The following is a 113976-nucleotide window of genomic DNA, read 5'->3' as shown; positions in this document are numbered from 1 at the left end:
ATATATATATATATATATTCTTTATCCATTCATCTGTTGATGGACATTTGGCTGCTTCCATATTTTGGCTACTGTAAACAATGCTGCAATATATCTTTCCAAATTAGTGTTTTTGTATTCTTTGGATAAATACCTAATAGTGGAATTACTGGATTATATGGTAATTCTATTTTTAATTTCTTGAGGAATCAGATTGAGGTTATAATTGTGAGGAAGAATACCACAGAGCTGATGTGCCCCTTTCTTTGCATTACTTAGGGGAAAATGATATCAATAGTATTATGTGATGTTGAACTGGTGTCTGTTAGGTTTCTCCACCATAAATTTACTATTTTTTCCCTTACTAAATATTTGGGGAGATGATTTTAGGCTATCCAAATATTCTATTTCTCCTTAAAATTTTGACCACTAATTTCAGCATTCTCTGTGGATCTTTCCTATAGCAATGATTACTGTGAGATTCTGATGGTGAATTTCTCTTTCCCTTGTATGTTCTCCATTTTTTAACTGGAATTCTTACATAAGGGAAAGTTGTCTTTTTTCTCCCCCAAATAAACTTTATTTGATTTGTCACCAAGAGCAATCATCCTTCAACTCTTCACATGGCTTATGATCCAAATGTCCTGACCACCTTACAGAGTTATCATGAGAACTGAATAAGAAGGAATATGATAAGCACTCAATGGATGGGAATTTCCTTCCTTCCACCACCCATTGTTTAATGAATGCCCAGATGACCCCAATGTCTGAATCATCCAATTAGCACTCAATCAGCTGGAATGAACAAAACTTTTTATCATTAGTTAATTTTATATACATGTAAGCAGACCAAATAGATTGTAAGGCCCAAGATGAGCAAACAGATTTCCTTATGGCCATACAGACTCATAGCACTAGTACAGTATACTATATAAAGACAACCCAAAAATGTATTAAATGAATGGATGACTGGGTACTTGATGAATGCTAAGAGGAGAGGCATAAATGCTAAGAGTCCTCAATAAGGATTAGTTTAAGTATTCTTCCCTCACTCAGAACATTCTCCCCTGTGTGTCTTTGGTGTCATTTGCTTCTAGATAGATTTAAATTTCAATGCCAATAGATCTCCACTTCATCATTCATTCATGTCTCTCATTAAGCCATCAGTTTTTTCATAAATTCAAACATCTGAGAAAACAGCCCTAATTTAAAAAGAGGCAAAAGATGAAAATGGACAATTTAAAACGATGATCTAGAAATGGACAATAAATATACGAAAAAGAAAGCTTAACCTCAAAAGTTGAACTTCTGCAGGTTCAAATAAAAACAAGCTCCTTTTTTTGCCTTATCGGATTAAGAAAATGTATTACCTCAGTGTATCTCAAACTTTAATGTGTGTTCCCATCACCAGAGGGTCTTGTTAAAATTTACATCCTGATTCACTGGGGCAAAGAAAGAGCCAGAGAGTCTGCACTTCTCATTACCTCCAAGTGATGCCAATGTTGCTGAACCTGGGGACCACACTTTGACTCTCAGGCAATCTCCAAACATAATGATGAGGATTGGTGAAAGTATCTGGTGCTCTATGTAACTGATTCTGTTGTAAATCAGTACTACCTTTTTGGAAAGTAGTTTGGCTATGTAACTTACAGCAATCTTCCCGGTTCCTAGCTGTATATTAAAATTTCCTGGCGAGGGGCGCCTGGGTGGCTCAGTTGGTTAAGCGTCTGCCTTCAGCTTGGGTCATAACCCCAGGGTCCTGGGATTAAGCCCCACATCAGGCTCCCTGCTCCACGAGGAGTCTGCTTCTCCTGTCTCTCCTCCTAGCATGTGCTCTCGCTCACTCTCTCTGTCTCTCAGATAAATAAATAAAATCTTTAAAAATAAAATAAAATAAAATAAAATAAAATAAAATAAATAATAAGTAAAACTTCCTGGTGAACTTTACAAACTATGCCCTGGTCCCATTCCAGACTAATTAAATCAAAATTTCTTTAATTGGGGTCTAGCAGTGAGTATTTTCTTTCTTTCTTTTTTTTTTCCTTAAGGTTTATTTATGTATTTGACACACAAAGAAAGAGCACGCACACTGCGTGTGAGTGGGGGGAGGGGCAGAGGGAGAGAATCTTCAGGTGGACTCCCCGCTGAGCGGGGGAGCCCAATGTGGGGCTGGATCCCACAACACTGAGATTACAACGTGAGACAAAATCAAGAGTCAGAAGCTTAACTGACTGAGCCACCCAGGTGCCTCAGTAATGAGTATTTTCAGTCAAAATATAATGAATACTTAACTGAATTGATAAAAATTGTGATTATATGGATAATTAATGAAATACATGTAAGTGATGAAAACATAATGTAGGAAATATAATATTTACACTATAATACTGAATTTTTTCATCTTTATGGAGGTGAATTAACCTATAGAATTGTAAGATATTTAAAGCACACACTGTGGTGGTTCAGTGGACATACACATTGTGAAAGAATTCTCCCAGCTAGTTAATTAACACATCCATCACATATTTATCTTTTTCTTTCTTTCTTTTTTGTTGTGAACAGTTAAGTTTTATTCTCTTAGGAAATTTCAACTATGCAATACAGTGTTATTAACTATAAATCACCATGTTTTACATTAGATCATCAGACTTTATCCATCTTATAGCTGGAAATTTGAACACTTTTACCAAGCTCTCCTATTTCCCCCTACCCCTAGCCCCTGGCAACTACTTTTCTACCCTCTATTTCCATGAGTTTGACTTTTTTTTTTTTAGACTCCACATGTAGGTGATACCATGTCTTTCTCTGTCTGGCTTATTTCACTTAGCATAATGCCCTCCAGTTCGTCCATGTTGTTGTAAATGGAAGGAAAGAAGGATTACCTTCTTTCTCATGGCTGAATAATATTCCATTGTGTGTGTGCATCTCACATCTTCTTTATTCATCCATCTATTGATGGACAATTTAATACCAACTATATTATAGTACAATTTTAATTATTGGTTAATTAATCCAACAGTTTAATCATTTAATGCCTATATGTGCCAGGTACTTGGAATAATCCAGTAAATAATACAAAAATCCCTTTCTTTAAGAAGCCTACATTCTATATAGTATGTATACAAAGATAAAAGTAGAGGCAGCTAAATGTGAGTCAAAATTAGTTGTAAGTAATCTTTATTTTTCCCCCCTTAAACTTTCTGGTAGCTTCATGTTTCAAAATCAGATAAAAATAGGTATTTTCCTCTAATATATTATCCACATGGTATCAAGACTATTTAGCACTCTAAGAAGGATATATTATTGAAAGACTTAAATTAATCCCTCTTGGCAATTTCAAACCCATGCTTCCTTTTTTTGACTGTTGTTTTTCTATGACTAGAAATGCCCTCCCTTCCCGTTTATTCTGATCCTGGCATGGATCTTGGACTCCCTCTGCTGGCCAGATGGCATCAGAGAAGACTGAGAACAAACCTGGAAAATCACAAAGCGCAGGAACCACCCCACAGCTTTTTCCTTCATTCTCTCAATCCAAAGACACTGATTGAATGCCTGCTACCTACCAGGTAGGTGCTGGGAAAATAAAAGAAATAAGTTACGATCCCTGTCCTTGAAACCCTCCTATATGGAAATTACCAATCGCAGAAGATTGCTTGTGCATAGACTCAAGAAAAAGCATCCACTCTCTGCCTAGAAAGGATAATCGGTATGTATTCATGCTGGGCTATGAAAATAACTTACATCTCTGCAAATCAGGGACACCCTTCTATAATGCCCTCTAGAAGGTACTGAAATATTGAAGCTTCGATTTCCCTAAACGATAGCAGTAAGCATGAAGTAAGAGACCCAGACAGTAAAGGAAGGGATCCCAAACCACGGAAGACTGGGGTAAAAATGTGCTCAGATACCCCAAGAAAACTGGGTATGTTCTTTTTTCCCGAACTCAGACATCAAGATTTGCATGGTTGCAAAGCTATAAAATTTCACAAATTGAAAATTCTAGCACTCTATTCTTAACCCCTTCATTACATGACTGGTAGCTATCAATTTGATGCGGTGAACAGACATGGAATTCTAGGAATGACATTCCTGAAATGAACATTCCCTGCAACTGATGTTTTAGCCACAGATGCCCATGGCACACAGCTGGGTGTTGAACTCTGCTTAAACATCGATTAGCGAGTCCATACAACTTGCAGACTCACTGTTTTTTATCCCAGGAGTTTGATCCCTTGGACCTGTGATCATATAATAATTACAAAAACATGAAAAAACACGGGTGAATGAATTTTAGACTAACTTAAGGCATTAGAACATTCCAATAACTTCTCAAGACTTATTGAATAAAATCTATACCCTTGGGTTTAAAAGTCTCTGCCAGTTGTCTCTACCCAACAGAAGGCCTTCTCGTTCTCCTTCAAACCCACCGTACCACATCAGTTTTAAGTATAACGTAACTCAGCCTAAGCCTTTTTCATTGTATAGTAACTGAATCTTATAATGGAGATGGGAAATATGGGGGTATTTTGGCAGTTTTTGCAGGCATTTCTCACTGTCACAGGATTGAGACTGCTCTTGCTGGGCAGTGTCAAGGAGCAGTCCTGCTAAACGTTCTACAGTACGTGGGGACGTGCTGAACAAGGAAGATTTCGTTCACAAGCTGCAGGACTTTCAAACCTCCCACCAGATTTTCATGGAAGTAAATAAAACAATTTGTATATCTGAGCCTAGGAGTCAACTCTTTGTGATGCATAACACAATGTAGTTTTTGCACGATGTTAACATACACAGCATATTTTAGGCCAGCACCTTCCCTGTAGGCACGAAAATAGCATACTTTGGTTTTGCTCAAATTTGTCCCAAAGTTGCTAACCACTGTGGGAAATCTTGTCCCTAAATGCAAACACCACTCATGGCATTTGAACCCATGGTCCACACTTGTACCATATGCATTTGTAGCTGGGGCTTGCAACTATTTTACAGGGAAGATTTGAGACAAGTATTAACATTAATTGAAATATGTGAAATGTAAAGATCTCGCCACATTTTATTCATAATTCTATTTCTTTAATTTTGTGACATAATGGTTTCTTGTTACATATGTTACGAAAATTGCAACTTGAAATTTCCTGAAATTGCTTGTTGTCCTTCAATCTCACTTTCTTTTCAACCTTACAGCCCCAGAGACCTGCCATAACACACCTAGATTGTCCCCTGAACTGCTATTTCTTTTTTTCATAGATCTCTAATTTCCTATTGACTATCAAAACATCTGGTCTCTGTGATCCCTTTAGATATTCAATACGGAATGAACACCTCCACATGTGGTCTCATGATAGAATTTATTTACTTCAAGATTCTGTCTCGCCTCCATCCCATGCAACACAGGGAATTATTTTGACACACACTTATAAATAAGGTCCAGCTCATTTGCACGAGTCCCATACTTCCTCATTTTCTCGCATCAACAATCTGTAATTTGTCCTGACGTGCTATCCCCGCTACAATTAAGGTTCTTCCCTCTTTCTCTTATCATATAGAGACGGGTCTAGTCTGTCATTATCTGCCCTAGAACTAGTTTTTATTCTGTGTTCACTCTGCCTCTGCTCTTTCATTTGCCTCCGCTTCTTGTTCAGCATGGCTTCTAATTTTGCTTCTTTTACCTTCTATCTTAGTCATTACAAGTGGTTACAAACCTCCGACTACTTCATTTTGGCTACTTGTGTAGTCGTGCTTAAGGATGCCAGATTGAAGTGCATACCACTTATTATAATGTTCTTTCTTCTTTAAATGACAGTAAGAACATTATATTTAATGTACTTTCATTTTTAAATTGTGTGTGCATGCAGGTTATGGAATTAATTTAATTTCAGAAAAGGGAATATTTATTATAAGAAGAGGGCTTCGGGTCTGAAGAGAACAACGTGTGTGCACTATTTGCCATCCCTGACCTTTAGACACTTATCCCTCCTCTCTGTCCTGTGGTCCCATGTGTTCTTCGGGGGATTGAAGTTAGGTTTTTGAAACTGCTCTTGCTATGAAGGCCTCTTCTCTGAAATACTATGGCCCTATTTACCATAAATAGTTAGACCCTCGTCTCACACTGCCTTGAATGCCCACTGCTGATCATTGGTGTGTGTATCTGTGTGCATTATTACCTCTCCAACTAGACTGTTAGCTTCTAGAAGGCAAAATTATTTAATTCCCTACACCCCCAAGCACTATATTTTGCACAAAGTTGGAGCTCAATAAACTCTGGTTGGGTAAATAAACCAACTTCGAAACTGTACATGGTAGCATAGCTTTTGACACATCCCTCTGCTATAACGCTTACCAGACCAAATTAGTTCTTTATGTTTGACTCTCACAAACTGTTAGCTCCTTGAGGAAAGGGGCCGTGATTCATCACCTTTGTCATCTCAGCATCAGAACACACTGACTAGTTCACAGAAATCATCCAGTGAGTGTTCGCGAATGACCAGACGGACACGTTTATTAAATCCATGAAACAGAGTCCAGCGTGACTGTAGATTGTGCGGAACAGCTGAATGGGAATGAATGCAGCGAAGGTCACTGCCACAGAGGAAACCCCAGAATGGAGTTTCCCAGAATTTTACTTCTTGATTCAGTATCATTTTGTCATGATATCATGCCTAAGTTTCAATCCTTTCCTCTGCAGAAGTGGTCTCTACAAGGGAATTCTTTGAAAGAAATCTGAAAGAAAACAGAGGTCCAAAAAAAAAATAAAAGTAAAAAAGAAAGCTTTTATCCTCATTTGAATATGAGAAGGATGTATTTTGTAAAGTTTTTGTCAAACTGAATTTTGTAGTGTTAAAAATAATCCTAAGGGTCGCTGGGTGCCTCAGTCAGTTGAGCTTCTGGCTCTTGGTTTCAGCTCAGGTCATGATCTCGGGGTCCTGGGATCAAGCCCTGCGTGGGGCTCCAAGTTCAGCGGGGACTCTGCTTGAGATTCTCTCCCTTTCCTGTTGCCCCTCCCCCTGCACTCTCTCTCTATCTCAAATAAATAAATAAATAAATGTTTTAAAATAATAATAATCCTAAATGTCTGAACAAGTTTATTCTGGCAGTCCTAACCCCTTCTGGGAGCTTCAGAACGCCTGCCAGGCCTACATCTCCTTCTAAAAGTCTCCTTAATCAGACTCTACACCTCTCACCCTGCCTCCCTGGACACCACTGATCAGACTAGGGATGGGTATTTTTTTTGGCCAGAAGTCTATGGAGGTGAACTGAGTCAAAAGTTCTGCCCAATGCAGACCTCCTATATGGAGAGATGACTAATTGAATCAGGTCCTTTCTGGAAATCTCAACTGCAGACTTCGGGAGAAGGGGTTGGTAGCAGCCAGATCATTCTGAGCAGCATGGACAATAGCTCTGTCTCCCTACATGTGACTGCCACTAGAAGAAAAAGCTAGAGTGCCCACAGTCTTGAAGCTGCCAACAGATGCCAGAGTGAGGACAGGGTATAGGATGACACCTCATCCCCGTGAACCCTGAAAATGCATCTGTTCCTATTTTGTTCTCGTTAATTGAGAAGCATATTTTGCTTTTACAGTTTATAATGGTATAAGCCACATTAAGCTCTGTGATAGAGTAGAAAGACAATTTAGCTACAGTTATCCCAGATGCTGCCACGAAAAGCTCTTAAGATTTAGAGCAGGCATCAAAAATCACGACGCCTTCTCAGGCAAGGCTGGTAACATACACGAGTGAAGCCAGTCAGGTGTAAGACAAAACAGGAGGATGCTTGCCCTGTTGCGCCCCAGCCTGGGTCACAGTTATCATCCAGAAGGAGAGACACTGTTTGCTAGAACTTCCAACAATGCATGTCCACCTAGCACATTGCAAGACCTCATTAATAGTCATTATTATTGTTTTATGTCCTTTATAATCATTACCAGATGCCACACTTCTCTGGGAATCATCTGGAGAAATGAAACTACTTGGCAAACTTACATTTTTGAATTCTTTAATGTATATTTATCTCATAAATATTTTTAGGTCATGCTCTTTGAGAAATGCTGCTCCTGTTTTAACTGGTGTCTTAACTGAATCACAAGAACCCTAAAATTTAAGGTACGCTGACTCTACTGGTTTACTCTCTGTTAATGATCATTTCTTTGGTTTTTTGGGGAAAGATGGCCTACCCATTTCTTGGTTTTTCTAGCCTATGTTTTCTCTGGGTAATTACTTCAGACATTGCCTATCAGACAGAAATGTGGATTGAGCACAATGTGATCTGCTCCAAGTTGGTCTAGGCCTTTAATCAGAAACTGCCGGTTCTGACCAGCTCTTCCAAAACAAACCGGTACGTTTTCCTGCCTCTGAAGGACTGGTACGAACGATGAAGTTTAGCTAAGAAATACGCAAGGAGACGGTACTTGTAAGAGCGGTTCGACAACACAGCGCACACGTGTGCCGACCTCTATGCCATCGCGGGCAGCTGCACTCGTTAGTGTGGCAGAAACTGCCTGCTTTTGTCTTGTTTTCTTTAAAAAAAAAAAAAAAAAAAAGGAGGAGCCCATTACCAAAATGAAAGTAATTCAGTCAAGTGCCTAAGCTTCCTCCCGTTTTAGCAACTAGTATGAATTCATACTGTGAATTAACATTATAAATTCATATACAACATATCCAAAGCACATTAAAGTCTCAACATAAATAATGCCGCATTAATATAGCCCACTGAGGTCCAGTTTCCTTGGAGCAACAGCGTGATGTAGGAGCACGGTGATAACAGCACGTATGCATTTCGGAGTCAGCCTGACCTGGATTCGAATTCTGACATGCTTAACAGACACGTATCTTTGGAAAGTGCCTTAACCTCTCAGAGCCCGTGTTATCATCTGAAAGGATGGGACAAGAAGGCTTAATGTATAAAGCCGATATGAAAATTACATGAAATAACCTAGGAAAGCACCTGTCCGCTGTCTACCATTGAGCAGACATTTGACAAATGGTACTTTTTCTCGTTTCCATCCCATCTTCCCCCAGCGCAAGGCAAGGATCAACCCGGTCGCACACAGATAGGAGAAGACATAGAAGTGACTTGAATATCCTTAGACACGATACTGAAGATGAAGGATCTTCAAATTTATGCCTTGCTGGCCCTTCATCTGAGGCAGATCTTCTGCAGTGACCAGAGTGACCAGATACTAGTTTATTTATTCGCTAAGTCACTTATTTAACAAATATCAAGCCTTATTAAGTGGGCCTACATGTCTACAGTGGGAGAGCTGTGGGCTTTGGACCCAGACTGAATTGGAAATTTGATTCTACAATTTACCTGCATGACCTTGAGCTCCTTGATGCTTCTTTCTATAGCTAAACAGGGATCATAACCCTACCTGTCTCCTGGCGTTCTCGCGAAGAACAAATATAATAATACAGGGAAAGTACGGGCATAGAGTAAAAAGTAGCATCTAATAGATAGTCTTCCCTGCCCCCCGCATTCGACGCTAGATTTCCATACGTCCTGGAAATCACAGAGCAACCAGTCAGGGATAAATACATCCTGCTGGCTTAAGAAGCAAATACATGTGATTCATCATGTGTACTTCCTCTATTATTTTTGCTTGCAGTTTTGTAGCTCTCTGCACTTCTGTGTTTCAGCCAGAAATGCTGAGACAACAGAAGGAAAGCAACAGGATCTTTGTCTTGTCTGAATACGAAATCCTGGCTGCTTTCTGGAAAAAGTCGTTCTTACGCTTGCAGGTCAATTGGTTTCGAGTCCAATATTTTTTCAATATCAACTGAACATTACCTTGCTTTATCTGAAATTCAGTAAAATCCTCCAAACTCCTCATCCCTGGGATTCCTATGGTTAAAAATTTCTAATGACGTTTAACCCGACATTTCATTCGTGCTGTGAAATACAGTGTCTCAGAGTCAGAATAAGATGTCTGAATCGCTACTGTAATCCATGTCTGTCTAGAAATAATTGAAATCACTTCTCAGAAATTTATATCTCTTTAATTTAAATTTAAATTAAATCTAAAGTAAGTAATTATGTGAAACACAAGTTCTCGTATACATCATATAATCAGTAATGCTCCATTCCTTGGGCTTATCAGAGAATGAGCTATTTCACCTGAGTGAATTTTCAAATAAATGAAGTTTACAGTGGACCCACTTCCTGCTCCACTCACGTCAACTTATTTAGAAATCAGTTCTAGAAAACAGAGAGTAAAATGGAGAAATGGGGAAGGAGGGGCAGATTTCCACATTTCGAATTCAGGGCAGTGTAGATAGGCTGCAAGTAGAGGTGTTTTGAGCTGGAAATTTTTGTGGCATTTTAGTTTATAGTTATTGACCTAAAATTGAAAGATTTTAAAGAATTTGGTCCTAGGAGCCTCTGGGGCATGTGTAGGCCTTCAGAATGTGTCAATAAGGGACTCAGAACAAAGAAAAGACGGAATTCACTGATAACACTTCCTCTAGCTTCCAATTTTAAAGGAACAGAGAGTAAAAAGAGTCTCATCACTTTCTTCTGGTTTGTGAAGTCAGCCAAGGATGGAAAAAAGATTGTAATTGGAGGCCAGAGATCTTTTTATCCACCAGAATGTTGTTCGTGGTCACCTTCAAAGTTGATAAGGATAAAGAACTCCAACACATTCCATTATTTTAGAGGCAAAACATCTATAATTCGCCTCTCTGCTTCCTAGACTAAAAGATAAAAACACCATCTAACCTAATTGTGAGGCACAGTGATCATTACAAACACATGTGCCTGTTTTATCAGGGGCTTTTCAAGCATTAAGAAGCAGTAGTTTCTGTATCAAGTGTCCCCGGGCTGTATTTTTATGTTTTTGTTTCGTTTGTTTTTTATCTTCGTTCTTGGTCTCAGCTATTATTTCTGGTCACTATAAGTGTCTGTAAAACTAGAAATATCTCTCCATCCCTCCCGATTTTCTTATGATCTGAACATGATCAAATGATGACATGTATTTGAATTGTAACTCAAATTAGGACTAAAAGGAACTAACAAAATCTCTTGTAAGTACATGGGCTTTAGCATTACGTGCTCTCTGTTGTGGTGGCTTTGAAGAAGTTTTTGGTTATTTCTGAGTTCTTGAATATGTTATAGATAGCTGCGTTTAAAGATAAGTGACACTTGAATTAGTGAGGTATGAATCCACTGGATAAATATTATGGTGCCCTTCGCTTGATTCCTTTCATTCTCTCACACCCTACATACACTCCATCAGTAAATTCTGTAAGGTTTAGCTTGAAAAATATCCAGAGGCTAGCCATGTTTCACCACTTTCACAGCTACTATTGTGACCCAAACCACGACCATCTCTTGCCTGGGTTATTGCAATCTCTCCTACCCTCTCTCTGTGCCTCCGCCTTGGCCCCTTCCATCTATTGAACCTGGCCAGAATAGTCCCATTCCCCAGGCAGGTCATGCCCTTCCTCCGCTCCAAACCTCCCGCTGGTTTCCTGCTTCACTCAGAGTAAAAGCCAAAGCCCATGACCTGTGAGATCCTACATGATTTCCTCTCTTACAACTCTTTCTCATTCAGTCCTTTCCAACCAACACTGGCCTCCGTCACCAGTCTTTAAACGCACCCGGGGCAACCACTCTGTGCGCAGGCTGTTCCTCTGCCTGGAATGACTGCTCCCTCACTTCTTTCTCAGATGGCCTCCTCACTGAGACCTTCCATGGCCACCCTACCTAAAATTTCAACACACTCCTAGCAATTCCTACGCTCCTTTCCTGCTTAATGCTTCATTCTTTCTTCTCGGCACTTACCGGATTATGTTACTGACCCCCTAGCAGGTGAGCTCCGTGAGGGGTTTTTGTTGTGATTTGGTCACTTTGTGCCTAGAACAATGCATGGTACACGTTAGATGCTCAGTCGTTGAATGTGCAAGTGAGCAATTTCAACCTCTCATATAAGTTGCAATGGAATTCAAACATCCAATGAATAATAATTCATCTTTTATATTCAGCTCCTTTACATTGAGAAATTTTAAAAGTTTTGGTGCAATTTGGCTCAGGTGTCAGACAGATTTAGATTGAATCCAAACTGCCACTTACTAGCTGTGCGATTTTGGGCAAATTACTTAATCCCACTCAACTCGGTTTCTTCATCTACAAAATGTTGACGATAATAGCACCTGTCTCATGGAGTTGTTGGAAGTACAAATGAAATAAATGTCCAGGGCCTTGAACATAGAAGACTTAATAAATATAATCTATTATTTTCATATACATTAATTTTTTCATGTGTGTATCCAAATATGGGATTTTTACTCTGCAAGAATGCTTCTATAATTAAGTCTCTCCCATTCTAATAACCTCCTTATATGACATCCCTTTAACATTTATGCTACATCAGGAATAATTTACATTAATTGCATGCTTGCAATGTACCAGACACTGTTCACTTGTTCCTGTGTCATTTCCTTTACTGCCACTCTTTTACAGATGAGGAAACTAGGGCTTAAAATGCTGAAGTAACTTGCCCAAGACACAGCTAGAGAATCATGAAGCTCCATCCCAGCCAGACCACTCCAACCCCAGAGCCCACATTCTTTGCAGTTAAGCACCTTGTAACTTATCTTCTCCTACATGATAAGACTTTTCATAATAAGGCGCACGCTAACTCATGTATTAATGTCAAGTATGGTCTCTTCAACTAGAGTATAACTATTTTTGAGGAATGGGAGATTTGGGTGTCTCTTTATTGTCATTAAATTTAATATGACAATCTGTTCATAGTGAGCCTTTAATAAATGTTCTTTAACAAACTCAGCAACTAAGTGACTGGTGCAGAGCATGTTTCCTGACTTGCTTTTCAATGATCCATACCAGAGACTTCTTCAGGCAGGGTAAAAAATTGCCATTTCTGCTGTAAAACTGACTCTGATGTCATCATGCAGGGTCAAGTTTGAAGACCTGAAGTCATTCTGTATTGGCTTGTGGTCAAGTCTCTCATTCTTCCAAAAGTCCTTCTGAAGTGGTTTTATAATGGCTGTCAACTGGCAGGTAATAATCCAGAAAAGAAACAAATGAATCCTCATTCTACCATACAAAGCAGGCAGGTGTGTTACTTGGCAAGCTGCCAAGAACTACTGCGGCTGTTACACGTATTTCTGCTTTAAACTCCCTTGTTTGCAAAGGACCAATGCCAAATTTATTCACTGTCAGAGTTCCCAGGTATGTGACTTTGGAATCCACTATGCAAAGAAGGCAAAAGGAATGGAAAATGAGCTCAACTTGACTCTAGTAAGTGTATATGAAATAAACTAGTGAGAAATTACTGTGAAATATAAAGCCTTTATATGGAAGGCATTTTAATTATGTATTTTTCAAATGTCTATCAAAAAATTTATGTCAAACATGGCAAAGGATGCCTGGGTGGCTCAGTCGGTTAAGCGTCTGCCTTCTGCCCAGGTCATGAACCTAGGGTCCTGGGATAGAGCCCCACATCAGGCTCCCTGCTCAGCGGGGACCCTGCTTCTCCCTCTCCCTCTGCCTGCTGCTCCCCCTGCTTGTGTGCTCTCTCTGTCAAATACATACATAAAATATTTTTTAATTTAAAAAAACATGGCAAGAGATTAATTTGTATGTTATATAAATTATTTTATAGTAAATGTTCAATGATATAGAGAAACACATACAAGTTAATAAGAATATGAATTTTCCTCTGGCTAATATGCAAAAACATGAACAACATGAAAAGTGGAAATATGGTAGTAAATATGTGAAGAAAATATTTAAACTTGATAGTGATCAAAGAAATATAAATTAAAACACCAAGTCATCATCACAAGAAAAAATTTTGTAACTATGGTGACAGATGCTAACTAAACTTATTGTGATCATTTGCAATGTCAAATCATTACATATTATACCTGAAACTAATACAATGTCCCATGTCAATTATACCTCAATCAACAACAACAAAAAGCGCAAGAAAAAAAAAGCAACCAAAACACTGTACTACACCTATTAAATTATGGGAAAAAAGTAATTAGATGAACAAGATCTGACAAGTGAACTGCTCTACATAAATCGTTGGTAGTATATCGACGTGGATAATTCAACAATACTTACCAAGTTTCATACAAAGATGCATGCGTTTAACAAGGAACCGTATTCATGGTAAATTATACTAAGAAATTAATTCAAAATACAGTTTTTAAAAATATCTACTAATTAAAATACTTATGGTGGAAAATTAGAAACGATCCAAGATCAAAAAACAGGAGTCATGAGCATCAGTTTGAAGAGTTACTACTCAGACAATTTAAAATATAAGATCTATCCCTGTAGCTAATTAGGCTTTACAGAGCATAAAGCCCGATATAAAACTGCACTTACACTATCATCATAACTATGCTAAATACGAGTCCAATATGTAAAACTGTGGTCAGAGAAAAAAATGAAATCAGTTGGTGAGGTAGTCAAATCCTATCTAATATGTCTTTCTTTTGTATTCATATAATTATTACCATCATCGTGTTATTTTTCTGGTTATTGTTCTTGATTATGAAATTAATAGAAGCCAATAAAAATATGAATTTCTAATATTGTCTGCAGTTTTCAAAATAACTTTGACTACAGGCAAAAATAATTCAAACGTGACTCCTATGCTATAAGACTACATGTAACAAAATATCAATAGATTTCACAAAACTGTATTATCGGGGGCACCTGGGTGGTTCACTTGATTAAGCATCTGCCTTTGGCTCCAGTCATGATCCTGAGGTCCTGGGATCAAGTCCCACATCAGGCTCCTTGCTTAGTGGGACTCTGCTTCTCCTTCTCTCTCTCTCTGTTGGATAAATAAATAAAATCTTTTTTTAAAAAGCTGTATTATCCATATTTTGTGAGACTAAAGGTCAGATATAAACATTAGCCCAAACCAACGTGATAATGGGCTCTACCAAACACTGAGGAACAACCGTCAGTGTGGTGGTCTCACGTCAGGTGAATGGTCTTTGGAGATGGACTCCCAGCTGTGCTACTAGCTCTGAAGGACATAGTACCTTTCCTAAATCCCAGTTTTCTCAGTACTTGTCGCATGAGGTGGTTCATGAAGATGAACTAAGAGAAGAAATGTAAAGCACACCATGTGGCACATGGTAAGTGGCCAATAAAATAAGCTATTAATATTATACATCGTAGGCTTTAGCATAAGATCCATGAAACCTTTACTATTCTAACATACAAAAATCATCTTTAAAAATTGGCCTTCCCTGACATGACCATACTCTCTGCCCTCGTCCCATTCCAGTAAAGCTTAATGCATGACACTCCATCAGATTCTTTTCCTGGAAAACTGAATACTTATCAATTCACTCAGTCATCAGCTATTGACTGAGCATTTTGACAAATATCCTTCCTTCAAGGCTCAGCATGAACCTATGCCCCTCATGCCTGACCCCAAAGCCCCAAAGGACTTCTCCAACCTCAAAAACTTTATAGCATTCTTTTATAGCTGAGTTTCCCAACCTCATCATTAATGTCGCTTCAGGCTGCATACTTGTTTTCGTGAGGGACTATCTTGTACATCATAGGATTTTTAGCGGCATCCCTGGTCTCTACTCACTAGATGCCAGTAGCAAATTGCTCCCCCTCTTCCCTGCCAACCAACTGGGAGAGCCGGTAATATCCTTTTATCCCACAGACATTTCTAAATGTTCCCTGTTGGGGCAAAATCATCCCTGATTTAGAATCACTGCTCTTAGCATTCTTATTTTAGCAGTTAATCCATGTAGGATTATGCTTTTTGATATTATATATGTTTTTAATTAAATTATTATTGGTTTGCCATTTTAACTATTTTTGTGTATCTCTCTTCTTTGAGTAAATAACTGATAAATTCCCTACAGAGAGGCACACTGTATTATACTTTTTGTATCTGCCAATGATTGATTGATTGGTCAATGTCATCTGCCATTGGATGACTAATTCATTTTTACATGGTACATAAGAGTGAGGTGCCGTGTCTAGATTCTGGTCCCACCACTCACCGACTGTCACTTTGGGCAAATTAGCTCGTATCTCTATAGATCAGTTTTATCATGTACAGTACCTACTTCATAAATCCATTGTGAGGATTAAATAGATTAATATATGTAAAACACTAAAGTAATGCCTTCCCACAGTAAATACTACCCAAATATTACATATTATAATGTACATATAACATCAAAGGATACCAAACGACTGACAAAATATTCAGAATCAGAGAAGGGAAAATCACAGTGGCATGGAATGGGGGGGTGGGAGTCACAAAAGAGGTAAAATTTGACTGGAACTTTGAAAAACAAGCTGTGAAGAGGTAAGAAAAGAGTTTAGAAGAGGTTCAATCAAAATCTCAAGAAGAGAAAAACCAAGGCATATTCTGGACAGAATGAGTAAACAAGTCTGGCTGGAGGAGAAGGTTGAAAACGACCATGTATTGAAAAAATGCTCCACATCACTCAGCATCAGAGAAATACAAATCAAAACCACAATGAGATACCACCTCACACCAGGCAAAAGGGCTAAAATTAACAAGTCAGGAAACAACAGGTGTTGGCGAGAATGTGGAGAAAGGGGAACTCTCTTACACTGTTGGTGAGAATGCAAACTGGTGCAGCCGCTCTGGAAAACAGTATGGCGGTTCCTCAAAAAGTTGACAATAGAGCTACCCTACCACCCAGCAATTGTACTACTGGGTATTTACCCCAAAGATACAAATGTAGTGATCCACAGGGACATCTGTACCCCAATGTTTATAGCAGCAATGTCCACAATAGCCAAACTATGGAAAGAGTGCAGATGTGCATCAATGGATGAATGGATAAAGATGTGGTATATATAAAAAATGGACTATAACACAGCCACAGAAAATGAAATCTTGCCATTTGCAATGACATGAATAGAACTAGAGGGTATTATGCTAAGCGAAATAAGTCCATCAAAGAAAGACAATTATCATATGATCTTGCTTATATGTGGAATTTAAGAAACAAAACAGATGAACATAGGGGAAGGGAGGGAAAAATAAAATAAAATGAAATCAGAGAGGGAGACAACATTAAGAGACTCTTAACTAATAAACAAACTGAGGGCTGCTGGAGTGGAGGGGGTGGGGGGATGGGGTAACTGGGTGATGGGCATAAAGGAGGGCACTTGATGTAATGAGCATTGGGAGTTATAGGCAACTGATGAATCACTGAACTCTATCTCTGAAACTAATAATACACTATATGTTAATTAATTGAACTTAGATTTTTTTAAAAAGAAAAAATAGGACCATATGTGAGAACAAAGCAAAATTCAAAGTCCATATTTTGTCCCATGCAATCAACATGCTCATTAACAATCAAAATCGTTCTTAACACATTTTATTAGTCGTTATAGTTGCCCTTGGTGGCTGAATAGTCATGGCCAAAGCCCACGGCCCGATATGAAGCAGATTTGCAGTACATGTTTCTTCATTTCAACAAGAACAATAACAACTCATGATCACTGAATATTTTCTGCATACCACATACTGTGCTGAGCACTTTAATTCATTAGTATGCTCACTTAAATAAACTAAATTAAATTAATGCCATCCTATGGTATTTCAAGATTAAATAATTACATGAAAATACTGTACTTATCATATGGTCTCACTCATTTATGGAACATAAGAAATAGCAGGAAGATCAGTAGGAGAAGGAAGGGAAGAATGAAGGGGGGGTAAATAGAAGGAGGAATGAACCATGAGAGACTATGGACTCTGGGAAACAAACTGAGGGCTTCAGAGGGGAGGAGGATGGGGGACTGGGATAGGCCGGTGAAGGGTAGTAAGGAGGGCACATATTGCATGGTGCACTGGGTGTTATATGCAAATAATGAATCATGGAACACTACATCAAAAACTAGGGATATACTGTATGGTGACTAACGTAACATAATAAAAAGTTATTATTAAAAAAAATACTGTATGTATCCAAGTTGAGTAGCTCACCCAATGTCACATGATCAATGTCACAGATATTGGTTTTAAAAGCTGTGTGGCAGCTACTGTCCCGACATTTTCCACAGAATCTTCTTTCTCTAGCTTTTGCTTTATAACTTTTTCTGTGGTACATGTATCTCAGATCTTCTGTCATTCTGAGCTTTCTTACTTTTGCTATATGCTGGACACAGCATTTTTAAAATTTTCTTTATAAAGGTATGGTCTTGATCAGCATAACATAGCTTCTGTCAGCTACAGTACTTCCTTAATGTCTAGAATACTGTCACTCACTCATATGCTGATAATAATTTCCATATTTCTTTGTAATTAAAACATTTTTCATAGGATGTATTAGGATTGTATTTTATATTTGCTAGCTTTACCAGTAACATAAATCAAAAATAAAAAACTGTTTACTAGATGTAAAATGAAACCAACTTCAACTGATTACAACAATCACGATGACTATACCAACATACAGTCTCACATAAAATGGGAGATAAGATTGGAAAAGTGAATTGAAATGTTAATTTGACTGTCTAGTTATAGAGGGCGAACTTTACATTATAGCGTTAGGGATCTTTAAAAAGTTTTTGAGTGGAACTGTGAAATGCTGAACCAAAATTTTAGGAAGATAAATTAGGTATACAGGAAATTAGAGGAGAAAGAAACTAACAGGTAAACATCTGCAAGACAATAATCCAGGACTGAGTGTGAGGTCATTTTTAAAAGGTAAAAGCAACATAATTTTTAATATATCAGATACTTGGCTTAAGAGAAAGGCAGAATATATGAATTCTACCAAAACATCATTATTAGCATGTCATGATCATGTTCATAAACTGTAAACGACACATACACACACGTCCCATTTCCCTGGTTAACCGAAAACTAGGAAACTTAATCCCAAGGATTCAGCACCAACTTCTATGCAGAGGAAATGCCTTCCATCAGGTCCCTTCTCTGCTCTCCTAGGAACTCGTAGACCTAACTGCCACTGCTCCTTCTCCTTTAACACACACACACACACACACACACACACACACACGTCTTTGTGGTCCCATGTTTCATGTAGCTTCTCCCATGCAAAGGACAATCACCCATTTCCTGAGCACCCACTGTATGGCAACAACTATATCTTTATGACATCACCAAGTCTTCAAAACAAACCTATGGTAGTAAATGATAACCCTTATATTACTGAGGAAGAAACTAAGGCTCAGAGAGATTAAAGGACTCGATTAAGCACCAGAACTGGAATAAAGAGAAATGGGGAGGGTGGGGTCAAAAATAATACTTTTTTATTTCAATAACATTTTGCTAATTACAAAACATATTCACATTCCTTATTTCTTTGCATCCTAAAAATAATTCTGTTATCAATAGGAAATGGAGTTTTTCAGGGACAATTTCTTGGATAACATTATTTGAAGATGTTAGGCCTACACTTAGGTATGAAGACATCTTTCTCCCAAAATACCAGCTTCCTCGGTGTTCCCTGTAATTGGCAACATCCCTACTTCCCTAAAGAGTATACTGACTCATCCCTTCTTAAGAAACTGAGAGACTATGGACTCTGAGAAACAAACTGAGGGCTTCGGAGGGGAGGGGGTGGGGGAAAGGGATAGGCTGGTGATGGGTAGTAAGGAGGACACGTATTGCGTGGTGCACTGGGTGTTATATGCAACTAATGAATCATCGAACTTTACATCAAAAACCAGGGATGTACTGTATGGTGACTAACATAATATAATAAAAAAAACATTAAAAAAAAAAGAAACTAATCTTAAATTCTTATCCCTACCACATCTGAAATCACAGCTTCGGAAAGATCAGGAGGGGCAGAGAAATAACAAAAGCAGTTACAGTTAATCCACATCCAAGACATTCTTATCTGCTCATGGAGAAAAACCCATCCATGTTGATGTTAGCCTTTTAAGTGACACGAATATGACTAACCTGGGTGGGTGGGTGAAAGTGGGTCTGTCTGAAGAGCGAGATGAGGCTAGTGCCCATTGACTTGATTGGTTCATGAGGACTGTTTGGAGTTATACCCCTCTCCCCGCAAAGAACATGAACCAAAGGTTTACCTGAAGTGATCCTCTCAGAGGGTCCAATGAAAATTTCTTACAAAAGCCTGGCTAACTCTATTATCTCCAGATATAAAACTATCTAGGAAAATCTGAAGAAAAAATCATAACATAATCATTATTCCTCTAGTATTTTCATTTTCTCTTTCAAGCTCAGAACGTTATTTTATGTTCCCTCTAGACTGTGTGTGTGTTAGGGTAAGGGAGGGGAGATATTTTTAAGACAACAAATATGAGGGTGAACATCTTGAAAACAGGCACTGGGTCACCAGCTTTATCTGCAGATAAAAACCTGCACAAAACAGATAATGGTTAATTTTACACCTATTTTATATATATTTCCTTCAGCTCACCAAAATGATTGTCTTCAGAACTTATGTCCATTATTCCTTCACTGTCTTCCCTGCAATTGAGTTCTCTGAATAAATACAAGGGTTGGTTTACAATTAAAAATAACGAGCCTCTGCAGGGCCAATGTCCTTGCATGCAGTAAAAGGGTGTGGGCTAATTACAGGAGCCGAGTTTGGTTTTTTCCCCGTTTTGCTTCACTTTGATTGGTGGATTGGCACTTTAAATAAAGGTTTCTGGTCTTCCCTGAATGAGAGATACAGAGCGAGTCCTAGGCACAGTCCAGAAAAAAATTTAATCTTCTTTTCTTAGAACTGTCTTGGTTGTGGCATCACCAGGCCCTGAGAACACAGTGCATGTCAGCATTGAAGGTAAAATGTGATTTTTATGATTTCCATGTGATTCCTATAAGTTCTTTTTTTCTATCTCCAGGTAGCTTTTATAAAGGGGATTTTTATTTGTCACCAGAAGCTGAATAATAGTTTATTGTAAACCATTAGCATGTTCCAGAGAAGACATGGCTAATACCCTATCAGCTAGGGAAAACAAAACTAATTTATAGACTTTTTTTTTTTTTTTTTACTATTTGTTCTTATTAGTGATGGTGCCTAATTTAGAAAGGTATTAAAAGAACGAGCAAATCTCTTGGCTATTCAGATTTCTGTTCGTGTAAGAGTAAAGAGGCTTTTCAACTTACAGAATAAACTTAAAGAGATCATTCATTTTAGAAAGAGGGAAACTCAGGGTGCCTGGGTGGCTCAGTTGGTTAAGCATCTGCCTTTGGCTCAGGTCATGATCCCAGGATCCTGAGATTGAGCCCTGCATTGGGGTCCCTGCTCAGCCAGGAGCCTGCTTCTCCCCCTGCCCCTCCCTTGCTTGTGCTTTCTCTCTTTTGCTTGCACGCGTGCTCTCTTCTCTCAAATAAGTGAAATCTTCTTAAAAATGAAAAATGAAAAGAAAGAGGAAAACTCAATTTTGAGACATATTTCCCACTAATATCAAAGGCAATTAAAATATTCAGTTCGTTCTTGTTTTTAAAAAGATAGGCTTTGGCATGGTTATCTGAAACCTAGAGTCATATGCTCTAACATACCTGCAAATAAAAGTTTGCTGTAAAATAAGTGTTGGTTGTATTATATTTCTAATGCATTTTAAAATTTACTCTGGGGAGAATGTATGTGAAAGATATTTAGTAGATCAAAATTTCACATAGTGGAAAGGGTTTTCAAATTCATATTTATTTTACGAAATAACATTTAAAGAACAGAGCACAGAAGTTGTCCTTACATGTTCATTTAGGTTGCAGCTTCATTTTTTAAAAAAAGTGCTTAGATATTTTTTTAATTGATTGTCAATTCATTCCAAAAACTAGCGAATGCAAACAAGTTGTTTAGAAACATTTAGTTGTGTTTTGTTTTTGTTTTTTGAGACTAATTGTTTTGGAAGAACAGAGATGTGGCTCATTTGAAATATTGTCTTTCAACCACTCTGAAATAAAAATTCATCTGATTTAATTCTCCAACCTAACTCTGTTTCAGATCCCACTTTCCAAAATGAAGGACCTAATACTGATCTTATGCCTCCTGGGAATGAGTTCTGCAGTGCCAGTAAGTCAGAGTTTTCTAGATTGTGCCCCCCCCTCCAGAGGGACATTGTTGGATACTGAATAGTACTGAAGGACGTGGGCTGAAGTTCATGCATGGACTCATTTGAATTAATCCAGTGGCAGACTTCTTACTGAGTCAAGGTCATAGTTGCCCAGACATTAGTCTTACCATCCAAAAGCAGTAAGTCAAATATATAATTTTTCTATTCAAAAAAATATCACAATATTCCAAAGCCAATTTTGAAGTCTTATTCCATTCATTCAAAGATAAAGGACTTACATAACCTCTGCAATGCCATGGCACAATTTTATTATCAACTACTTGCTACTTTCATGTAATTGAAATGGAGAAGAAATTTCTCCACAAAAGTGAAGTATATTTTCTTCATTTTAAAAAGAATATTAGTCAAGTTATAGTGATCACAAAACAGAGCTAGGTAGTTCCATTTGAAGCTAGTAATTAACCAACAGATTTGTCTTATAGGGGAGATATAGTGTGACTGAGAGCTTAAGTTTCTTAAATCAAAACATCCCATGGCACTGGGGCTAATTGTATGGTATAGTCCTACACCCAGTTCACTCTATCACAGATTGATCTGATCTCATATGAATACAATCCTCTAAGTACTGAACAACTCCAGCCAAAAGTATGTGTTCCTGTTTTCATGAAGACTTCATTCAGCTTCTATATGCATTTGGCAAATATTGATTGAGCACCTGCCATATACCCAGCGATGTGCTGGGCATTGGAGGCATGAAGGTAAATATGACAAGGTCTCCTGTCTTGAGGAACTCATAGTTGGACTCAAATGAACTTTAAAATATTTCAGTTCCCTGAGAAAAAAGTTTAGCTACCTGGGTTTCTTAAAGTTAAATGTTTGGGAGGAAAGGGGATAAAACTGGTTACAAGGATGAAAATCTCAATTCTACAAATAAAAAGATCTCTATTCCATTACCCAACATGAACTTTAAGTGAAAGAAAAATTGAAGTTGCCACCCTAGCTTACTTTTGTATGATAATGACATTGGGGTCAGGCTCAGTCATCCACTCTCTGTCTAATACTTTGACATTCTTGGAGCCTATGCTGGTCCACACCTGTGTCAATCAGGTTCACCCCCGTGGGACACAATTGCTAAGGATTGCCAACTGACTGCCTGTCAAATTAGATGTTCTTCTGCTTTTACTTCCTTGTTGGAAATGTATCCTCTGTCCATTTACATTCATGTAAACATTGCTTAAATCATGACTTGGAGCAAATGGGAAGCAAAGTAGGCTTTGTCCCATAGCTGGATCTGTCCAAGATACCCGATTTGTGTACTGGCCAATGGAAAGAAGGATGGTTTTACTCTCACAGTCCCCTCAAATGCTGAACAACCTGCTCACATCCCCCCCTCCACACACACACACATCACTCTTCCTGTCCACACAACTAATCTTTTCCTCTGCTTGGAGTATTTGTTACACATTTATAATTCCTTTCCCGCTATCCATTGCTAAAACTGAATTATTTGGAGAAGTTTGCACCATGATTCAGGGGCTGAGACTTTACCTGTATAAAAAAACGGAAGGTGGAGGGTAGATAACATACACAGGAAACTATCTCTGAACTTCTTACCCATAAAAAATAAATAATCCCAATATATTTAGTGGACGCTCTGTCAATATTTGTGGTATAAATGAAGGAAGGAAGGCGTTAAGAACCTGTGACTCTCAATAATAAGGATTTCCAAAGAACCAGAGACCTTCAAAATGTACTCTAATTCTTACTCTTCCATTCTCCATGTTTTTCTACTGGTATTTGTGCCTACTAATAAGGATTGCTTTAGAAAGAAAAATATCTCACACTTTAAAAAGTGTGTATGACTGTATTTTTAACAACTTTTAAATAAACACATTAAGGATAATGATAGTTGATGCTAGAATGTTTTTTTATTTTAAAAAATCATATCTTGGATATGATCCAAAAAATATAAACACAGATCAATATTTTTTTTAAGATTTTTATTTATTTATTCGACAGAGATAGAGACAGCCAGCGAGAGAGGGAACACAAGCAGGGGGAGTGGGAGAGGAAGAAGCAGGCTCATAGAGGAAGAGCCTGATGTGGGGCTCGATCCCATTACGCCGGGATCACGCCCTGAGCCGAAGGCAGACGCTTAACCGCTGTGCCACCCAGGCGCCCCAGATCAATATGTTTATACATAAAATAATCTTTCACAAAAGATGACAGAGGATTTGTTGAAGCCCCTTGAATGGGTGGCGAGTTAGGTTTTGCATTTGGTTTTGTTGAATGGCATGATCCCATGCCAATTCCATTAACCAGAAACATGTAGGTTTGCCAAAAGCACAAGAAAATTGAGCTTAAGTTTGTCCTTTTACTTTTCTATGGGACAATTTTTTAGAATACAATTTTTACTTTGTACTCTAAATACTCTTGGTATTCTATTTTGTAGCTTTATTTTACTTCTTATTTGTTTTCAATGTAACCTCCAACTAAATCAAATCTTGCTGCATTAAGATACAGACACAGGGTAGATGGTTCATGTGGAAGCGAAATTATTAAATAGGATGTGAATTCCCCAATTGATTTAAATTCTTCTTTCTTCTGCTTAAAAGCTCACGTCAAAAGCCCTCAACTGGCCTTTACGCACTGGGCTAGCTTTCTATTTCCAGTGTGCATTTAAGGAAGGTTCTCAGCAGAGATCTCAAAATTATTCTTATTTCCATCTAGGTGTTTCCTCGGCAACCTGGGACTCCGGGCATGGCTAGTTTGAGCCTGGAGGTATGTATTGTCAGAGTATTTACATATAAGCTTTACACTATATGGTCCTAGTAAGAAAGAAACACCATGGCTTGTTCTGTTTTCTTAACTGAAGCCAGATGCTGTCTAGAGAAGCTCCAGAGAAGTGTAGGACATTTATCAGGGCCTCATCTTATCATTTTACTGCAGTTTTAAACCCTCAGATATTTTAGTCTTTAGAATGTCATGTGTGTGTGAATTAGATGAATGTTAATATTTAATACCTAATATATATTATACCTATATAATATAATTACTATATTAATATAATTACTACATTAATTAAAACACGTTGTTCTGAAGCCACAAATGGTTTATATTTAATTCCATCACCTTATAGTATCTTACATGACAATGTTCCCATAAAGAAAATTTACCTTACAAAATGCAGTTGTTTATAAGCACTCCTGTAAATTACATTAATCTTGTTCTATGGTATCTGTTGCATGCACTATGTCTGCCTTCCTGCACTTCTCATAACTAATAATACGGTTTAGAAAATCTCAGCACGATAGAAATATTTGACCATATCAATAGAAAATATTGACAGTTCTGAACAGAAAAATATTTGAGATCATAAATTTTTCATAAGACCTTGCAAAGTTTCTTCTTATCATGACAATCTGGGGGAACCAATATTTAAATAGGCTAAAAGCTTATTTTGAAAGGAAGCTAATTTTATTGAGTTATTTTTTTCTCACTTTCTACCTTAAAATCAACTCAAAGCATTCTAAACCTCTTCCCATTAAATTGAAATTGACTTTTTGTTGAATTGGTAACATCTATCCAGATAGTCACCATTTTCCCAATATTTTTATATTCATTATTTTGAGGCCTTTTTTATTTGGAAAGGAGGTAGGGTTTGTTTTGTTTTGTTTTGTTTTGTCTTCTTTTGTTTTGTTTTGTTTGCCTGTTTGGGGACTGGATTTATAAAAGGCAAAGTAAATTAAGGGGGATGGAAGTCAATGAAACAATATTCTCACAATTAAATTTCTACTTCAATTGAATGAGCTATTATCCAATGTTTCAATGTGATCTCCACTTAAATGATACTTTTTCACTTATTTGATTAATGATTTAAAAAGCAAGCTCACTAATTTAATAGCAATAACAACAATGGCACAACCACATTTAACATTTCCACCTTTCAATAATGATTTGCGTCTATTTTTATTTTATTCAAACTGACCCACAACAAACTTTGTGCTAATAATACCATATGTTGAGAAAACAGTTGTATCATACAGAAAAGGAATATATGTGGCAAAAACTAACCCACTTTTTTTCTTGATAGACAATGAGACAGCTGGGAAGTTTGCAGGGATTAAACATGCTTTCTCAGGTAACCTTAGTTTCAAATATTTCTTATTACAAGATGAATGGTGGTGATGGTAGTGATATTAACAGTAATATCATAATTCATAAAATGTGTTTGTGAATAGACATTATCCTAAATATTGGAAGAAAAAATGACTAATTGAAATAACCTAAAACAAAATAGTTCCTGGGATGGGATAGTAGGTAAAACAATATTGAATTTTCTTGAGTAAGAAAAAAATCCTGTTTTATGCTATTAAGTTTATTGAATAGCCCAAAATATGAGGACTTAAAAAGCTAAATCTCAAGTAAGTTTATGGGAATGTTACAGTCTGGCTCAGAATGGAAAGTAAGTCTGTTGGAAGAAAGTATTTACCCACCCATATTAAATTTACGAATGTCACACTTACTTTTGCTATCTCTATACTTTCTATGGATTTTATAGAAAATGAAAACCAAGTTTAAGCCAATACTGAAATAAAAGCGTGCTTTTTTTTCCCCCTGCTGTCTTTAGTATTCAAGATTTGGTTTTGGAAAATCATTTAATTCTTTGTGGTTGCATGGTCTCCTCCCACCACATTCTTCTTTCCCATGGATGAGACCAAGGGAACATGAAACTCAACAGGTAGGTTAATTGTATCAATGTGTTTGAAACTTCAAGCTTAAAAATATTCCCGTTTTTCTTCTCTAAATTGTCATAAACCAGCTACAGACAGATAATACTAATGAAAAAAAATGATCCAAATATTTACCAATCAAAATTTATAATTGTTTTTAGTACTTAGGAAAATTTAAAATAAAGTGGTCCAAATTTTCAACCCGTTTATATATTTATTTCACATAGGAAGATATGACCTCCAAACTATAAGAGACATGAGAATAACAATAGATAAGCTATCTTCAAAATGGAAGCAGATGATGCCCTGGACAATTCTCATTTTAGTCAAGATTCCCAAAACAATTATTCAAAGTCTTATATTTGAAATGATGGCAAAGCCCTGGTTAAAATAAATCATGAACCCTACAGGAATCAATAAATACATCAATCAGTTTACCAGTATTTATTAGGTGTCTAAGAAATGCATAAGCCAAATTGTAGATTGGGAGTGAAAGTGAAAACATTTAAGAATGGCTCCAAGGTTCATTGTTTCACATCTGATTGGGAGATAAGACAAGACAACATATTACAAGATGCTAAACTGTGAGGTATAAATAATAAAAGCCATAGGAATTTAGAGAAGCTCAGTAGTTGAAGAGGCAAAGCAGAGCCAGATTATAGTGAGACTTCCAAGCCACTTTGAGGAGCTTGAAAATTATTTAAAAATAACAGGGAGCCCTTCACCACAGTTAATTTCAAAAAGGAGCAATTACACAGGGTTGTTTTAACAGGAACCTTTGTTTCCAGGCGGCCTTCTACGACAAGTAGCATTATTCACCAATCCGTATTTCATGGGACAACAAATTATGTTAATAGTGACTGTTTCTCCACTTGATTATTCCAAAACGGACTCCATGATGCAGGAATTTGTTATTTTATTTAATGGTCCGTTCCCCCTTCATTAACTCAAAAAAATATATATCATTTATCATGTGCCAGGCACTTGTTACAAACTATGTTAAGTCCTAGGGCTATAAAGACAGGGAAGACGGATTCTTGTCTCTCAGTGGACCGGAGGCAAAGATACCTAACAAGTCATTGTAATCCAGGGAGAAAGTGGTAAAATAGACATACCTACGGGAACTTGGAGGAGGAAATGACGATTCTACCAGGAAGTCCAATAGTTTTCCATAGTCTTGAGCACAGGTAGTCCCAAAGGAAGTAAGGGAGACACACCAGACTGGCCCAAATAACACTGACTGTACCTAAATTGGCACTTCCTCCATAAACATAGCTTCGAGACAATTCCCCTAGATTCTCTTGCAAGTAGAAAGTTTCTCAAGCCCTTTTGCTTTAGAACTTGCAGATACCAGAGCTCAGAGAGCTATCATTCCCTGACACTCCTTTCAAATTTCTCTGCAGTATGAATACTCTTTGCCTGTGCACCCCCCACCTCTCCCATCGCAGCCGTCCCTGCAGCCGCAACAGCCAGGACAGAAACCTTTCCTCCAGTCCGCTATTGTAACCGACATCCGGGACACAGCCCCGAAGGGAGGACCTCAGCGTCCAGTTTACCAGGGACAACCGCCCTTGCAGCAGAAAGAGGGGCCGATGCTTGAACAGCAAGTGGCACCATCAGATAAGCCACCAAAGGCCGAGGTAATTTCTTTCTCGGAAGCCAAATCAGGATTACCCACTAACTCAGGGAAGGAAAACGGATTTGCAGAGCACATTTAAATGATCAGAACTTTCAGGCATAATAGACGACAATACAAATATGTTTTTAAGAAGCTGACATATCTGGGAGTAGAACATAAATATCTATTCCTGTCCTTTGCCATCAGAGACAAGGCATGGATTCTAAAATCTCCCGTGCCTATAACATTTAACTCCTTAGTTGCAGAAAGAAGGAAGCTGTCAGAGGAAATAGGACAGCCCAGAGAAGCCCACGCTTCCTATCATCAGGATATTTTTCAGTGTTGGAAAGACTGAGAAGAGTGATTGGGCCCATAGCATTGCACGTAGTACTTTGGATTATCCTTTCTCTGTCTGGTAGAGAGAAGACAATCATGTAATAACATAGAGACAAGAGTGGTGGGAAGAAAGGAAGGTACCAAGCAACAAGTATGTGGCAGGCGTTTCACAGTCCCCCATATCATCCTGATGACATTCTTATAAAAATAGATTAGTATCATCCTTTTTAAAAAGAAGACAGACTGACAGGTTATCAAAATTTCCCAGTATTACCAAATAATTAAGTGGCAAAGCCAGGATTCAAACCAACCTTGGCAATCCCCAAACTCATTACTTTCTACTCTGCAAAACAAAGCAAATTCGTGGTACACATGCCCCGTCTCCCTGCCCGTACACTTGAGATGTGCCAGTAAAAGGCAGTTGTTATCTCTTGGGTGTACTGCCCAAGACTGAAGGAAAGTGAAAATAGGGAAACTCATTTTAGATTGTTTTATCATAGTCATAAGTAAGGTAAGAGTGTGTCCAGTTCTATTTTTATGGCTTAGTAATTTTCACGTTTATCTGTGATGCAGCTACCGGGAATGGATTTTGCTGATCCAGAAGGTCCATCAGTAAGTACAGATCTCAGGGAGATACTTTCTTGGGAAAAATATCTATACTTCAAGGAAGAAGAGTGAAAATTTGTCATTGCCCCATTTATCCATGAATACAAAATATAACGGTTTCCTTTGCTTTCTTAAGTATTAAATACGTATTTGTTATGCTAATCCACCTGAAAATGCTATTTCCTGTAACTCTTAGAAATGCTGTCATGGGAGGTTTGCCTAAGTTATAGCAAAAATGAATTACTGATTCTGGTTTCTACCACTTGAAGGTGTTCCAAATAGCCCGTTTGATATCTCAGGGACCAATGCCACAAAATAAACCATCACCAGTAAGTTATATAAAATATGTCTCTGCCTACATACAATTTACTTAAAATTTTATCTTGGAAAATGCATTTTATAAGGATTATTGTATTTATATTTAGCTTTATCCGGGAATATTTTACATGTCCTATGGAGCAAATCAGTTGGTAAGTCTATCCTACAAAAAGTATCATTTTAAATTAAATGTTATCTTAAGAGCTAAAATTATAAAATCTAGGCCTCACACAAAAGAGTCCATATTTTCTGAATGCCTAAGTTGGCAATAGAAATGTCAAGGAGGCACACTTTCTATTTGAGTAACCCTGGCCAGACACACACACACACACAGAGGCATTAAAGAAAAGGTACATTTTCTATCTGAATTACCCAAATTGGCTACATTTATCCAATAATGACTCATCTCTCCACTTTGCTTCTGGGCACAGCATTAATATTAAGTCTTTAGGCAAAACTAAGTAACTTTTAACTTTGTCTTGAGTAGCGAATATGATAATAGGAAATTGCTGTAATAAGATGTACTGTTTCTTTTTGAACAGAACGCTCCTGGCAGACTTGGCATCATGAGTTCGGAAGAAATGGCGGTGAGTAATGTCTTCAAACTCTTTTTAAAATAGTGGTCCAGGGAGAGCAGTCACAGATGACTTCCTGCAAGAGGCATTGGCCATGAATGTCACTGAATACACTGCACAAGACTCAGATGGTTCTACTCCAAAACCAAAACTTGATTCGTATGCAACATGCAAAGATTTCCCCATGTTTCCCATATCATCATTTCTGAATAATGACCATTCTAGAACATAGGATTTTGCCCCATTTCTTGAATATGAGCAGGGGAGAAACCTCTCTTGAAGAACCATTATCATTGAATAGCATATGCTTCAAACCAAAAAAGATACATGTGATTTGCACAGAATTCCTGCTTCTTGTTGGACTATTAACCCCTCGAAACAACAAATTCAACAGTGTTGCAAGTAATTTAGACCTCAAAATTGAGAAATCAAAAAGAAAAAGAAAATGAACGAGTCTATACATTATGTCATGTTCAACACAAGTGTAGCCACCATCTGTCACCATGCAACACTTTACAATGCTGTACACATGAAACCAATGTGACATGGGGTGTCAACTATATTCAGATTTAAAAAAAAAGAAAAGAAAACTAACCAAGTTTAAAACGTGATTAGTATAAAATTCAAAGTGCATGAATGAGTTCATTTGAGCATATTCTTTTTCTATTATCCATGCATATGACAACTTTAAAATTTGAGACCAATAGACTTGCACAATTTTATATTCTCCCTCAGCAATTTCTACCTGTTACATCTGCTACAGCACAAAACAAAACAAACACGATACTAAATTAAATCATTATCAACTACAGATCCTATCAAATTAATAAATATATATACATGCTCTCACTGATGGAAAACTCACATCCCAAAGTGCTTGAGTGCCTTCTGTGAACTAGATGCCTAGAGACACTACAGAGGCAAAATAAATTAGATAAGGTTTCTGTTTTCAAGAAGTTTACTGTCTTATCAATGGAAAAGATAGATACAAGAGCAGATAGTGTCAAAATGATGTGATAAAGGGCAACAGAGCTATGGGAAAGGGAAGGGGGAAGAGGAAGTTAGCCCAGCCTAGGGGCTCAAGTGCCCTCACTTGAAGAGATGATATGAGAAGGGGAGATTTAGAGAGTGGAGAGCCAGGGGAAGGTAAGAGAAAATGATACTGGATCCACATGCCATCAACACAACTGCCTGATAATTCAAGCAAGTGTTAATTATCATCTTACCGTTTTAATTAATTTATAGTCTGCCTCATGCTCAAAAAATTTTGCTGTAGCTTATGAAAAACCCACAGTAAATGTAACCAAAAAAATGAAGATAGAATTCAAAATGAGTTAAAATTATGAGAGATTAATTAATTAAATGAGATTACAAATATGCAAGTTACAAGACTCTGCACGATCGCTGTAAAGAATCCAAGATATTGGGCTGGGCATTTTTTTGACAGCAAAGACAGAAAAAGGAAACATGGTCAGTTCTACAATTCTAACAGTCTACAGAAAGAAAACATCTCCATTCCTCCAGAGAAATCAAGCTTCTTTTTCTTACACTTGTTCTAAAAGAGAGAGAGAGAGAGGAAGGAAGGAAGGAAGGAAGGAAGGAAGGAAGGAAGGAAGGAAGGAAGAAAGGGAGGGAGGGAGGGAGGGGGAGGAAGAAAAAGAAAATTTTATGTGGGTCTTTACTCATTTGAGAAATGATGTTGACCTAGTTCTTTAAAACACTGCTCAACAAACTCAGCAAAGTATCCGTTTTTGTTTGTTTGTTTGTTTTATGATGGTATTGCCTATTTTGGCTGTTTATTGTTTTCTTAAAATTAAATTCAAACTACCTTTTGCCTGTAGCCTTGCTTCTGCCCTGCTTCCCCACCTCTCTCATTCCCACGCTTTCATCCAGACAAGGCAAAAGGTCTGCATCTGTCTTTCACAAAAGTGAGCAACCAGAAAAGTGCAGAATCCTCTCCTATTTCAAAGCGAGTTTAGTGAGAAATGTGCTTACACAAAGCTGTCAGCCAACTCCTTGTTCCCTATCAGCTTTTTATGGTTTCTTGGTGAACCTGACCAGGTATGATTGCATGATATACTTAATAATACATGATAATGGTATCTTTTGTCAATGGTTTTTTTTTCCAGGGAGGCAGAGGAGGCCCCATGGCCTATGGAGCCATGTTCCCAGGATTTGGAGGCATGAGGCCTAACCTTGGAGGGATGCCCCACAATCCAGCCATGGGCGGGGACTTTACTCTGGAATTTGACTCCCCAGTTGCCGGAACCAAAGGCCCTGAGAAGGGAGAAGGAGGTGCACAAGGCTCCCCTATGCCCGATGGCGACCCAGCCAATCTGGAAAACCCAGATCTCCTTCCAGGGGTAGCACCTGGTGCCCTGGGAGGGCTTCTTGCTCATCCAAAGGACGATGAACCTGGCCTGGCAAGAGGCCCTGCGGGGCAGAGTGGGGGACCCCCCAGGGTCACCCCAGCAGACGCTGACCCACTGATGACCCCTGGATTAGCTGATCTTTATGAGACCTATGGTGCTGATGTGACCACACCCCTGGAAGAAACGCCCACAGATACCACAGCGGTCCCAGACACTCAGCAAACATTGATGCCAGAAAGCAAGGCTCAGCAGCCCCAGATCATGCACGATGTGTGGCATTTCCAAGAGCCCTGAGAGCCTGGAGATTATCAGCTACCCAAAGCTCCCAGCTTTGTCCCCATAGTGTATCTTTTTGCTAACACACTTACTACCCTTCTGCAGCAAAGGCATTGAAAATGCTAAGCATATATTAATAAATACAAGTGGCTAGAAATAGTGTAGGTCCCCTTCTTGTTTTCACTCTCTTATTGAAATCAAATGTGTCGACCGTCTCTGTGATTTAGAAATACTATTAATGACATCAGAGCAAATCTAAGGGTTTCTGCATTGGAAAATCACTGTTTCTCAGCTGTCTTAGGCATTATAGAATTTCTCTAACTAGCATGACACTATTATATCCAGGAAATGTGACATTGCTTTGGAAATGTTTCTCTAAGCAAAGGCACATATTCTCAGAATTATGAGATATATCATTCAAACATTATTAAACGGGGATTGGTGAGCAATCCCTGACTGGTGTTACTGGGTTTGGTATATTGGATTTAAAATTCTCATTTGTAGAGTATTTTATTTAATCTAGTAAAAACATTTAGCCTATTTTAAATAAAGAATTTTTCTCATTGAAAATATCAGTAATTATATGTTCATTATTTACGTATGTTCAAATGGTTAAGAAAGGCATACTCATTCCTTACACGGGTGCCCCCGAAGCCACAGAGAAAAGGCACCTCACCCAGCCCAAGAGGCACTGGAGGGTCTGGGAGGGATCAGAAGAGTTTTCTCAGAACTGTATTGAAAGCATATGCAAGGCCTCCAAGAGGTAGAAACCCAAGAAGAGTCATGTGGGTGCCACATGAAAATTAGCTCATTCTTGTGAACTACACTGGGTAAAAAGGGAACCAGAAAATGATTGTTACTTGTCACCAAAGCTAGGTATGTGTCAGTCAGGACTACGCACCTAAATGAAGAGGACCTGAGACAAGGTCTGGTCGCCTGTGGAAAGTAGCCTCCTGCCCCATTCTGTCCACCTCCTCCCCAGTTGCCTGGCCAGCTCTTAGACTCTATGGAACTCAGACTCCCCTCCATCCCTTATGGAGATTCTGGGGATGTGGCCCAAGAAAGGAGCTCTGACGCCTCCAGACCGTGGGTACTTCAGGAGTCTAACAGGAGCATGCAGCCACCCTCTGTTGTCTCCCTCTTTTCAGGCAGAGCTCTGATCCCCTCCACTCTGTGGCCAGAGCCAAGGAGAACCACAGGAGATTACAATTCAGTGTGTGTCCTGTAGTGGCTCTGGCAGAAGTGCGAGGGCAGGAGAATGAGCTCCACGCTGTCCAGCAGATGCCCACTGAGATGCCCCTTAGCCAGCCAGACGGTATCCTACCAAGCAGTACAGTAAAAGATGTACGGACCGATATGGGTTCAACCTTCATCCATGAGTCTTTGGAAGTGAGACTTAATCTCTCGGATCCTGTGTTTTCATTTCTATAATGGAGCTACAACACAACCCACCTCCCAAGGTTGTTGTGGGAAGAACATAAAGGTCTCAGAGAAAATCGCTGAGTCCCAGCAGTTTCCTCCTTTTCCTGCTGATCCTTTTCATAAAGAGAACCCAGAAAAACAGCAGCAATGAGAAGAGAATGCAATTGTTCCCCTTATCTGATGAATTGTGCTTTTCCATTTACACTCCACACACTGCCTTTCGGCTTCTTCTTTACAGTTGAGAGTGTGCATTTGTGAGATCACACATGCTGGTTTCCCTGGTGAATGTTGTCATAGCAAGAGCTCATAGGCCGCCTCCCTATTGGCAGGTTGGGCACTGCACAGTGTTAATAGGTAGATCAACTTTGACAAGGGGGGTACTGTGTTGTTGAGCCTTTGAATAACCTCTCTCCCTGCCACCATGTCTACCTCAGACACAGGTCCAGTGAGCAAGCACCAAGGTGGCCAGGGAAAGAGGCTAAGTGTCACCCACAGGAAGAGCCACCTTAGTTATTGACAATTCCTCCACCATGCCTCCCCTCCGTTGGCCATTTACATGAGAAACAAGTATCTTCACAGTACATCCCATCCTGGGAGGCCTATGCAGATAAGCTGCCTTCTAGACCTCCTTATTATCAATTTTGCAACTTTATTCTTTTCAATTCCCTAACCAGCTGACCAATCTGGTACTGATGCTGAGTCAGCATAAATCTGTATCTCAGGCAATCTCTCCTTCCGACCAAAATAGACAACCAGACATACCTTTCAACATCCTGCCCACTGAGCGGGATTGTGGTGTCCTGACTGTGCACTTCCCGCTGATCCCATATGGAAATCCGTGAACCAGGGACACATTCTTTCCTCTCCATTAACTGTCATCGATGGGGTGCCATGAAATTGATTCTCCAAACTGGGACGCTTTTGACAAGAAAAGTGGTGTCATGGGACACCTAGGTGGCTCAGTCAGTTGGGCATCTACCTTCGGCTTGGGTCATGATCTCAGGGTCCTGGGACTGAGTCCCACATCAGACTCCCTACTCAGCGGGGAGCCTGCTTCTCCCCTGCCTGCCACTCCCCCTGCTTGTGTGCTCACTCGCTCTGTCAAGTAAATATATAAAATCGCTAAAAAGAAAAGAAACAAAGAAAGATAGTGCTGTCATGAATGATAAATGAATGTTGACAACGGGTATTAAGCAGTATTACCTAGGGCAAAGCTGGACATCTGTTTTTCAGTTTTTGTTTTGTTTTGTTTGTTTTGTTTTTTTGGGTTTTTGTTGTTGTTGTTGTTGTTGTTGTTGTTGTTGTTTTGTCCTATGGAACTCCCCGTGAAGCTAGAGGTGTGCATTGAGGGAAAGGCATCAAAATGATAAAGAAGAAGTACATGGAAGTCTGATCCACTTGCTTGTGCAATTTGCCTGAGCCCCCCAGGCCTGCTGAAGCCTGGCGTCATCGGTATCGTCTCCACTCCCAGTGGAGTGCTGCTGCTTAGAATCAGTTTTATGGTTTCAGGGGAGCATATATCACCCAGATCAAGACAGGCAACTTAGCATAATCATTCAGTGTCCCATAATCAGGCACGCTGTCTCTATCAGCGTCCAGTAGCCAGGCAAGAACTTCCTTTCACAAAGACAACCCCAAAGTTCTGAGCTGTTATTCCCCAGCCAGGGCAGAGAATTCCCTACAGTCGCTGATAGTTCCGATCCATTTGGGTCCTGAGTCACAATGCCCTAGTGACAGGGAAGCTTATGCTACAGCATAGACCCCTATCTTGCCCTCAGTTCCACTCAAAACCAGCAGCCTGTCAAGTGATGCAGTGATATGTGTTATCTTCAAAACACAGAGAAGTCCAACAAGCACCTGCTTTTCTCTTCTTGCACGGTGGTGAAGCAGCCAGAGATCGCCTTTCACTTTAGCTCCCCTGACATGCTCCGGACTACCAGACCTCTAGAAATGTCAGCATCCCGCGAACTTGGGTCGTATTTGTCTTCCACCTTCTGGCTTGCTATTTATGCCAACCAAAACCTGATGAACTGTGCCTTCAGTATAAGGGACTGGCATGGTTCCTATGGGATGTGAAGATGATCCAGCACCCTTAGGACTGTATTATGACAGACTGTAAGAAAAGTGACACAGTCCTGAGTGAATACAGTAGAAGTTTGTATTTTCCTGCCTTGTTTTTTTTTTGCTTTGTAAATGTATAATTTTTTAAATTTAAATTCAATTGATTAACTGTAGTGTATTAATAGTTTCAGAGGTAGAGTTCAGTGATTTATCAGTCTTATGTAACACCCAGGACTCATTACATCACGTGCCCTCTTTAATGTCCATCACCTGGTTACCCCATCCCCCCACCCAACTCCCCTCCAGCAGCCTTCAGTTTGCTTCCTATGATTAAGAGTCTCTTATGGCTTGTCTCCCTCTCTAACTTTGCCTTGTTTTATTTTTCAATCCCTTCCCCCATGATCCTCTGTTTTGTCTCTTAAATTCCACATATGATGAGATCATGTGGTATTTGTCTTTCTCTAACTTATTTCACTTAGCATAATACCCTCTAGTTCCATCCACATTGTTGCAGATGGCAAGATTTCATTTTTTGATGGCTGAGTAGTATTCCACTGTATATATATACCACATTTTCTTTATCTATTCATCTGTTGATGGACATCCGGGCTCTTTCCACAGTTTGGCTATTGTGGACATTGCTGCTATAAACATTGGGGTGCAGGTGCCCCTTCCAATCACTATGTTTGTATCTTTGGGGTAAATACCCAGTAGTACAATTGCTGGGTCATAGGGTAGTTCTATTGTCAACTTTTTGAGGACACTCCATACTATTTTCCAGAGTGGCTACACCAGCTTGCATTCCCACCAACAGTGTAAGAGGTTTCCCCTTTCTCCAAATCTTCGCCAACATCTATCATTTCCTGAATTGTTAATTTTAGCCATTTTGACTGGTGTGAGGTGGTATCTCATTGTGGTTTTGATCTGTATTTCTCTGATGCCAAGTGATGTTGAGCACATTTTCACGTGTCTGTTGGCCATTTGGATGTCTTCTTTGGAGAAATGTCTGTCCATGTCTTCTGCCCATTTCTTGATTGGATTATTTGTTCTTTGGGTGTTGAGTTTGATAAGTTCTTTATAGATTTTGGATACTAGCCCTTTATCTGATGTGTCATTTGCAAATATCTGCTCCCATTCTGTTGGTTCTCTTTTGGTTTTTGTCGACTGTTTCCTTTGTTGTGCAAAAGCTTTTTATCTTGATGAAGTCCCAATAGTTCATTTTTACCTTTGCTTCCCTCACCTTTGGACACGTGCCTAACAAGAAATTGCTGCGGCTGAGGTCAAACAAGTTGCTGTTGCCTCTGTTCTCCTCTAGGATTTCGATGGAATCCTGTCTCACATTTAGGTCTTTCATCCATTTTGAGTCTATTTTTGTGTATGGTGTAAGAAAATGGTCCAATTTCATTCTTTTGCATGTAGCTGTCCAGTTTTCCCATCACCATTTGTTGAAGAGACTGCCTCTTTTCCATTGGATATTCTTTCTTGCTTTGTTGAAGATTAGTTGACCATAGAGTTGAGAGTCCATTTCTGGGTTCTCTATTCTGTTCTATTGATCGATGTGTCTGTTTTTGTGCCAGTACCATACTGTCTTGATGATTACAGCTTTGTAATAGAGTTTGAAGTCCAGAATTGTGATGCCAACAGCTTTGGTTTTCTTTTTCAACATTCCTTTGGCTATTTGGGGTCTTTTATGGTTCCAAATTTGAGGATTATTTGTTCCAGCTCTGTGAAAAAAGTTGATGGTATTTTGATAGGGATTGCACTGAATGTATAGATTGCTCTAGGTATAGGCATAGACATTTTAACAATATTTGTTCTTCCAATCCATGAGCATGGAACATTTTTCCATTTCCTTGTGTCCTCCTCAAATTCTTTCATGAGCGTTCTATAGTTTTCTGAGTACAGATCCTTTGCCTCTTGGTTAGGTTTATTCCTAGGTGTCTTATGGTTTTTGGTGCAATTGTAAATGAGTTTGACTCCTTAATTTCTCTTTCTTCTGTATCATTGTTAGTGTATAGAAATGCAACTGATTTCTGTGCATTGATTTTATATCCTGCCACTTTGCTGAATTCTATGAGTTCTAGCAATTTGGGGGTGCAGTCTTTTGGGTTTTCCACATAGAGTATCATGTCATCTGCGAAGAGTGAGAGTTTGACTTCTTCTTTGCCTATTCAGATGTCTTTTATTTCTTTTTGTTGTCTGATCACTGAGGCTAGGACTTCTAGTACTATGCTGAACAACAGTGGTGAGAGTGGACATCCCTGTTGTGTTCCTGACCTTAGTGGAAATGTTCTCAGTTTTTCCCCATTGAGAATGATATTCTCTGTTGGCTGTTTGTATACGGCTTTTATGATATTGTCCCTGCCTTTTAAAAACAAACTGCTTCTCATTTTTCTTACTGATTGGAATAGAAAGAAAGCAACTGCTGGATCAATAACTACATACTAGTGCCATGGATTATGCTGATTTGCTCCAGTGATAGTGCCATATCTACAGCCAGCTATAATTTGCATCATTACTGAGTTTACAATAATCTACCATGATTTCCCATGACCCATCTACCTTTTGCAACAGCCAAACAAGTGAGTAAAATGAGGATATGAAAAGATGCCTTCCCTGTATCCCTCAAGTCTTCAGTGGTAATACTAATCTCTGCAATTCCCCCTATAGGACTTACCATCTTGTTGAGGGCATTGCAAGAAGGGGTACAGTTCCAGGAGCTTCTTTCCTACCATTATAGATTTCATTCCATTGATGTAGGAATCTATGTAGGTTCTGCCAATTGTTACATACATCTATTCTCACTATACATTCTGGGACTGGAAAAATAATTACAAGATAGATCCATTGGATCCACTGTCAGATGGACATGAACTAAGATTCCATCTGTCATCTGACTTCTTTAAGCTTGAATTGATAAACTATGAAGGCTTTGCCGGTTCAGAACTACCATCGAATAACCTGTTGGCAGTTTGGGTATTTTCCCTTCCCCCACTCCAACCCACACACCCTAGGAAACTGCTTCAGGTTCCCCTGGAGAAAGCTTAGGGAAACTTCCATGCCATACATATGTAGTTTTTTCTCACAGGGACCTGGTATCCCCTCAACTGGGGGGGTGTAGGTCTGGAACCAGATAAGACACTGCAAATACCACTAGGTGATTTAAGTTAGGCTCAGTGAATAGAATCGTTTTGTCTTTTCATGTCAAGCAGCATTTTAACAGACTATCCATCTATTTTTATGTAGAAACCCATGATCTACTAGTCATCATTACAGATCCCTGTTGATCAAAGATCCCGGATTACCATTCCATCCCATGGCCTGTTGTGATAATCACATCCTCCTTTTCTGAGGAATAACCACCACCTGGCCTCTCCTATCACAGAATCCTATATTTCTCATTGAGACTCCAAAGCAGCATCTCCCATCATCATATCTGCCCTGCAGAGGATAAAACCACAGAGGTCTTCATTATGCCTTAGTGAAGGAAGTGTTTTCTGGGCCTTCCTGGAGAGAGAAGAGGGGAGAGCTCATCTGGAGTGGTAAACATAACGGATCCATTATGCCCATGTGTCTTACGCCTGCCAACGGCCTAAAGACAATAATTTTTATGTAATACATAAATAACTTTATCTTTACTTATATCAAGTGATGCTCATATCCCATGTACAGAGGCAAAAATGAGGTTCCTTTAAAAAAATCTTTTTCAGTGTCCAAATAAAAATATTAAGTAAATAGTACAGATTATAATAAGATAATAATCTCAGAGGCAGTACATAAATGACTAGGTACATGAATAAAGTTGGGAAAACACTGATTTAACTCAATTTTCTCATTTATGGATGAGAAGACTCAATGCCCAGAAGAGTAATGTTTTCCTTTCAATTTCTAGTTGCAGTTAGAGGCTGAAGAACCCAGGGCCTCGGGTGTCCTATTCGGTACTCTTCCACACAACCCCTCAGAGCAGTTGAGCATTCATTTGAGAATCTAACAAAAGCTATGAGTCATCTTTCCTTTAAAAAAAAAAAAGTAAATGGAGAGAATGCTTAAAATTCTGCCAAAAAATTTCGGTGATTACTCAGATGGTCTAAAGTGTAATCATTCAAATACCCACCAGTGTATGGTAGTGCAGGAGCTGAAGCAAATATTCCCACTGACCCAGACTCACAATCTGAATGTCATTAGAACTTGAATGTACTTCTCTTTAGGAAAATAAGTCTCAAACGCATAAAAGCTTTGAATCCCTAAGCATATTCCGCTTTCATCCAAAACTGCTCAGTACTAAAGTGTTAACTCGTACAGATGATGTGGGGCAACCAGCCAAATGAGGTCAACACAGACGGTGCTGCATTTGGCAAAGCAGGAGACCAAACCAGAAGTTTAGACAATTCCTTTCTTCCATAAGCATTAGAGACTGGAGAGAGACCAGAAGTACCGCTCACAACCACAGGGCACTGAAGCTAGACATTAGAAACACAATCCCCAGCGTTGAGAAATGGTCATTATGGGGCCGTTGGTCATAACACATTTGCTGATGCCTTCAGCTCTCCCCTGCACTTTCATCTTTCCCCAGGCTTCAGCAGCTTTCCACCCAGAGACCCACCTAACAACCGGCTTGATAATGACTTAAAGATTAGCTGCAGTGAGCGCAGGGAAGGAAATGACTGCGGGTTTCCCAGAGTGGATGGGGATTTACATTCTAATTTATTCACAAACTAGAAATGTGCAGGTGATATTTAAAGATGGGTTTGGAAAAACTGACATAAAAAAAGGTCAACCCTAGAGTTAAGTGTCTAGCACACGCTGAACATCATTCAACATGACTGTCTAGGACTATGCTGTCTCCATGCAGCTGGGAGGGTTGAGTACCAGAGAACCAAAGCTATGGCAGCTCTACAGGCAAGAGCCTTGGCAAAAATCGAAGGCAGAAAGAAAGAGGGAAAAAGAGAGAGAAAGAAAGAGAGAAAGAAAGAAAGAAAGAAAGAAAGAAAGAAAGAAAGAAAAAGAAAGAAGAGAGAAGGAAGGAAAAAGGGAAGGAGGAAGGAAGGAAGGGAGGGAGAGAGGGGGGAAGGAAGGAAAGAAGGGAGGAAGGATGGAAGGAGGGAAAGGAAGGAAAAAGACAGAGAGGGAGGGAGGGAGGGAGGAGGGAAGGAAGGAAGAAGGGAAGGAGGAAAGGAAGGGAGGGAGGGACGGAAGAAGAAATCCTGACTGAGATCGTCTCTCTGTCTTGGATTTCCAAGGCTTGCTTTCTTACCCCCAGTGCACAAATATGCCGAGTGAGCTACTTTCAAGCCAAGTTTATGAAATGTAATTTTCCCTTTAACAGCAGATTCTTAAGAACCCAGTATTTGTCTTTTGTTCCCACCAGTTTTAGAAACATTAGCACAAAGCATACATTTCTGTGGACAACACCACGGCGGGTCTGAGGACTATTACCTATGCCAGTCTCCTGGAAAACACGTTTGTTCAACAAAGATTCAAGTGAACACCATACGTTAAGCACTGTTCTAGGCATTAGGAAAACAGCAGTGAACTGAAGGTCAAACATGTGATACAGTGTCAAGTAATGATAAGCCCTGCAATGAACGTCAGAGCAGGGTGAGGGAAGAAAGAGGAAGAAGGGACCACAAGGCAGTCAGGGAGTGCTCCCTGAGGAGGTGACATTTGAATGCAGTGGTTTCAAAACTGAAATGTCCTTAGAGAAAAACTAGTCATATACACACTTTAAAAATTTTAAAAATAGAACATTGAATGCCAAATAAGTTGAGTAACTTACTCGAGGTGACACAGAGAAGAGCAGGGGACCCACAGCTGGAAGCCAGGCTGAAGGAGGCATTTCTAGTCTGGTGTTGTCTGCTACCTTCAACCACAGTCTGAGGCACCTTCTTAGTTTTGGTATTATACAGATGAAAGAAAACACATAACTTAACCCTACCTCCATGCCTGAGTTTCATTAGCACTTGAAAACATGATTTCTTACACAAATACTATGGTAGCTTAAATCCCAAGTCTGTCCTTCCTGGCTGTGACCCCATTACTGAACCCCTCTGTGCCACAACTTCCTTATCTGAAAACAAAATAAAACACTCAAGGTTAAAAAAGGTAAGAACTCAATAAATTAAGAACTCAATAAATACCAGGTATTGCTGTGCTTTTTAGAACTGCTGATGTTTATAGTATCATCTATCATGACTACTATAGCAATTAATTCTGTGTTTCCTCTTTGTTTAAGATCTGCCTCCCCGGCTAGCTCTCTGCCAGATGAGCTCTCTGACGGCAGGACTATATTTGTCTTGTTTCCCTCAGTGTTCCCAGACCCTAGAACAGTGCCTCGCTCAGAATGTGTTCAGTAAGCATATACTGAATAAATTAATGAGTTTAAAATGCATAATTACCATAGTCATTGGAAAGGAAGTAAAGCTGATGAGACTTTTGCCAGTAAAACTGCCAAATCCCACTCCGACTTAATGAGGCTTTAACGTAGAACTTGCTATTTGTTGTCACAAGAGAGGGCTTTAAGCAAGCGTAGCCTGGCTTTACTTTACATAAGCAGCTTCGTCTGCGTGGCCCCTACTTCGCACGCCCCATAACCACTTATCATAAGAAGCAAGCTTAGTTAAGCACCGCAATGTTCTAAATCCATTCAGCTCACAGATTTGGAGCACCTGCTAGGCGCTGGCACTGTGTCTACCCCTAGAGATACGACGGCACCAAGACGAATAGGTCATTCAGATGCTGCGGCAAATGCTCCTATCTAGACAAGGACTCAAAGGACAGAGAGCTGACTCTGCTGGGAGAGAAGAGGGAAGTTTCACAGAGGAGGGGATTTTTGAGCTGCCTTTGGAAAGATACAGTTTTCCAAGTGGAAGAAGGAAAGCGGGAGCTCTAGGTTCTGGAAACCACATGTGCAGATGGGCAAATCTGTGGAAAGATCTGGAGACTCTGTGGAGGGGAAATAGAACAATATGGTAAGAAGTGTCATGACGTCAGGAAATATTCTGCAGTGCTATGTTAGGAAAAACAGGAAAAGGCAGATGGTGACTTTCATGCCAAGCTAAGGAGTTTATATTTTGTTCTGTAGCTCCCAGAGAAGGGGGTTATATGACAGGAACAGGCTTGAGTGACATTAACCCTAACAGCAGTATGGTGGGCTGGAGGGTGTCCTTGGATGGGGCATAGTTGGAGGCATGAATCCAGTTAGGGCCGTCTCTGTCCTGAGTCTTTCTCTCTGGTCTCTCTGTCTTCCTAATGTGTGCTTGTGTACTTGTGTGCGTGTGTGTGTGTGTGTGTGTGTGTACAAACCTGGGGTGTATACCTCTCTTTGCCTCTTTCTCTCTTTGGCTCTCTGCTTTCTCTCTCTCATTCTCTCTCTCCCTCTCTAGCTCCCTCCCCATCTCTCTCTTTGTCTCTAGCACTGCCATTATTTGATGTATTGAGGCTCAAACACAGAATATAGTATCAGTTGCCAGGAATTGCTCAAAACAAAATATCATGTGGTAAAATGGGCACTAAATTGAAACTCAATGCACCCAAACACCGAGCCCAACTAGCAATGAAACCCTTGAAAAATCACCTAATCTCTCTAGGCCTTAGTTCCCTCATCTGCCCAATAAAGGGGATGAATTACTAGATTTTATTTAATTCCATGAGTATTTACTGAGTGCCTGCTATATTCTAGGTGCTAGGGATTTAGTAATGGAAAGACAGAAAAAAATCCCTGCCTTTATTGTAAAGGAAGGACAGACAACAAAATTTAAGTTAGGAAAATATGTGTGAATTGACGATAAGTGCAACAGAAAAAAATAAAGCAGAAAGGGAATTAGGGAAGATGATGGGGTGACAATTTTCATTAGGTTAAGCATCACTGAGAAGGTAACATTTGAGTGAAGCCCTAAAGGAAGCAAGACGGTGAGCCATGTCCACCCTGGGAAAAAGCATTCCAACCAAAGGGCACTGCCAGTACAAAGGTCCTGAGGCAGAAGCACACCTGGTGTCATGATAAAGTAACAAGACCAGGATGGCTGGAACAGAGGAATGATAGGAGGCTGGAAGAGATGGACATCAGGTGAGATCAGAACACATAGGCCTTGTAACCATGTAAGAACTGTCTTTAATGCAGGCCGAGATGCGGAGAGCCAAGATCTGACTTACATATGGAATGTATCACCCTGGCTGTTGATTAGAGAATAAACTGAAGAGGAGAAGAAGCAGAGCAACTGCTAAGGTGGTGAGATTGAACCACAGTGGATGCAGGCAGGGAAAAATGTCTGATTCTGGATCTCTCTTGAAGGTAGAGCTGACGGGATTTGTCCAGGAACCAGAGAAGGATCAAAGATGGCCCCAAGGTTGTAGGTCTGTGAAACGAGGAAGATGGAGACACATCCCTTCAGCTGATTCTAAAGTGCCTTCTGACTCTGAAACCCTATGATTTGAAGAAGCTTCTTCTCTTTTTTCTGTGGTGGAAACTTCCACTCAATTAGAAACTAGTTCTTAAAAAGTTGAAAATATATGATATCTCTTTTAAATCATTTTCTCTTCAGAAAGCTTTACAATAAAAAAAGTCTACGACAAAAACCTTTCTTTAAAAATAATGAAAGAAAAATGTCCATTGCTTAAAACCCCAATCTTTTCCAGTTACTTATCTTTTGAACACTACATGAGGCTGGGTCCCTACATTTCTTGTAGATAAGGCAAGTATTGAATTGCTGCTGGGCCCAGAATGATCTCATCAGCAGAGGAAAGTAAAAGAACCAAGATGGGCCTAAGGCCAGAAACAGGGGGAAATTGCCTGCAGGGGACACTTACTAACTCTGGTGGCCACCGTCAAGCGGTGCCCCTTGTGCTGCTCTTTGCCCATCTTGTGATGATGGTTTGTGGCAAATGGAAAACAGGGACAGACAGACCTCCTTGCAAACCCACGCTCTGTCTGTGGAGCCTCAGCCCATGTTTGTTACCTACTCACCCTGCGCCTCAGTCCCCACAATCGTTAAATATCTACCACTCAGAGTTTGAGCAGAAAACAATATATCTGAAGTGCATAACTTTATCCCCAAGTCACATACTAAACAAATGGGTGGCAGCCCCTTGGAATCCAAGGAGCTAATCTAACACCCTGAGGGTGGGCTTATGAGATTTCATTGGCTGTGAATACGTGGCTGAATGTGGGTGGTGATGGGTGGGAAAGGGAACCCATGCTATACAAAAGCCATAAACAGAGGGCTGCACCACGTTACACGGGCCTGTTTACGGAGAAGAGTTTGAAATGTGTGCACTGTCTCAATGTAGTTGTGTCAGTGTACATGCTGGCATTTTCTGGAAAAAGTAATTAGATGATGTCTGGTAAGAAATGATGTGATAGACTCAACAAGCTTCAACTTACTCAATTATCTAGTCTGCTCTAACTGTTCATTTAAAAGCTGATTCATCTTGCCCATTATGCACTACAGTCCCAAAACGAAGAGACAGCCTCTTGCTTTCAAGAGAAGGAAGATTTTTTTTTTTTTTACTTTCCACGCAATTGAACTTTAAAAAGCCATAATTTGTGTTGGTATTTGGAAATGAAACTTCGCAAACCCATTTCATTTAAGTTCACATCCCACTTAATTTTTGCAGACAAGTCCTTTATAAAATCTTGGTCCTAGTGTCTTGACACCACGGGTGGAAACGTGCATACTGTGTAAGTCTACACTATTTAGAGTGACAGGGCTAACCACAGGCAGACTCGGGTTCAAATCCCCATTCTAACACTTAGTCTTGGGCCCGTTATTTAATTTCATTAAGGTTTCATGTTTTCAATGGTAAACCTTTGGGGGGGGATCATAGTTGCTATCCCATAGGGTTTTTGTGAAAAGAAAAATCATCTAAAGCACTTAGCACAGTGCCCAGCACATAATATGTGAAGGTATTACTGTTATCTATATTTCAAGGTTCTATTACTATAAAGGAATGGTAACTAGGCAGGGTTTATGATCACTATTTTATTTTATTAGTTAAATTTTTATAACTATCTCTTCTCAAAAGGTACTTTAGACACAGCAAGAAATAGTAAGAAGGCTAGTAATATTAGAAGGTATAGGCACAAGAAGAAAGGGGGTACAGACAGGCTCAGTATAGGGTCGGAGGTGTATTCACCATCACATTTACGAAGCACAGGACCCTTCCACCCCTTAGAGGGGCCCATGTGTTCACATGACCATGAGTTTTTGTAAAATTTGTCCATAATTAGCTAAAACTGGTGTTTCTTTTGACTCCTATGGTCCCTCAATTATGTTTCTCCTAAATTCACATAGCATTGGAATAGCCATGGACATTTGGGGGAATTTGTGACAGGGAGATGTTTAGTTTGGGTTTATACAGCATATAGATGTGATCCACAGTCAACTCTCATTTATACTTAAAATATTGCTAGCCACCCTCACGTAGAAATGACTTCTAGAAATGTTCCTACTTCCCATGCCTCTTATGCCCACTCATTCTGCCTGTGACCCAAACATGCAGGACCAGAAATATATTGGGATAGGAATATGTCCCTGGCAGCTGACACTAGAAATATGTATGTAGAGAAGGAGAAACAGGTCTTGAAACATACAGATGCTATGACAGAGGCCAGGCAGTTAGTAAAAACGTTTTTTCCAGGTTTTGTGGTGTTTGTACTGTTTGTCACTGTTTTAAAATCTGAAATTTGTTGTAATTTCTTTTCTTATCTAAACGCATTTTTACTTTCTTACCTAAATTTTATGGGCTTTTCCCTCAAAGAAAGCGCCAAGATTATACTAGCTTAGGTCTCCTATAATTGGGATCCACCATTAACTAAACATCGAATTCAGCTCTGAGTTTCCTAGTAACCAGAATATTACATACTTACAATTATGGCAAGAGAGGAAAAAAATCACCATGATAGTTGTCAGACAAGAAATCAATGTTTGTCAAAAAAGCTATGGAATGGAAGGTCACTGGTCTGGATTCTCCCAGTAGCAATGTGACTCCAGAAAAATAATATATATATCAAGGACAGCAAGGTTTTTCATAAAATAAAATTATAGAAGAAATATTTCCTCTGTAGAGTTTTATATAATGCATATTAAGTGATGTAGTGTGGCTTTCAGCATTATCTTACGGAAAAGTCCTTCGCTAGGCTTGAGATCAGTTTGACCAGCCCCGATTACCTCCTCCAGCCTCGGCTCTCACCACTCTCAGCCCTGGAGTTCTTTTCCAGCCAGTCTAGATATTTCTAAGATGCTGAGATTCACCTCTCTTGTTCTTCCTCCAGACTTCACCAATGCTGTTCTCTGCCTTTCATCCTTTTCTATGCTCTTCTGGCTACCTTCAACTCAGAATCAGATAACAGCTTATATCTCCCTTCCTCTGGGGTGCTTTTCATAAAATCACTCCTACGTGCTCTGAACATCTCCAATTCTATTTCTCACTACACAGCATTCCACCTCATATTGCAATGTCTAGATCCACTGTTGGATAAACAGCTCTTTGAAGGCACAGATATCCATGGTGTTCACCATTCTAACACCACTCACTTGCACTGTGCCCAACATACATGGACACTTAATAAAGGTAGGTTTCCTATTTCTCTCTGTTGTTTGTGAGCTTTAGTAAGTGCAAACTTAATGAAGGTGATTTTTTAAAGAAGCTAAGCTAATCTAAAAGTATGGGCTACAAATAGTATGATTGATCCAGGGACAGATTGCGGAATTTCCAGGAGGCTTAATAGCCCTTTTTCCAAAACCACGTTCCTCAATCAGACAGTTCATCAGAACTGGACTGCAAATATTTTATGATTCTCTTAGACCCAAATTCCAGCCCACTAATATTCTACTCTACTGACAATGTCATATGCTTGGGAAAACAAATAGACAGGTTTTTGGAAAAGAAACTGAAACACTGTGAAGTCTAATGACATTCCCAAAGTCCCAGGGTTGGTGAGTCATCAATCAAGAATTAGAAGCTAGATAGTCTGACTTCCTGTGACTTTTCTCCCACTTAACATCGAGCCACCTAAATAGGGACAATGGCAACTATTGTTTTGAAAGGAAAAACTAGAAAAGCTCTATCTTCCCATTATTGCTTCAATTCAGGCCAAGGCAGCACGGAGTGGAGGACAGAACAGGGGGAGCCGGACTATGTGGCTTTAGCCATCTGCTGGCTCTGAACCATGAACAAACTATTTAATCCTTCTGCTTGTTGGTTTCCTTATAGTAAAATGTGTGTAATAATAGAAGCTATCTCATAGGGCTGTGGTGAGGAATAAATGAGTTAATCCATAAAAGGTGCTTAAAACAGCTCTCAATATACACAGCAAATGGTCAACAAAGATATTATTTCTACAACGAGATGAAATCACAACGAGCTTATATGAGGTATAAGAAGTAGAAAAACATTTAACCCATATGAAGGACTTAGCAGGAGTCAGGTGCTATTCTTAAGCACAGTGTAGACATTACTCAGTATTTTGAACCCCAAGGCCTGTGTTCTTAGCCACTGGGTTACATTTTCTTCTCTGGGTGAAGAGGGAAGATGGAGAACAAGATAGTCTTCCCTAGATTCTGCATCATTTGAAAACTGATCTTGAGTACATACAAGAGAGTTATGACTCAGAGCTCCAAGAAGTAAACACTAGCTCTGAGGGTGGTCCGAATAAATAACCACACACCAGCAGGAACTCACTGACATCACAGAATAACTTTTGTGTTTGTGGGCCAAAAGCTGGACTTTAACTGGATAAATCTGATCAACTTTATCATCCCTCTTCTTTTCTTTCTATATTCTATTTATGTACATTTGGTTGCTCTGGGGGCAGTGGGGGTGGCGGGGGGGAGGGCTATATTTGTTTCCCATTTTTGCTTTGTTTTCTTTTTTAATGAATAAGCATAATGAGGTGAAATGTTTCTCAAAAAGGCTTCAGGAAATATATCAGTGGTCAGTATTAAAGCAGTTATTAAGCAAGCTCTAATCATAATCATGGGTAATATCTATATACCCATTTACTAATAAGATTTGAGCTATATGCTATGAACTTTAAAGATTTTTTTTTTAATTTATTTGACAGAGAGACAGCGGAAGAAGGAACACAAGCAGGGGGAGTGTAAGAGGAGAAGCAGGCTTCCCTCTGAGCAGGGAGCCCAATGCGGGCTCGATCCCAGGACCCTGGGATCACGACCTGAGCCCAAGGCAGATGCTTAATGACTGAGCCAACCAGGCGCCCCTATGCTATGAACTTTAAATGAATTATCTCATTGAATTCTTAACAAATCAATGACGAAATACTATTATTATCCTCCACTTTACAAACGAAGAAACTGAGGCTTAAAAAGATTAATTCACTTGACCAAGTTTTTAAGACAAGAAAGTCATGGAAGTTAGGAGGTTTGAAACCAACGCCAAGTTCTGACTCAGAAAACTTCCTTCCTGGTATCTCGTGCAGGATGAGTGGGCACCTAAGCTGGGGCTTCACATGAAGAGGCCACTCAGGAAGTGTTTGTAGAATAAAAAACTATCAACCATTTAATCTTGGAGAGTTCAACAGCTACTTCTCTTCTCTGAAGACAGAAGAGTGTCTCGGGTTTAGAGCCTGCGGATGTGCTATATGAATGGTTCCAGAGAGAAGTCAGGGTTATGGGTACTTAGAAACGATGTGGCCACCAGTAAGGAATTCCTAAGGCACTATTCATCTCAAGTGTTTCAGTCACTAATCCTGCAGTGTGAGAGTGTTCTACTAATAGCCATCCATAGAACTTCAGCTCCACAGTCGTACTTAGAGGGGGCTCTAGGTGCTCTGAGAACTCTGACCGCCTTTATTCCCTAAGTCCTTAGTAAATCGCTACAAGGAATAATGTTAACGATAGTAGAATTAAAATAAAATTAATAAAAATAAAATAAAGCATTACAAGGTGTACTGTGGAACCATGTACTGATCAGTCACTGATCATTGCTCCATGCCTACGAGGTACTAGGCCCTTTGCATGCATTATTTAATCTACTTCTTAGAAGAAACATATTATCCCCATTTTACCAAATGGAAAAACAAACAATTGAATATTTGAGGAAGGTTGAAACTCAGGCCTACCAACTCCAAAGACTGGCCTCTTTCCACCATATCTACAGTAAGAAACCAAAAGACTTTTCTGTTCCTAATGGCTTCACATCGAGGACAATGAGAGAATCTTAATAATTGGAGGCAAAAAAAAAAAAAAATGGGGAGGCCAGAAACCATTGAAGGATATGGGCTCTCCTTCAGGGGAAAAAAAATGCATTTATACCCAAACACACAGATTCTTATATACAATTTCATACATTTACAGATCCCAGGTAAGAGGTTAAGAAGACTTGTCTTATGGACAAGAGGGGGAACGCAGGGAAAAAAGAAAGGAGAAACACTTAAATTTTTTTAAAAGCCAAATCTTTAATATGGTCACTAGTAGTAGTAATTGTTTGGAGAGAAAAAAAAAACATTTATAAAATCAGCAGAGATGACTGGAGTCAAAGGGAGGGGTCACAAAGGACTGGTCTCAAAATATTTTATCAAGTTAAGCACTTCTTCAGTGTTTTGAAAGAAAAAAAGAGACTTGATTGTTTCCTCGATCCTACTACCCACCACTACTAAGAATTTACCCATTCAGTAGCTCAGCTAGATATTTAAAACACGAGTTACCTCACGACCACTAACCAGCCTTGTGACAGAGGGAACAACGGTAAATAAAGAAAGCAGTCAAAAGTGGGGGCACCTGCCTGGTTCAATGGGGGGAGCATGTGACTCCCGATCTCGGGGTCATGAGTTCAAACATGACACTGGGCCTAGAGCTTACTTTAAGAAAAAGTGAAGTTTAGTGGCAGCTCGAAATAACCTAAATGGCTCAGGCCAACATCAAAACTCCAGTCTTTCTGTGAAGGGTCCAGGCAGAGGCCAGTGTCATCCAGCTTCACGATCCTTGTTTCACCTACATGAATACACTGTCCCTTAGGTATCCTACCACTTGCAAATTCATCTCAACGTCCACACAGTACAAAGAGCATTACAGCTGCACTCATTGCCTACAAAATCAAAGACAGACAGGCACTTGTTGCAGATAGACCTTTGTACATCTTGGAGACAGACAGATTTTAGAACTTAATTGAAAGTCAAATATTCTGGTGCAATTTTTTTTCTTTGTGGTACTAAATTCAGGGAGATGGTGGGGGGAAGGGGATGCTCAGGAATGCAGGGTTATCTGGCCCAAAAGAGGGACACGGCACCCCTGGTGCCTTGGAAGAACAGCGGCGCCCCACGGAACCACTGGATGAAATGATGTGCACAATCATAGAGAGTAGGAGCCAGTTTGGGGCATCAGACTCAAACATTCTTAATTTTTAAATGCCAACATGAACATAAGCAAAGATCACCACGACAATTTTTTTTTCTCTTGCGGAGCCATAAGAGAACAGGGGAGTCCAAGGACAGCAAAGAAAGCAAAGTTGCTCTTAGGAAGGAAAAGTAAAAAGTTCCCGTTCATTTAGAAGTGGAATCTTTATTATAAAAAGTCAGATTTCAAAAAACATCCATCATATAACCCCTTCAGTAAATTCCTCAACTCATACTTTCATGGGGTTGTATCATCCCCAATAGCTGAGAGTTCATTTATCATTTTCCCTATGTGTTCCAAATGCTGAATCCCAAGTGACTCAACTATATTTGACTTCAAAAAGAACACTGTGTCCTCATAGCCTTATGTAATACACATCAAATGAAGTCACTGAGTTGTCCATGGAGAGAACATTATAGCTCATTTTAATTGTGTATTAAATAAATATTAATTAAATGTATTAAATGATAGTATATGTTGGCCTGCATTTTGATGCTAGTCCGTGATTTATCGCGATAGGATATAGTTAATATTCACTTTTGTTCCCTAAATATCTTTGCAAAAACAAAGTTTCTATACTTGAAAAACCCCAAATTCATCAAGGAAAGCATCTTCCAAAATTTACAGCTGTAAGCTCATTTTCCTGGATTGTTATTATACATAATAAGAGACTTGATTTGACAGCTCCTATAATAACACATTATAAATTCACATTGGATGTGCTTTTTTACCTTAAACTCTTGTGATGGCAAAACCATTTTTCTCAAAGCTGATTGGTTGTGCAGGTCTACAACAGAGCTTAAATGTGATCTTGCTATCCCAAGCTTTCTTGCAGGAGGAATTTTTTTATTTTAAGTCTTTTTGTTACACAACATGACATCTTCATGAAGGATTTTGTTTTATTATTAAGAAATAAACTGTCTTGCTCCTTGAGATCTCCTTGGCTTCGGCAACTTGTAGTTATTTCCACTGTAGACCAGTAAGAATATATTTCAAAGACAGGCTAACAAAGTTCAAGTAAAAGTTATTTGTTATATATTGGAGCTACTAACTGGCATTGGGTGAGTATTAGAGATTATCAGTATGAATAATATAGTGCAAAAAATGAACTTAATTCATAGATACTGGTTGACTTCCTTATTGCATTCTTTGATGTTGGTTATATAGTCATTGTTTGCATACTGATCTTCTGATAAAACTTTAAACTAGGTTTATTTGGTGGATCGTTTTTCTTCTGACTTTTCTTCCAACCTACTTAGATCTCATTTAATACTATGCTTTGAGCAGTCCATTTTTATCAACACTGCATTAGAAATATCTCAAAATACGGTTCCTGGGTCATTTTCTCTCTGATTTAGCTTTTATCCTTCTCTTAAAGCAACAGAAGACTCGGCTTGATTTTGAAGTCCCTCTAATAAGGCTATGATTGGAGAAAATAATTAACATGACATGCGCTGCCTTAGAGCTGAAGTTTTGCTATTCATTTCATTTATTTGTTTCATTTCTAAATTTGAGTTTCTTCTCATGCCAAATCTGTATTTTTCAAAATTTTGGTGAAAAAATGTTGCTGCTTCAGTACAGGCATGGAGCCTCTCTTCCTAAGCTAGATAACTTGGTGAGTATTTTCATTCATTTTTTATAATACATACAGGTCACATATCAACTAAATATAGTCAGAAGTACACTTGAGAGGGTAAAACACTATTAAATACGTCAGAAGAAACAAAGATGGGATGAAGAAGTAAGAACTTGCATTGTCTTTGTACTCCATAGCAACTATTACGCGTGTTATTTTCAGTTAAAAAAAAAAAAAGCTGATCATAGACTTTCATCCAATCATGAACCTTTAGAAACGGAAGGAAACTATCAGTCATCCAATATAATATATTAACTTTACAAAAGAGAAAATGAGTGACATTTTGTATTGGCAAAACAAAAGGCTACATCTTCTTACTTAAGTGTGTAACATTATCAAGCATCTCAGTGACAGGTGCCACAGAGATTAAACGGATGAGTAGGTAAGAGAGACATTAAACATCCAACAGTTCCCCCAAATCTTGGGCCATAATTTTAGAAACTAGATTTAAGGGGCGCCTGGGTGGCACAGCGGTTAAGCGTCTGCCTTCAGCTCAGGGTGTGATCCCGGTGATCTGGGATCGAGCCCCACATCAGGCTCTTCCGCTATGAGCCTGCTTCTTCCTCTCCCACTCCCCCTGCTTGTGTTCCCTCTCTCGCTGGCTGTCTCTATCTCTGTCGAATAAATAAATAAAATCTTTAAAAAAAAAACTAGATTGAAAAAGGAAAACATCCACCAATTTTCTCTTTATTAGCTTCATGTGTTCTTATGAGCCTATACTAAAGACACAAGCTTCAGTTGTTATATTTAATTTTCTAAATGTCATGATTCTGAAAATCTTTAACAAGAAAGACATGTATATATTACTGCTTCCTTTGTTTAATTAAACTCTCCTGATTCCTCTGATATATAAAAGGTAATTGATTACACCTATAATTTAGGAAAATGCTGAAGTGTCCTTTAATTATATTGCTCCTATGGGAAGCAAACAAAAGGGTGGGGATTGGCTCAAAATACTTCTAGGTGCACTTCATGCCCAGAAAAAGGAAAAAGGAACAAAAAAGACTGAGCAACCACTGGTGTCTACATGCTGGTTACAAGGCTAGTAATTGTGTTTTATCTGATGTACCGTGAAAATAATTCATTCTGATTAAAACCTTCATTTTCCTGTATTGTATACACAATTTGAACAGAGTTTTCTTAAGGAATTACACAAGTAAATGTTTCAGGAAAAAAACCCTGTTCAAAGATGTAACTACAAGCCTTAATTACACAAGGCTTGCATAATCAACTAGAGCGGGATAAATGAAATCCATGAAAACATTCTCAAACTTCGCATGTAAGTCTACAGTCTTTAATCTTTTCCTCTGTATGTTTAATCAAAGTGCCTAAAAAAGAGATAAATATACCTTTGCCTACATTTTTCTATTTCTCTGACCAGCCCTTGGGCAGAGGTGATATTTTAAAGATAAAATAATAATAAAAGCAATAATAATAATAAAAGCAATAGAGGAAAGAATAGAAGGGTAGGATTATGGAATATTCTAGCTTATTTAATTAGCTTCTATATAATGGAATGTTGCCTACTGCACCTTAGAAAGTAGCTCAAAGGGCTGACTTTGGATTGCACCTTCACTGAAACTAAGATTATTCTGAATGGCGATTATAATGGGACTTTACTAGGCTGTCCTAACCAGCCTAGCAACCAGCACCTCAAAATCATCAATATTCATATTGTTCAGGTAAACTCCTAGTTTCTAATGTCATATTCCGTTGCTATACACCATCTCCCATCTTCTCAAGTATCAATCTTCTCTCTCTCTCACTTTTATCTTTCCTGTTTAATCTGACCCCTTTCACAGTTTAGAACAGTACCAGATAATAACTAGTAGTTTCTTAATGTAAAGCAAAAATGGAGGTCGAGGCCCCCATCATGGTCTATTTCTGTGCTCTCCTTGACAGACAGCTGGGCAGAGGGTAGCCAGCAGAATTATTTCATAGTCCAAAAATAAAATCCAGTTTTGTATTCCAGGTACCAAGTGGAAAAATGAAGATTCTCCTGGTCTTTCTAGGTCTGCTTGGTAATTCTGTTGCTATGCCAGTGAGTATCAAAAATTTTTTAAGACTTTTCTTTGTGTTTTATTGTTGCATAGCTTGGAGATAATTATTGGGTTTATTTCAAGTGATGTTCTGAAGTTGTCACCAATATTCTCTCACTTCCAGATGCAAATGCCCCGAATGCCTGGATTTAGCAGTAAAAGTGAGGAGGTATGTATATTAAGTCTCTGGGGAGAAGTTTTCCTAAGCCCTGTCCTGTGAGTCCATTAAAAAAAAGGAAAACTTTATGATATATAAGATTTCTTATGAAAGAGACGGAGGGAAATTTGAAAGACTTAAACTCTCAAATCAAGACAAAGTAGTAATTTCTATACCACTTACATACTTCAATATTCTTTTCCAAGGTAAATGTGAATTTGGGCTCAAATATAGTTAATGTTAGCTTCTTTGCCAAGTTTTCAAGCTAGCAAAGGTAGACATTTGTACCAAGGGTTTTTAGAAGGTAGACACGTAAGCATATAGTATCTTCTACATGACTCATGGCCAAGATCATTAGCCAAATTCAATATACATCAGAAAGGAGAATCATCTTTTCATAGAATTATCACATCCTCAAATCCCAAACTTCAAAAAAATTGAGTAGAACATTCAAAAACTTCAAAGTAGACAAGATTTTTATTTTCTGCTATCCTATACTGATTCTTCTCAAAATACAATTCTGACTTAAAAATTAAAGTGACATAAGGTTTTAATTACATACTTAATTCAAATTCATGCATAACTTGTAAAAGACATTTTGACTGTTGTATTTTAAAATCAGAAATTCAACTTATTTCTGGTGATATGTAGATTGATTAGACAAAAAGTTTTCACTTTGTATCTTTGGATTCCTTTGGTCACAGATGATGCGATATGGTCAATTCAACTTTATGAACTCCCCACATGTAAGTTCTGCTTTGTATTATTTCTGAAAACTTCTTTTTTTTTTTAAGATTTTATTTATTCATTTGACAGAGAGAGAGAGACAGCCAGTGAAAAAGGGAACACAGGCAGGGGGAGTGGGAGAGGAAGAAGCAGGCTCCCAGCGAAGGAGCCTGACGTGGGGCTCAATCCCGGAACACCAGGATCACGCCCTGAGCCAAAGGCAGACGCTTAATGACTGAGCCACCCAGGCGCCCCTGAAAATTTCTTATTTATATACAGATAATTACATTATAATGTTTGTCATAGTTATTAAAGGTACCAATAGCTATCCATGTGTTTTAATTACAATGTAATCGTTATAAGAGTTTCAAGGGGGAAAGATCATTCCACCTGTCTCCTTACCCCAAATTTCCTTGTTATTCTATACTGTTGCTCTCTTATGCAACTAAAAATAACTTAGTAATTACTAACATTCTTTATATGCAAGAGAAATTGGTTCTGGGAAAAGATCACACAACATACATTCACAAATAATGAGGACAAAAATAGCATGGTAAAGACTCCAGTTGTATGTGTGGGGGGGGAGTAAATTTTATTTGGATTATCTTGGAACATAACACTAAAATTACGAAATAAAGCTTTATCTTATTTAAATAAATTCAGGTTATGACTACCACTAGTGCCAGTTCTTAGAAGCAACTAATAATGAAATATGTGTCAGCTGGATCTTTTCGCATAATTTTTCTTTTTCTTTTTTTTTAATGTTTTTTTATTATATTATTTTAGTCACCATCCCCGGTTTCCGATGTAAAGTTCGATGATTCATTAGTTGCGTATAACACCCAGTGCACCATGCAATACCTGCCCTCCTTACTACCCATCACCGGCCTATCCCATTCCCCCACCCTCCTCCCCTCTGAGGCCCTCAGTTTGTTTCTCATAGTCCATAGTCTCTCATGCTTCATTCCCCCTTCTGATTACCCCTCTTTCTTTATCCCTTTCTTCCCCTACCGATCTTCCTAGTTCTTATGTTCCATAGATGAGAGAAATCATATGATATTTGTCTTTCTCTGCTTGACTTATTTCACTTAACATTATCTCCTCCAGTGCCGTCCATGTTGCAGCAAATGTTGAGAACTCGTTCTTTCTGATAGCTGAGTAATATTCCATTGTATATATGGACCACAGCTTCTTAATCTAGTCATCTGTTGAAGGGCATCTCGGTTCCTTCCACGATTTAGCTATTGTGGACAATGCTGCTATGAACATTGGGGTGCATGTGGCCCTTCTCTTCACTACGTCTGTATCTTTGGGGTAAATACCCAGTAGTGCAATGACTGGGTCATAGGGTAGCTCAATTTTTAACTTTTTAAGGGACCTCCACACTGTTTTCCCGAGTGGCTGTACCAACTTGCATTCCCACCTACAATGTAGGAGGGATCCCCTTTATCCAGATCCTCTCCAACAATTGTTGTTTCTTGCCTTGTCTATTTTTGCCATTCTAACTGGCGTAAGGTGGTATCTTAGTGTGGTTTTGATTTGAATTTCCCTGATGGCTAATGTTTTTTAACATTTTTTCATGTGTCTGTTAGCCATTTGTATGTCTTCATTGGAAAAGTGTCTGTTCATATCTTCTGCCCATTTTATGATTTGTTTATTTGTTTCTCGTGTATTGAGTTTGAGAAGTTCTTTGTAGATCTTGGATACCAGTCCTTTATCTGTAGTGTCATTTGCAAATATATTCTCCCATTCCGTGGGCTGCCTCTTAGTTTTTCTGACTGTTTCCTTGGCTGTGCAGAAACTTTTAATCTTGATGAAGTCCCATAAATTCATTTTATCTTTTGTTTCTCTTGCCTTTGGGATGTGTCATGAAAAAGGTTGCTTTGACCGATGTCGTAGAGGTTGCTGCCTATGTTCTCCTCTAGAATTTTGATGGATTCCTGTCTCACATCGAGGTCTTTCATCCATTTGGAGTTTATTTTTGTGTATGGTGTGAGAGAGTGGTCAAGTTTCATTCTTTTGCATGTAGCTGTCCAATTTTCCCAGCACCATTTATTGAAGAGACTGTCTTTTTTCCACGGGATGTTTTTTCCTGCTTTATCAAAGATTAGTTGCCCAAAGAGCCGAGGGTCCATTTCTGGATTCTCTATTCTGTTCCATTGGTCTATGTGTCTGTTTTTGTGCCAGTACCATGCTGTCTTTGTGATCACAGCTTTGTAGTACAGCTCGAAATCCGGCATTGTGATGCCCCCAGCTTTGTTTTTCCTTTTCAACAGTTCCTTGGCGATTCGGGGCCTTTTCTGTTTCCATACAAATTTAAGGACTATTTGTTCCAGTTCTTTGAAAAATGTCCTCGGTATTTTGATCGGGATAGCATTGAAAGTGTAGATTGCTCTGGGTAGCATGGACATTTTAACTATGTTAATTCTTCCGATCCATGAGCATGGAATATCTTTCCATCTTTTTGTGTCTTCTTCAATGTCTTTCAAGAGTGATTTATAGTTTCTAAAATATAGGTCCTTTACGTCTATGGTTAAGTTAATTCCAAGGTAACGTATGGTTTTTGGTGCTATTGTAAATGGGATGGATTCCCTAATTTCTCTTTCTTCGGTCTCATTATTCGTGTATAGAAATGCAACTGATTTCTGAGCATTGATTTTGTATCCCGCCACATTACTGAATTGCTCTATAACTTCTAATAGTTTGGGAGTGGCTTCTTTTGGGTTTTCTATATAGAGTATCATGTCATCTGCAAAGAGAGACATTTTGACTTCTTCTTTGCCAATTTGAATACCTTTGATCCCTTTTTGTCGTCTGATTGCTGTTGCAAGGACTTCTAGTACTATGTTGAATAATAGTGGCGAGAGTGGGCATCCTTGTCGAGTTCCTGATCTTAAGGGAAAGGCTTCCAGCTTTTCCCCATTGAGAATAATATTTGCAGTAGGCTTTTCATAGATGGCTTTTATGAGATTGAGAAATGTACCTTCTATTCCTACACTCTGAAGGGTTTTAATCAGGAAAGGATGCTGTATTTTGTCAAATGCTTTTTTGGCATCGATTGAGAGGATCATATGCTTCCTGAGTCTTTTCTTGTTGATATGATGTATCACGCTGATTGATTTGCGAATGTTGAACCACGCTTGCATCCCAGGTATGAATCCCACTTGATCGTGATGGATAATCCTTTTAATGTACTGTTGGATTCTATTAGCCAGGATCTTGTTGAGGATTTTGGCGTCCATATTCATTAGGGAAATCGGTCTGTAATTCTCCTTTTTGATGGGGTCTTTGCCTGGTTTGGGGATCAAGGTAATATTGGCCTCATAGAATGAGTTTGGTAGCTTTCCTTCTGTTTCTATTTTTTAAAATAGTTTTAGGAGAATAGATAGTATTTCTTATTTGAATATTTGGTAGAATTCCCCAGGAAAACCGTCCGGGCCTGGAGTTTTGTTATTTGGAAGGTTGTTTATCACTGACTCAATCTCTTCATAATTAATTGGCCTGTTTAAGGAATCAATTTCTTCCTGTTTCAGTCTTGGTAGTTTATAGGTTTCCAGGAAGGCCTCCATCTCTTCCAGATTGCTTAATTTATTGGCATATAGCTGTTGATAAAATTTCTAATAATCCTTCCAATTTCATTGGTGTTGGTTGTGACTTCTCCTTTTTCATTCATAATATTATTAATTTGGGTCCTTTCTCTTTTCTTTTGGATAAGTCTTGCCAGTGGTCTGTCAATTTTATTGATTCTCTCAAAGAACCAGCTTCTAGTCCTGTTGATCTGCTCTACTGTACTTCTGGTTTCTAATTCATTGATTTCTGCTCTAATCTTGGTCAACTGCTTCCTCGTGAGTGGATTAGGCCTGTCCCTCTGTTGCTGTTCCAGCTTCTTGAGATGAGAATATAAAACCTACATTTTAGATTTTTCTATTCTTCTGAGTGAGGCTTGGATGGCTATGTATTTCCCCCTTAGGACTGCCTTTGCAGTATCCCATAGGTTTTGGACTGTTGTGTTTTCATTCTCGTTGGTCTCCATAAATTGTTTAAATTGATTTTTGATTTCCTGGTTTATCGAGTCATTCCTGAGCAGGATGGTTCTTAGTCTCCAAGTGTTTGAGTTTCTTCCAAATTTTTCCTTGTGGTTGAGTCCCAATTTCAGAGCGTTGTGGTCTGAGAATATGCAGGGGATAATTTCAATCTTTTGGTATCGGTTGAGACCTGTTTTGTGTCCCAGAACATGGTCTATTCTTGAGAATGTTCCATGGGCATTAGAATAGAATGAGTATTCTTTGGTTCTGGGGTGTAGTGTTCTATATATATCTATGAGGTCCAACTCGTCGAGTATGGCATTCAAAGCCTTTGATTCTTTGCTTAGTTTTTGCAAGGGTGTTCTGTCTATTTCTGATAGTGGGGTATTGCGGTCCCCTACTATTAATGTATTTTTATCTATATGTCTCTTTATTGTGGTTAAGAGTTGGCTTGTGTATCTTGCTGCTCCCCTGTTGGGGGCATATATATTTATAATTGTCATATCCACTTGTTGGATACATCCTTTAAGAATAATATAGTGCCCTTCTGTGTCTCTAACTATAGTCTTTAGTTTAAAATCCAATCTATCTGATATGAGAATTGCTACCCCAGCTTTCTTTTGAGGTCCATTTGCATGAAAGATGGTACTCCATCCCTTTACTTTCAGTCTGAATGTATCTCTGGGTTCAAAATGAGTCTCTTGTAGACAGCAAATGGATGGGTTTGGCATAATTTTTCTGACAAAAATTACATGACAGTACAGCAATACTATATGTCACTTTTGACTTTTGTGATGATCGTAAGAACCACTGGGAGGAAAGATCAAGGACTTCAATTTTCTCTTAATCCTTTATTCAAGTCATTCTCTTTGAAAGCTTCTCACCTACCATCATGCTCCTTGCCAATTTTCTCTTCAACTATTGATTGGCTCAACTCTTTCAAACTCTCATTCTCGCTTTTAGTGACTTTGCCTGTGATTTGAAATTTTCACTGAGCTAATGGTCATGAAATTCTGCATCATAATGCAAGATTCACAATTTCACCTTCCATTAATCCACATGGCAATTGCTCTGTATTTGTGTGTATCACCCAAAAGACAGCGAGAGACTGATTAATGAAGACTGGCGATAGAGACTGGTGTTAAACCAGAGCAGGAATTTTTGAATGGGAACTGACATTGTAGGAGATCAATTCATAAATTAGCTTCTTCAGATTATAACTACTTTTGCTTCCCTGCCAACCTTGAAATTGTGGAGACTCTGATAATGAAGATGGAATTAATGAAAATTCACCAGCAACCAAAAACCATAGGCACCATATAAAGAAGTTCACAAAGAGGATTTTTATTCTCTACCTCTCTCTTTTATTGTTTTTTTCCCCCCGTTTGTCACTCTCACTTCCTTCATCCTTTTGTTGCTTTTTCTCCTTTTCCAGCCTGTAACAAGTCACGGGAGTTTCAAATTTGATGCCAACTCCTCTGTAACCTGACTCATACACTTCTTATGTGAGTCAGTGCTTCAGAGTTAGAAAATGATCAGCCAGATTCTTAAAATGAAATTTCTCACCTAATCCTGTCTTTTGCTTTGTTAGTTGGTTTTCTAAAAGACTGAAATTCATTTCTGTAAGACTACATTTAAAGAAATGCTAAAGATCTTGAGGTTTCCATGGTTGAGTTAAGTTTCATAGAATTTTTAAGATCCTTGGCTGAGTTTAGAGACTTACATTAGTGGATGAGGAAAACTGGAATCTTGGCCCTCCTCCTATTTGACTGTTATTTGCTACCCTTGCAGATGGCACAGCTGGGCCCCTTGTACGGGAATGGTATGCCTCCGGTCTTCCCACAGTACCAGATGCCCATGTGGCCTCAACCGCCACCCAACATGGGCCACCTACAGAAATCCTCACCTCCTTCAGCACCCAAACGCCAAAAGAGCAAGACTGATCAAATCCCAGAGACTCAGAATCCCAACGAGCCTCAGCCAAAAAAGCCACCACCAAAGCAGCCTTTAAAGCAGCCACCGCCTACCCCAGCACAGCCAGAAGAGGAAACCCAGCCACCTCAGGTGAGGCTTGCCCAGCAAGATTCCAAACCAGAGTCAATAAATGGCCTCAGAGGGATTTGGAGAGCCATACCATCCCCACATACATACTTTCTCCAATGTTTCTCAGTACAGGTACTGCTATGTATGAAACAGAATCTTCAGTTTTTACATTCTTCTCAGGTGATGCTGCAGAACCTACTGAAAATTGCCTTGCAAGTTACCTCCAGCCTTTGTGTGATTAAAAATTACCAAAACAGGGGCACCAGGCTGGCTCCGTCGGTAGAGCATGCGGCTCTTGATCTCACTGTCATGAGTTTGAGCCCCACATTCGATGTACAGATTACTTAAAAAAACTTTTTTTATTAAAAAAAAATTACCAAAATACTGTTGCCTTAGAGAGGCTCCTTCTAAAATGCTGAGACAACACGGTATTGTAACATGAGCACTAACAGAAGACTCAGGGAGCAGGGATTCAAGTTCTATCCCCAGCCCTTATTAGTTGAATGATCTTGAGCAGTAACCTTACCTTTCTGGGCTCCAGGTTCCCCATGAGTAAAGAAACAATCTCTAGGTCCCTTCCAGATCTATGCTTTGATGACCCAAAATACTTGAAAGGTAACACTGCTTCCAGTACTTCTGTGTGGCGTAAGTAGTCCTGACTTAAAGCAAGAAGATGTGCAAATGATTTCTCAAGATATTATCCAGTGCAGAGCTTCTAAAATGCTGCCTCTTCATCAGTTAACAGACACTATTTATTTATTATCAGACACCTTTACAGATGTAGAGAATACAAAATTGAAAAAAAGACACTCCTGGGTCATTTACAAGCCAAGAGATTGAGGGCAAATGACTCAACTTCTCTGAACCTCAGAATCTTCTGTGAAAAGGAAATAATGTCTTTGGCACATGTCTTCTGTGTTCAGATGAGGATTCAATCAGTTTACTACAATAAAATGCACAGCACAATACCTAGAACATAAGTGTTCAATGATACTAACACCAGTTGTTGTTGTTATTATTATTATCATCTCAGCCCTAAAAAAAGGAAATCACAGTTTAATGCAAAGGGAGATGCGGACTCCCAAGTATCAAACAGTTGTATTTAATAGGTTTGTTTTGTTTTCCATTCATCCTTCTCACTTCCGCACCACTGTGATTCTTTCTTTCTCTTTAGGCATTCCCACCATTCGGCAATGGGCTATTCCCACCATTCAGCAATGGGCTCTATCAACAGCCACCCTGGCAAGTTCCATATGTGAGTTTTTTTCTTTATACTAGAAGTGAAAAATAATATTAACACGTTATGTCTCAAACTAGTATGAGTTCATACTCTCTAAATGGAATGCCATATGCCAATCAGTGGAGAGTATGAAAAAAAATCATCATATCAGAATCATGTAGGGAAAAAATGGTTTAATGAGTTTTTTACTTGGACAAATTGGTGACATGAATGGTCCAAATCGCCAAACAACCACTAATAACTTAGTTAATGAATTGATTTTAAAGGACTGTGCTACTTTGCAACTATTCCGCACTTTCCTAAGAGATTAGAAAATACAAAGATTATCTTCATTTAATGTAATGGGGAAAATGAGACAAAACGGAGTTTGAAAATCATAAGATAAGCTATGATTAGACTAAGATCTTCCCATGACATCTCATTATTTCTAGCCACAGATGTTTCATTATAAAGAGTCTTGCAAAATAATATTTATGAGAATCCTTTAAAGTTTAAAATCATTAAAATAAAATGTACTATTGAAATTGCATCACAGGCATTAAAAACATAAATCACAAAATAAACTATATGAACTAAATAAAAGTTTAAAGGCTGATTGCTGTTAAACTAACAGAAGCAGCAAATATTTGATGACTTTTTATTCAGCTACAGCATTGGTTTTTCTTAGCTATAACTCTATAACCAAGAAGCCTTCTTATCAATAAGGAGCAATTCACTCAAGGATTAAGAGTCCCTTACTTTTTTTTTTCTTTAAAAGAGTGACTTCCTTTCACTGGCCATTCTGAACTCAGGAAACTAAGGCAGTACCAGGTGGAGATTCAAAAAGCAGATAAGCATGATTCTCATGTTCAACTATGATCTCATCCACATAGAACTTCCTGAAGGTCTGTGAGAGTTGGAGCAATTTTCTAAACTCTCCCCTGAGCAAACACTCAGCCTCCAAGTTTGGTTAGGAAAATAAACCTTGCTCGAATAAAAAAGTTATAGTAATAATCCAAGAGAAATTGTCAGTTTGTAATCCTAAATGTGACAGAGACTCTCTAAAAATAGCATCATTATTTCAACTTCATTATATTATGTTCTAATAAGGATGTTTAGATCCTAACAGCACTCAGATCTCCCTGTCTCTCTCTCTCTCTCTCTCTCTCTCTCTCTCTGTGTATGTGTGTGTGTGTGTGTGTGTGTGTGTGTGTGTGTGTGTGTGTGTTGGGGTTGTTGGGGGTGATGGGGGTGATGCTAGGAGACACAGCCATACATGGTATTCTGAGTAGGATAATCTAGAATCCAGCTGAAGCCTTTGTATTTACCAGTATTCACTGATGGATTATAACTATAATAATTATAACTAATAGATTGTGAGAGCTAATGACTCAGAAGCTAAAAACGAACAATGCTAACACCCAATCATTGACTTGAACTATTTTAAGACGCCGTGAGTTGTGCAAACAAACGGCAGCCTAGAACGTGGTTTTTCCCTTGTGTTCATTATGCTTTTCACATTTCAGAGGGTACCACCAGGTTATGGACGTCCGCCAGGCAGCAATGAAGAAGGCGGGGTGAGTACAAAGCTACATTCCCCATTAGGAATCACAATCCATTAACCTCTACTTTTTGATTCCTATTTAATAAAAAGGTTAAAATTCAACACATGAATTTGTAGCTCAAGTGCCCATTATATAAGAAAAAGAGCCAGTAACAAAAATAAATGTGATATATCATTTCTCCTCTACATTTACTGAACTTTCTCCCTCCCTCCCTCCCTCCCTCCCTCCCTCCCTCCCTCTCTCTTTCTCCCCTCCTCCCTTCTCTCCCTCCCTCTATTTCTCTTTCTTTCTCTGTCTCTCTCTAAGAAGACTAACCTAATAACATTTGCTCCAGAGTCTTTGGACTCTGGACAGTGATGGAGCAACTAAAAAGCAGAGAAGGAAGGAAATGCATCCTAGAAAGTTATCCCCAGAGCAGAATTAAGTAATCATCTAACTCCTTCATTGTACAAATAAATTGAAGCCCAAAGACACATTACTATTCAATTTCAACCACTGAGTTAGTGGATAAACTGGACCTAGAGCCCTTCTGACACCCTGTCCAATGGCTTCTTTACCACACCACACTAGAAGAGCCAAATGCGTGTCGCAGAGTGATACACTGTGAAAATATTCTAGCCCCCTGTGTCATCAAAAAGTCATTACAGTGATTCTGGTATGGAACTCCACCCCAGGAGCTTACTTCCTTTTTTCCTCTAAATATATATGTCCTCAGTGAAACGGCTCAGGGGGATAAGAGGATGGGAAAGGGAGCAAGGAGGGAGTAAAAATAATGACATTGGAAATTACTATCAGTAATGGCATAAGGTGCTTTTAAAAAGATGTGCCTGGCTGGCTCAGTCAAAAGAGCATGCAACTCTTGATCTCAAGGTCATGAGTCTGAGCCCCACGCTGGATGTAGAGATTACTTACATAAAATGCTTTAAAAATGTAAAAAGTTTTAAAAATTAAATAAAAATATGCATTTGAGATTGAAATTACCAGATAAAAATGATTCAGATAATTGTATGCAACCGAAAAACAGGCACTTTGAATTTTCAAAACAATAGTATGAGAAAATAAAGCAGAATGGGCCAGTTAGCATGGGATGAAAAAGTCTGTTTTCCTCCTCCTGGGATGTCACTTAGCAGAATGTCCTCAAGGTTCATCTATCCTGTTACATATTGAAGTTTCCTTCTTTCTTAAGGCTTAATAATATTCCATGGTATGTCTTTACCACATCTGCCTTTTCCATTCATCTGTTGATAGACATTTAGGTTCTATTGTGAACAGTGCTGCAAGTAGTAGTTTTGGTTTGCAACTGCATTAAGTACAAGGGGGAGGAAATGAGGCTGGATGGAATAGTTATGGGCCAGATGATTATAAAAAAATTATTAGTGGTGGTGGTGGTGGTGGTGGTGTTATATAATGTACAACATTTGTTAGGTACTTACTAAGTACTGGGCACTGAGCTTCACAGATGTTCTCTCTTTTGACCCTCATGACAACCTATGAGGTAGGTATTATTTTATTATCTTGAGTTTACAAATAACTGAGGTTATCATAAATTGAGGTTAGCCCAGAGTTACACGATTAGTACTGATGAAACAGGGATTTTAACCCATATCTGTGTAGAGCTCCACTCTTTAGCCCTGCTTTTTATGTTATGCTACGGGGTTTAGAGTTTTATCCTGTAAGGGAGGAGAACTTTAAATAATATTTAAAGAGGAAAGTGACAGAAATTCTACCAACCCCCACTCTTAACCTCTACTGTTCTGAAGAGTGGAGAGACAAGATTAGAGGAAAGTTAAATTACAAGCAGAGTAACCAGTAAGAAAACTATTGCAATAGTTCAAGGGTACTGGGGACAGAGGAGGAGGGACAGGATGGAAGTTTAGGTTTTATAGGACTTGGCTATTGATTGTCCAGGGAAATAGAGGAGAGTAGAAACCTGGAAAACTGGGTAGATAGCGGTGAATGTTATTTAGATATAGAATATTGGAGAAGGAAGTTTTGGGGGTGATAGGTCCAATTTACATGCAGTTGGAGGCACCCATGAGATCTTTAGTGACGAAGTCTTGCTGCCTCAGCCTCAGGAGAGAGTGTCACGGGCCAGACTTTTGGCTTTGGGAGTCACTGGTATATGTCTGTATTGAAAAAATTGGCCTGCAATAGATTGCTCAAGGTAGGTGTGTGAAATGAGAACAGAAGAATGAGAAGGACAGAAAATGGAATCCTTTAAAAACAAAAAAAACAAAAAACCCCTCAGATTTAGGATCCAGGTCTAGGAAGAGAAAACTGAGAAGTAACAGTCAGAAAGAATACCCGAAGAGAGAACCAGAAGGGAGTAGGGTCAAGGAAACCAAGGCAGAATTAACTTTCAAGAAAGAAAGCATAGCTACTGGTTTTGAAAGAAGCATGTGGCTAATTTCCCTATTACATTAGAAGATTCCGAGCAACGGCGTGGTGGAAAACAAAGAGTAATTACTGATTTCCATCTTCTTCCCTACAGAATCCTTACTTTGGATATTTTGGATATCAGGGATTTGGGGGTCGTCCTCCTTATTATTCAGAAGAGATGTTTGAACAAGATTTTGAAAAGCCCAAAGAAGAAGATCCTCCTAAAAAAGAGAGTCCAGCTGCTGAGCCCTCGGGTAATTCTACAGGTCCTGAGACTAATTCTACTCAGTCAAATGCACCCATCCCTGGAGGAAGTCAGGGTGGAAATGACACCAGCCCAACAGGCCCAAACATGGCTCAAAACGGGGTTAACTCATCCCCTACCGTTAATGTTTCAGGTCAGGCAGTACCAAGAACTCAAATCATGTGGGGACCAAGTCAGCCAAATATTCATGAAAATTATCCAAATCCTAACAACCGAAATTTTCCTGTAGGGAGGCAATGGCGTCCCACTGGTACTATCATGGGGCACAGACAGAATGGGCCTTTTTACCGAAATCAACAGTTTCAACGGGGTCCTCGGTGGAACTCCTTTGCTTTGGAACGCAAACAAGCAGTTCGTCCAGGAAATCCAATTTATCGCAAGGCTTATGCTTCTACTGCAAGAGGGAATTCTCCCAATCATGCAGGAAATCTGGGCAATTTCAGAAGAAAGCCTCAGGGACCAAATAAACACCCTGTGGGAACCAATGTTGCTCCTCTGAGTCCCAAACAGGGTACGGTTGTCCACAATGAAAAAATCCAAAATCCAGGAGAGAAACCAGTAGGTCCAAAAGAAAGAATAGTCATTCCTACAAGGGATCCATCTGGCCCCTGGAAAAACTCTCAAGATTATGGAGTTAATAAATCAAACTATAAACTGCCTCACCCTGAGAGTAACATGCTAGTCCCAAGTTTTAATTCTATTGATCAACATGAAAACTCTTATTACCCAAGAGGAGATTCCAGAAGAGCCCCAAATTCTGATGGACAAACCCAAACCCAGAATTTGCCCAAAGGGATTATTTTGGAGCCAAGAAGAAACCCATATGAATCAGAAACTAATCAGCCGGAATTAAAGCACAGTACATATCAACCTGTATACCAAGAGGAAATTCCTTCCCCTGCAAGAGAACATTTTCCTGCTGGAAGAAATACTTGGAATCACCAAGAAATCTCTCCATCTTTTAAGGAAGATCCTGGGAGGCAGGAGGAACACTTACCTCATCCTTCTCATGGCTCTAGGGGAGGTGTTTACTATCCCGACTCTTACTACCCTAACTCTTATGATCCCAGGGAAAACTCACCGTACCCTAGAAGCAATACGTGGGATGAAAGAGATGATTCTCCCAATAATATAGGGCAACCCAAAAATTCGCTGTACCCTATAAATACTCCAGAGCTGAAAGAAACAGTGCCTTATAATGAAGAGGACCCACTTGATCCAACTGGAGATGAATCTTTCCCAGGACAAAGTAGATGGGGTATGGAGGAGACAAGCTTTAAAGAAGGTCCAACAGTTAGGCACTATGAAGGGGAGCAATATACCTCAAATCAACCAAAGGAATACCTTCCCTATTCCTTAGATAATCCATCAAAACCCAGGGAAGATTTCCCTTATGGTGAATTTTACCCCTGGAACCCAGATGAAAATTTTCCATCATATAATACAGCTCCCACTGTACCACCACCTGTGGAGAGCAGGGGCTATTATGCTAATAATGCTGTTGGACAAGAAGAAAGCACTCTGTTTCCTTCTTGGAACTCCTGGGACCACAGGATTCAAACCCAAGGGCAGAAAGAAAGGCGGCCATATTTTAACAGAAATTTCTGGGATCAGCCTACAACTTTACACAAAGCACCCCCTAGTCCACCACACCAGAAAGAGAACCAGCCCTATCCTAGCAATTCCCCAGCTGGACTTCAGAAAATTCCAACATGGCGTGAAGGTGAGAATTTGAATTATGGCATGCAAATTACCAGATTAAATTCACCAGACGGAGAACATTTGGCTTTCCCGGACTTAATTCCTCCAAGTTACCCAGCAGGTCAAAAAGAAGCACATGTATTTCACCTTAGCCAGAGAGGCCCTTGCTGTGCTGGTGGCTCCACAGGACACAAGGACAATGCACTTGCTCTCCAGGACTATACTCCATCCTTTGGTCCTGTACCAGGAGAGACTCAAGACACCAGCCCTCTGTACACAGAAGATAGTCATACTAAACATGCAAGACATACCATCTCTCCTACAAGCAACCTGCCTGACCAAAGAAACAGCTCAGAGAAAAGACTGCCTGGGGAAAGTCAAAACCCAAGTCCTTTTAGAGATGACGTGTCCACTCTGAGAAGGAACACACCATGTTCTATGAAGAATCAACTGAGCCAGAGGGGAATTATGCCCTTTCCTGAAGCCACTTCCCTTCAATCAAAGAATATGCCTTGTCTCACAAGTGATCTTGGAGGAGATGGGAACAATGTTTTAGAACAAATATTTGAAGACAACCAGTTCGATGAAAGAACTGCTGACCTTACTCCCGAACAGCTTGTTATCGGTTCACCTGATGAAGGCCCACAGCCAGAAGGAATCCAAAGTGAAGTGCAAGGAAATGAGGATGAAGGGCAGCAACAACGACCATCCAGCATCCTACAGTTACCATGCTTTGGCTCCGAAATAGCGAAGTACCACTCCTCCAGCACAGGAACTCCATCTAGCATTGGAAGGCAAGGCCCATTTGATGAAGATCCAATTATGCCTACTGAAAGTCCAAACTCATTGTCTAGATTAGCTACTGGGGCAGAGTTTCAGAGTATAAATGTAGATCCACTTAATGCAGATGAACACACTCCATTTGATTCTCTTCAATTAGGGACCAACCCACAGGACCATGTGCAAGACTGCTTACTACTTCAGGCCTAGGGATTATTGCAACCAAATATTCTTTGGGGAAGGAAAATACCTGATATCCCACAGTGGTTCCCCAACATTCCACCCCCCAAACTCAATTAAGTATCTGATCCTCTTGGTGATCCCTAAGTTTTCCCCATTCCAGCAATAGGAGTAGTGGCCCAGGTGATGCTGTTGAGGTTGGGGTTCTGGGGGTTGCTAGATTCAGTACTGTAACTAATTAACACAGACCTAAAAAGGAGAAAGGCTATGACCTCCATCACCTTTAGACTTGCAAGCCACTTGTCTGGGTTAGTTTCCCTTTATTTGCTAATTCTTCCTTTGCTTTCGAAGTTCCATATTTGCAAAATTCTCTAGTTTTGCAAGACAGAAAGGCAGATGAACTTTCCATTCTATGCATGGAGATCTATACATCAGTACAATCCAGATGATTGTACAGTTTTTTCTTGTGTTGGTCCTTGTCAGTTTTTTTCTTTCCTACCCAACATTCTTTTGACATCTTTTATCTTCCACTACTTCTCTCTTTACTCGATCATTTCCTTGCTTCCTTCTATGTTTTCTTTCTGTCAGCTCTTCTGTATTTAGCTTCCTATTTTTTCTTCCCCATCTTTCCCACTTTCTGTCACTTTTTACATCCTAAGCTATCTTCAACCATTGCTTGTTTTTACCTCAACCTTCTTCATTATGTCTCCCGCTCTTCCCACCTTTCCGTTCTCTCTCTTAATGGATCACTTATCAATCAATCCTTTTCTTCTCTGACTTTCTTCCCTTCAACTTTTCTTTTTCCCTGCTACACCAGTTTCATACCTTAAGACCACCTATCTCTCTTCCTTTTTGTATCTATTCTCCAAATCCTATGCTGGTTTTTTTGACCTGATCTGACCATCACTGTAGAATATATTTCAGAAATAGTAGACAACTGGTATCTACTTTTGTTTTTTGTTTTTCTTATGGCCTTTACCAGGTAGATACAGCTTAGCCAGAGGAACACATTAAGAAGTGTGGGGGAAGATAGGCTAGTTACCTAGAACTAGCAGCCTGGTGACAAGGCTTAGGAATGTGGGAAGGGAAACAATGCCAGGCTGGAACTGAGCATCCAGGAAAAACATGTGGGACTTGCCACACCCCATCTCCAATTCATAGTCTGCAGGATCTGAAGAGCACATTTTAGGAATCACTATCCTAATCAAATAAGAGAAACACTTAATGGTCAGTTTTCCTTAACAGTATAATATAAGTGATTCTACCAGCGTATGCTACTACCAACATAAAGTCTTATTTTTCACGTCCTGGTAGAATTACTTGCAGACATACTTTCTTTGTATCCTGATTAAATAATGTAAATTATTTTGTAAAGTCGGTATTTCTGTATTGCCTTGCTAGAATACATTCAGGGGTTTTGTTTTGTTTTTTTAATAATGGTATGTTGGCCTACTATCTGTATATTCATTCCTAGAGTGGAAGAATACTTGGAATTATCTAGAAAGTTACTTCTAACTCTAGGGAGTTTCTTAGGAGAAAGTTTCCTGGGATAGATTTCATAAGAAGAGCTCAGAAATTTGAGAATATACAATGTTGAAAACTTCAAGAGGAAAGGAATCTTGTCCTTTGAGTCTTCTGATGTTCTTGGCACAGTGTCTTGCACATAGTAGATACCCAATAAATATTTATTGGTTGACCAATTTTAAAATGGCTTTCAAAGCTCCAATGAAAATCCTGTGGTGTGCTTTTCCTGTGGGTAGACCATATGGGATACTGAATTAGCTGGGTCGTACTCTGAAGCTTTAGATACTCAGCGACATTTGCAGATCATAGAATCTCAGGGTAAGAAGGGATCTTAGAGGTAGATTATTTAGGCCATTCTCTAGTTGCTAAAATCCCCCACCCACACTTTTATATTTTAATCACACATTAAAAAGTCATTAACTTTTTCTATACAAAACTGTCTCTTAAGAATTATCCTCATCAAAATAAAACTACATTTTTGTTTCACTTTCTTTCCAAATGATTTTTGATCTAGTTATGAATACTTTCATTGTAAAATGTGCATTCACTTCAATATTTCATAAAATATGTGAATCTTATACTTGTTTTGGCAGATATATTGTCACGTCTTCATCTATGTGGTACCATAGTATAAATTATCAACTAAGACCTTCATAATGTAAAATGTAAAAGCAGAGTGAGACAAAAAATATCTATTGAATTTGAGATATAGAGTGAGAAAACAAGGAGGGGGGATGTTCTTATAGAAAATCCCTCTGTCTCTTCAGCTTGGGTATCCTTGTACAATCCTGGACACCAGGCCTGAGGGTCCTACAGGAAAGTGATTATTCTGTGAGCCGTTGGTAAGTTATTAATAAGCTCTAAGGTCAAGGTGCACACGTGAAGATGCAAGGCTCTGAGTGTGATCCCCTTCTCAGCACCCACACCCCACAACCACAGCCCCACCGCTATGGCGAGTTCCTATGTCTAGAGGCCATCACCTGCTGGTTCTAAAATGACTGGATATAGCCTGGTGGTGTCTTTAGTCAATAAGTAAATAGAGAATGAGAAAATAATACTTGAGTATAGTGAACAGGGAAGATAATCCAGCAAAACTCACACACACCTGTTTTATAAGCTTTATGTCTCAGCCTACAGTAGATTTCTCTAGAAGATATTGGCCATAGATCCAGTTGGCTAGGGGAGATCTTACACTTGTTCACGTTAAGTAGGAAGCAAAGTAAGATGATGAAATGTGGGAACAGCTACCTCTGAAAACTTGGCCTAGTAGCCACCGTCATGGAGGTTCTTCCTCTGGTTTTCAGATCCCCTGAACATGTTTTACTTTTGACTCTTATCAGAGTCTCAACTTTATACATTTTTAAAGAAAATTCATAAGATCTGACATTTGAGTTACTTCTATTGCTGGGTTTGGCACATTTCTGCCTTTGCTTAGCCCCCTCTCTTTCAGTCATGACCCTAAAGACCCTAAAGGAGGTCCATCTTTCCCTCAGGAAACCAAACTTCATTTCTAAAAACCAAAAGGGGAACTAGAAATGTTGGACTTAAAATCAACAGCTCTGTCCCTCCTTCACAAAACCTCAAGGATTTCATTGTGACTCAGGCCAACTTCCCAATGAAAACTCAGAAGAAAACAACACTTGATGGAAAGCAGGTCATCACCACTTCACAGCAGAATATAGCTTTTGGTTTTGGCCACCTGTTCCTCCTTGCCTCTGCACCTCACCCCTAACCCAATAATAACAGCCACTGAACATTTCCTCTCACTTTAAATTCATAGCAAATGACATTTAGAAACAAGATTCAGCTGGTAACAAACAAAATTCCATGCTGGCAGAGGAAAACACCTCAGATAGAGAGGGACGCAATCGAGACAAAATTGTGAAATTGATGAAGCGGGCCTCAGTGCCCCGTCACCTGCTGGGACAAGGTCCTCTGCCCGAAGACCCAGCACCCTCCATGTCTGTGCTTCCTCAGAACTTGGACAGTAATTTCCTCTGAGCTTTTCCAAAAAAAACGTGCCTCATTCCTTTCTGCACTGCACAAAGCAGGTGTTGGCTGTGGCTAACTTGGCAAAAAGATTCCTTCCCAAATGTTGCTAATATGCAGTCCTCCCAAATCAATCAGCACACCCTCGAAGAGTGAAGCTAATCATGTCATATTTACAGAAGGATAACAGGGTAATGGTAGGAAATTTTATTTGGGTAGCACCTTGTCAGTCCCTTAGCTATAAAACCACACTGGCGGCTGTCTCTCCAACAGAGAACTCGGGCTCTTTCTGACAGTGTCACATGCTGTACCAGCATTATGCAAGCTTTAATGTGCACCTGAATCTTGTTAAAATGCAGATTTTGATTTTGTTTTCTGCAGTGAGACCTTTGATTCTGTATTATGAACGTGCCCCCCGGTCATGATGAATTAGCCAATTGGCAGACCAAAGTTGGAGTGGCGAAGTGCTAAGCTATTTCCTATAAGTAAGGGACGACTGCACACTCACCAGGGTAGGAACAGAAAGGTCTTGACCACTGAAAAAACTGACATTACCAACTTGAAAGGATTTGCATAAATGAAGCATGTAATTGAAATAGAGAACACAAAGAAAAAGAGGAGCAGGCCAAGCCTACATTCATGTTATACTTCATCCTGTTTCTGCATGACTCCTGTATTTCTAGAAAGTTCTACTTCCATTCTATTTCATTAATATTCCTCCAAGACTACCCCAGCCCCAACATCCCCAGCTTCCCTGAGGGCTCACAGCACATCATCTTTTATATTTAATATTGCTTTTTTCCTTTGTTAGTTCTGCCTATAGAAAGGGAAAGAAAACTCCTAAAAAGTGTGGCCCAGTTCTCAACCTTCTTGCATATGTTTCAGAACACCTGGCACTGTGTTGAGCACAGAATGGAGGCTAAATAAACATCGCTTATTCTTTAAATACATTTTATAAATGAATAGGAATTCAGAATTTCCCAAATTTTAATGTAATTGATATAAAATAAAAATTAATAATGATTAATATTTTTCTAATTACAAAATACACACTCACTGTTGAATATTTGGCAACTAATGAAAAGTAAAAAGAAACAAAAATAACACATAGTCCTCCCATCTAATGTTAATATTTTGTCATATTTTCTTTCATATGTGTGTATAGGGGACAGGGATCTTAAAGTAATTCTTTTACGAAATAGCTTACATTTCCCACTTCACATTATATAAGCAATTTCCATACAATTAAAAATATTTTACACTTCATTTTCATTGTGAAATATTCAGAAATATACCTATACTATCATTCCCTTTGATGCTAGATGTAAAGTTTCTTTAAAATTTTCATTATCATAAATAACGTTGTGATAAATATCTTTATGCCTCTTTGTTCATATTTTTTATTATTTCCTCAGAAGTGGAATTACTGAGGGAAATGGTCTGAAAATGTATTTTAGACAGGATAACATACTGAATGAGAGCATTGGCTTTGGAGTCTGAGAGTCCTGGATCCAATTATAATTTCTCCATATACTATATGAAAATCTTAAGAAGATTATTTCATCTCTTCGTATCTCAGTTTTGTCATTTGTAAAATGAAGGCAGTCCTTATTTCATAGGGCAGTTTCGAGCACTAAACGAAAGATGTATTAAAACGTATATGCGTTGTATTTCATAAATCAACCACCAGGGGGCAATGGAGATTCTGAATGTTCACGCTGTGGTTCCTACGCGATTCCCAAACAGCAGCTGCACCTGGGAATTTTTTTTGAGACATGCTATTTCTCCTGATGCATCCCAGAACTGCTTAATTAGAATCTCTTGGGGTGGGGTCCCGCAATCTGTTACAATGAGTCCTCCAGGTGAGTCTCATGCATTCTAAAGTTTGAGACTCACTGATCTAATACATGTTTACATATTTCCCTGATTTGTTGCCTGGGCAGAAAGAAGAGCCAAAAAACAATTAACACACAAAAACCACTGCAGTTTACAGGTTAGTGAATGCTACCCCAGCTGACCTAAGTGATATACATACATTATGTATATTGGGGTTTCGTATTAAAAAAGCTGTAAGATGGATATTTTTACTCCCATTTTTCAACCTTAGCTTCAACAAACTTGCCATTAGTGACCTGTCATTCAGTCACTAAGTATAGCCTGCATTTCAACCCGGGCCATGGATTTACCTACTATACTACACTGCCACCCCAAAGCCAAGACCTGGGAAATATATCAAAGGTTAATTCTCCTATCCCACTGCTTCTAGGTTAGGGAGTCCATGCACGTCTGACTATGAATGTGTATACATTGGTGTATGTATGATGCAGTACTGTAATTATGATTCATTTTGAATATCAAGTTATATAAAACAATTAGAAATGACAATAGCCTTAAAGTGAAAACTGAACACTTGGCTTGGGTCTACTGGTTTCTAAGGGCTTGGTACAAAAAGGCATTACTCTCACTGTTAATTAACATAATTTTTCTCTACTGGTGCTGAGTGTGCTCACTTAGGTAAATGGCCAACTTGTCAAGAACTCTACAGAAAGAAAACATTCTCACCAACAATACCCACTTATGCCTGTCTTGTAAAAATATCCATTTAATTCAAACTAAAAAGAAAGGACAAAAAGTACAAACATAATTGACTTTTTTGACAGGTCGACGAATTGGTCACATTAACCTCAAAATGCTTCATGAGTTGTGAGAAATGTTATAGAAGGAATAAATGATCACCAAAGAGCTTCTATTAATATTTGTTAGGACTATAGCAGTGATTCAGTTTTCATTGCCATTTACTAGACTAATGAACTGATCAAATTGTTAATTACCCACGGCGTTGGTTTTCTCATTTACAATATAAAAGTAACACCCACAGTGTTATTGTGAGGATTAAATGAGATGGCATAAATGAACTGCCTGGCGTGTGAAGAATGCTCAATATCACCATCGTTAAATCAGATACCTCATAATTGGCTTTATTAATTTAATTTAGGCCCTGCAGAAGCAGAATCCAAGAAGAGATTAAAGGTGCAAGAGATTTATTAGGGAAAACACCTGTAAGAGGATATGGGTGGGAGCCCAAGTAGACTGGGAGAACTATCAGACCCTGATGCAGGCGTGACCTATGTGGTGGAAAGAGGACAGGAAGGAAGGTTGGGTAGGTAATGGCTAATGGTGGTGCAGTACCAAGAAATCTTTAGTGAAGCTGACTGGGGAGCCAAGTCAGTCACCCAACAGGGGAGTCCTGTGTCTCCCAGAAATGAGCCTGTCTTGGTATTCTTGCCACACTCGATCACTATTGGCTGGGAGCAGGAGCTCCTGGACCTCTCACACAAACACAGCGATTCATACTAGGGCCATCAGTCAAATGAGCTTCCCGCAAAGAGCCAAGAGTCTTCTTTTCCGAGCGGCCTCTCCTACGCCGATTCCTTAGTGTTCCCCTGCTAAATTGTCCACTGATACAAGCAAACGTATGAAAGGATTTCAATCTTTCTTCAACAACTCTCATTTAAGAGCCAGCAGCTGCTCTGGATTTATATTGAATGAGTTAATGCTCAATAAAGCAATTAGATTGGTGTCTTAGCACATGGTAAGTGGCCAAAATGTTATTAATACGCTGGGTCTTACAGCTACATACAAAAGAATGAAACTTCACCACTCTCTCACACCATACACAAAGATAAACTCCAAATGGATGAAAGACCTCGATGTGAGACAGGAATCCATCAAAATCCTAGAGGAGAACATAGGCAGCAACCCCTACGACATTGGCCAAAGCAACATTTTTCATGACACATCTCCAAAGGCAAGAGAAGCAAAAGATAAAATGAACTTCTGGGACTTCATCAAGATTAAAAGCTTCTGTACAACCAAGAAAACAGTCAAAAAAACTAAGTGGCAGCCCACGGAATGGGAGAATATATTTGCAAATGATACTACAGATAAAAGACTGGTATCCAAGATCTACAAAGAACTTCTCAAACTCAATACATGAGAAACAAATAAACAAATCATAAAATGGGCAGAAGATATGAACAGACACTTTTCCAATGATGACATACAAATGGCTAACAGACACATGAAAAAATGTTCAAAATCATTAGCCATCAAGGAAATTCAAATCAAAACCACACTAAGATACCACCTTACGCCAGTTAGAATGGCAAAAATTGACAAGGCAAGAAACAACAATTGCTGGAGAGGATGTGGAGAAAGGGGATCCCTCCTACATTGTTGGTGGGAATGCAAGTTGGTACAGCCACTCTGGAAAACAGTGTGGAGGTCCCTTAAAAAGTTAAAAATTGAGCTACCCTATGATCCAGCCATTGCACTACTGGGTATTTACCCCAAAGATACAGATGTAGTGAAGAGAAGGGCCATATACACCCCAATGTTCATAGCAGCATTGTCCACAATAGCTAAATCGTGGAAGGAGCCGAGATGCCCTTCAACAGATGACTGGATTAAGAAGTTGTGGTCCATATATACAATGGAATATTACTCAGCTATCAGAAAGAACGAGTTCTCGACATTTGCTGCAACATGGACAGCGCTGGAGGAGATAATGCTAAGTGAAATAAGTCAAGCAGAGAAAGACAACTATCATATGATTTCTCTCATCTATGGAACATAAGAACTAGGAAGATCGGTAGGGGAAGAAAGGAATAAAGAAAGGGGGGTAATCAGAAGGGGGAATGAAGCATGAGAGACTATGGACTCTGAGAAACAACTGAGGGCTTCAGAGGGGAGGAGGGTGAGGGAATGGGATAGACTGGTGATGGGTAGTAAGGAGGGCACGTATTACATGGTGCACTGGGTGTTATATGCAACTAATGAATCATCGAACTACATCAAAAACCAGGGATGTACTGTATGGTGACTAACATAGTATAATAAAAAAACATTTAAAAAAATATGCTGGGTCTTAGAGTTTAACTGAACTGCTGAAAGAATGAAAACCTACAGAACTGTAAGTTTGCAGTTCTCTTTCAGCTGTCATTTAATGAGGCTAACACTGGAATAAGGGTCTTAAAAGAATCTGCAACATAACAAAAATGTTTTCTTTTTACTTAAATTCAATTAATTAACATATAGACATATAGTCTATCATTAGTTTCAGAGGTAGAGTTCAGCCATTCATCAGTCTTACATAACACCCAGTACTTATTACATCATGTGCCCTTCTTAACACCCATCACCCAGTTTCCCCATCCCCCACCTCCCCTCCCCTCCAGCAACCCTCAGTTTGTTTCCTTTGGTTAAGAGTCTCTTATGGCAGCAATGTCCACAATAGCCAAAAATGCTTGCTTTTTTTTTTTAAGATTGTATATGTTTATTTGTCAGAAAGAAAGAGAGAGAGCACAAGCAGGGGGAGCGGCAGGCAGAGGGAGAAGCAGGCTCCCCGCTGAGGAAGGAGCCCATTGCAGGACTCGATCCCCAGACCCTGGGATCATGACCTGAGCATAAGACAGACGCTTAACTGACTGAGCCACCCCGGTGTCCCCCAAAAATGTTCTCTATTGAGTATGCAGAAAAACTAAAGCAAGGATGCGGAAAGAGCAGAGGACCCTCTACAGAGTCTTCCCTAAAAATCCTCATCACAGAGGAAAAAAAATTTCTGTGACTGCATGAGGTGACGGATGTTAACTAAACTTATCGTAGTAATCTTTTCACAATAGATACGTATACAAGTCATTACGCTGTACCTCTTAACTTATACAGTGTTATATGTCAATTATATCTCGATAGAACTGGGGGCGGGGGAGGGCAGAAATGTAGTTTCACAGGCCTCTTAGGAACTTCCCTGGTATAATCTGAAACTAGCCCCTTGACACAGAGGTCAGGGAGAGACCAAAAAAGCAGGCCACTCCATGGTGGTAGGTGGCAATTTTTATAATAACGAAGGGAACTTACATACGAGGCTTGTCTTGGGCGGCAACAGGATGAATGGATCCCCACACCTGCCTACCAAATCTTAAAATCTTATAAAGAGGCCTTAACTGGGCTCAGGCATGTATACCATGCAGGTGTTTTCAACACCACATCACTATCTCAAGGAGATGTCCTTACAGCAGCCTCCAGGAGCGAGAAAGGCTAGCAGAACCCACATTCCAAAGACAGGGGAGGGGGAGAGAAACCTCTAAGTGCCTGAGTCCAGCTCATGGGTCAATCAGTGGTCACATCTTTTTTGATCACGTTCCCCAACAGGAAGTCCCCCATAAATTCTCGTAACACTTTGGACCCTATTTGTTTGCTTTTATGAGATTCTGTCAAATGATTGTCATTATTTATGCATATGTCTTGTCTCCTCAAGTAAGCTGGATTCATGTTCATGCATTCAACAAATATGTATTGAGCACCTCAATGTGCCAGGGACTGTTCTGGGTGCTGGGGATACATCACTGGGCAAAATAAAAATGCCTGCCCTTGTAGACTTTATACTCTAGTGGGGGAGAGAAACCATAGAATGATAAATAAGTAAATTATATAGTCCGCTAGAGGGTGATAAGTACACGGGGAGAAATGAACCAGGATAAGGAAATACAGTTTGCAGGGTTTTTTTTAATTTTAATTTATTTATTTGCAAAGAGAGAGAGCACAAGCAGGAGGAGTGACAGAGGCAGAGGGAGAAGAAGGCTCCCCACTGAGCAAGGAGCCTGACATGGGGCTTGATCCAGCATGACCTGAGCCAAAGGCAGACACTTAACCAACTGAGCCACCCAGGCGTCCCTAGAGTTTGCAATTTTTAAAAACAGGGTGAGCTTCATGAGAAGATGACAACTGACCAGATGTCTAGGGAGTGAGTGGTGTTGACTGTTTTGAGGGCACTTATCACAGCTGAATCACCAACAATTGTAGCACAGTTCCTCGCATGTGATAAATATTTAATAAATGTTTACTGATTAGATAAAATTCAAAAACTTGGCTAAAACCACGCACTAGATTAGTCAAGAATAATGTGTCTTTAGTGCATCAAAATTCTTACTGAAGCATGAGCATGTCCCAGCTTTATCCCCCTGCCAAAAAACAACAACAAACCAACACTGAATAATCAGTTATATGGAAGTTATGAAAAATTACTGTTACCATTAAAAAAAACAACAACAACAGAAAAATGCCTCTTCAGGAAACTGACTTTTACTAATCAGCCTCCCGTTGTTTTAAATCCAGAGTCAGCATGTACTTTCCACAGAACCCTTGGATATGTATGTCAGTTGGCCTTGGCTTTCCGCCATAAGAAGTTTTATGCGCCATGATAAACATTATGTTTGTCAAGAGGGACCTTGCCTCTTAATTTAATTTTAGCTTTAAATGACAAAGCTACTTCAAATATGTACATGTATGAATTCAGCGATTAATGCATAATTATACCATACTTATAAACTACTCATCAGTAATAAATTATATTTTACCTTACATGCAGCAAAGTTAACACGGGTAAACTTTTCAATAAATTATCTCACACGGGTATATGCTTATGAATCTATTTAATTGTACAAGCTGTGCTAGAGAATACATATTTTGGATACATATTTCATTAGATTCAGTTACAACACAGATGATTTCCAATGGGAATTTCTTACACTATCTTGATTATCAAAAAAAAAGTCTGTATCATCTGCCACCAAATCTGTACTATGTCAAAATATATTTTTCAATTATGCATTTAATTATGTCACTTTCGGCTCATTGGTCTCATAAATGGAGGTCCCATTTTAAATTATTTTTGCAAATATTTCCAAAACATGTTTTCCAATTTTCTAGTGAAGACATGTAACTGACCTATGTTTACATATAAATTTTCTCTGCACAGTAATACTTTTTAAAAAGGGAATAGTGCAGAAGGTGCAAAAGCTCTGGCTCTCCAAGGCAAGACCAAAAAAAAAAAAAAAAAGTGAAATTTTCTCCTCTTGTCTATTTTTAAATGCTAGGAATTGTATTCTTAAGGTAGTATACCCCTTCGGGCAAGGATTAGGAGAGATTTCAATACTTTGAGAACATAGAGTTGAAAAATAATTTCAATAAAAATAATGTTACTATTTCTATTTGTGGGTAGTTTTATATTAACAAAAAAAATCACTATTTCAAATTCATTGGTAGTAAATATATTAACTTTCTGGATCAAAATGAAGAGCCTTTCAAGAAAAGGAGCTGTGCAGTCAGCAATGACTTAACTAGTCAGGGTAGCAGGAATCCGGGGTCAAGGCTGTTTCCACCATTCTGGTCTGACCGCCATATGTAAATGGCACCTGATTTGTATAGCACTTGTTTCTGTCGTAAGTGTAGCAGGTCTCACTGTCTTCATCACAGAGATTGCTCTGGGAGGCAATAACTATTTGATTACCCAGCTCCACTTCTACAGGATCACATTTTTTACAGCTGAAAAATAAAAATATTCATTAGACAATCCCCATCAAATGTTGTCTCAGAATCTGAGTAACTATTAGTTTCTGTCCAAAATTAGCTAGCTCTTGCTTGTAACTCCTTTCAGACCTCAGCTACTCTACAATACGGAATAGTTAATGGGATTTTTCAACCTTTAATATATAAAAATTAGTTGAAAGTGAACAATACAATTAACGATATGATAATATGATTGTTTCGTCTATACCATACAGCAACTTCTACTCTCTTAGGTTTGTTCCCACCTCTATACTGGGATTAAACAAGTTCTTTATAGTGACAAGGAAGGCAGAATATTTTTAAGAAAAAGAAATTGTTTGATGTTGGATTCCATAGCTTCCAAAGAAACACCTCCATGTTAGTATGTCTGAAATCCAATTATTTAACCATTAAGACAAATTGGCCCTTCTGTACTAATGGCAGTAATTTCTTATTTAAAATGAATTCATAGCTAACTTTTACCTGTGATAAAGTTTTATAAATTTATGATATCCAATAACTAACATAGAAATTAATGTATTCAAAAGCTCAAATTATATTGGTAAATGTTTATACCCCATATTTTCAGAAACATTTATACCCCATATTTTCAGAAACTAACAAGTTTAAAGTTATTAACTTCCATATCTATATTAGCATGAAAGAAAATCTCTTACAGGTCAGACAAATGGTACACAAATTTGGTTCTCACTGGTGAGGTGGGATCAGAGATATTCTCCCGGTTGTTCAGAGGAACACTAAAAAAAAAAAAAGAAAATAAATCAAAATAATGACACTAGCAGATATTGCTATTTTTGGTAATAGGTATATTGCTGGGATGGTACTTACTATTTCATCAGGAATTTAGTACATTTAGCACTCTATAACACTCTAAAATCACTCTACAGTAACACTCTTTACTCAGATTTCACAGTAATTTGCTATATTTTAAACATTTCCCATCTTGGGGTGCCTGGGTGGCTCAGTCGTTAAGCGTCTGCCTTCGGAAGCTCAGGGCATGATCCCAGGGTTCTGGGATCGAGCCCCACATCAGGCTCCTCCGCTGGGAGCCTGCTTCTTCCTCTCCCACTCCCCCTGCTTGTGTTCCCTCTCTCGCTGGCTGTCTCTCTCTGTCAAATAAATAAATAAAAATTGTAAAAAAAAAAAAAAAAAAACCATTTCCCATCTTGTGCTTATTCCTGTCATAGCATTTACAATACTGTATTGTAATTGCTTTTTAAACAGTTTAAAGTTCCCTACTAGACTGTAAATTATTTGACAGCATGGACTGTGTTTTATATAAATTGTTGTATCACCAGCTCCAATCCTCAATGGCATTCAGTAGCCCTCAATAAATGTTTGCCAAATGAATGAATCTATTCTTTATTAGATTGTGAAGGCTCTAGTAATATCAGAAAAAGCTTTAAATAATGAGAAAGATAAGATAATAAACATGTATGAGTATCTACTGTGGGTTTTCAAACACTATCTTAGATGCTTTTGTCCATTAGCATACTTAATTTTGTCCACTTAGCATATTTAATCCTCACATAAAGTCTATGTGTATATATACATACATACATACATAATTATCTATGGAAACAGATTCATGTAAGTGCTACACATCGAAAAGAGGGGTGGGGGGGCGCCTGTGTGGCTCCATTGGTTAAGTGACCAACTCTTGATTTCCGCTCAGGTCATGATTTTAGGTTTGTGAGATAGAACCCTGCATCAGGCTCCATGCCCAGCATGGAGATTCTCTCTCTCCCTCTCCCTCTGCCCTTCTCTGCGCCCTGCTCTCTCTCTCTCTTAAAAAAAAAAAAAAAAGGGAGTAGAGACATAGGTACTACAGTCAATACATTCAAACAATGGCTAATATCAGAAAGTATCTTTGCTTACAACACAAAAAAAAAAAAAGAAATTGAAAGTGCCACATACATAATTCTGATGTTTCTCTCCACAATGTCTTCATTAGGATCTTCGGGAGAAGGGATGATCCTGGAAGTAATCCGGGCACACTGACATTTGTTGTCAACAAGAACAGTCCTTCCATCTTCATCTTGGGCTTGAAAGATAAAACATATTAAGAAGAAAAAGGGGAAAGTTCTGTTTCTATACTTTTATGGAGTTAATTTATCTTTTCTCCAGTAGAAAAACTAAGTTTTACGGTTGATCAGTTTCAGCTTTCTCCATTTTTGTCCTCTTTCCTAGTCTAAAATGCTAAGCGGAATCTCACAGCATTGTGAAGGAAATCCAAAATCCAAATGCACTCCAAACAAACTGTTTTCTTTTCCCTTTGGCCCAGTCTGTGGGAGCCTGGGCTAAAGAATTCTAGTTTTCATTGAAAACGAATAGAGGCACAGCTCTCTGAATAATGTAGCCTCGTAAAAATCAGTGCCAAATGACTACATGATACAGAAATCAAAAATCTAGACTAGATTTCTCTCAGACCAAAGTAATTATTCAAAAGTGAACAAAAAATAACATTGGCCTTTATAAGTCCTGGTTTGAAGTGTCACATCCTTCCTGAACACCTATTTATATATATATATTTTTTCTCCTTTAGATTGGATTAGAGTTAACAACAGGCACATTTTCCCCAAGATAACTCTACTTTGTGAGACTTTTGAATATTCTCTACTATAATTTTCAAAAACTTAATTATATTCTTCTTTTTATAGCAATCAGGTTATCATGGCATATGATTCAATCAAATAAAATGTTATATTTATTAAAATTTCTTATAAGAATTATTTTAAAAGATATGGCATATATAGATGTAAAGTGCTATGAATTTGCAAAAACAATTTAGAAAATATTGTGAGATGTAAGTTGTATTTAATATAATATGCCGTTTATAGAAAAAATAGTAAGTGAATGGATACACAGATGACCATTAAAGCCTTAACTCTGAGTATCAACATTTATTGTCTAATCTGAATATTGGACAAAGAGGTCTGGTAAGTGTTGCAAGAAATAAACAAAGAAAATTGCTTATTATCTGGACTTAGATCAGTTAACAGGCATTTGAAGAATCAATAACAACTTAATTTAATAGTGCTAATTAAATAATAATGATGTTTGATATGTTTTTGTTTTGTCTTGTTTTTAAATTAAATATTTTTAGATCATTATAAATTCACATACAGTCATAATAAATACTAGAGATAGAATCCATGTACATTTTACCCAGTTTGTCCCAGTGGTAACATCCTGCAAAACTATAGTACAATTTCCCAACCAGAACACCGAATTTGATAGAATTTACCGGTGTTAGCTTTTACTCAATGTAGGGTACTTAAAACAAACAAACTTATAACCCACTACCATAAAATTAACCCATTAAATATGGTTTTTATTTCTATAATTTTAACTAAATGACCTTTAAAATTTCCTCCCAGCAAGCCTCAACTTGAAAAAAATATTTAGCACATTAATTCAAGTTACAAAGGTTAAATGATTAGGATAGATATAATTGTAACTGGAAGCCTAATTATTTCAGAGGTGTCCCAAAGCACAGAGGACATAATTGTATTTTAGTCTTGATGATAACAGTCATTACAAAAACATTTAAGACCATTGTTTTGTACTTCTAATTGTTAGAAGTACTTTACAATGCATTATTATGGCATTACTCATAACTTCTTAATACATCTTCTGATAAAAGTCTGTAGAGCATTGGAGAAGAAACATTATGAATTCAAGATAATAACTCTTTTTAACATTTTGAAAAGAATAAGATGACTTAAATGTGTCCTCTCCCCTGCTCCTATATTCATGACTTTTAAATCTTTCTTTTTTCTTTTTTAATTTAAATTCGATTAATTAACATATAGTGAATTATTAGTTTCAGAGATAGAATTTAGTGATTCATCAGTTGCGTATAACACCCAGCGTTCATTACTTCAAGTGCCCTCCTTAATGCCCATCACTCAGTTACCCCATCCTCCTACCCACCACCCCTTCAGCAACCTTCAGTTTGTTTCCTATAGTAAGAGTCTCTTATGGTTTGTTTCCCTCTCTGATTTTGTCTTATTTTATTAAATGTTTTTCTCAATAAAATGCAAATGAATGTGTAATGCATGATCAAAAATACAGATTGAGTTGAGTGATTTGACTATTAAAGTCTTAAATAGAAAATTTCTATATTTTATTTATAGTATATAATTTATTTTCTTACCAGAAACCTAGGAAAAAACTATTAATTTTTATTACCCTTTACTGTTATTATATAAAAATATTAGGCAGTCTAATATATCTACCAGGAAATATACAAACACAGGCAATTCACCAAGACTTAAAAGCTTCTAACATTCTCACTTACAGGTAATATTTTTCCAAATAAACCTGTGTTATAGATTGTGCCTTGCTTTATTCCAAGAATACCTGAGACATAGCAGGTGCTTAATAAATATTTGTTAAATTTAATTCAGTTCAAACAAATAAGAAAATATACTTAACAACACATACAAGATATGAACATAGTGAGTATACTAAAAGGTGATTCTCTAATACTGGCAGAATACGAGAGAAGTGAGGAGTGTGGGCTATAGGGTCAGATGGCCTGGGTTCTACAGGTTTGCTGTGTGACTGTAGGTAAGTTATTTCGCCTCTCTAAATCTCAGTGGACTCAACTATATGTTAGAAGTATTAATAGTATCTATCCTCAAGTGGTTACTGTGAGAATTAAATGGAATAGTATGTGTAAAGCAGTCAGCATAATGCCTGGAAAATAGTATGTACTCAGTGATAGATCTTTTATATATGTTTTCATATATGTTTACAGGTATACAAACATGTTCATAAATATCTATTTATATATAGAGAGATACATAAACTGTACATGTTTTAATACTACTATCTTTGTGTTTAAATATTATTAGAAATGCATTATTTCTAATGCTAAATTAGTATAAAAGTATATGTAAAATGACTACTCTTAATTACAACATACCCTGTTCTGAAATAAGAAGCTCAGTAAGTGTTAGAAACAATCAGGCCAAATTCTATCACTTCTAACTCATTACCCTTCTAGATGAAAATTATTACATCTATATTCAGAGCGTATTCCATTTTCTACAGTAGTTTGAAAGGTTAGTAAACAAAATAACCAAAGTTACGCCATCAAGTCATAGGCAACCTGTATAACATCAAACATTGTTAAAGTGTCATACTAAATCTGTAGGCTCAGATCCAGGAACGTTGTTAGAACTAACATCAGTCTCTCTGGGGAAGTAAAATCCCAATGCATCCCATATTGTAGTTATAGTAATTATTACTTCATTTCTCCAGATTATTCATTTAAGATACTCAAGGAGAGGATTACTGATTTTCAAGATTCAAAATGAGTGTTTATATAAGTATAGCTATCAATACTTTCCAGAAATTATATTTTCTTATTCTCTAAGTTATAGAATGCAAACAACTGAGAGGAAAAAAAAGAATAAAAAGAATTACAATGAGTTTTCTCTGCATAAAGATCACTGCCCATATAAAGACTAAGGCATGTTAGAAAATGTGGCCAGCTAGCTAGCTAACCAAAGCATAAACATAAACGTTTACATCTGAAGAGCAGATCTGTATTACATTTTTCCTTCTACGTGGGTTAATTTTCAGAATACCACATACCTGTCACAAGAACAGCTTTAACAAAAATGGCTAGGACTCCCCAGAAAAGCAAATGGTTCTTCATCTTGACTTCACGTCTTTTGAGAAACTGAAGCTAAAAAGTCAGGGTTAAGGTGTGTGATCTGTAAGGAGTGTGCAAATGATGGTGCTTCTGCTTTCTTAAAATAACACTCCAGGCAGCTAACAAACTAAAAACAATCACAACTGCGGTTGGAGTCAGAAATTTAAATGCTGCACTGGACAGAGATGTATGTCTCCGATTTCTGTATTTTCCTCCAAAGTATCCCCCCAAAAGCCATGCTTTGATGCAGTAACTCTTTATTTTACATTTACTCTATAAAATTAAACATGAAGATTAATAATAACTTCAAGTCAGGGGTACGTTAAGAATGTTTAAATAGGGGTTCTCAACTTCATTTCCTAGATAATAAAGTTTTCAAATCAAATACGTGACATTTGTTGTACCTAGAACAGTAAATGAAGGGAAGAGAAGGAAGAGAAATTAATTAAAGCCTTTTAAGGTCCCAACTGTACCTTAAGTCAACTTTTTCTCCTAGTCCTTAATTAACCAAGTTACCAGATTTAAATATACATATTATACATGACATACATAAAATATACATAATCCAATTGCTTTCAGTTATTTTATAAACTCAAACATAAAATTGGAATTTGAAACAGAGACTAGATGTATAAGTTACCATGGTTTAATTTGATAGCATTAAGGCAGACCTTGTGTTTGATAATCTAGTAACAGCTTTCGGAATTATAAACCCATGAAATGATTTTCATTTGAGATGCCTCAACAGAAAACTGGATCACTGCAGTATTTCTGTAAGTTTTTGTCATTAATTAGTGTCAAAAAGCAAGCAAGCAAACAAACAAACAAGTAAACAAAGCCCTGAGCTTTTGGACAGGGCATCCCCCTACCCTCTGCCACAACATGTTAGAATTTCCTGTCTCTTAGGCAGGGTTGGTTCCAAGAACATATATATATATATATATACATACATATATATATGTATGTATATATATATATATATATATATAACATCAAATATGTTACTTTTGGTTCTCAGTTCTCTAATTTTTTAAGGGTCTCCTAGAATTTTGAGAGGCACTAAAGAAATGCTTCAGGATCATAAGTAGGCAAGCAGATTTCATAGCTAACAGCAAAAGGGGGCAGAATGAAAACTAATTATTAAAGGCTGGCACATAACTGAATGTCTAACATGAACAAAGTGCCAGACACTAGAACATATAATATTACTGTACTATCAAATTTTACTCTCATTTTAATTTCTACTATCATAGGACTTAGAAACTACTTGGGGTTAAGAAAAACATTCTAGATGGGGTGACTGGGTGGCTCAGTCGTTAAGCGTCTGCCTTGGGCTCAGGGCGTGATCCCGGGGTCCTGGGATAGAGCCTGGCATCGGGCTCCATGCTCCGCTGGGAGCCTGCTTCTTCCTCTCCCACTCCCCCTGCTGTGTTCCCTCTCTCACTGTCTGTCTCTCTCTCTGTGTCAAATAAATAAATAAAATCTAAAAAAAAGAAAAAGAAAAACATACTAGATTCACATGAACAATTGTATCTATTGGGGGAAAGAAAACAAATCTGAAAACACATTATTTTAGTGTATGGGCAGGATGTCAAAACAAGTATCAACACTTAAGAGCTCCTCACCTCTAACTGTAGTTTCTAAATAACTGATTTATTCATTCACTCCAAAACAGTAATTAGAAGTTAGCTGGATACTTTTTTTTTTTTAAGATTTTATTTATTTATTTGACAGACAGAAAGACAGCCAGCGAGGAGGGAACACAGCAGGGGGAGTGGGAGAGGAAGAAGCAGGCTCCCAGCGAAGGAGCCCCATGTGGGGCTCAATCCCAGGACTGGGGGATCACGCCCTGAGCCCCAGGCGGACGCTTAACAACTGAGCCACCCAGGCACCTCTGGATACTTTTTTTAAAAGTCATTATTTCCTTGAAAATAAACTCAAGTCTAGATTTCCTCCCCAAAGCAAGTTGGATAAATCCTTGGGGACAAGAAGTTTCCCCCAAAGCTTAATTTTTATAAAAGCAAATATTAAGTTGATTCGTAATTACTAAGCTAAAGAAAATCTCTATATTTGATGTTTCTATCCTTTCAATCTTACAGTTTTGTATTTCTATGATGTAAACTATGCATCTAAAAGAGAAAAAAATAAATAAAATAAAATAGATTACTCAATAAAAATAAGGGGTAGAGACCCAAGTGGCACATTTGCCACCAGAAGAGAGTTACCTATACCTGCAATATAGGATCAGGACCAGTGTATTGCCCAGTGTGGTCCAGGGATTATTTTCCCTAGAACCATCTGGAGTACTACTCAAAATATGGATTTCCTGGCTACACCCAATCAGAATTTCTGCAGATGTGACCTTGGAACGTGTATTTATAGAAAGCCTTCCAGTTGAGTCTAATGTACAGTAAAGTTCGAAAATTCATAGACTAGAAGCATGGCGGGGGGAGGGTGATAACTAGCAGTGTTATCTATTTACAGAAGAGCAAGAGGTTAATAAAGGTAATTTTTAAAAAATAAATAGGCTTACATTGAAAACAACTTAGCTGAAGCTTCTATTTTTATAATTCTGTGCTATAGGTGAATTGTTTCATTATCTTTTTAGCACTAATCAATTATATATAAATAACAGGTCCTGGTTTAACCTTTAAACCCATTTCATCTCGAGTTTTAGTTATGTTCTTCCCACCAAAAAATGTAAAATGTGAATAGTAGAACACTTTCTACTATGTAAGTTAAGTTACTGGGAGCTTAGCCACATTGTTCTAAATTCTTCCCCAAAATGGTTTATTTTTCTACATTTATATATAATAAGATTCTTACAGTAAAAGTTTCAGTGATAGACTCATCCGGATGAAAGAGATCCTAAGGTAATTTAGTCTCACCTTCTTTACTCCCACTCAAGTTTTGTTTCAATTTCCTATACAGCAGACAGTCTGAGTTCAGTATTTGCTTAAAAACCAACAGGTCGATGCTTCACTTCCTCTGGACACAGCTTATTATATACTTGGGATATTCAAATAATGACAAAGACTTTATTCTCTTGGGACACAAAAGATGCTCTCCTTGTTTTGCTCCTACCTCATTGGTGACTCCTTCTCAGTCTCTTGCTGAATTTTCCCGTGAATATTGAGGTTTGATCCTCAGCCTTCTCTTTTCTCTCGTCCTCACCTTAATTAACTTTATCTGATCCCATGGCTTTGACTACAGGACATGCTGTAACTTTCAAGTGCGTAATTCTAGACTTTACCTTGACTGGTGAGCTCCAAACTCCTACATCCAACTTTCTATTTCATATCTCCACTTGTCTGTTTAACAGGTTTCCAAAACTTAACCAGGCAAAACAGTACTCTTGACAATCAAGCCACCCTCACACTTCCAATCTGATCTTTTCCTATTTCTAGTCTTCCTTATCTCAGTATATCCACTTAGTTGTTCAAACCAAATCCTCTTCTTTGATTCCTTTGTTTTCTTCTCCCCCATATTCAGTTTACCACCATATCCTGTTGGTTTTATTTCAAGAATATATCCCAAATTTATCTGATTTTCTCCATTTTCACTGCCACCTGGTCCAAGTCTCTATCCTCTAGCCTAGGTTACTACAATAGCCTCAGTCATAAAGTTATTTTTCTTTTGCCCCAGAACTGGCTAGTAGGGCTCACAACTAACAAACAAGAATGGCTAAGTACCCCAAATTCTAAAGAGAGTCAGACATTTCCTCCAAGGCTTATCAGGAGGAAGAACAGAACTCAACTTATGGCCATCAACCACTCCCTGCCCCCATTCCTGAGCTTTCTCCTCTAGTCTTTAGAGAACTTTGGAGGGAAAGGGGAAATGACATCCCTGGAGCTCTTGGCTTTGTGGAAATAGTAGTGTTTATGGCAAGAGACTTTCCCCCTTTACTCTTGGGGAGGGAAGGACAGGTTGCTTTTTTCTCTACAAATTCAAGTGAGGGAGAGATTCAAGAAAATAATTCGAAGAAATCAGGGACCCTGAAAAAAAGGGAAATTGAGAAGCAATAGAGCGTAATAGTTAAGAGAAAGGATTCTGAGTCTGACTGCTTGAGCTTATTTTCCAATTCATCATTTACTAGCTCTGTGAAATGGGCAAACCTTGAACACTCATTTAACCTCTGTCTGTAAAATGGGGACAATAACAATACATATTTCTTAGGATTGTTGTGGAGCTTCACATGTATTATGACATATAAAGAAGTTAGAAAAGATCTTGGCATATGGTAAGCACTCCATTAGTAGTGGTTATTATCATCAGAACCATCATCATTATGTTGGTCACTCCCTGTTGAGTTGCAGAAAAGGCAACCCAACCTGGAGCTGTCTACTTTGAGGAAAGCATTCATGGGAGAACTGGACGTTTCTCCTTGGGTTTTGGGCATGTAGGAACATAGCAACTGATATGTGTTCATGCTATATGACCCTTATAGGTATGAATGAAAACGTCTAAAAAAAAGCTATAATAACCAAAACAGTATGGTACTGGCATAAAAACAGACACATATAAAATAAAAAACAAATAAACAAACAAAAATACACAGACCAATGGAACAGAATCTAGAGCTGAGAAATAAATTCGCACACACAGGGTTAATTATTATTTGACAAGGGAGACGAGAATATTCAATGGCAAAAGGAGAGTCTTTTCAATAAATGGCTTTGAAAAAACTGAATATTCACATGCAAAAGAATGAAACTGGACCCCTATCTTCCACCATTCACAAAAATTAAACTGAAATAGATTAAGGACATAAACATAAGACCGGAAACCATAAAACTCCTAGACAAAAGCATAGTGGAAAAAGCTCCTTGACATTAGCCTTGGCAATGAGTTTTTGGATATGACGCCAAAAGCATAAACAACAAAAGCAAAAATCAACAACTAGAACTACATCAAGCTAAAATCTTCTGCACAGCAAAAGGAATAATGAACAAAATTAAAATGCAATTTACAGAATGGGAGAAAATATTTGCAAACCGTATATCTGATAAGAAATTAACATTATAGAAGATACAAGGAATTCATACAACCACATAGCAAAAAACCCGAACAATCCAATTTAAAAATAGGCAGAGGACTTGAACAGACATTTCTCCAAAGAAGACATTCAAATGGTTAACATGTACATGAAAGGTGCTCAACATCACTAATCATCAGGGAAATGCAAATCAAAACCACAATAAGATATTACCTCACACCTGTTGGAATAGCTATTACCAAAAAGACAAGAGATAACAAAAGTTGGTGAGGATGTGGAGTAAAGGGAGCCCTTGTGCACTGCCGGCAGGAATGTTAATTGGTATAGCCACTATGGAAAACAGTATGAATGTTCTTCAAAAAGTTTAAAATATAACTACAATATGATCCAGCAACCCCACTTCTGGGTAATATCCAAAAGAATACCAAAGGAAATTAAACCACTATCTCAAAAAGATATCTGCACACCAAGTTCATTGCAGCATTATTCATGATAGCCAAGACAAGAAAATAACCCAAGTGCCCATAAACACAGGAATGAACAAAGAAAATGTGATATATATGATGGAATATTTTTCAGCTATAAAAAAAGAGGGAAATCCTGCCATTTATGACAACACAGATGGACCTTAAGGGCATTGTGCTAAGTGAAATAAGTTAGACAGACAAAAACATTTACTGATTTCACTTATATGTGGAATTTAAAAACATTGATCTCATAGAAACAGAGAGTAGAATTACTGGTTTCCAGGGGCTGCGGGGTGGAAAAAATGGGAAGATATTGGGCAAAGTGTACAAACTTCCAGTTATTTATAGATCTTGGATACTAGCCCTTTATCTGATATGTCATTTGCAAATTTCTTCTCCCATTCCATAGGTTGCCTTTTAGTTTTGTTGACTGTTTCTTTTGTTGTACAAAAGTTTTTTATTGTGATGAAGTCCCACAGAGCTACCCCTTGCACTACTCGGTATTTACCGCAAAGAAATAAATGTAGTGATCCAAAGGGGCACCTGCTCCCCAATGTTTATAGCAGCAATGTCCACAATAGTCAAACTATGGAAACAGCCCAGATGTCCATCAGTGGAAGAATGGATAAAGAAGCTATGGTATACACACACACACACACACACACACACAATGGAATATTACTCAGCCATCAGAAAGGATGAAATCTTACCATTTATAAATTGAACTGGATGGAACTGGAGGGTATTATGCTGATCGAAATAAGTCAATCAGAGAAAGACAATTATCATATAGTTTCACTCATGTGAGGAATATAAGAAACAGCCCGGAGGATCATGGGGAAGGGAGGGAAAAATGGAATGGGAAGAAATCAGAGGGAGACAAACCATGAGAGACTATGGGAAAGAAACTGAGGGTTGCTGGAGGGGAGATAGGTGGGGGGATGGGGTAACTGGATGATGGGCATTAAGGAGGGGACACGATGTGATGAGCACTGGGTGTTATATGCAGCTGATGAATTACTGAACTCTACATCTGAAACTAATAATGTTCTATATGTTGGCTAGTTGAATTTAAATTAAAAACAAAAACAAACTTCCAGTTATAAGATGAATAAGCTCTGGAGCTGTAAGGTATAGCATGGTGACCATAGTTAATAATACGGTATTATATAATTAAAAGCAGCTATTAGAGAACTTTAATGTTCTTACCATAACAACAACAACAACAATGATAATTATGTGAGGTGAAGGATATGTTAACTAACCTTCCTGTGGTAACCATTTCACAATATATTTGTATCAAATTATCACATTTTACACCTTAAACAGTTACATGCCAATTATTTCTTAATAAAGCTGGAAAAGAAAAATACAACCAGAGTTTTACTAACTTAGGGAAGGAAGACTAAACTTGGAAGAACTGTTAGCTTTATTTGTAATAGCCTAAAACTGGAAGCAACCTAAATATCCATACTGCATGATTCTATATATTATATATATGTATATATAGAGAGAGAGAAAGAGAGAGAGGGAGAGAGAGAGTTTGAATATAGGGACTTCATCAAGATAAAAAGCTTCTGCACAGCAAAGGAAACAATCAGCAAAACTAAAAGCCAGCCAGGGCACCTGGGTGACTCGGTTGGGCATCTGACTCTTGGTTTCCGCTCGGGTCCTGATCTCAGGGTTGTGGAATCTGTGCTCCTGCCTGAGCACAGAGCCTGCTTGTCCCTCTCCCTCTGCTCCTCCCTCTGCTCACGAGGCTCTCTAAATTAATTAATTAATTAAGTCTTTTTAAAAAATCCTAAAAAGCAGCCTACAGAATGGGAGAAGATATTTGCAAATGACATATTGGATAAAGAGTTAGTACCCAAAATCTATAAAGAACTTAGCAAACTCAACACCCAAAAAATAAAAAATCCAGTTAAGAAATGGGCAGAAAAGCATGAATAAACATTTCTCCAAAGAAGACATACAAATGGCTAACTGACACATGAAAAAATGTGCAACATCACTCGGCATCAGGGAAATACAAATCAAAACCACAATGAGATACCACCTCACACCAGTCAGAATGGCTTCAATTAACAACTCAGGAAACAATAGATGTTGGTGAGGATGCAGAGAAAGGGGAACCCTCTTAAACTGTTGGTGGGAATGCAAGCTGGTGCAGCCACTCTGGAAAACAGTACGGAGGTTCCTCAAAATTTAAAAATAGAACTACCCTATGACCCAGCAATTGCACTACTAGTTATTTATCCAAAAGATACAAAAATAGTGATTTGAGGGGGGACATGCACCCCAACGTTTATAGCAGCACTATCCACAGTAGCCAAATTATGGAAAGAGCCCAAATGTCCATTGACAGATGAATGGATAAAGAAGATGTATATACACAATAGAATATTACTCGGCCATCAAAAAGTATGAAATCTTGCCATTTGCAATGACGTGGATGGAGCGAGAGAGTATTATGACAAGCAAAATAAGTCAGTCAGAGAAAGACAAATACCATATGATTTCACTCATATGTGATATTTAAGAAGCAAAACAGATGAACATAGGGGAAGGGAAGGAAAAATAAAATAAGACAAAAAACAGAGAAGGAGGCAAACCATAAGAGACTCTTAATTATAGGGAAAAATCTGAGGATTGCTGGAGGAGAGATGGGGGAGTATGGAGTAAATAGGTGATGGGGATTAAGGAGAGCACTTGTAATAAGCAGTGGGTGTTATATGCATGTAGAGAATCACAAAATTCTACCCCTGAAACAAATACTGCACTATGTTAACTAAGCTGAACTTAAATAAAATCTTGAAAGAAAAAAAACTTGAATATATATTATAAAAATATATAGTAGCACATTTTAAATATTATTTTAAATTATATCTTAATATATTTATATTAAATTTTGTGTTATATTAAATAATATATTACATCATTTAATTTAAATAATTATAATAAAATTATAATTTAATAAAAATGATTGTTTTAATACAAATAATTCTAGAAAATGAAAACAAACCTACAGTGACAGAAAGCAGATCAGTGATTGCCTGGGAAAGTAGGGACAGGGAGAGAGGAGAGGAAAAGAAGGATTACAAGGGTGCCTAAGGAAACTTTTGGGGAGGATATATATGTTCATTATCTTGATGGTGGTTACAAATTTCTGACTGTACATACATGTCAAAATTTATCGTACAGTTTAAATGTGTGCATTTCATTGTGTATCTATTACATCTCAATAAAGCTATTAAAAGTTCACATCTTCAGGATTCAGTTTTTAAGTATGATGTTAGGTTTTCTTTGAATGTTCTTTATCAAGTTCAGGAAGTTCCCTCCTATTCCTAGTTTGCTGAGTTTTTTTTTTCCGGAAATGGATAATGAACTTTTTAAAATGGCTTTTCTCTGATTATTGAAATGACCACATGATTTTCATTTTGTAGTTTGTTAATACAGTGAATTATAATGATTTTAAATGTTAAATTTACCTGGCCTTTCTGGGGTAACCCCACTTACTCATGATATAATATTCTTCTTATAAATTGATGGATTCAATTTGTTAAAATTTTGCTTTGAATTTCTGCGTTTATGCTCATAAAGGATATTGGTCTGAAATTGTTCTTATAATGTCTTTGCCTGGTTTTGTTATCAGGATAATCCTGACTCAATAGAGTAAGTTTAGCAGTATCTTTTCCTCTCCAGTTTGCTGGAGGAGTTTGTGTAGATTAGTATTATTTTTTTCTTTAAATGTGTGGCAGATTTCAGCAGTGAAGCCAGGGCCTGGAAACTCTCTCAAGGCAAGAACCTGGGGAAATTGCAGAGATCTTCACATTTGTTTTCTGTTTCTCAGAGATTACACCCTTTGTTACACCTAATGTCCAATCTCTTAAAAATCATTGTTTCATAAGATTGTCAGGTTCTTTTAGTTGTTTCTGGTGGGAGGGTAAATCTGGTCTCTATTACTCCATCTTGTTTCAAATTGAATATTGGAGATTTGAAATTAAAAGTGAATTTGGGATATAAGGTTTTACACTGAACTAGACTTTTTTTTAATAGATTACTCTTTAGACCTGTTTTAGGTTCAAAAAATAAATTAGACATTTAATGATAGAAAATTTCAAAAATTATTGAATCCTCTTCAGACATTGTCAAGGAAAGGCAAAGACAAATTTAATCATGGTAATTTAGAAGCAATAATTTGGAGAAAAAATGATTTCATGTTTATAACTCATTAAACTATTCACTGCTTCAAACTCTTCTCTACATCCAGTCTTACGCCCAGTATTCATCGTCTACCCAGCAGATGGTGATCTTTTCAAAATATAAATTAGATTATATCTGATTCAAAACCTCTACTGGTTTCTCATTACACTTAGAATAAATTCAAACTCATTATCTTGCCTGATTTCCCATAACTCTCTTCCTCACTTACCACTCTCCAGCTACTTACTTAGGGCCTTTGGACTTTTTGGTCCCTCTGAATGAAACACTTTTCATATCTTTGCATGGCTGGTCCCTCATAATCATTCAAGTCTCAAGTTAAGGGTCATTGCCTCAGAGAGAATTTCCCTGGTTGCAAATCATCCTAACCAATCACCAGTCACTGTCATATTACCCTATTTTATTTTCTTCATACTATTTATCATAGTTTGAATTTCTTATTTAGTTTTAGTATCTTTGTCCTCATTAGAATAAAAGCTCCTTGAGAACGGCATTGTCTTGTTGCTCACTTCTGTTTTCCAAGATCAAAGCACAAGAATACCTAACATATATTGATTGAATAAAGGATGAATGGAGAACATTTTCATAAGGAGTTGAAAACTGTCTCTAATTTTAACTGTCCCTAGCAATGTTAGTCTCTTTTCTGAACAGGCTTTATATTGCTTTTTTAAGTGTTGTTTCCAGATAGGCATACCGTAGTCCAAGTGTTATCTGACCAGGTATAAAACAGCAGAACAGTAATATTTTTCAATAAATGCCACTTAAGATAACAGTATCTCACTTTTGGCAGCTATGTTACAGTATTGGCTTCTAACAACTTTATAGTCAACTAAATTCCCCTTTTAAAAAATAAGCGCTTCTATAAAGTAATAACTTCCCCAAATTTAATACTTAAACAGTTGGGATTTGGGTATGAGATTTAGCATTGGTCCTTAAGTTTTATCTTACTAATCTCAGACCAACATTACAACTTATTAGATTATTTTTAAGTCCAGATTCTGAAACCTAGCACATTAGTTAATTCTCTCAGCTTCACAGCATCTACAAACTTGATACACATGCCATCACAATCCTTATTTAAGTTGTTCAGAAAAACTTTAAATGGGCTAGTGCTGAAGACAGACTTCTTTTTTTTTAATAATTTTTATTTTGTTATATTAGTCACCATACAGTATATCCCCAGTTTTTGATGCAATGTTCCATGATTCATTATTTGCGTATAACTCCCAGTGCACCATGCAATATGTGCCCTCCTTAATACCCATCACCGGCCTATCCCAATCCCCCCCACCCTCTAAACAGAAGGGGGAATGAACCATGAGAGACTGTGGACTCTGGGAAACAAACTGAGGGCTTCTGAAGACAGACTTCTTTGGCATACATCAGAAGTCTCACCTCTAAGCTAACACCAGTCCATTAATAAGCACATTTTGGGTATAGCACTTCATTTCAAGCTAATTCATATAATACTATACTATCACACAGACTATAATTCTCCATGTCATCCATAAGGATAGTAAGAATACTTATCTTAAGTAATCAATCTCTCCTTAGCCTCTATCGTTAATATCATGTGATTTCTCCCCTTGAAAGTTTTTCATAATATAAAAAGATCCTTGATATCCTGGCATCTTGCCATTTAAACACTTAAAAGGGATGATGATATTTTTTAATAGCCTTCTTGGTTTTAAATCCAAGATGTAGCTGGACTCTCTTTATTTTCCTTTTAATGGATTAAATTCTGCATTCAGTGTAACAAATCATTGTTCCCATTTGTCCTTGAACTTTATATATGAAAAACAAGTTTTGGTAATGAATAGTATTGTCCAAATCAGCTCCAAAAACACAGCATTTCAAGCACATCACAGGGTCATCAGGAACACAGCCTTCATACCTTATCTATATGTACCGTATCTCTACTTTCTAGACCTTTGGCACACTAGACAATACAAAAGTAACTTTTGAATCACCCAGAAACATAAAGAAGATCATATTAGCACCAGAGGAAGGGCCTTCAGCCAAGACAAGCTGACAAAAAATGATCTTCAAGAGAAGTGAAGCATGATTAAGCATTCAAAAGTAGAAAACTCTTTATGTGTATATATACACAATGTAATGAACATATAATTGCAACCAGTCTAGTTTTAAACATCCTGAAAGTCCCAAAATATCCTATATTCACTCAGAGTTCCACAAATCTGTTGTACATAAAGTTATTCACAAAGATTAAAGAGGGAGTTTTCTAAAGTGAGCTAAATAAAGCCTTTTATCTGACTAGCAATCTATTCTTGCCTACAAGATGGTCCTGGCTGGATTGCTCCTGTGGAGCACACTCTTCCCAATTCCACAAGAACAGACTGACTTATCAGGAACCATTATCAGCTCTTTTTCATGGTGCGCTGGAAGTGGTAGGCGACTTTAGGTTGAAGCTGAACATCTCTTTCCCAGCCACTGGCTGTCAGAAACTCATTGAAGTGGACAGTGAACGCAAACTTTGTACCCACTATGAGGTGATATGGCCACAGAAGTTGCTGCTAACACTCTGGATGAAGAATGGAAGGATTACATGGTCTGAGTGGGTGGTGGTAATGACAAACAAGGCTTCCCCATGAAGCAGGGTGTCCTGACCCATGGCTGTGTCCACCTGCAGCTGAGTTAGGGGAATTCCTGCTACAAACCAAGAAGGACTAGAGAAAGAAAGGGCAAATCTGTTTGGGGTTGCATTGTGGATGCCAGTCTCAGTGCTCTCAACTTCATCATTGTAAAAAAGGGGGAGAAGGGTATTTCTAGACTCACTGATATGACTGTGCCTCATTGCCTGGAGCCCGAAATAGCTAGAAGAACCCACAAACTTTTCAATCTCTTAAAAAGATGATGTCCGCCAGTAGGTTGTGATAAAGCCCCTAAACAAAGAAGATGAGAAACCTAGAATTAAAGTGCCCAAAATTCAGGGTCTTGTTACTACACGTGCCCTCCAACACAAACATCGGCATATTGCTCTGAAGAAACAGCGTACTAAGAAAAGTAAGGACGGGCCTGCAGAATATGCTAAACTTTTGGCCAAGACAATGAAGGAGACCAAAGAAAAACGCTAGGAACAGATTGCCAAGAGAGAGAGCCTGACTCTTATCTTGAGGTTCTGGCAGAGAATCTACTTCTAAGCTCATTCAGGTTTTTGGCAGAAATTCAGTCCCTTAAGCTTTAGAGGTGATGTCCCCATTCCCATTCCCTGGCTAGTGGCCTCCTTGATCTTTAAAGGTAGCAATAGTGGGTCAAGTCCTGCTTTGATCTCTGCTTTTACCTCATCTCTCCTGCTTCCAGCTAGGGAAAGTTCTCTGCTTTTAGGATCTCATGTGATTACATTGGGCCCATTCAGATAATTGAGGATAAACTCCCCCACTTTAAGGCCCACACCCTTAGCCACAACTGCAAAATCTCTTTTGCTATGTAACAGTTAACATATTCACAGGTTCTAGGGATTAGGGCACGCACTTGCAGGGGTGTTTGCAGGGGACATTATTCTGCCTACCACAGAAGCAGACAAACACTGCTCCAAAAAGAAAGGAAACAGCAAGTAAAAGGCCCAAGAAGGGAAAGAGCTTGGACAGGTTAAGTAGCAGGGAGGAAATACCTAGAACTGTAGCAGAGTGAAGGGGAGAACTACAGTAGATGATACCATGCACTTCTTTATAGGAGTAACATATTTTCCCATTGAATTGTATAAATTTAGACTCTATTTTGAATCTTAGAATTAAGTCATCCTAAAGCTAAAGGTGGATTGTAGGCCTCCTAACTTCCAGTCCAACTCACCTTCCACAAAACTACAAGTCATTGATATTTTTTTCATATCTATATGGAGAAATTTCTTCTAATTGACATTTTTTAATCCTAAACATTTTTGCTTCCTGCATACAGAATTTCTTAATATTGACCTATATCTAATCACGTATATGTAAAATTTATATTTAGATATCAGGAGGCAAAAACTAAGTTTAAAAAGAACACAAAATATGAGGAAGAAACTTCATCCCAAATTCTTTTTAAAAATAAAAATTAAGACAAAAAACTGAACTGTCTTTTTTCCAACGGCTTTCCACAGAGACTTTAGGGTAATCTTTGTGGTTAAATGTTTATAAGGAGAATTGCACCTGTGTTGTGGTCTGTTTTTAAATAAACTTGCACCTGCAGTGGCTTTTCATAGAACTGCTATTTGGGATATTACATGTCAGTCGTTTGACTATTATGCAGAGCTCTTTCATCTTACCACACTACTTTCTGGCAGGTCCTAGTTTATAAACAGCCTATTTCCAAAAATCCATTTAAAAAAAAGCCAACAGTTTAGATTTCATGGTAATTTCCAGGAAACTCCTCAAACAATAATATGCTCCTTTCAATTCATGAGTTCCAGTGGTCTGGTCCCTTGCTGCTTTTAGGAAATTCTAATCTATTTTCAGAGGAGGCCTCTGCTCTATTCAAATATGTCTGCTTTCCTTTTCCTATATATGATTTGCTAATTCCTGTTTCAGAATCTTTTTTACTCTGTCATTTTCCTCACCATAAATTTCTTCTTCCTTTCTGCCGGTTCTTTTCAAAAATCCTAAAATCTTCAAAATTAATTCTCATAAGTCTTCCCCCATAATGTCATCCCATTCTGTTCACTCCACTACTCGCCGTACTTCATTGCTCATCTTAAATCTCTTTATATCATTTTACATGAGTTAGTATATTACTTTACATTTTTATCACTTCATTTGTGTATAATTTACCTCTTATACTAAATTAATGCTTTCTAGATGCAGGGGGGTTCATAAAGAACAGTAGCAATTGGCACCAAAGAACAGGATATGAGGAAACACCAAAAAAGAATTATAAAGAATCAGTTAGAAAAATGGATGAGAAAATAAGTTTTTACATCATATATAAGTTCCACACTACTTCTGTTTTCCTTAATAATAAGAAAGCATAAATTCATGATGGAGAATATTAAGTCAACTATTTTTAAAATACCTAATGCATTCTTTCAAGACAATCATAGTAATATTTTGTATCTCTCAGAGTTTCAAATAAGCTGCTTTGGCCCAAAAGGTATGCAATAACTGATTATTTCCCAACCAATTTTGCAATATTATAAATGTTTCAATTTTAATGATTTATATAATACCTAAAACAACATAATATTTTACACTGTAAACATATGTTTTAAGAGACACACTACTCTATCTACCGTCTTCCTACTGAACAAAGCAAAGGCTCTGGAGTCAGACTGCCTGGGTTCAAATGGGACTTCAGTAAGTTATTTAACCTCGATTTTCCTCCACTTAATCTAAAAAATGAGCATAGCTGTAGTACATACTTCATGGGATTGACAGAATCAACGGTTGTAAAACACCTAGAACATGCCTGCAACATATAAACACTCAATTATTTTAGCAACTGTTTTTATTATTCTTTTATATTGAGAAAAGACAGCATCTTCTTTCAGAATTACATAAATACTAAGGTATAATGGTTGGCAGAATAGTGGCCCATCCAAGATATGTCCATGTCTTAATTCTCAGAACCTATGAATATGTTACATTACATGGCAAGGAGGAATATAAGTTGCAGGTGGAATTTTGGCTGCTAATCAGCTAACCTTCAGATGAGGAGACTAGCCTAGATTATCCAGGTGGGTCCAATGTAATCACATGGGTCCTTATAAGGGAAAGAGGAAGGTAGGACAGTCAGAGAAAGAGTGAAAAAGTGGCTTGAAGATTCTGCACTGCTGGCTTTGAAGTTAAAGGAAAAAGCCATGTGCCAGGGAATGCAGGTAGCATCTAGAAGCTGGAAAAGGCAAGGAAAGTTTCTCCCCAGAGCCTCCAGAAGGAACACAGCCCTGCTGACACCTTGATTTTGGCCCAAGGAAACCATGTCAGAATTCTAACCTACAGAACCATAAGGATAATAAATGTGTATTGTTACAAGCCACTAAGTTTGTGGTAATTTACTATAGCACCAACCAGAAATTAATATAGGTATCACTTTGGCTCATAATATCCTAGTATAATTGAGGCAACCATGTATTTTTATTTTCAAAAAAACTTCTCTTTAGGGGCACCTGGCTGGCTCCATCAATGGAGCATGTGACTTTTGATCTTGGGGTTGTGAATTTGAGCCCCATATTGGATGGAGAGATTACTTAAAAATAAAAATCTTTTTAAAAAAATTATCTTTAAGGCACTGAAATAAAGTTGCCATTATAGCGAATATGTATAGGTGGTCTATGAGGCTAATGCTGCTTACCTAGCCCTTAATTCAAATGGTCATTCATTCATTTATTCTTTCTTTCAACAAATATCTCTTGACATCTACTCTACATGGCAGGGATACAAGGGAACAAGTAAAGTTTGACCTTTGATCAGATGGGTAAACAGTCTATTGGGTAATGATAACATATATTTACATGATGACAAAGTACAACGTGCCAAAGGAGCACAGATGTTGTGGGAGAGGGTAGGCAGTGTCAAGAAAAGCTTCCGAGAGGAAGTCATATCTAGGTGAGATTGAAAGATGAGTAGAAGTCAGGCAAAAAAGGGATGAATATGGTTTAGGATAAAATATAACACCGACAATTTGAAGTTGAGAGAAAACGTGGCTATTCAAGGAAATGAACGTTCAATATGGCAACAGAAATCCAGAGACTATGTGTTTTATATGTTTCAACATATCTTCCCTTAAGTATCTAGTACAATGTTGTATGCTGTGCAAAAGTAAAATATTTTACGTGGATGTAAATTTAGCATTATCGTATGATTTGGTTATAGTGATTTTGTATAGACAATTATATTATACTTGATTATTAAATATCTTCAGTTCCTTAACAACATGAAACGAGTTTTCAAATATAATCAGAATATTATCAGTTGTTTACATTTATACAAAAGGAAATATTTATGTGAACACTAATGTGTTCACTATTATTTTAAATATTGTATAGTAGAACATTAATTGTAGTAGCTAGAAGTCACAGTGTGAAGTAAAGCTCCGATATGGCAATCAGTGTAGAGACAGAAAGAAGATGAAGGAAAATAATTTCCAGCAAATAAGCAATCTTACCAAAATCACAGAAGAAAAAAAAGAATAAATCTGCCCAAAATTAATCAATGAGGAAACAGCAGACAAATCCCTGAATAACTTCTATTTATGTTGTTTGAATATTTGCCTAGACTCTGAACACATCTACTATATTTATGCCAAAACAAAACTGGAGGGATGAAATATGGATGATGCCTCCTCATTCTCATATTTTTCTGCCATTTGATACTATATCTCTGAGCAATCTCAGTCTATAAATCTGAGGGACCAAGTTTTTCATTACACATTGAAGCAGAAATGCGTAGGTCTCTGGGTTCTACAAGTTTTTCATTAGTGATAAAATATAGATTAGGGACCAGTACAATAAAATTATTTTAAAAAACCAGCTTCAGTGTGAGACAAGACTTGAGTTTAACTATCAGTTATATAACCTTGAGCAAATTACTTCACATTTCTGAGCCTCATCCGTGAAAAGAGGATAATAATGGTACCCTTCTCGTTGATAAACTGTAGTAAGATAATGTACTTAAAATACCTAATGCAGTGCCTGATACATAATTAGTATCTCCCAAAATATTCAATGTTATTGATAATAGCTAGTGGAAAAAGCCCAGACCAGTATTAAAACAGTTGGACAGGATAAAAATGCAAGTTGAGCACACATGGAGGTTTATTCAGATGTATTTTCTTGGTGGTGGTGGTGGTGGTGGTGGTGGTGGTGGTGGTATGTTTCAGAGGGTACATGTAGAGGTCTTAAACTTTAATGGGTTTAAATTATATGTTTAACTGCCTATAGCTCATTTATTAACCTAAACCTTTTAAGTTTGACACTTGATGAGAGATAGATAGACAGTCCTGTAACTGTAGTGGCAAGCAAGTAGCATATTCCTTCTGGTCTAGTTCATGCGTGCTAGCTACTTAGGTAAAAACAATCAAACCTTATTTTGCCTGTTTTCAATTAAATATCAAATATAGTTCCATGTTTCAATTGAATGTTGAAGACATCCAAATGTCTTTTCTAGTTTAAATATTTCTCCTAGGCTTCAGTCTCATATATTCTGCCGTCAATAGACATTAAACACTTGAACTTCTTCACAGACACCTCAAATGCAGCAGTTTTGAAGTCCAAAGTTTATTTTCCCCTGTTTCCTTCACCCTGCTACCTCTTTCCTCCTGAGTTTTCTATCTTAGTGGGGGGTACTATCATCTACTCATTTGCCCAAGAAAACCTGGGAGTCACTGTAACTCCTTGCCCCTGACATTTAATCATACAGTAAATCCCCTAATACCATCTCCCATATAGCTCTTAATCTGCCCACTGTTTATATCCTTATTCCCAGGGCCCTAGTTTAGACATTAAAATTCATCACTTAAATGACTAACAACCTTGGCACAGACATCCTACCTATAACCTTAACCTCTTCCCATCAATTCTGCCCTATTTAAAACCCTCCAATGGTTTCCCTTTGCTCTTCGCATAGAGTCTAAGTTACCTCTTAATACCACAAATAGATATAGATCAATGTCCCATTTGCAGAAGCTTATTAAATTCTTAGGTTGTTTTTAATAACTTCTAACACCTTACTGAAATTTAACAGAGCTCAATTTAACTCTCATTATTTGATTAGCTATTTATCAGTACTTACTATGTACAGTAACAGTAATTGTATTAGATATTGTAAGGATTAGAGATTAACAATGATATATCTGGGAGGAAAGATGAGACAAGTACATAAATATTCTTAACACAATGGAGAAAATGTTTTAAAATCCCAACATAGGAGGAGTTAAAGGGCTATCAGATGCTAATGGAAGGAAACATATCAGAGAATACAGCCTGGAAAAAATATGATTTTAGGTAGGACTTGAAGGCCATCTAAGAATTGAGATAGAGGGCAGCATAAGCAAAGGCCAAGAGAAAGAAATCTCAAAAAGAGAAAAAAACAATGAGTATTTTAGTTTGGCTGGACTGTAGAATTCTTCAAGAAAAATAGTAGGAAAGTAGCTGGAAAAACAAGTTTGGGCCAGATAAAGGCAAACCCTGAATATTAGGCTAAGAGCTAAGGCCTTTATTCTACAGAGAAACAGGAATGGCTTACAGAAAAATATTTTATCTGAGCCATGTTTCAGATACCTTCACCATCAAAGAAAGCTATAATTTTCATTGAATCAATAGCTAATATATAAATAATTGTATCTACAAAGATCCTCATGATAAAGAAAAATAAAAAAGGACTAAAATAATGTTTGGAAAACAATTATGCTGTATTTAGTTATATTAGAGTTCGGAAGGGGAAGTGGTGTTGCAATGTCATTAAATTCTTCATTTCGTAATTGAGGCCTCCAAACCAAGTCATCGTCAGTTAAAAGCTTAGACATGTTCATATGTTTATCCCATATTTCAGTACAAGTTCTATATTTTACTTCCGGATCACTTTTAGGATTTGTGTGTCTTTAAATAGATACAGACCTTAGCTGTAAGAGGAATCTACAACCTACTGGTTTCAGGGTAAGTGGTTTCTAAGAGAAATGAAAGCAGATGGCAACTGTATTTCATCTCTTCCATTTTCTTTTTTACAGTTAAAAATAATCCTTCTTTCTTTTCTGCACCCAAAAATAGCTCAAGGAGTTTCTGTGATTATATCAAACTATCTAAAGAAGTTGGTAGCATTAACATCAAGGATGCGTTTTCCCAGTATTACTAACATATAAAAATTATTTTCACCATTACTACTTTGAGCATTAAAAACAAACAAACAAACAAACAAACAAGCTACTTCTTTTGACAACTTCAGTCATCACAACCTAGTCTGTGACACTGGCATTAAAAGTAAAAACACAGTTAACTATTAGCTGAAGTACACAAAGCCATATCATAAATATTTCATATTTCAAATGTTACTTTTAAATTAAAAAAAAAACTGATGACTAGAGAAACATGAAAGACACTGCAATTCATTGTTAAAGGCTACCATTTTGATATGCAGGCACTGAGTATAGAAACATATTTACTCAAGTACTGACCTGGATTCTGGGGAATTAAAAAATGACTACATGGATCGAGACTTAATAGGGTCATAGATTTAGTGGTGGGAAATAGAGTAGCAGAGCACGTAAGTCAGAATAAAACATTTTAGTAGGGCAGTGATCAAAGGTATGGCTGGAAATGTTACTTTTTGGCAAAACTGAGGGAGGGTCCCATATGCTACGAACTTTATCTTGATAGTAACTGAGAGTCATTGGAAGTTTTTATTTTATTTTATTTTATTTTATTTTTAAAGATTTTATTTATTCGACAGAGAGAGAGACAGCCAGCGAGAGAGGGAACACAAGCAGGGGGAGTGGGAGAGGAAGAAGCAGGCTCATAGTGGAGGAGCCTGACGTGGGGCTCGATCCCGTAACGCTGGGATCACGCCCTGAGCCGAAGGCAGACGCTTAACCGCTGTGCCACCCAGGCGCCCCCATTGGAAGTTTTTAAACAAGGATGTAGGATGATAGAAATGATAATCTAGGAGGAAATATCTGATGATTCTGAATCAAATATATAGCAGAGACTGGAAATGAGATTTATAAAGGGAATATTTGAAAGCCAGTACTAGTTAAATAGTTAGCTATAGTACAGTGTGGATTCTGAAGCCAGACTATCTGGGTTCAAATCTAGTTCTAGTACTTGCTAGCCTTATGACCTCATTGAAGTTCTATGTATCTCAGTTTCTTCCACTAGAGATTATTATAGTACCTTCCACATATAGTTGAATGTCAAGAGCTTATAACAGTCTTCGCACATAGTAACTGCTCTCAATGTTAGCTATTATTGTTGCTACTATTATTGCTATTGCTGCATAGTCCATAATTGAGATCAATTTAAGCAAATTTGGTGGTAGAATACCTTCAACACCCAGAATTCATGCTCGGAATAAAGTATCCTAATATCATCTAGTCTGTCATTCACAAACCCCTACCTTCCACATTAAGAAAATCCCCCAAAGGTCCTATAATAGGGCAAAAGGGTGTTCTAAAAAAAAACAAACAAACAAAAACCTGTTGGCCCTCATTACGTGTAGTTTGCTAATACCTAAGCCAGGCATCACAATAATAAATATTCAAGTCGATGATAAATTATAGTTGCCACAAATATAACGGTTAAATGTCAAATGTTATTCAGTATTTGTTCATTTTCTCTGGGGGCTGTTTTTCACTTTATTTTTTTTTAAGATTTTTAAAATTTATTTATTTGAGAGAGAGAGAGTGTGGGGGGGGAGAAGCAGAGGGAGAGGGACAAGCAGAGGGAGAGGGACAAGCAGAGGGAGAGGGACAAGCAGACACCACACTGAGCACAAGCCCCACGTGAGACTCTATCTCATGACCCTGAGATCATGACCTGAGCTGAAACGGAGTCAGATGCATAAATGACTGAGCCACCCAGGAACCCTGTTTTTCACTTTAATTGGCATAGGCTCATAACAAAACTATTAAGCTGTCTTTTCAGAAATACAGATTTTTGAGAAAAAAAAATTTCCTCACCTAAAAGGTAAATAATTCTAAGATTAAGCCATGGAAGATCAGACTATGGGAGTTGCCGGAATTGAAAAACTGGCTTCCGAATGGTTATCAAAAAGACCTGAGAATGTTGGACTACAGCACTCTCTCAACACATATTGGATATTGCAACTCTTTTCTAAATACTTAGGAAATTTAATCTTTAGCATAAATAGTATTAGAGCAACGTGATCATTCCCATTAGAAATATCAAAAATATTTTTCTAACTTCTCTATAAAAATATACGCATTCTGGTCCTGAAGTATAGCCATTAATTCTCAAATAATTTTCAATAAAATTAAGCAGAAAAATTGGGATTTGTGGGCCTAAATAAAACTTAATTTTTATGTATAATGAAAATTTAATATATTTAAAGCAAGGATATAATTACAGTCCTACTTAGATGCAACATACTTGAAGCAATACTTCAGAATAACAATCTAGAGGCAATCTCTCACTCCTCTGATTTCTCACGGCATGGGTTTACATCACACACTGCTTTGTATTTTAGTAATCTGTAGGCATGTCTTCTTTTGTATCCGATTATAAACTCTTTGAGGGAAGAGACTCTGGCTAATTCACCTTTGGATCTACTACAGCATGTAGTATGGTGCTACAGTTAGTAAGCAGTTAATATTTGTTTAATAATAAAATTTATTAAAATTTACATTCAAATATTAATTCTGTGATTACCATCAGAACATAGGACTTTTACCCACACCTTTTTAATTCATTAAATTGTATTTTCTAAAGTCTTATAAAGGTTTTAAAATGCTTAAGATAACTTCTAGCATTTTAAAGATATTTAGTTCAAAATATGACTTTTCTAAAAATTTGTATGATTTTTCTAAATGACATTATTTGTTCTGCAAATAAATTGTATGTCACCCTTAATTTTAGCATCATATTGAAAGTTCAGAGTCTAACCCCCTACATTTGAAGGTGTCATTGATACTCTGAATCTATCATATGTAATGTCTGAAAACTTAAACCTTGAACTATTATTCTAAGATTATAGGGCAGTACTTTCATACTTCTAGCCTTAATAATACTTCTAAAGACAAGTTTGATGAATTCTTCCCTATTACCACTCTCTCCTTCAAATATTTTAATTTATGCTCTTGATTTCTGGCATCCATCCAGCAAAACCTACCCTCTGGAAAAGGTCTGAAACTAATTTACACTGAAGAGGCAAAGGACAGATTAACAGCTCAGTGTGAAAGCCTGGTGTGGGAGCCCTGTCCCTGGTTTCTGTGCCAGGTATGTTACTGTAATCTCCCTCCCCAAGTCTCTGTTTCCACATGTATAAAATGAAAGTAGTTAGAATTATTGATTCCTAAAATCCATTCCAGCCCAGATTATTGCCCTTAGGAATGTGTGCAGCCTTACGCATCATTCATTCAGTTTTATGAAGCATCTGAGATAGGTAATCAAATACTGTAATTTCAATACTTATTAATTAAATAAATATTGTTTGAACACTTACTCTGTGCCAGACACTGTACTGGGTGCTTCCAATATCTGTGTTTGCAGAGATCTGCTAGGTAATATAGAAGAACCGAGTAAAGAAATCAGAGAAGCAATGCTTAAGCTCTCTTCAATACAGCAAAAATTTCCCAAGTTTGGGTAGGAGTACTAAGCCCTTAAGAGGGATGGTGTGTACAAAAGCAGCGATGTAAAAGGCACGTCGAGTGTTTTCTGCAGCCGAAGGCTGGGTTACATGGGAGAAATGTTCACAGTACTTATCCCAATTAGAATTTGGCACGTTTTGTGTGATTTGATTAACGCGTGTCCCTCGCTAGACAAGTTCCTTAATTGAGGAACGGCGTGTGCTTTTGCCCACCATTGTTCTCCCAGAGTATAACGCACTGTCTCTAGCTTAATAAATGTTGAATAATTAATTTTAAAGGGGGGGGGTCCTCCCGTGAGAGTGTGATGTCCAAACATCTTGAAGATTGAACTGTCCACTAAAAAGTCGCGGTGCCTTTTGCAGCCAACTTGAGCTCCTGGAAGAGTCAACTCCTGGAGCCGGGCTCTGCTTGCACACCGACACCCCTGGGGGTCCCCTCAGGGTCACAAACCACCGCAGAGTCACCGAGCCCTGGGGGCACAGAGCTGGAGATGGGTTAACAGCCGCCCCGAGGACCGGCCAGAATTCTCGATACCAGCGACCGCCGTGCGGGCCTCACGTTATGGTGCACAGAAATGCAGTATTTGGACGCTGCGGACAGAAAACCCGTTTAACTTCCAGACAGATGGGAAGAGAGGATATATAACAACTGCAGTAACTAGAGAGTTCCTATAGACCTACACTTGGCTCCCGGTCGTAAACGCCCGGTACAGCTCACTGGGTAGCCCTCGTGCCGTTCCTAGGCGTAGAGATACAGCCCCCTCTACCGGCCCCGGCGACCTCGCCTCGCGATTCCCTCACGATTAAGTGTCCCAGCCACGCCCAGACTCGCGAGAGAACAGAGATCTCAAAGGGCTCTACGGAACGGAACTTCCTATATCTAGTGTTCCTACACGGAAGGATTTTAATTCACCGGAATCGATTCGCGTTAAAGGGCAAAAGCGAAGAGGGAGGTGCTCTTAACGTAACAAAGCCTACGGGACGGAGCAGAAGTCCTGGTTCACACGCCACACGGAGAGGATTCTGGGGGCCGGAAGGAGGTGGAAACTCCTGCGGCGGAGCAATTCGCCTGCAAGCTTTTCTGGGAGGAGAGCGCGTGGCTGTTTAAAGACGCGTGTTGCTGGACCGCGTGGCTGGTTCGCAGTGGTCGGAGGTGGCCGAAAGCCTGACATCGGTGTAGAACTTGAGACCGTGAGTTATGGTGGGGAGATCCCGGCGGCGCGGAGCGGCCAAGTGGGCAGCTGTGCGAGCCAAGGCAGGTCCCGGCCCAGAGCACGAAAATGAAGACGACTTAGAATTGCCACCCTCGCCGGGGGACTCCAGCTACTACCAAGATAAGGTAGATGATTTCCATGAGGCCCGATCCCGTGCTGCCTTGGCTAAAGGCTGGAGCGAGGTGGAGAGTGAGGACGAGGAGGAGGATGGCGATGAGGAGGAAGAGGTTCTAGCCCTAGATATTGCTGATGAGGACGATGAAGATGGAGAGAGTGCGGAGGATGACGATGATGATGGTGGGAGCTCTGTGCAGAGTGAGGCCGAGGTATCTGTGGATCCCAGTTTGTCGTGGGGTCAGAGGAAAAAACTTTACTATGACACAGACTACGGTTCCAAGTCCCGAAGCCGGCAAAGTCAACAAGAAGTAGAGGAGGAGGAAAGGGAGGAGGAAGAGGAAGCGCAGCTAATTCAGCGACGCCTCGCCCAAGCCCTGGAAGAGGATGATTTTGGGGTGACCTGGGTAGAGGCCTTTGCAAAACCAGTACCTCAAGTAGATGAAGCTGAGACCCGGGTCGTGAAGGATCTGGCGAAAGTTTCAGTGAAAGAGAAGCTGAAGATGCTGCGGAAAGAATCACCAGAACTCTTGGAACTGATAGAAGACCTGAAAGTTAAGCTGACAGAGGTGAAGGATGAGCTGGAGCCATTGCTACAGTTGGTGGAGCAAGGGATCATTCCACCCGGAAAAGGAAGCCAATACCTGAGAACCAAGTACAACCTCTATCTGAACTACTGCTCCAATATCAGCTTTTATTTGATCCTGAAAGCCAGGAGAGCCCCTGCACATGGACATCCTGTCATAGAAAGGCTTGTTACCTACCGAAATTTGATCAACAAGCTGTCAGTTGTAGATCAGAAGCTGTCTTCTGAAATTCGTCATCTACTCACACTTAAAGATGATGCTGGAAAGAAAGAACTGAATTCAAAAGTGAAATCCACCAAGGCCAAGCCAAAATCTGTTTCAGAGACTGCTGCTGCTGCCTCTGCTGTTACAGGTATTTCTGATGATTCTGATCTTGATGAAGAAGCTGCACTGAAATACTATAAAGAGATAGAAGACAAGCAAAAGTTGAAAAGAAAGAAAGAAGAAAATAGTATTGAAGAACAGGCTCTTGAAGATCAAAATGCAAAGAGAGCCATTACCTACCAGATTGCTAAAAATAGAGGACTTACACCTAGAAGAAAGAAGATTGATCGCAATCCTAGAGTGAAACACCGGGAGAAGTTCAGAAGAGCCAAAATTCGCAGAAGAGGCCAAGTTCGTGAGGTTCGTAGAGAAGAGCAACGTTACACTGGTGAACTCTCTGGCATTCGTGCAGGAGTTAAAAAGAGCATTAAGCTTAAATAAAGTTTTCACTTAGCTTTTTTGGCAATAATATTAGATCAATAAATTTTTATTTTTAACTCTTGAAGTGATTGTATTGATATATAATACCTGACCTTAAATTTTAAAAATTCTTGTCAACAGGGAAATTCGGGTTATTGCTTAGTTTTGTTGTTGTTGTTCTTTATATTAAGGTCATACTAGGAATTTTGGGAGCAATGCAAAAGTGCTTGGTAAAAGAGATGGTGTTGAAAAAAGTTCTCCAATGTTCTGTCAAGTAGTAGCCTAGGAAAGTTTCACAGCTGGTTGTGGAGCAACTGTCAAACTTAGAACAGTTTTATAATTTTTCTTGTGAAGAGAGCACCTTTGGAATCATTTTATTTGTAAGATGGCCTATAAAATAGTTCTGACATTATTTTCATTTACCTAAGTGCTATTCTTGAGCAGGATACTTGTAATTAATTGGTTTAATGTCAACTTAAAGATTTAGTA

At 38.3% G+C, this 113976-nt stretch overlaps 4 protein-coding genes and 1 pseudogene across 4 annotated transcripts; 4 read left to right on the top strand and 1 right to left on the bottom strand.

The window, feature by feature from the left end:
* The first annotated feature begins 20676 nt into the window (after positions 1 to 20676).
* On the top strand, positions 20677 to 33247 carry AMBN (ameloblastin). Its single transcript, XM_008693182.1, has 11 exons — positions 20677 to 20754; positions 21922 to 21990; positions 24722 to 24772; positions 26085 to 26132; positions 26622 to 26732; positions 28128 to 28364; positions 29252 to 29290; positions 29554 to 29613; positions 29710 to 29754; positions 30145 to 30189; positions 32307 to 33247. The coding sequence occupies exons 1-11, from the start codon at positions 20740 to 20742 to the stop codon at positions 32841 to 32843; spliced, it is 1257 nt and encodes a 418-aa protein (XP_008691404.1). The 5' UTR covers positions 20677 to 20739; the 3' UTR covers positions 32844 to 33247.
* Positions 33248 to 53219: 19972 nt separating this feature from the next.
* Positions 53220 to 72372, top strand: ENAM (enamelin). The gene is made up of 8 exons (XM_008693183.2): positions 53220 to 53273; positions 55267 to 55335; positions 55458 to 55502; positions 56195 to 56236; positions 62033 to 62305; positions 63459 to 63539; positions 65030 to 65080; positions 67560 to 72372. The coding sequence occupies exons 1-8, from the start codon at positions 53220 to 53222 to the stop codon at positions 70401 to 70403; spliced, it is 3459 nt and encodes a 1152-aa protein (XP_008691405.2). The 3' UTR covers positions 70404 to 72372.
* Positions 72373 to 81359: 8987 nt separating this feature from the next.
* JCHAIN (joining chain of multimeric IgA and IgM) lies at positions 81360 to 88053 on the bottom strand. Its single transcript, XM_008693184.2, has 4 exons — positions 87900 to 88053; positions 84210 to 84336; positions 82949 to 83029; positions 81360 to 82268 (listed from the first exon to the last, which is right to left on the bottom strand). Exons 1-4 carry the CDS (start codon positions 87961 to 87963, stop codon positions 82064 to 82066), a joined length of 477 nt encoding a protein of 158 aa, XP_008691406.2. The 5' UTR covers positions 87964 to 88053; the 3' UTR covers positions 81360 to 82063.
* Positions 88054 to 90816: 2763 nt separating this feature from the next.
* Positions 90817 to 111996, top strand: LOC121101408 (annotated as a pseudogene).
* On the top strand, positions 111884 to 113568 carry UTP3 (UTP3 small subunit processome component). Its single transcript, XM_008693185.2, has one exon. It carries the CDS (start codon positions 112087 to 112089, stop codon positions 113506 to 113508), a length of 1422 nt encoding a protein of 473 aa, XP_008691407.1. The 5' UTR covers positions 111884 to 112086; the 3' UTR covers positions 113509 to 113568.
* Positions 113569 to 113976: the final 408 nt, after the last annotated feature.

The sequence above is a fragment of the Ursus maritimus genome, unplaced genomic scaffold (genome assembly GCF_017311325.1).
Source record: "Ursus maritimus isolate PB19 unplaced genomic scaffold, ASM1731132v1 scaffold_8, whole genome shotgun sequence".
Lineage (NCBI taxonomy): Eukaryota > Metazoa > Chordata > Mammalia > Carnivora > Ursidae > Ursus > Ursus maritimus.
The sequence above is the reverse complement of the archived record's forward strand: the minus strand, read 5'-3'. Positions and strand labels throughout refer to the sequence as shown.

Bases quoted from the DNA above. Each gene is read 5' to 3' on its own strand.
- UTP3 (XM_008693185.2), top strand. From the start codon at position 112,087: ATGGTGGGGAGATCCCGGCGGCGCGGAGCGGCCAAGTGGGCAGCTGTG.
- JCHAIN (XM_008693184.2), bottom strand. From the start codon at position 87,963: ATGAAGAACCATTTGCTTTTCTGGGGAGTCCTAGCCATTTTTGTTAAA. The intron at 84,337-87,899 runs GTATGTGGTATT...TTATCTTTCAAG, and splicing joins TAAAGCTGTTCTTGTGACAG to CCCAAGATGAAGATGGAAGG. The intron at 83,030-84,209 runs GTATGTGGCACT...TTTTTTTTTTAG, and splicing joins GAGAGAAACATCAGAATTAT to TGTTCCTCTGAACAACCGGG.
- AMBN (XM_008693182.1), top strand. The intron at 24,773-26,084 runs GTATGTATTGTC...TTTTCTTGATAG, and splicing joins TGGCTAGTTTGAGCCTGGAG to ACAATGAGACAGCTGGGAAG. The intron at 29,291-29,553 runs GTAAGTACAGAT...TACCACTTGAAG, and splicing joins CTGATCCAGAAGGTCCATCA to GTGTTCCAAATAGCCCGTTT.
- ENAM (XM_008693183.2), top strand. From the start codon at position 53,220: ATGTTGCTGCTTCAGTACAGGCATGGAGCCTCTCTTCCTAAGCTAGAT. The intron at 55,503-56,194 runs GTATGTATATTA...CTTTGGTCACAG, and splicing joins TTAGCAGTAAAAGTGAGGAG to ATGATGCGATATGGTCAATT. The intron at 65,081-67,559 runs GTGAGTACAAAG...TCTTCCCTACAG, and splicing joins GCAGCAATGAAGAAGGCGGG to AATCCTTACTTTGGATATTT.